The sequence below is a fragment of the Scyliorhinus canicula genome, chromosome 12 (assembly GCF_902713615.1).
Source record: "Scyliorhinus canicula chromosome 12, sScyCan1.1, whole genome shotgun sequence".
Lineage (NCBI taxonomy): Eukaryota > Metazoa > Chordata > Chondrichthyes > Carcharhiniformes > Scyliorhinidae > Scyliorhinus > Scyliorhinus canicula.
In genome coordinates, this window is record NC_052157.1 from 148,224,443 (window position 1) to 148,368,621 (window position 144,179).

The window sequence follows — 144,179 nt, forward strand, 5'->3', positions numbered from 1 at the left end:
GGTAATCTAAAATTATTTAAAAAAAATATTCAGCCAATTTTCCGAAGTCTTGAAACAAGTTCAGCAACGGACCCCCAGTGGATCTCTCCATTGTATTGAACCTGCATTGCTGAACGATAGATGGGATTGGGTTGAAACGCTGCCCCACCAATACGACAAGCTGTTCGAAAGTCATTGTGTCGGGCGTCATGGAAACGTGGGGCCCCAGATCATTCCAAACGTATGTCATCCACAGGCCGTCAGCAATATTATGGTCTGGCGCTTGTGATATTATTGGCTCTGAACAAGTATCGCATTCATACTGCTTACTGATTCCAGGGACGGGATTCTCCGTAAACCGGAGAGATGGCCGGGACCCGGAGCCAAAAACCGTGTGGATCACTCTGGTGTCGGCCCCCCCCCCCAAATGTTGCAAAGTCCCCGGGCCCGAATGGGCTAGCAGCGGCATGACGCCATTCGCGACGGCGCCACCCGCCATGAACGTGCCGCGTCACTGACGCCGTGCCGCGTAATCAATGCCGCGTGGCATCACAGCACAAAAGACGCGACCACCCCCCCCCCCGGAAGACCTGCTAAGATGGCCGCCCGCCACACAGCACCGAGGTTTTCTAGGAGCGCGACATCGAGGAGAGGAGGGAGGCCCTGTACCCTGGACATGGCCGCAGTGTCGCCCCATGCCTCAGCCGGCACCTGTGGAGGGAGGTGGCAGAGGCCGTCAGCGCTGTGGCTGTGACACCGAGGACAGGCACCCAGTGCCACAAGACGGTCAACGACCTCATCAGGGCAGCCAGGGTGAGTCCCCCGATGTTCGGCACACCCCCAGGTGCAAACAACCCTAACGCTAACCCAACCCTAACCCTAATGTGCTGCGACCTCTGCCAATATACACGCAACCACTGTCGTGCAGGCATATACCTGCCTCACACTGTTGCCCTTTACCCCTGCCCCCCACCCGCCCGCCCCCCACACGAGAAGCGCGCACACAACAACAGGGAGCGTGAGAGGACTGGAGGGGGCCCAGGTTATGAGAGATCACTCACCGTCCATGAGGAAAGGGCCCTGGAACTGGTAGGTGGACCTGAGGACCGGGAGGTTGCCGATGCAGAGGTCGGGGGCCCGCCAGCAAGTGAACCACCCACGGCCCGTCCCCATTACCCCATATCCCCCCTCCCCATATCCCCCTGCCCATATCCCCCTCCCCATATCCCCCTCCCCTATATCCCCCTCTCCATTTCCCCCCTCCCCATATCCCCCCTCCCCATATCCCCCTCCCCCATATTCCCCCTCCCCCATATCCCCTCCCCCATTTCCCCATATCCCCCTCCCCCATATCCCCCCCATATCCCCCCTCCCCATATCCCCACAGGCCCCCGTCGCAGCCGAGCCAGGACACCACTACCCAGGACAGCTCTACCCAGGACACCCCGACCCAGGACAGCCCTACCCACGACAGCCCTACCTAGGACAGCCCTACCCAGGACACCCCGACCCAGGACAGCCCTACCCACGACAGCCCAACCCAGGACAGCCCTACCCAGGACACCCCTACCCTGGACACCCCTACCCAGGACAGCTCTACCCAGGACAGCCCTACCCAGGACACCATTACCCAGGACGCCCCTACCCAGGACAGCTCTACCCAGGACAGCTCTACCCAGGACAGCCTTACCCAGGACACCCCTACCCAGGACAGCCCTACCCAGGACAGCCCAACCCAGGACACCACTACCCAGGACAGCCCAATCCAGGACAGCCCTACCCAGGACACCACTACCCAGGACACCCCTACCCTGGACACCCCTACCCAAGACAGCTCTACCCAGGACACCCCTACCCAGGACACCCCTACCCAGGACACCCCTACCCTGGACACCGACACACATGACACCGAAATACAGGACACTGACACACTGTGGACGGGTGGAGACAAGGCGCCACCCCAGAGTACCATGGACTCTGAGTTGGACGATGCTCACGACACAACACCACTGCTGTCTCCAACACCCTCCACCATCGCAGGGACACTCACCTCATTCGGGCACTTTAGTCATGAGGATTCTGGTACACTCACTGGTGCGCACAACACAGCCGTACCGGTACAGCAGGTGGAGGTAGGAGCAGCAGAGGGGCCGGGAGGTCGGAGGGCATCCTGGCGCAAGCGAACATCTGCCGCCTAGACGGGTCCCGGGTTCCTGGAGTTGCCACACCCACCTATAGACCCGATGCAGCCACCAAACCTGGGACGAAGGAAGAGGATGATGGCTGGCTTGCAGCAGCTGCATACGCAGGTGGAGGAGTGCGCCCGCGTCCAGGAGCTGGGAGTGGTGCCGGTCATGCGTGCCACCCAGGCCAAAACCGTACGGGTGGCCTCCGCGGTGGAGGCAATGGGTGCGACGGTGTCAGACATGGAGAGCAGGATGCGAGGCCTGGGGCATTCCGTGAAGGCGTCGTGTGTGGTCCAGGACATGGCTTCCCTCTCACAGGAAGCCAGAGCCAGCGGCAGATGGCAGAAGCGCTCAACACCGTGGCCCAGTCTCAGCAGGCCATGGCGCAGTCCCAGCAGGCAATGGCTCAGTCCCAGCAGGCCATGGCGCAGTCCCAGCAGGCCATGGCGCAGTCCCAGCAGGCAATGGCTCAGTCTCAGCAGGCCATGGCGCAGTCCCAGCAGGCCATGGCGCAGTCCCAGCAGGCCATGGCGCAGTCCCAGCAGGCCATGCGCAGTCCCAGCAGGCCATGGCCCAGTCTCAGCAGGCCATCGCTGAGGGCATCGGCACCATTGCCCAGGTGCTAGCCGGCGTCGCACAGTCACAGACAGGGATGCGCAACTCCCTGACCTCCATGGCTGCAAACCCGTATGGGCCTCCAGGACTGGCAGCGCCAGGTGTCGGGGGGGCGTCGGATGGCTAGTCCGTTGGCACCCCCGACCCATATAGAGGCCCGGGGGCCATCAGGCACCCCGAGGGAGGAGGAGGTGCTGGGGCCCGTCCCGGGTCCCCCTGTCGGGGAGATCCTGGAACACTGCAGCACCTCGGACTCCCCCCCTTCCGTCCCAGGTGCATCTGGTGGGCAACGGGCAGGACAGGCTGGCAGCTTGCCATCCCAGTCGCCCGAGCCGTAGCCTGGTCCATCGAGGCCGGGACAGCCCAGGAAACGGCCACCAAAGGGATCCCGAGTCACAAGGCAGGAAACGCAGGAGTCCAGCTCCAGTTCTGCTGTACTATCTGGGGAACCACCTAGGCATAGTCAAAGGGCCTGTAAGGCCAAACAATTAGACAGTGAGTGAGTTGGCACGGGTGCAGGGCACAGATGGGTTTTAGGGGCTACGGCAGGTGTATGGACTGTTTGTTATTAAAATCACTTTCACACCTACAGAAGCTGCCTTTGTGCTCTGTCTGAAGCGTGCGGGGGTGTCACGTACGTTGAGCGCCAGTGTGTGTGTGAAGGGTGGTCTTACGTCGGCCCCAGGTGAGTGTGCCCCCTCTCCCCCTGGGCCGCCCTCTACATCCTCCCGGGCAGAGGACGGGACCGTGCGCTGCCATGTCGCGGCCGCATGCAGGGATGGTCCGGGTGGATGGTGGTACTGTGGCCATAGGCCAGACATTGTCCAACAATGTGGAGCCAGGAGCTCATCACAGAGCGGGTCGTCATCATCCTCCATGGCCTGTAATAGACACGCTTCCACCGGCGACCGTGTGAGCCCGGCCTGTCGTGCCGCAGGTGGATCTGCAATGGAGGGGTGGTGTGCATGCGGGTGGGGTGGGTGTGGTTGGTGGGTGGGGGGGGGGGGGGGTGAGGGTGTTGGTGCTGGGTGGGTGATGGGGGGTGAGGGTGTTGGTGCTGGGTGGGTGAGGGGGGGTGAGGGTGTTGGTGCTGGGTGGGTGAGGGGGAGGGTTAGGATGTTGGTGCTGGGTGGGTGATGGAGGTGTTAGGGTGTTGGTGCTGGGTAGGTGAGGGGGGGTTTAGGGTGTTGGTGCTGGGTGGGTGAGGGGGGTAAGGGTTTTGGTGTTGGGTGGGTGAGGGTGGTCGGATGTTGCCATGGTGTGCGGTATGTGGCCATATTCGCCGATTCCCACACTCCCTAGTCAGTGAACCGGGCGGCTATCAGCCTGTCCCGTGCCCGCTGGCCCAGCCGGTAATGATGGGCAGCCACCCGCCCATGTCCAGCCCATCTGCCCTGACCATTGCCCCCAACTCCCTCATCTGGGGAGGTTTGCGCCTCTTCCTGCTGCTCCTCCACTCCCCCCTCCTCTGCCTGCGGCACATCGCCCGTCTGCTGGGCGATGTTGTGCAGGACACAGCACACCACAATGATGTGGCCGACCCTATCTGGCGGGTACTGGAGGGCCCCCCACAGAGAGGTCCAGGCACCTGAAACGCATTTTGAGTACGCCAAAGCACCTCTCTATCATGCCCTGGTCGCTGCATGGGCATCATTATAGCTGTTCTCCGCGTCACTCTGTGGCCTCTGTATAGGCGTCATCAGCCACGACCGCAACGGGTAACCCCTGTCGCCCAGCAACCAGCCCCTCAGCCGAGGGTGGCGTCCCTCGAACATGCCGGGGATGTAAGACCGCGACAACACGTATGAGTCATGAACACTTCCCGGGTACCGGGTGCAGACGTGCAGGGAAGCCCACGGCCCGGGCATCCTGGCTCGCCCGGTCCACAGGGAACCCGATGTAGCGGTCCGCAATGGCACTGCCCAGATGCACCGATGCCTGAGAGATGCCGGACAGGTCCCCACTCGGCAGCGTTGGGCAGCACGGTAGCATTGTGGATAGCACAATCGCTTCACAGCTCCAGGGTCCCAGGTTCGATTCTGGCTTGGGTCACTGTCTGTGCGGAGTCTGCACATCCTCCCCGTGTGTGCGTGGGTTTCCTCCAGGTGCTCCGGTTTCCTCCCACAGTCCAAAGATGTGCAGGTTAGGTGGATTGGCCATGATAAATTGCCCTTAGTGTCCAAAATTGCCCTTAGTGTTGGGTGGGGTTACTGGGTTATGGGGATAGGGTGGAGGTGTTAACTTTGAGTAGGGTGCTCATTCCAGGAGCCGGTGCAGACTCGATGGGCCGAATGGCCTCTTTCTGCACTGTAAGTTCTATGTTCCATGTAAAAAGTCTCTGATTGTCAAGATTCTATGGCATTGTTTTTTTTTTATAAATTTAGAGTACCCAATTATTTTTTCAATTAAGGGGCAATTTAGCGTAGCCAATCCACCTACCCTGCACATCTTTGGGTTGTGGGGGCGAAACCCACGCAGACACGGGGAGAATGTGCAAACTCCTCACAGACAGTGACCCAGGGCCGGGATTCGAACCCGGGTCCTCATCGCCGTAGGCAGCAATGCTAACCACTGTGCCACCGTGCCGCCCCTCTATGGCATTGTTAACAAAATATATTTCTCACTCTCTCTATTTGCAGTTAATTAATAATCTACCCTATCATTACAATAGGAGATAGAAGGTTGTAACCAGTGATTGTGAAAAAATAAATCAAGTGCAACCAATCTCATAACTCTAAGGTGCCATAAGCAAAAGCTAATTATGTCAATCAAAAGATAAGTTGTTTCTTCTTAGTAATTCACCAGTCTACAATGTCTATTTGATTTTTAGAACTGGATTTAAGGTTTAAAATGCTGTCAATTTAAATTAATGTACTTATTTAGTTTGCAACTATTTCGGGCAGATTCAGCAGTGCAGATGTAGAAGGATAATGCAGTGACACATACAATCACATCAGATGAAATAGGCCAAAAATGGCAACAAATCTGGGAGAGAACAATGTACACTTGTCACAAATGAGACTTTTAAGTAAAAAAATTCTTCAAATAAATCAAACGCGCAGTAAGCATGTTGGTTTATATAAGATACTAGTAATCCACTGTCAATGATTTTAAGGAAAATAGATGGTAATTTTCTGCAGAAACGAATCACCAGTCTACAGCTCTCATGTTGTATCTAATTATAAAGAAGCCATTACTTAAAATTATGTAACAGAGGCTTTATTGTTATAAATATGTATAATTACATCACGTTATCAGAAACCTGTGTCTTGTTTATACAAGTTATAATCCGGACTTATTATTCAAATGAGTCTCTTTTTTATAGAACTTTCCCATTCATCATTGCTGAACAATTCAAAGTTCCAAGAAGCATCAAAAGATGCTTATTCTTGTGTTTACTGCTCTAGCTCAGCTCCCCAACAGAGTAATTTGCGCCCCAAAATATTGTTGCTATTACTGCTAACAAGCAACTAAATTATACATTTAATAAGACATTCTTAAAAATTAAATCTGGAAGTGTAATCATCTAGATTTGTTGAGAAGCTGCAGTGACCATGGGCGGGATTCACCATTTTCCGACGTCGAAACCAAGGGCGCCACCTGTTTGATGCAGGCTATGTATGCTCCGCCCCCTCTGAGAGGGCATTATGGCATCGCACGCTGTTGGGACAGCCTTAGCACGTCACCTGAAGGCCCTCCCCCGATGCTCTGCCCCCGATGGGCTGAGTTCCCAGCCACGCGGTTGATGTGTGGTCTCAGCGGTCGGGAACCCGGCGTGGTGGCTTGCGGACTGTGTCCAGCGCCACCACAATCGGGTGGGTGCCATGCTGCAGGCCATGGGGACTTCCGCGAGGGCTGCGGAGACTGGTGGGGGTGGTCGGAGGGACAGTATCTGGCAGGTCGGGTACGCGCATGGCTGGCACCATGTTTTACGGCGTGACCGCTGTAGGTCATCGCCATGCGCGTGCGTGGCCACCGCCCCGGCCATTCTCCAGCCATTATTATCATGGGAACCGGGAGTTTTACGTGGTGCGGCTGCTAGCCCCTCACTGGTCACAGGATCAGTGAGGGGGTGGCGCCAAATGTTTTGACATAAAACCCGCCACAGACCCTTACGCTCAAAAATGGCGAATCCAGCCCCATATGCCTCTAAATCAGCTCTCGGCTGAGATCAAGTCTTAGGGTCTTAAGGAATTTAGTTGACTCAGGTGTTCATCTATCAAAAAACATATGGCATTAGGAAAGCGAGACCAGGATTTGTTATGTCACTGCAAACAAAAAAATCTACGGAAAACTTGTTCTTATCTGGAGGACAGGTCATCAAACATCCAGCCTCTAACTGGTTCACTTTGTTTAGATTTAACCTCTCCAATTTGGCTCCATGGCTACTATTAATTGTGGCTGCCTGGAACCCCAGTGTTCCATCTTCTCCCCATTTTCCAATCTACCGTTGTGAATAGTACATGGCCTCTAGCATATTCCCCTCACAGTTACCACATAAGAAGCAATAACCCTAATCATGTGTCATTTATCTTTTGATAAAGCACACTGAGATCGGCAAACTACCAGGCTAACCTCCTTTGCCAACTTTAATCATGTTGCACCTAGGATTACAGAAAAGACATGTTTAATATTACTTTTCTTACCTACATCCAAAAATTTTGAAACCAATGCGTCACAGTTCTTTATCCCTGTGCGTGCTACCATACCATTACTAAGGCCACTTGCAAACACCCAGTAGATTTAGAAAGCTGGTGTAATTTAGCTTCACTCATTTTTTTTGGGGGGGGGAAGTCTTTTTTATTGGTTTTTCTCATATTTATAAACAGTTGTTGTCTATATACATTACATATTTAGCTTCACTCTTGACTTCCATTTCCCCCTTGGTGTTTGTCATAGCCCCCATGAGGCCCATGGGGAAACCATTTTAGATCTCCACATGGGGTTCATGGAATACGAGCTTCCCAGGTAGGGGGCAGAGGCCCAACCAGCTGTGGCTTGTTAGAAACGAGCATAAAAGCCGGCCTGAGCAGGGACTGACATGTTGGTTGATTGTAGATAATTACTGCCGTGGGCAAATTATTGTGTAAAGTAAAATAAACCTTTTCCTTTCTACCACTGGCTTCCTTGGTCATTAATGTGTTTCCCTCAGATATCCCAGATGAATTTGTGAACTCCTATATTGAAGAGTCATACGGTAGTAGTTGCATTTTAGCCCTGGACAATACAGCCGAGCTTAAAATTTCAACCAATCTTGATGCAAAGTTAACAAAATACCTTTCCATTAATGTAAATCCTGGATTTGAAATTTTAAACTATTACATGGGTATTTGCTCAGAATTCTAGAATTTTGTTACAACCGAGTAACAACTCAACAAATGAACAACAAAGTGGGTTTTAATAAAAACAATTAAAGTTTATTTGATTGTGGCACAACAGGCAAAATTTGTTATTGATTTTTGTAGGATAATACATATTCAACATAACATTTCTTGTAATCAAATGCTGATTACTTGTCAATAACCCTGTAATAATGATGTCACAATTATTAATCCTCTTTTGTGATCATCATGACACATCAGATACGGTGCTTACTGACAAACTAATGTCGGCAATAAGACAAGAAAGGAGCAAATTGTAAAAATCTCTGCGTAATATTGAAACAAATCTCAAAGTTTAGATGATTGTTCTTTACTTACCTAAACTTCTTCCTTGAGTGCCAACTTTCAATCAATGAGAGAAAAATGCACCCTTTAAATTGTATTCTAAGTATAGCGTATCAGTAAATGATACAAGGGAGAACTTTAAAGAACTGTTGGTAAACAAAAAAATGTACTTGGATAAGAAACAGGTTTGTGTATGTTCACAGAGGCATCACAAGTTAGCAGTCTGAATCCCATTTTTTCAAAAGAACACAGCAATGGATTTTTTGCACCTCAACAGGCACTTCAAATATGTTGAAAGCAAATCAGTACTGCAAACAGAAATCTGATATTAAAACAAAGGATTTAAAGGTTCAATCAAAATTTGTTGATTCACAACACATTAATCCAATCAATAGTTGTAATTTTTTTGTTAAGTTTTGAAACAGTATGAAATTCATGTTGCAAACTGCATTTTTCCAGAGCCCTTTCTTTCAGCCTCCTACATAACAAAAATAAATGACATTGGCTATGAAGAAGCGTTCAGACTTCATTTAATGTCTGAACAAATTGTGTCATTTCAGCATCTACTACACTGACAAATTCAGCAAAGGTTTTCTGTTCTACAGGCGAGGCAGACCGAACAGATACACATTTAAAAAGGTTTCTTCTCTGGTCATAGGTCCCCATGCATCTGTGTACCTGTCCTCTGATCAGCCTTGGAAGGTCACGGTCCTGTTGGAAATAGAAAATACAGGTTTGATATATCAACCAGAGTATTAGTATTCAGTGGAAAAAATTCAAAATGTTTGGTACAAATTTCACCAGCACTGGATGCTAATATAATAGCTACAGTGGGCCAAATACAAAATAGAAACTGCTGCCAAGCACTGTAATTTATTCATTAGAACCCAAGCCAAGGTTAAATAAAATTCAGAAAGACTGAGTTGGCAGAACACAGCTATAAAATGAAACAATCAAGAGCATACAGATTTTAACAATGATATTAAATCTATTTCTGAATTGAGCAGCAATTAGTCTATCATTTCTGTCTGAAATTGTTTTTATATAAATATATAAGTGAAGATGCAATGCAAGAACGTGCCAACACACTGGATGGATTTGTGCTACCGAGGCCAGTATCTATAGTCCAACTCACTGCGGGGGAGGGGGGGGGGGAATAGGGAGCCAGGCCCACCAACCTTGTAAGCAGAGCATAGGCAACCACACAGACAGACAAGTGCTGAGGAAGGGTGGTTAAAAGTCCAGATCAATTTTCCGGAACCAGTTGTTATAGAAGCTGTTAGGTCTTCAAGCCCTCACCCCTCCACCCGCACACAATGCCCCCTCATAGCCCCATGCCAACACAACGTAAACTCATAGCGCCACCCACCTCCCATGCCCCTCATTGCCATGTTAAGCACACTGAGATAACACGGGCTGCAACTGGATGCAGCTTTAACTGAGATACTCCAAAACTTGAAATTAGTTCAATCCGATTTATTGAACCTGTTAAACAGTTAGCACAGTTCTCTGTGAGTTTGACTCTCTGCTAACCCCAGTGTCATTTCTCTGTCTGACTGAGCCAGACTACCTCTTAGCCACATGGTGGGGGTGCTGTGTGATATATACACCCTGACTGTCACTGTAGATCTCATCAGTGGAAGGAGGCCAAGTGTGAGTCTCTTGTGCCTTTTATAGTAGGAAACCATCTCCTAGTGTTCTGCTTGCTGATTGGTTATGTCCTGTTCTCTGTGTTGATTGGCTGCCTGTCACTCCCTGTCTGTATCTCATTATGTGCATGACTGCATATCATGACACTCATATTCCCCTGTATCCGCCATGTGATATGAAAAATAAATATCTAAATCTAACAGATGTTTAAATCTAAATCAAGCTCCCACAGATAGACACCCATAAAAACTCCCATTCATGAAATCCATTCAAAGCTTTTAAATTTTGTCAAGTGGTTAATTGCTTATAAAAACAAACTTCTATTTAGATTTTCAGAATCTTCTGATAAGGTCCCACACGAGAGGTGAGCAAACAAATTTAGAGACATGGGGTTGGAGCAATATACTGGCATGGATTAAGAACTGTTAATGGACAAAAAGCAGAGAGCAGGAACAAATGGGTCATTTTCAGGTTGGGAGGCTGTGGTTAGTGGGGTACTGCTTGGGCCCCAGCTATTCACAATCTACATCAATGGTTTGAACTCGGGGAGCAAATGTAATATTTCCAATTTTGCAAATGCCACAAAACTAGGTGGAAGTGTGAGTTGTGGGGATGTAAAGATGCTTCAAAGAGATTTAGAGGGGCTAAGCGAGAGGACATAAATTTGGTAATTGGAACGCAATGGAGAACGGTGAGGTTATCCACTTTTGTAGGAAAGTCAGAATGCAGTGTATTTCTTAAATGATGAGAGGCTAGGAAGTTTTGAACATCAAAGGGACTTGGGTGTCCTTGTTCATGATTAACAGAAAGCCAACATATAGGTACAGCAATAATTAAGAATCCAAATGATAAGTTGGTCGTCATCACAAGAGGTTTTGAGTATAGGAGTAAAAATATCTCACTGCAATTATATGGAACCTCAGTGAGATCACATCAGAAGTATTGTGTGCAGTTTTCGTTTCCTTACTTAAGGAAATATAGAGCAGTGCAACAAAGGTTCACCAAACTAATTTCTGGGATCGAGGGATTGTCCTATAAGGAAAGATTAAATAGACTGGGCCTTTATTCTCTGGAATTTAGACGGTGATGTTATCTCATTAAAACCTATAAAATTCTTAAATAGCTCAACAGGATACATACAGGGTATAAGGATGTTTCTGCTGGCTGCGAGGTCTAGAACCAGGGCTGGGATTCTCCCCTACCCGGAGGGGCGGGTCCCAGCGTACCGGAGTGGCGAGAACCACTCCGGCGTCGGGCCTCCCCAAATGTACAAAATTCTCCACACCTCTAGTGGCTAGGCCTGCGCCGGAATGCCTCCCGCCCCGAGCGACCTTTGGCGCCCTGCTGACCGACACGAACGGCTGGCCGAAAGGCCTTCATCGGTCGCCGTGAGTCCGCGCATGCGCTGGAGCGTCAGCGGCCGCTGACGTCACCCCGGTGCATGCACGGTGGAGGGGGTCTCTTCCGCCTCCGCCATGGTGGAGGCCGTGGCGGCGGTGGAAGAAAAAGAGTGCCCCCACAGCACAGGCCCGCCCGCCAATCGGTGGGCCCCGATCGCGGGGCCAGGCCACCGTGGGGCACACCCCGGGGTCAGATCGCCCCGCGCCCCCCCCAGGACACCGGGGCCCGCTCTCGCCGCCTGCCGACGTGGTTCAAACCACCTCTGGTGCCGGCGGGAGAGAACTGATAGCGGCGGGACTTCGGCCCATTGCGGGCCGGAGAATCGCCGCGGGGGGCCTGCCAACCGGCGCGGCGCGATTCCCGCCCCCGCCGATTCCCGTGTGGCGGAGAATTCCGGCCACGGTGGGGGCGGGATTAACACCGGCCCCGGGAGATTCCCCGACCCTGCCCCGGGGACACAGTCTCAGAAAAAAGGGCTCACCATTTAGTACAGAGGTGAGGAGGAATTTCTGCATTCAGAGGATGGTGAACCTTTGGAATTCTCTGTCCTAGAGAGCTGTAGGACACTAGGACATTGAATATGTTCAAGACTGGTATTTATTTTATTTTTTTAAATTTAGAGTGCCCAATTTTTTCTGATTAAGGGGCAATTTAGCGTGACCAATCCACCTATCCTGCACATCTTTTGGGTTGTGGGGGTGAAACCCACGCAAACACGGGGAGAATGTGCAAACTCCACACAGACAGTGACCCAGGGCCGGGATTCAAACCCGGGTCCTCAGCGCCGTAGGCAGCAATGATAACCACTGTGCCACCGTGCTGCCCTTTCAAGGCTGATATTAATAGATTTCTACATATTAAAAACATCAAGGAATATGGGGATAATTCAAGAAAGTTGTGTTGAAGTAAAAGGTCAGCCATGATCTAATTGAATGGTGGAACAGGCCTGAAGGGTTGAATGGCCTGCTCCTGGTCTTATTTCTTATGTTCAATTCAGACTCACATCAAAAGCAGTTAATTTGTTTTATTCGTTCATGGGATGTGGGCGTCACAGGCTGTGTCAGCATTTATTCCCCATTCCTTATTGCTCTTGAAGGGCAGTTAAGAGTCAACCATATTTCTGTGGGTCTGGAGTCACAGGTAGGCCAGACCAGGTAAGGATGGCAGATTTGCTTCCCTGAAGGACATTAGTGAACCAAATGGGGTTTTACAACAATCAACAATGGTTTCATGGCTATCATTAGACTTTTAATTCAGATTTTCTTTTAAATTCAACACCATCTGCAGTGGCGGGATTTGAACCTGGGTCCCCAGAGCATCACTCTAGGGGCGAAATTCTCCGCCCCCCACGACGGGTGGGAGAATAGCGGGAGGGCCTTCCCGACTTTTTTGACGCCCTCCCGCTATTCTCCCACCCCCCCGCCGAAATCCCGACACGAATCGCTGCCGCCGTTTTTTTACGGCCGGCAGCGATTCACAGCTGTTAGAAGGGCCGAAGTCCCAGCCCTTTACGACCTTTTTACGAACGGCAAACACACCTGGTCCTGCCGTTCGTAAAAACGTCGTGACTACCTGGAAAAAAATAACCATGGCACCGATTGGCACGGCAGTACCACGGCCGTGCCAAGGGTGCCATGGGCCCGCGATCGGTGCCCACCGATCACGGGCAGCGGGCCCGATGCCCGCGCACTATTTGTCCTTCCGCCGCCCCGCAGTATCAATACGCGGGACGGCTGAGGGGCAACCCGGACCGCGCATGCGCGGGTTTCGCGCAAAAACGCGATGACGTCACCCGCGCATGCGCGGGTGGAGTCTTCCCACCTGCGCATGCGCGGCTGACGTCATATGACGCGTCAGCCGGCGCTAAATCCGACAAGCGGGCTTAACGATTTTCGTTAAGCCCGACTTGTCGGAGCCTCCGACGTCGGGCTGCTAGCCCCGACGGGGGACCAGAATCGGTCCCCCGTCGGGAAGGGGCGCGATGCCGTAAAACCCGCCCGGGTTTTACGGCAGTTTGACGATTTCTCCCGTTTTGGGAGAATTTCGCCCTAGGTCTTTGGTTTACTAGTCCAGTGACAATGCCACTATGCCACCACCTCCCCATTGTGTAATTATTCTTTAAACTGTCAATCAAACTGTGAACTCAGAACAGCCACTGAGATAATTGTAAGTTTTGAAACTCAGCCTAATTTTCATAATGGCATAATAATAGCCCTTAGGAAAGTTCAACAAAAGAATTCTATTGAAATTTCACCACCAGATGCTCATGTTGTTTTCCAACCTACATTAGGTGACTTTTCAATCAAGCAGTCCAGCATAGGGTCCATTTTTAAACTCATGGGGCGGGGTTCTCTGACCCCCCACTGGGTCAGAGAATTGGCGGGGGCCGCCGTCAATCCTGCCCCCGCCGTGTCCCGAATTCTCTGCCACCAGAGATTCGGGGGGGGCAGGAATCACGCCGCACCGATCGGCGGGCCCCCCTGGCAATTCTCCGGCCCACGATAAGCCAAAGTCCTGCTGCTGTCAACCCTCTCCAGCGGGCGTGGATCAAACCTACCTTACCGGCGGGAGCAGGCGGGCTCCGGGGTCCTGGGGGGGGGGGGGGGCGTGGAGCGATCTGGCCCCGGGGGGGGGGGGGTGTCCCCACGGTGGCCTGGCCCGCGATCAGGACCCACCGATCGGCGTGCGGGCCTGTGCCGTGGGGGCACTCTTTTCCTTCACCATGGCAGAGGCGGAAGTGACCCCCTCCCCTGCGCATGCGTGGGGATGACGTCAGCAGCCGCTGACACTCCGGCGCATGCGCGGACTTACACCGGCCGGCAAAGTCCCTTCGGCCTCGACTGGCATGGTGCCAAAGGCCGTCCACGCCAGCTGGCAGAGCACCAACCACTCCGGCGCAGACCTAGCCCCTCAAGGTGAAGGCCTGGCCCCTAAAAGTGCAGAGAGTTCCGCGCCTTTGGGGCGGCCCGACGCCGGAGTGGTTCACGCCACTCCATCACTCCGGGACCCCCCACCCCGCCGGGTAGGGGAGAATCCCGGCCTAGGTTTCAGCTTCAGCCTGTTTTTTTTAATGCTCAAAGAACGAGGCATTTAAAAAACTTCAGTTTATGACAATTAAACAGACCTTATCGTTCCTTCAAGTAGTTATGGTCTATTTCATCAATTTGTGACTCCCACACTGTGGGTTAAGATGCTTGTAACAACCAAATGGGGTCTGTCTGAACTCAGCATTGAGTTCAAATGTCCCTGTTGATTTCAGGTTTCCTGTCGGTGTTAATCACACCTGCCCCTTTTCCCTAATGGCAAAAATTGGATCTGTTGTAAATGCTGGTGGCACTTCTGTTTTTACCTTCTGCCAATTTGAAAGGCTTGCAGTGTCTTTATGAGCCCATGATTCCATGGCAGAATGGTGAAACATCGATTTTTATCTGCAGTAACACACATAATTAATTCCTCACCTCAGTTTATGCTCTTAAAAAGTGGCATAAGATAAGACTTAGGTTGGGGTTCTTAAAAGAGCTTGAGGTCCGGACGGGCAAGCAGTTTGGCACTGGAGGTCTCCATGTGGTTCCCCACCATGAACCCAATCTCAAGCCATTTTAAATGAGGGGAGATTGGGGTGAATTCGCTGACCACTAAGAAGCAACAGCCAACCAATTTTGGTCAATTAAATTTAATTACAGGGCCGTCCCTGTACAATTGTCAATGTGGGCCCAAGTTGGCCTGGACCAACATCATGGGCTCAGGGCGGAGCCCGTACAGATCATGTGAAAGGTCTTCACCCACTCACAGTGGACCCACCTTCTCCATAGCAGTAGTTGCTAGCATCCCCAAGAAGAATTGCCTCTCCAGGATCATGATTGGGGAGTTGTGTCTTTTTAAAAGTAAAATAAACTTAGCTTCACTTGTCTCTCACAGTCTGCATCCTCATATCAGCTGGTGATGCTGCTGATCACAATGTGCTGAAACGATTCCCCTTGGTGAGCCTCACCCCACCCCACCAATGTTGCTCATTGGACATTGAACCTTTTTCCTGGGGCGGGATTCTCTGACACCCCCCCCCCCCCCCCCCCCCCCCCCCCGGGGTCAGCACTAGGAAGCCAAGGGCCCGCAGGACAGGCTCAAGAGCTAGATGCAGCACAAGCTGAACAGGCAGTTCAAAGGCGAAGGAGAGCGAAGATTTACAGGACATGGGTGTCCTTCTTGGAGCTGTCGGGCAACATGTGCCGCGGAACCCCGTCTCAACAGGGAGGTAGTGCAGCACCTGTGCGATATTCCTGCCAACTTGGCACCATGTGGAGGAGGGCACCCATTCCCTGTGGCCGTGAAGGTTGCATCAGCCCTCAACGTCTGCGCCATTGGATCATTCCAGGGCTCAATGGGTGATCTGTGAGGCATTTCTCAGTCAACAGTACACAAATGCATTTGTGAGGTCATTGATACACTCTATGCCATAGTATCGGACTACATCACTTTTGAATTGAACCAGGCCCATCAGGACAAGAAGGTTACAGGATTCATCACCATAGCTGGTCTGCCACAGGTGCAAGGCGCAGGTACCCTTTGGCATCAGGGAGTCGTTTATTAACAGGAATCGATTATACTCCCTTAATGTACAGATGACAAGTGACCACCAGATGAGGGTCATGCATGTGCGTGCACGTTTTCCAGGGAGTATGCTTGATAGCTTCATCCTTGGGCAATCTCAAATCACTGGGATTTATGAGGGTCACCTAGGCTGCAGGGATGGCTCATTGGGGACAAGTGATAACCGCTGAGGTCTTGGCTGTTGTCGCCAGTGCGGAGGTCCGAGACCGATGCAGAGGCCCGTTACAACAAGACTCACGGTGTCATCCAGTCTGTGATTGGGCTGTGTTTCGGGCTGCTTAAGGTGCAACCCGCTGCCGTGACTGGTCTGGTGGAGTTCTGCAGTCCATAGAGGGTCTCCTGCATCATCGTGGTCTGCTATGCTCTACATAACTTGGCACAGCAGCGAGGCAACTTCCTTGATGATGACGACCAGGAAGAGCGGATGGTCTCCTCTGATGGGGATAAAGTCCAGTAGGGAGTGGAGGAAGGGACCAAAGAGGAGCCAGAGGATAGAGGCCAAGTGAAGATGAGGGTTCATATGGGCAGGTGGACCAGGGGTGCCCCCAGCACTTACCGCTTCACACAAAAGGGCCATCAGGTATCTGACAGCTCTACAACCAAGTGCCCACCACAAGAGCCTCATGACACCTTAGCAATCAAGGGAAGAGGTCCGCATGAAAACCAAGTCTTTAGGGTGCTGGGCGAGAGGAGTCTGTACTTGCTTAGCCTGTCAATGCAGGAGGGCGATGATGACTCACAGTGAGGAAAGCTGTGATGTTACTCAGCATTTGTTCATGTCTGATTCCTATCTGTCTCCTGCAAGTACGTTGGCTCCCCGGCTCATGTGCAAGTGAGGTTCAGGCCTACATCACTTTGTCTGGAGCACAGAAGGGGATTAGGGGCGAGTGTCTAGGGTTCACTGATTAATACCAGAATCATTCCTGGATATATGTTACTCTTGGTTTGAGTGGGGCCTAACCGTTTCCATAACATTGAGCGCCTGTATGAAGATGCTTACCTGTAAATATTCATGTTAAATTTTTGTGTTTTCCTTTTTTTTTTCTCTCTCTCTAATAACTTGTAATTTGTCATATATAAAATATGAAAACTCAATAAAAAAACATTTATAATAACATTGAGCGCCTGTGAGAAAAGCTGTGTCCAGATGAGGTGAAGGCCTTTCCCAGTGGGAGGAGGATCAAAGAGAGTGAGGCCTTAAGGTTGTGAACAACCATAGAATTTATTAAGGTGACATGTGCAATTGTGACATTTCATTAGAACCACCAACCATCTGTGACCTAACTTCACCTGTGCCCGTTCTGTGCCCATGTAACTCCTTACACTTGCGAATATTCCCATTATGTGTATTCCCAGGATACACATCAAAAGTGGAGGTAGCCTGCTGCCTTCCATGCCCTGTTGACGAAGATGCGCTTGGCAGGCGTCCTCTGTAGTGCCGGGACCTGGAGGACCCAGGCCTACTTTCACCGATGTTGCCGCATCATCCTGTTCTGCACGCTGCTCCTGAGGTGCGCTGGTATCATGAAGGGGGATTCAGAAGGGCTGGTCACTCCCAGGGTTTCCTGGTGGAAGGCCCCAGAATTTGTCCCAGTGCTTCCTCCTCCCTCCAGGTATTCATGAGCTCCTGGTTTACTCCATCAGATGGAGGAGCAGCTGGAGTGAGCTCCAGAAGCCTCAAAATCTTCCGGCGCTGCCAGTTCTGGAGGCCCAGTGTCTGCACCATGGTGTCAAACCCCTCAGCCATGGTCTTCAGGAACTGAACCATGCTTCGGAGTTCTCCAATGATGGCTCTGACGTCTTGCCCCAGGCTTTCGACTGCAGACACCACCCTTGCATGTTTGCCTGGGTGCCACACAATGCTGACATCTCCTGTGACTGAAGGCTTTGGGACTCCTTCATTCGGCCTTGCAGTCACATCAATGTCACTGACAACTGGTTCAAAGGCTCTGCCTTTGCAAGCAGCTGAGGGATGAATGTGTCCAGAAGCACAGCATCTTGCTGGGACACAGATGAGTCCTGAGATCCAGCAGACCCCAATTGTCCAATCCCTGGGATGCTCCTGCCTCTACCTGATGTACATCAGAAGCTGTGCGGTGCTCACCGGATAGTGACCCAGATGTCTGTTTGCTATTTACGCCTACCAAGGTGCTTGTCTCTGTGATGGTGGTTGGTGCAGGTGATAGCTATGATGTGTCATTTGTGCCCTCCTTGGAGATCTCCACCTCAGTGCTGTCGAGGTGGCAAGTTGGGTGGAGGCACTGCTGATTGACGGCCAAGGCAAGGCAAGGGACATGGTCTTGGTGCATGGCCTGGTCATGGGTATGGACAAAACTCACTTGAGACAGGACATCTGGGTGAAGGTGTAGTGGCTGCTCATTTTTCAGTCGCCGGCGAAACTAGTTGTCAGTGAAGGCCTGCTCTCTGTTGACGGAATGGTAGAATGCCAAGGGGAGACATGGGGTATTTACCTTGCAGATCATAGTAGATTATTCATTTTAATTCTACATTGAACCTCCGTCGTCTTGGTCATGCTGCTGGAACTGACCAGTGCTGCCACGGTCTCCCAGGCAGGATTGGTGACCTTGCTGGAGGGTCTCCTGTCAACCGGTGGATAAATTGTGGCCCGCCTCTCCGCCACAACATCCAGAAATCGAGTGAGGGACCCCTCCAAAAATCTGGGAGCTGGTCTTCTAGCTGCTGTCCTGGCTTGAATGAGTTCATGTTTTGTGGAACCGTTTAAATGCAGCTAGAAGTGCTGAGATGACCCCTAGGGCAGTTGAATCAGACACTTTGCACCTCAGGTGAAGCATTTTCATTTGGGGAAAAAAAATAAGTGCCTGGATTGAGATCCAGATTGTTTTCTTTGTTTATAATTTAAATTTAGGAGTTTACCATCTTAGATATAAGACCATCTACATATAAGGTTGCAAGAGAGTGGGGAGAGAGCTTTGAGAAACTCAATGCAAAAAATTACCTATTCGCCAGAGCCTTCAATTGCATTATGATGGTGCCATAGCAATATTTAATGGGAAATGTTGACATGATAACTTACAATGGTAAATGCTGACAGAAGAGTACATCCAAAAGTAGAAATAAATGAAAATAAGGTTTGTGGACAGGAAATGTGCATCGTATTCACGATTTTTAACATATGGATGAGGATATATATTACTGTCAGTGATATTACCTGACAAACTCTTTATGTTATTCACAATTAGGCAATATTTACACGTTGCCTATTCAGTTTTAATGTAGGCAGTAGGCAAATTCCTCCATTGAAATGCCACACAGAAAATGACATTGAGCACATTAATGTTTTATCAACTAACATCACCAACGGTATATTAATCTTTATTTTTATTGGGTTTTTTCTTTTTCTTAAGCTCAGTAAATATATCAGTTGAAAATTAAATTTAGATAAGTTTTATTTAGCAACTTTAAACTAGCTATCTCCCAGATAACAACTGAACTATGCAGCATGTGTTGTCAGCACAAGAGATTTGAACCCTATGGGAAAATAATAAAGCTGTTTCAAAACTATACTGTATTTTACTTTACTGGCCAGAGACATGTGATGCTAATTGAAAACAACAACAGATTGCTTTTTGAGAAAATATCTGTCACAGCTGTGGTAAAGTTGGAGTGAAATTAGTGAGGGATTTTCTTTATGAATTATTCTGAATAATGTATTACAGTGTTTTTCAAACTTTTTCTCCCGAGACCCACTTTATCAACCAGCCAACCTTTGGCACCTACACCGGCCAACCTGGGCAACCCACGCCGACCGACCTTCGCGACACACCATTTTTGCTTACCTTTAATGCGATAGGTGGGCCTGCTTGGTCCTCACGATCTCACATGTTTTGCCATTCAATGTTACATTTCTGCGAAGGACTTCAGCTGATGATTTAAGTTCTCACTGCAAAAAATCAAGAGGTTTGTCCTCGAACTCGCCATGCTTAGTCTTCAAATGCCTTTTGTTGCTCGTTCTGGGTGAGTGTGCTTAACACTCAATTTGGCTCTATTTCGTTCCTTAGTTGTGGAGTCGCCAGGTATTGTTAAGATACCGCCACAAGTTTCAAGTTCAAGTTCAAAGCAATAACTCCACACACCAGTTAGTAAGTTCAAACAAGACACGTTTATTATAATACAGTATTCTACTACTCATGCATATAAAACTATAAGACTAGGCTAATCCTACCACTAATAGGCCAAATACTTATCTGGGTAAGGGGACTGCCGGATCAGGGAACAATGGCCTCTTGCTTTGTCCTGGGTCCGCAGGCTTCCAGTAGTTATGGACTAAAGGGGGTCAGGAGTGTCTACTCTCATAGCGTGCGTTGTATGACACTTACGTGATGGCAGCTGCTGTTCAGGCCTCTCCTTCTCAAGGTTCTTCTGCTGCAACGGTGTTCTGCTGGGAGGGCTGGCTGGTCAAGGAGAGGCTGGCAAAGAGAGAGCTGGGGTCGGGGTCTCTGTCTTATACCTCTCTCAGGGTCTCGCGCCCACCTGTGCGGACCCTCTGTACACTCGCAATCGATTGGGTCTCTTCCCAATCGATTGAATTGAATTCCCCAATAACGGGGCAGTACCTCGATCACTGGGCGGTTCTTGGGACTTATTGTTTTTGACTTCTTTTGGCACCGAGAAGTCTGGCCTTCTATTAAATGTATCAATTAGCGTTAACGTGTTTCCATTGTGCCTGGGAATCGCCCGGTATCGCCTCATTAGTATGCTAACTTGTTATTTTCACAGTGCTGTCTGGTTTCTGCGGCAGTCAGAATACACAAGCGCTTTTGCAAGCTGCTTGCTTTTGCAGCATGTCCATTTTCCCTGCATTCCTTGTAATCTTCCATTTTGTGTTGGGCAGTGGCCACCGCAGGTGGCTACACTTTGATGTTTTGAGGGTTTAATTTGCCAGTACTGCTCTGCATATAACACACATGGGCTTTGCATCCTGATTTGCATTGGCACAACTAATAAAGCCATAGCTCAAGAAATTATTTTGTACTGCTTTGTTCCTGATTCAGCTTCTTCTTAATGGGTTGTTCACCAGAGGCCCTGGAGATCACACCAGCACTGCTTTGTCCTGCCGTGGACTCTTCTAAGTAGCTCTCTCCAGCAGATTTAGTTGTGAGATTCTGCCCTCTCTTCCTTATTATGAAATGATCCATTTTCAATTCTTCAGTCCTGTTGCTTGCCTGCTGGCAGCTCAAAATTAAGGAATTTGTCTTGCGCTCTGAGCATGTGGCGTCAGTGTACAGGGCACATGACCAGCTCTCTGCCACCACTTGCGGCGACGGTCTGCCCCACTAGGCTCTGGGCCTGCGCACTGCTGCGACAGCACGCATGCACGGGATGGTCAGCATTCTGAAAACCGGTTGCAGCCGCCATTTTTAAAAGCAGGTTGCCGCCGTTGGGCACTTCTTCCCACGATCGGGAATGAGGCGAGCGATGGCCCCATGACCCTCCCGACACCCTCCCATGGGTCGTGACCCCGAGTTTGAAAATTACTGATGAATGATACACCTCATAGCCGCAGAACCAAACTCCAAAAACGTTACATTAATTAGGCAGGTGGATGACTGATGTGTAAAAGTTAATGGAATGAATGTAAGAACAGGCAGTAAATTTTTGAATCAAAGTTTTGGCAAGTTTGTTCAGCTAATTATTTTGGAGGATAATTTTATTCTCATTTAGCATGCATAATTAGTTGGCACATTTTTATCATTGGTAAATTAGTTCTCCATGTAGCAGTATAGGTTTTTACTCAGTGATGTTGGTTATTTTGGCACTTGCCCAAATCATCATGTAGCTTCAAGTGAATTTATTGTTCTGTTTTTTCTTTTAAAGACAGATAAAGACTTTAAAATGGGGTTAATTTTATGGGTTAATTTTCCAATTTGTCCCTGGATAAATTTTACCCTCAGCAGTTCTTTTTGGCTGAGAAAAAGGTACAGATAAACTTGAGCACATTAGGTTAATGGATGCAAACAAAGCAAACGACAGCAACCCCTTAATATTTCCAAGCATCTGCCTAATGATTCCTTCTGTAACTCGAAAGAATGACAAAAGTAATAGTAGCTAGTGCCTGTGAAAGGCCCAAAAATTTGTCATGACTGTGCAAAGCCCATTTGTAATTCCGTGTTGTTGCAAGAAGCTAGAAATCCTGTCCACTGGAACCTTGTTGCGAGGTTGCTGGACTAAATCTGGGACATATTATACATTACACAGCAATATTTGATGTTGTGATAGACTAAAGAAGATAGATGATTTATAACCATAATTTTTATTCCTTGCTTTAATGAACATAAGATTTGCCACTAAAAAGAGTTAGTGATGTTAATCATTCTGCAGTACTAACATTCATTTATGTGGAGCAGACTGTAGAGGCGCTTATATAAAGCCAGTATCCTCTGTATGGCCAACGGGTGAAGTTTTTTTCTACAGTATAATGCACCACCCTGTGGTCCAGCTGAAAACGTACAACATCTATACGTACTGCATGCAACCACTCTCTTGCAACGTATTTGACAAGATAATTATGGATGTGCAGGGTTGGTGGATTGGCCATGCTAAATTGCTCCTTTATTGGAAAAGAAAATAATTGGGTATTCTAAATTTATAAAAATTTACAAAAGATAAATATGGATGAAGGCCAATTAGGCTTACCTAATCTAGAGAGATTCTAAAGATCTACACCCCATTTTAGGATTCAATTGTTTCATAAGTAATTCCAGGTATTTTTTCTCCACTACTCTGTCTAGAAGTTCATTCCACATTGAAATGAATGGGTGTGGGGGGAACAATTTCTTGATGTATGTCCTAACATTATCCTTGTCTAATTTGGCTCTGCGTCATCAAGTTCTACACCCAGAGTTCAATTTAAAGTAATATATCAGGTTAACTTTTCCCACATTCATAACAATCTTATATACTCCAGAAGATCACCTCTCAGATGCTTAATTTCCACATGAAAAGCCAAGATTCCCCAGTCCTCTCTCAATTCATCCCCTTCACACTGGGGATTAGACCGCGGTCTCTGTACTGTCTCCGAAGCTCGAATGCCTCTCCTTTGTTTGTTCTTTTACAAGACTTAGGCATCACTGGCTAGGCGAGTATTTTATTGCCCGTCCCCAATTGCCCTCGAAGGAGGTGTTGAGCCGCCCTCTTGAATGGCCCATATGCTGTAGATATACCCACAGTACTGTTACATGTAAGTCAGACCAAGTAAAGAGGGCAGATTACCTTCCCTCAGGGACATTAGTAAAGCAGGTGTGTTTTAATGACAATTGACAATGGTTCCATAATCACAATTACTAGCTTTTTAATTCCATATTTAGTAATTGATTTTAAATTCCACCAGCTGCTTCGGAATTGAACTAGGTCATTCCCCCATGCCTGGGCTTCTGGATAACTAGTCCAATGACATTACCACTATGTCACGATCCACCTCCCCATTAGGGAAATAGGAAATGGCAGAAATTTCTAACCAATATTTTGTGTCTATCTTCACCCCTAAATACTTGTAAATCAATAAGTGAAAAGGAGGGAGGAAAACAAAAAAAAATTGCAATCACTGGGAAAAAAGAGTATTGAGATATTTTAAATAGAGGTGAGTCCCCAGGACCTGATGGACTTTATCCTTGGGTCTTAAAAAATGTGGCTGCTGAGATAGCAGATGCATTACTTATAATTTTCCCAAATCCCTAGTTTCTGGAAAGGTCTCATCAGATTGGAAAACAGTGAATGTAACTTTTCTATTCAAGAAAGGAGGAAGGCAGAAAGGAGGAAACTACGGGCTAGTTCATATAACATCTGCCATAGGGAAATTCGATTAGAAAGGAAATTATAGTAGGACACTCGAAAAGCTGAATGCAATCAGGCACAGTCAACATGGTTTTGTGAAAAGGAAATCATCCTTAATTTGTTGGAGGTCTTTGGAGGAAGTAACAAACAACGTGGATAAAAGGGAACTTGCAGGTTGGCCAGTAAGGCATCGACCAGAGGAGAACCCAGTAGGGATCTACTGGATGCCGCATATATCGATCTTGTAAATAAACTTTGTTTCTTCTTTAACTTGCTGTGGTCTCCCCGTGTCCTTATTAAACCAGAGACAAGGAGTAAACTGGTTTGCTGTCAACATTGCAACCTACTCAGCTGAGCCACCTCCCCAATTTTCTGGACCAGGTTTGGATTACTTTGATTCGCCATGTCTCTGTGTTTGGATGTTTGGATGCATTTGGATTAGATTGGATTTGTTTATTGTCACATGTACCGCAGTACAGTGAAAAGTATTTTTCTGCGAGCAGCTCAAATAGATCTTTTAGTACATGAAAATAAAATAAAATTAAAGTAAAATACATAATAGGGCAACACAAGGTAAATACATCCTCAGAGGATCTTCAAACCTGCAAGGGAAGAAAGAAGAGAAAGATTGATGACAATGTTAGTGTTGGAATTAAATTTTAAAAGATTGGTATGATTATAAGAGATGTAAAAAGAGGATCAGTTTGGGAGAGCTCGCAGAGAGTTGTCACGCTCCGGGAGTGCCATCTTGAAGGGTCCGGTGTTGAAGACTGGAACCAATGCGCTGAGCGAATGTGTTATTTCTATCATACTATTGACAGCCAGTGGACCGTATACGTTCAGACTGATCCAGATTCTCACATACCCAGCAAAGCCGGATACGCAAACATTTGACCAGCTCGTTCAAAGATGTCAGTTTAATACGGCGGAAAGGTCCACCAGTGAGTCCATCACCAAGTTACTATCTCAGCTAAGGAAGATAGGCCAGTTTTGTGAGTATGAAACTGTTTTGTCCAATATACTCTGCGACTGTTTAGTCTGCAGTATTAATAACATGAAGACTCAGAAAAGCTTTTGGGCGAAGTCTCCCTGACTTTTCAGCAGGTGCTACAAATCACTCTGTCCCAGGAAAGCACAGAGCGTGGTGCCCAAGAGATACAACTTGGCTGGGATTCTCCGACCCTGTACCGGGTCGGAGAATTGCCGGGGGGGGGGGCGAGAATCGCGCGACGCCGCTCCGCCACTGGCTCGTCGATTCTCCACTGCCGATTCTCAGGCGCGCATATCGGGAGCCATTGAAAGTGCCCCCACCCCCTGGCGATTCCCCGGGCCTCGACGGGCCGAGTGCCTGCCGAGTTCGGCCGAGTCCCGCCGGCGTAGGTTACATACGGTCCTACCTGGCGGGACCTCAGTGTTCTGCCTGCGGGGGCCGTCCTGGTGGGGATGGCGGGGGGATCCGGCCTCGGGGGGGGGGGGGGGGGCCTCCACGGTGGCCTGGCCCACAATCGGGGCCTACTGATTGGCAGACGGTCTAGTTCCATGGGTTTCGGGCGCCGGAGCTGCGGACACCACTCTGGCGCCCTACTCGCCCCCTAGGAAGGGGTGGATAGCTGCCAGTTGAGGCCCATTGATGCCGGAGTGGCTCGCACCTCTTTTCACGCCAGCGTCAGAACTTGGCAGCAGGATTGGAGAATCCCGGCCAAGATATGTAGGTGAATATTTAGACCGTTGCCCTCACATGGTGTCACTGAATGCCGCTGCAACTCTGGCCTCTGGCGAAAAACGAGCCGCTGTGTCTTGTGTCATCCCCAGATTCAGCTGAAGGGAACTCTGGTCCGTGTGCAACGTGTTGACACCGGCTAGGCATCCCCACAGACAGCAGGAAGCCCAGCGCTCCAGGCGCCCTGATTGAGGTAGATGTCAGTCCCAGGGCTGCGCCTTGCATCTGGATGACCCAAAAGAGGCAGAGGATATGTCTGAAATGCAGTGGAACTGTTTGGCAGTGTCCTGCGTGCCTCATTCATGTTGCGATATAAGTAAATGGTCATATGCTCCAGATGGAGCTGGAAACGAAAGAGGGCATTTCTGTGGTGGCACAAAGCACTTTTAATCTTATCAAACTAGGTGCACATACTTTGTCTTTGGCTGACACGTTTGGCCATTTACACAGGGGAATGGCTAAATATCATGGAGTCCACCCTCACTCCAGTGGTTTATGGGCGCCAGTCGGTTCATCTTTTCCTCATTGCTGAGCAAGGAACCGGCCCCAGCTTGTTGGACTGTGATTGGCTGCACCAGCTGCAGTTGGATTGGCAGCATATAATATCCAAGTGGGGCCCAATGGTCTATGTACAGTGCTGAGCAAATTCCCAGAGGTTTTCCAGTCGGGTTGGGTACCATTAAAGGAGCCAAAATCCAGGTGGACCTGGGAGCCCAGCCCCTAAATTTTTTGTGTCTGCTCGGTTCTCTACGTTATTGTGGAGAAGGTCGAGACTGAACTTCGGCGTTTGGAAAGTTTGGGCATCATTTGGCCAGTGTGCTTCGTTGATTGGGTGGCACCGGTGGTCCCAGTAATGAAGCCGGATCAGACTGTTCACCTTTGTGGAGACTATAAGTTAACGGTGAACACAGCTTCATGATTAGACCGTTACCTTTTCGCGCACATCGAGGACTTGTATGTAACGTTAGTTGGTAGCTATACGTTCCCGAAATTGGACATGAGTAATACGTATTTGCAGCTGGACCTCGATTAACCCTCCCAGAACTATGAAACAATTAATACACACAAGGGACTCTTACACACAGCACCCATTCAGAGTATTGTTGCTCGTTCTGGGTGAGTGTGCTTAACACTCAATTTGGCTCTATTTCATTCCTTAGCTGTGGAGTCGCCAGGTATAGTTAAGATACCGCCACAAGTTTCAAGTTCAAGTTCAAATCAATAACTCCACACCAGTTAGTAAGTTCAAACAAGACACATTTATTATAATACAGTATTCTACTAATCATGCATATAAAACTATAAGACTAGGCTAATCCTACCACTAACAGGCCAATACTTATCTGGATAAGGGGACTGCTGGATCAGGGAACAACGGACTCTAGCTTTGTCCTGGGTCCACAGGCTTCCAGTAGTTATGGACTAAAGGGGGTCAGGAGTGTCTGCTCTCGTAGCGTGCGTTGTATGACACTTACGTGATGGCGGCTACTGTTCAGGCCTCTCCTCCTCAAGGTTCTTCTGCTGCAACGGTGTTCTGCTGGGAGGGCTGGCTGGTCAAGGAGAGGCTGGCAGAGAGAGAGAGCTGGGGTCGGGGTCTCTGTCTTATACGTCTCTCAGGGTCTCGCGCCCATCTGGGCGGACCCTCTATACACTCGCAATCGATTGGGTCTCTTCCCAATCGACTGATTTGAATTCCCCAATAACGGGGCAGTTCCTCGATCACTGGGCGGTTCTTGGGACTTATTGGGCGCGATTCCACCAGACAGGGAGAAATCGTAAGGCTGGCGTCAAATCCGGGCGGGTTTGTCGCCAGCCTCCCCCTCCCCGACCGGGAACCGATTCTGGTCCCCGGTCGGGGCTAGTATGCCGCGGCCGTAAACTCCGGCATCGCGGGCTTAACGAATTTTGTTAAGCCCGCTTGCCAGAGTTTGCGCCGGCTGACGCATCACATGACGTCAGCCGCGCATGCACGCATTTGCGCGAAACCCGCGCATGCGCGGGCCGGGACACGAATCGCTGCCGCCTTCAGCCGCCCCGCGAAGTGATACAGCGGGGCGGCGGAAGGACAAAGAGTGCGCGGGAATCGGACCCGCTGCCCGCGATCGGTGCCCACCGTGGTACTGCCGTGCCAATCGGTGCCATGGTTTTACGAACGGCCAGACCAGGTGTGTTTGCCATTCGTAAAAACAGCAGTAAAGGTCTTGGACTTCGGCCCATCGGCCAGCTGAGAATCCCTGCTGGCCGAAAAAAAAACGGCGGCAGCGATTCATGTCGGGAGTCGGGCGTGGGGGGGGGGGAGAATAGCGGGAGGGCGGCAGACTAGCGTGGCCGTAAAATTTTACGAACCCCGCTATTCTCCGCACCGTCGTGAGTGCGGAGAATTGCGCCCATTGTTTTGGACTTCTTTTGGCGCCGGGAAGTCTGGCCTTCCATTCAATGTATCGATTTGAGTTAACTTGTTTCCATTGTACCTGGGAATCGCCCGGTATCGCCTCATTAGTATGCTAACTTGTTTTCTTTCACAGTGCTGTCTGGTTTCTGCAGCAGTCAGAACTGGTTTCTGCAGCAGTCAGAATACACAAGCGCTTTTGCAAGCTGCTTGCTTTTGCAACATGTCCATTTTCCCTGCATTCCTTTTAATCTTCCATTTTGTGTTGGGCAGTGGCCACCCCAGGTGGATACAGTATTCTCAATGTGTGCAGTTTCCAGCGCATGGAGAACATCCTGCATGGTTTACCATGCGTTCCCGTTTACTTGGATGACATGTTCGTAGAATCCTAGAATTTACAGTGCAGAAGGAAGCCATTCGGCCCATCGAGTCTGGACTGGCACTTGGAACGAGCACCCCACTCAAGCCCACAGCTCCGCCCTATCCCCGTAACCCAGTAACACCACCTAACCTAACCACTAAGGGCAATTTAGCATGGCCAATCCACCTAATCTGCACATCTTTGGACTGTGGGAGGAAATCGGCACACCCGGAGGAAACCCACAATGATACGGAGAGAACGTGCAGACTCCGCACAGTGACCCAATTCAGAAATCAATCCTGGGACCCTGGAACTGTGAAGCAATAGGGCTAACCACTGTGCTACCATGTCGTGTTGGTCACAGGGGCCAAAGAGCAAGAACATTTTCAAAACCTCGAAGCAGTATTACAGTAGTTTTCTGAAAACGAAGTGCGTGTTTCACACAAAGGAGGTGGTCTATTTGGGACATCAGATGGACCAAGACATCTTACACCCGGTTGCCAAGAAGGTACGGGCAATCAAAATATGCACAGAACTTTGCTCTTTCCTTGGGCTGGTTAATTACAGAATTTTGCTACCATACTAGCCCCCCTACACTAACTCTTGAAGGAGCACCAGCTTTGGGGCAAGGCCCAAGTTGCGGCATTTAAAAAGATGAAGCGGCGGTTGTCCTCTTCGGGGGTGTTGATGCATTTCGACTCTTCTAAGCCTTTATATGTCACGTGTGATGGATCACCATATGTCACCGGGACAGTGCTATCTCATCGGATGGGCAATGGCCGTGACTGTCCGATCGCTTTTGCCTTCTGGACGCGGGCTGTGGTCTAAAGAAAATACACCCAGATCGAAAAAGGTCTGGCGGTTGTGTTCAGCGTCAAGCAGTTTCATCATTATGTTTGTGGCCACCATTTTTTATTGTCACTGATCACAAGCCTTTGCTTGGCCTCTTCCGTGAAGACAAGGTGATTCTGCTGATAGCATCTACGAGGATTCAGCGCTGGGCTTTGTTATTGGCTGCGTACGAATACTCTTGAGTACCGTCCAAGGACCCAGATTGTGCATGCGGATGTGTTGAGCCACCTTCCCTTGCAGGTCGAATCAGCAAACTGCCCTATGGCAGAGAAGTGATTGCTGCCCTGAACTTTATGGACTCCTCACCTGTCACTGCCTCCTGTGTTTGCGACTGAATGCAGACCAACCCTGTGCTTGCAAAAGTGCGATAGCACGACCAATTCTGCCAGTCCCTTCTTGGGTTTCATGTTTCTCATCCTGGTGGATGCCCACTTAAAGTGGCTGGAGGTCCACAAGATGATGGTGATCACCTCCTGGGTGACTGTCGAGTGATTCTGCATTTCTTTTTTCACACATGGAATCCCTACGGTACTCATAACCGATAATGGTGCCTTTTTTAACGAGCAAAACATTTGCTGTTTTTGTAAAAAGCAAAGGGATTTACCATGCTTGTACCAACCCATACCATCTGCATTGAATGGCCTGGCAGAGAGGGTGCTGCAAATAGTTAAATGGGGGCTCAGGAAACAGACATCCGGCTCGAAGGGCACCAGACTGGCAGGATTTTTATTTTCATACCGTATCACGCCACACGGAGTAACTAGGGTAGCCCCCTCTGAAATGTTAATGGGTCATCGGCTTCGTACATGGTTGAGTTTGATTGTGCTAGACATCGGGGCAAAGATGCACCATAACCAAGAGATGCAAGAGCGTTACCCAGTTCAATGTTGACCTCTTCGACACTTTGCACCTGACGACGCAATGTTCATTTGCAACTTCAACGACAGCGCTCGCTGACTCTCTGGAATTGTCATCCATCGAATGGGGCCAATCGCGTATTAGGTTCGGGTCTGAGAGCAACTAATGAGGAGGCAGCTGGATCACCTTTATGCGCGGAGATTGTTCCCTCGGGAAGTGCCTCGAAAGAAGCCTGTCCTAGATATTCCAGCTCCGTTGCTGACGGAGAACTGCACGTTCTTCTTACGTCTGTGTGGGTTTCTCCGGGTGCTCCGTTTCCTTTCACAAATCCCGAAAGACGTGCTGTTAGATGAATTGGACATTCTGAATTCTCCCTCAGTGTATCCAAACAGGCGCCGGAGTGTGGAGACTAGGGGCTTTGCACAGTAACTTCATTGCAGTGTTAATGTAAGCCTACTTGTGACACTAATAAAGATTATTTATTTAAGATTATTATTTATTTTGTAGTGAGCTGATACTGATAATCGCGGCCACAGCCTCTCATGTGGAGTTGATCACTTTGTTGGACGAATGTCAGCTTGATCATGGGTAGAGGGTTTCCCGCCTCTGCGTGACCCCATCAAGAAGTTTGCTGAGCGGTCCCTCTGTAAAATGTGGTGCAGTTTTTCTGGCAACAGTCCCCGCGACTGGACTTGGAAGGCATTTGAAAGGATCGCCCCACTGATTACAGAGATTACGTTTTCCCTGGGCGAAGAATCAGATCCAAGCTGCAAGGAGCAGCGCAAAACACATGCAAAAACAATTGTTAAAGAGGCTGAATAAACAGTGAGCTTTCCTACCATTGGAATTTTCCCCGATTTTCTCACCGGAACCAAAGCTTTGAAATAAAATGATACGTTTCCGTCCACATTTCCCAATAATAAATTATATTATTTTACAAGAAATGGAAGACTAATATGGTGTAGCTGCACGTCTATTTTTTCACCTTTTGTATGGACACCACATTAACCTATTTCCAATCTCTTGATAGCTCTCCAGTGGCCAATTACTCCCTCAAAATGATTCTCAATGCTTTACAAATCACTTCTCTAGTTTCTTTCAGAACTCTTACCATCTACCCCATGGGATTTCTTTGTTTAAAACCCGATTAGCCTGTCGAGGACTTCCATCTCATTTATAACTAAGCCATTGATTTTAGTTGGGATGTCTTTTTTGGAGAGGGTTTGTTGCTCATGTTTTATGCAAATGTTTTGCTCAGAATATTTATTATTTTGTCCTCATCCTCAGTTTAGTCCAAGCTGCTTTCATTTTTTTCTCTAGGTCTCTTTGCCTTTTTGGCAATTTCCTCGGCCACTATTCCTTTCTTTCTGCTTATAAGAATAAGCAGCTTATTCCCAGCTGCTCTCGCGTGATTTTGTGTAATGTATCCTTTATTTTTGGCCTCATGGGTGCAATTCACCTTTTATTCTTCTGGAGCATTTTTTATTTACTTTGTTCATAGGATGTTGGCATCGCTGGCAAAGCCATCATTTATTGCCCATCCCTAATTGCCTTTGATAAGGTGGCAGTGAACCAACTTCTTGAAATACTGAAAGTCCTACTGATGCTCTATAAGCATCCTTAGTTCTGGGAATGTAGAAGTTTACGGATGCTTTGTCAACTCGCTGGCTTTTTAAAAAAAACATGTTTTAAATTTAGAGTAGCAAATTATTTTTTTATCCAAATAAGGGGCAATTTAGCGTGGCCAATCCACCTAACCTGCATATCTTTGGGTTGTGAGGTTGAAACCCACGCAGACACGGGGAGAATGTGCAAACTCCACATGGACAGTGACCCAGGGCTGCGATTCGAACCCGGGTCCTCAGCGCCACAGTCCCAGGGCTATCCACTGCATCACGTGCCACCCTTCATAATCCCAGTGCTAACCACTGCGCCACCCCTCTCTGGCTTTTTAACTCGGTTGTCAAAGGCACTCCTGAAAACCTATCTCTTTGTGCCTCAGTGTCACAATATGTCTGATAATCCCACTTTAAAGCACCATGAGATATCATACTACCTCAAAAGGTGCTACATAAACGCAAGTCCTTACTTGTTTACACTTAGTTTATTTTTTTTATTCCCAGCTGCTCTCACTTGATTTTGTGTGATGTATCTTTTATTTTTGGCCTCCTCATGTGTGCAATTCACCTTTTACTTTTCTTGAGTATTTTTTATTTACTTTGTTCATGGGATGTTGGCATCGCTGGCAAGGCCATCATTTATTGCCCATCCCTAATTGCCTTTGATAAAGTGGCAGTGAACCAACTTCTTGAAATACTGCAGTTCTATTGATGCTCTGTCAGTGAGAGAGTGCCAGGATTTTAGCGTAGCTCGCACCTGTGAGAACACAATCTATTTCTACGTCAGGATGGTGTGTGACTTGGAGGGAAACTTGGTGTTCCCACGCACCCGCTGCCCTTGTTCTTCTAGCTGTTAGAGATGGCAAGTTTGGAGGGTGCAGTTGAAGGAGCCTTAGTGAGCTGCTGCCATGCATCTGGTCGATTGTATTATTTAATTTGGCTTATTTCTGGTCCCCCTCCTCAACCACATCCCCCCTCAACCTAAGCTCCTTCACAGATGTTCTCTTTCATCTTAGTTCATATCGGTTGCACTTTTAATTTCTCGGGTGCTCTCTGCCTGGGTTCCATACAAGAAAATATCTAAAGTTATTGATCCATCTGTTTATCCAGGTCTCTTTACTTTTAAATGATTCATTGAAACTTCACATGCAGTCTGTGATCTTTTCACTTTACCTCATGTGGATTTTGAGTTTTTTGGCACATCTATGCCCCAAGGTTTATCGATTTAAAAATAAACTTTGCAGGAACCCTTGGAGCAGCTGCCATATCAGTGGATCAGAAGTGATTTATGATCATGAAGAAATTCCGTGTTGGCAGTGTTTCAATGTTATTTAACATTACAGAATACCATACTTACTGTTTCATAGAACACAGATGGAACTGAATCCTTTCTGTCTCTCAGAAGAAAATGTTTTGCACTTTGTTCTCCAGCTCTGACAGCAGAATCTAGGGTAGCTGTAAAATTTAAAACATTGTGCAGACTGAAATAGGGAAAAGGTTTATTTTGCATTCATTCATTTAATACTTTTTGATTCTTAAATGGAAACTACTTAATAGTACAAGTTGTTTTTGATTTATAAAAAAAGATTTATGGGTTCACTTGTTTGCAATAACCCCCCAATTGTAAATTACATTAGGTTCCGAGAGACTTAACCATATGGCAAAGAGAGAACACTTTAAATGATTCATTCAAAAGTTTATTAAACATTGTGATGTCAACTTCCGGTGACGGCAGGCAGGAGGCAGCCGAGCATTGGAGGGCTCCTGTTCGGGAACGGCATTATCGGGGGGTAACGCCCGGTCCTAAGGGCAGCGGAGGTAGCAAAAATCGGGAGACAGCACAGGGAGGGGAAATGTCAAAGATCAGCAAAAAAATGGCCGTGAAGAAAGTGGCTGAAAGTCCGTCGGAGAGTGTAAAGATCATCACGGGGTCAGTAAAGAAAATGGAGGCTGGAGCACCAGGGGAGGCCGCATTGCTTACGGCTGAAGAAATAATTATGGTGATGGCCGTGGAAGTCGAAACGCAGTTTACAAAACACTTGGAGGCAATGAGGAAGGAGATGGGGGCGGTTTTGAAAGCGCTGATGGAGGAGGCGATTACCCCGGTGACGACAGCGATGGCGAGCGCAGTGGCGGAGGTGCGGGAGCAAGGCGAGGCGCTGAAGGAAGTGGAAAAGACATTACTGCAGCACAGTGATCAACTTACCTCGATGGGGAAGGAGATGCGGAAGGTGATAGAGATCAATAAGGATCTGCAAGGCAAAATGGAAGACCTGGAAAACAGATCCAGGGGACAGAATTTGAGGATTATGGGGCTGCCCGAAGGAATGGAAGGACCGAGGCCGACTGAGTATTTTGCCACAATGTTGGCGAAAATATTGGGGGAGGGGGAGGATCCCTCCCGATATGAGCTGGATCGGGCTCATCGGCAATGGAGGCCTGTACCAAAGGCGAGTGAGCCGCCAAGAGTAGTGACTCTGTGCTTCCGTAGGTACAGTGTGAAGGAGAAGGTCCTGTGCTGGGCTAAGCAGAAGCGGGTGGTGCAGTGGGCTGGAGCTGGTATACACATGTACCAGGACTTTACGGTGGAGCTGGCAAGAAGGCGGGCTGCCTTCAACCGGGTGAAGAGGGCACTGTACATTAGCAAGGTGCAGTGCGGCATTGTATATCCAGCGAAGCTGAGGGTGACCTACAAGTTCAAGGACTTTTGTTTTGGGACGGCGAAGGCAGAAGGACTGTGGTAGAATTGAGAAATGGTCATGTACCGATGTAGCCTATGACTGTATTTTTTCTTTTTTTTTTGTTTCACTGTGTGCTGGTGTATGGGCTATGGGAGCCAACGTTGTATATATTTGGACAATGAAGAAATGGGACTTTCAGGCGTAATGAGGGTTCTTTGGGGTGTGGGTGTGTATGCGGTATTTGTGCGCTAAAGGGGACTTCTGGGTTTTTCCTGTGGCCGGGCAAGTGGGAAAGAGGTCCGGGCGGGGGCCTCCATGCTGGCCGGTGTAAGCCGGCCAACGAACGGGGGTGAGGTGGGGGGAGGGGCTGCGGCCATTGGAGCCTGGCAGAGCAGGGTCCGAGGGGTCTAGCCGGGGTGGAAAGTTGGGGGGAAGGAACCGAGGTTGGGGGGGGAGGAGTTTTATAAGAGGAAGTGGAGGGGAGGAGTTGAGGAGGGGGGGTTTACAACTCTTGGGTGTCATTTACAGTACTCTTTTGGAGGTTCGATGGCATTGAGTGTCGTCGGGGGGGGGGGTTAGGGTTATAGGTTAATGGTAACCATGGGCAATTCCGGACTCCTTTCTCTTTGTTTTTTTTCCCACCGTGGGAGGGTTTGTTTTATTTGATGCATATATTGACAGGTGGGCCGTTGGTTGGGGTGGTGGGTGGATGGGATCGTTGTTGATGTTAAGGGTATTGACTTTGTATCTGTTACCGTTTAGTGCTTGTTGGTGGGGTGTAACATTTGAAGGAAAATGTGAAAATGGAGAATAAAAACATTTTTAAAAAACCATTGTGATGTCGCCAGGAGTTGGAGATTGTAATAGGTGGGGTGGAGTTCTTTCAGTTCAATAACACACAGTTGTCCAGATGCAATATAAAAGGTTAAATGTTTATTTACAATTCTTCAGACACCTACCAAAACTGAAAAAGGAAATAAATAGCCAGCACTTCCTTGAGCTGAACTTTACACGCAGTTCTGCAGACAGAAAGACGCTCCAAGGCAGTCTCCGGTCATTCACCCAGTGCGCTTCTTCCTCCAGCAGGACTCACTACTCTACTTATATAGCCTAATCAGGCTGCACAACTGATTCTCGTTGCACTGATTCCTCATCAGTCTGTCATGGGGCTTTCTGTGGCCATCTTGGTAGGGAAAACTCTGGTCAAAAATTTGAGGATAGTATGAGGGTGTGTCCTCAGTACACAGCCCCTGGTGGAACCACATACTTCCACCCTGGTTTAAGTGTCTCCCAGGAAGCAAGCTTGGCCTGTTGACTGAACAAAAGGGACAGGGTATCTGTATTATCTTGACTGGAAGCAGCGTTGAAACTAAAAGGCTGTAGACCCCAACACCACTGTTGAAAGGCCATCTTAACACTTGGCTTCAGGAGAGTTCTCATCCACTTCCCGCAGACAGGCAACATCATCTGGTGCAGTACTCTTTGGCTGCACCCATTGTGCCAGGAACCAAGGGCAATCTCGACCAATCGATACTTGATATGGCAAGTGCTTTACAATGCCAACTTTGGTCTGGTAATCCCCTTGGATTTTTAAAAGTGGAGTTGCGCTGTGGGACATGTCGGAGTATCCCCATGTACACCAGTAATTGCCAATGTATCGCTCCTTCCTTCAAAGACCTGTCTTTGTGTTATGTTTCTTGAAAGAATGCTCAAAGTCGTTCAGAAGTTGAAGGATGGTTTATTGTGCTCCACAATAGATTACTTCTTTGGCTTTTACTTACAGAATGGCACATGTGAAAATACTGCTTTTCTATGCTCTGCAACTAGGCCCAAATACATGCAGCCCTGAGCTCAACTTCTGTCCTACCCTGCTCCCCTGTCTCTCCAGCCAAAGTGAGCGAGGGCGGGCCTTCGGCATCACTCTTATATGTCCCCGCGCTGCCCCCTGGTGGTACTTCAATTTCCCATCAGCCCCTTCTGTACACACTCAGGCGAGGATCACTACATGGACACCATACTTGGGTCGACCAGAGTTACCACGCTCCCCGAGTCCAAGATGGCTTCTGTGTCTCTCTCTTCCACATGCAGTTGACAGATTATTGGGGCGATAGGGTTGGTGATGCTATAGGCTCCAGTGAGGTTACAGTTCAGATCCTTGGGGACTTCCTCTCTCTGGGATCCCTCTGATAAGAACATTAGCCAACCGGGTGTCCCGCTTCCTTACAAGCGTAGCATCGTCTTCTCTCTGTCATTGAGGAATGCGTTCAGTTCGGATCCTGCTCCTCACGGTAGGTTTCTCTATTCATCCTGCGTTCATTAGTAACGCTGTTGTTTGACGACTTCCACTACCTGATTCACCAACTGGAGATTCTCTTGGCTCACTGATCTCCTTGGTAAAATCCTGAGGAAGTGATCCCAGAAGACTCTTTCCACAAGGGCTGATCTCCTCCGGTTGTAGCCATTTCTGGGTCAAGTGTACGAGATCAAACATCCGGGAACAGGTTTTTTTGTCTTCTTAGTACACCCGGGTATGGAAGTTCCAAACCTGTGTAGCAATCGCCCCCCCACCATCTGGCCAAGACTTGCAAAATCCTACCAACTATCCTGCCTTGAGACAATTCACACCTCTTTAACCTGGGATTACCCCCTATCTCTAGATCTGTAACGATTTGATTACCCGCAAATGCTCGCATTCCAAGCATTGTCTGGCATCTCTGACTTTGTCTATATAAATGTTTCTGGAACATACCTCTCCATTCACCTGAGGAAGGAACAGTGCTCCGAAAGCTCGTGTTTGAAACAAACCTGTTGGACTTTAACCTGGTGTTGTAATACTTCTTACTATATCTATTAATGAATTACTTATTCCTTAATTATCTCACAATTATGACTGTCTACTTAACTAATTTAGCTGGTGTCCAATAATACTGGTTTAGTTTTTCTTAAAATGTCTTCCATTTCCGTCAATTGGAAGGGAGATCTAAACTGACTTCTTCTCCTTCCTATTCCAGGCCCCCGGAATTCCCACCAGTCTTATGGACCATGGATTTGATATTTGGATAGAGGCATTTGTAGGCTTGTAGTTGTGTTCAGTGGTGCTGCCTTATATACTTTGAACAGTGATGCCAACAATTTGACATTCCAAGACATTCCATTTTTAAGTATCTGCAACTTACGAGACTTTACCCTTAATAAGACAACTATGCATCTTGACACTTCTATTTCCCCAATGGAAAAAATCTTGACTTTTGGGGTGGTTAAACAGTTAATTAGCCAGTTTTATGATACCTGGTGTTCTAGATCCTGTATGAGTATATTTGGTACCTTTCAGTCTTGGGAAAGAGACTTCGCAACCAACATTGATGGCGAGACATGGGGTAGTATATGGGATTATGCCAATAAAATTTTGGTATGTAACAGAGTGAAGGAGACTTGGTTCACATTACTGCACCGTTTGCACATTATACTGAGTTTGAAACACAGGTTTGATCCTGCTGTTTCCCCAATGTGCGTAGAAAGCCTGGTAGTCAAGGGTGATTACACACACAGCATATTATCCTGTGTCAAGTTTCAGTCCTATTGGTCAGGTGAAGTTCAGGAGTTTTGAGAGGATATTTGGCACGGCCAAATATTTGACCCTTTTTTCATAATTCCAGATTGGAGAATTATTGACACTAATGAAGAAGGCTGTATAACATCCTAACTTTTGTAGCTCGGAAATATATCCTCTATTCCTGGATTAGTGACAAGTCTCCTTAGATTCAAAATTGGCATAAAATAGTTATGGATTGTATTCCTATGGAATTCTTGACTTCAGTACTCCATTCTAAGTCAAATACATTCCGTAAAGTGTGGGATCCCTATCTCAAATGTATAGGCTCCCCTCTGACCTGTTCTGTAAGGTTTTCCATGATCCATGTTGCAAGTCTTGATTTCACGATACATAGAGGTGTGCATCTTGTTATGCCATTCTACCACGTTTGAATGGCTTTATCCTCTTCTCCCCCCTCCCCCACACTCTCTCATTGATTTGTGTAACTAGAAGCACTAGTTAGTTCTTAAGGATCATATTTATGAAATCATTTTTTCGCTGTTCTTATGTTTGTAGAAATACTGTACCAGTTTGTGTTTTGAAAGTTCGTTGCGTTATCTGTAAAAATTCTAAAACTCTAATAAAAATATATATATTTAAAATGGCGTCCATCAATTTTAGCAGAAAATGCTTAAGAATGTATTAATTCAAACTATAAAATGATAGTCACACTAAAACTAGTGATTTTGAAACTACCAACAATACCACATTCACATATAGATATTTACCATCTTCATTTGGAACAAAGGGCAAGTAAAAATGGCTTGCATTTACAAGTTGAAAAACAGGAAAGATTATTAATATTAATATTAACTCAATTTATAGCAGCTGAAACAAACCAAGTATATAAATGAACTCGCTATAGAAAAATGTAAAAATACTTTAAAAGTATCAGTCAGTGTTGGACACAAGATAGATTAACATTTTAGGTATATAATACAGCATTTCTGGGGTCAACGTTTGTGATAAGAATAACATTGACACCAACAGCATTCACCATTATAACAGAGGAAATCTGACAACTACTTCTGGAGTACTAATACGAACAATAAGGAAATCCAGAAGCTGCTATCAGTGATACACCACACCTCCAAGTACTGTTGCAGTCCTCATTGTTGGATTCCGCACTGAAATGAATGAAATAGTGCACACTTAGGGATTTTCCCACTAGGATACTCCTTGGTATGCAAAAATGATCCATAGGTTCTTTACTCTCTCCTTAAAAGTTGTTTTCCCTGCCTCCTTCACACTCATCTCCAGCAAATTCAAAGAACTCCTGGACTTCACTGTCATGACGATTGAGGCCATTTCTTCACCTACCTCTGCTAATTTAGTCCATTTCCTGAGTACACTGGACCAAACGGTCTCTAAGGCAGCAGTTCCCCAACTGTGGGTTGCACCTCCCCACCCACTCCCAACTCTAATGAGGTCACAGAAACAAGATTTGGGGTGGCTAGCTCAGAGGCAATAATGGTGACTGTTGAGAGCAGACTCTGGCCGGATGCCCTGAATCCACTGAAACAATAGCACCAAACTGCACAGGGTGGAACATGAGTCCAAAGCGCTCTTTAACCTTAGGAAGAACTTCTAGCAGCAAGTGCCATGCGGGACCAGGCTGTTTGTGCACCAACTACAGGCGAAGGCAGGCAAGTGTAACTCAGTCACTGACTGACTATGGGAAACATCTGAAGGTAGAAAGGTTACCCAGTTGCACTGAGAAGGTAACAGTTTTGAACTTTACTATATTTTTCATCCTGTTGTATAGGCTCCTCACCCCAGGCTGGCAACTCTGCTTCACAGGCACTATAATATCTGGCTTTAAAAGGGTGAAAAATGGCAGCTCAACACCCCTGGATAATAGGTTTTCAGGTAGGATAGAGAAGCGGATAATAAAGGTGGGGTGTGGTTAAAGAATAAATTATAGCTGTGAGTGTTGAAATGCTGGGTTCCAAAGGCTGGCGACCAAGGACTTATAACAAACAATAGTTTATTCACTAGTCTGAGCAGCTCTTACATTCTTGTACTCTGCCTCCGCTATGGGGAGAACACCCACACTCCCATTACGTGACTTCTTAAGTAGCCGTGTCATCATGTGACCACTTGGTCTACATTGTTCCCATTTCAGTTGGGACAACTGGTGATATTGAGATCTAACAGTGTGCGTGAAAAGTAACTATGTGCAACCAATTTTATAATATAGATTAAAGAATCTAATAATTCATAATTATTTACGTAGGCTGAAACATGGATTGAGCTGTTGCAGCTGGTGCCTACCCATCACATCCCCATGCACCTCCCCACCCCCCACTTTGTTGTGTAAAGAAGACGACGGCCAGTTGTAAACCTGTTTGTTACATAGTCCTGAAACACTGTGTTCGATTTGGTCAAATACTACCCTGGGCGGGTAATTGTGCCAGTTGGCTGTGCTGTAGATGTGGTCGGGCAAATGTCCTCAGCGTGGACGACCTGGGCGTTCCTTTGGTGTACCCAAGAGATTGTTGAATATGCCTCCGGAAGTGCGTGCAGATCCACTGATGTAGGGGCCTGTGTTGTAGGCACAATGGCTGGGCTACTGTGGGATCTGCTGGTTCTGGTTCCGATGTCTGTAGTAGGTGGCAGTGCTTTTTTACATTGATGGGCACTGTCTGAGACTACCTCTTAACTGTTCAGCTGCGGAGAATGGCTGTGTACCATTACCAATTTATCATGGCCACGTGTGCATCCTGGCCGTCTGACCAGGTATTATAGGGTTCATTCTGTGAGCATTCTGATGATAGTGCATTTTCCCTATTAATCAGTGTTCCAAGAGAAAATTCTACGGTGGGCCAGGGAGAAGCGTAACTGCGACTGGGAAGGAAATAACGTCCGGATTTATCAGGACATCGGAGCTGAGTTGGCAAAATGGCGGGCAGGTTTAAATAAGGCCAAGGCGGTGCCGCACCGGCGGCAGATCAGGTTTGGGGTGCTCTACCCGGCGAAATTATGGGTGAAGTTCGGAGGCCGGGGGTATTATTTCGAGACCCCAGAAGCGGCCAAAGACTTCATTAAGGTGCATAAACTGGGGGAGAATTGAATGTACAATGCTTGGGAACCGGGGTGCTTGCACTATATAATGGTTGGGAGCATGTTTGAAGTGGGTGTAGGGAGTGGGGGATTTTCGCCTTTTTTTTGTTCAATGTTGAGATTGTAAGGAGTTGTAAGGATGAAACGTTTATGTGGGGATGGATGCTCCCATCCCCCCTCCTGTTTTATGGGACTGTTTGTGGTTAACATCTGGGCCGGGATTCTCCCTTACCCAGCGGGGCGGGGGGTCCCGGCGTGATGGAGTGGCGTGAACCACTCCGGCGTCGGGCCGCCCCAAAGCTGCAGAAGGCTCCGTATCTTTAGGGGCAAAGCCCTAACATTGAGGGGCTAGGCCCGCGCCAGAGCGGTTGGCGCTCCGCCAGCCGGCGGGAATGGCCTTTGGTGCCACGCCAGCCGGGGCCGAAGGGACTTCGCCGGCCGGCGGAAGTCCGCGCATGCGCCGGAGTGTCAGCGGCTGCTGACGTCATCCCTGTGCATGCGCAGGGGAGAGGGTCACTTCCGCCTCCGGCATGGTGAAGACTATGGCGAAGGCGGAAGGAAAAGAGTGCCCCCACGGCACAGGCCCACCCGCCAATCGGTGGGCCCTGATCATGGGCCAGGCCACCGTGGGAGCACGCCCCCCCCCCCGGGGCCAGATCACCCCACGCTGCCCCCAGGACCCCGGAGCCCGTCCACGTCGCCTGCTCCCACCGGTAAGGTAGGTGGTTTGATCCACGCTGGCGGAAGAGGCTTGACAGCGGCGGGACTTCAGCCCATCGCGGGCCGGAGAATTTCCGGGGGGGGGGGGGGGGGGGGCCGCCAAACGGTGATATGTGATTCCCGCCCCGACCAAATCTCTGGTGGCGGAGACTTCGGGACATGGCGGGGGCGGAATGGACGCTGGCCCCCGGCGATTCTCCGACCCGGCGGGGAGTCAGAGAATCCCGCCCCTGTTTGTTTGCTTTTGGAGACAGCTACCTGGAGTTTCGGAGAAGTCCTTGTTTGGGTGGGGGAGGGTAAGGCCAGCAGGAGGCCTTCTTCTTGGAGCTGAGGCGTGGTGGGGGGGGGTCATTAGGATGTGCCTTTGGGCAGGGGCAGCCGCGCTAGCAGGTTATGCTGGTGAACGGAAGTGAGGTGGTGTGGGAGAAGGCCAAGAGGGGTGGCCGAGGGAAAGGGGAAGTGGGGGGAAGAAGGGGAGGGGGGGAAGAAGGGGAGGGGGGAAAAGCGGGGGGGGCGGGGCTGCGACGTGGCAGGGGGTGGGAGATGACATGGTCAAGGGCGAAGAAAGTGGCCATCTGGGATGGGCTAGGTATAGAGTGGAATTAAAGGCAGGAACTAAGTGGGGAAGATGACGGACGGTAGAGGGGATTGGAGGCGCAAGCCTCCGGTAAGGTTGGTAACGTGGAACGTCCAGGGACTGAATGGGCTGGTTAAAAGGGTGTTCGCGCAGGAGCTTGAAAGCCGGGGTGGTCTTTTTGCAGGAGACACACTTCCGTGTGAAGGACCAGGTTAGGTTAAGGAAGGGGTGGGTTGGGCAGGTTTTTCACTCGGGGTTGGATTTGAAATCGAGGGGTGTGGCGATTTTAATGAACAAAGAAATGGGATTTGTGAGTGCGAAGGAGGTGAGGGATCCAGGTGGGAGATATGTGATTGTGAGTGGGGTATTGGAAGGGGCACCGGTAGTGTTGGAAAATGTGTATGCCCCAAATTGGGATGATGTGGGTTTTATGAGGGGGTTGCTGGCAGCAATCCTGGATTTGGCCACTCATCAGTTGATCATGGGAGGAGATTTTAACTGTGTCCTGGAACCAAGGGTGGGTAGAGCCCCAGGTCGATGGGTAGGGTACGAATGGCAAGGGAGCTAGCGGGGTTTATGGAGAGGATGGGTATGGTGGATCCATGGCGCTTTCAGAACCCAGGGGGAAGACAGTATTCCTTCTTTTCATTCGTCTATAAGGTGTATATGAGGATTGAATACTTTGTAGTGAGTCGGGAGATTTTGGTTGGGATGGAGAGGGCAGAGTATGCGGGGATAGTTATCTCGGACCATGCGCCCCACTGGTTGAACATTCGGTTCAATACGGGACGAGAGCAGAGGCCTGGGTGGAGATTTGACTCGGGGTTGTTGGTGGATGGAGGTTTTTGTGATAAAGTGCGGTTGCCGATTAGGGATTATGTGGAGTTCAATCAGAATGGGGAGGTGTTGCCGGGCATTTTTTGGGAAGCACTGAAGGTAGTGGTCCGGGGAGAAATTATTTCATTTACGGTTTGTGCGAATAAGGAAAGGAGGGCGAAACATGACCGTCTAGTGAGCGAGATAGTGGAGATGGACAGGGAATATTCGAGGGTGCCCACCGTGGAAGCATTGGCGAAGAGGAAAATGTTGCAGGGGCAATTTGACAGGCTGACAACAGGGACGGCGGTAGGGCAACTGCGAAGGGCAAGAGGGGTGCAATGCGAGTATGGGGAGAAGGCGAGCAGTATGCTGGCGCACCAGCTGCGGAGGCAGGCTGCATGCGGGGAAATATGAAGATCCAGACTGGGGCTGGGGATGTGGTGTCAGAGCCAGGGAAGATAAATGAGGCATTTAGAGAGTATTACCAGGGACTTTACGAGGCAGACCCAGAAGAGGAGGGGGACATGGGCGGTTTCTGGACGAGCTGGAATTTCCCCAGGTGGAAGAAGCAAAGAGGCAGGCATTGGAGGAGCCCCTGGGGCTGAGGGTTGTGCTGGATAGTATCAAGGGTATGAAGTTGGGGAAGGCCCCTGGGCCGGAGGGTACCCGGCAGAATTTTATAAGGAATTTGCAGCGGACCTGGCACATCTGTTGGGGGCGTTTAATGGAGCACTGGAGAAGGGGGAATTGCTGGAGACGATGAAGCAGGCAGTAATCACACTAATCCCCCAAAAAGGGAAGGATCTGGTGAAATGTGGGTCGTATAGACCCATATCACTATTGAACATGGATGTGAAACTATTGGCTAAGTTGTTGGCAGGAGGATGGAGGATTGTGTCCCTGGGGTGGTTGCAGAAGATCAAACAGGCTTCGTGAAGGGTAGACCCTTTCCAAAGCTTTGGTGACCCCGAGTCCCTCTACTCCTGCAAAACCTGTCACTTCTGGACTCGGGGCAATCTTCACCTTCAGTATCTCGGATATGTCAGCGAACCCCTGCCAGAATCCCTTCAGCTTCGGACAAGCCCAAAACATGTGGACATGGTTCACCTGCCTCCCTGCCACCGCCCACACCTATCCTCCACCCCCCTCGAAGAACCAACTCATTCTGACAACCCTCATATGCCCCCTATGAACTACTTTGAATTGAAAAAGGCTAAGCCTAGCACACGAAGAGGGTGCATTCACTCTCCTCAGAGCCTCCTCCCATAACCCATCCTCCCTCCCCAGCTCTTCCTCCCACTTCCGTTTAACTTCTCCTATCGAGGCTCCCTCCCAATCCATTAATTCCTTGTAAATCTCTGACACCTTACCCTCGCCAATCCCTGATTTCTACACCACCTTGTCCTGAAACCCTGGGGTTGGCAGGTTGGGAAAGGACGGCACCTGCTTCCTGACATAATCCCATACCTGTAAGTACCAAAACCTTTTTTTGCTGAGTATCTTATACTCCTCTTCCAATTCCTCTAAGCTCGAAAAACTACTCCCCACAAATCGGTCCCCAAACTCAACGGCCACCATCCCCGGAACCCTGCATCCAACCCCCCCCGGTGTAAATCGGTGCCCAGACTGAGGCACCCAACAAACAATGGTGCCGCCACCACTGTCCCCACACACTAAGGGCCACCACCACCATTAGGCTCGTGGAGTACCTCGCCAGCGAGAATGGCAGAGGTGCTGTCATCAGTGCCCCTAAACTAGTGGCTATAAACTGGCTATATAAGCTGCCCAGTTCATCAAATTTGGCAAGTCTCCACCCCACCCCCCGTTCCAGCAAGTTTCTTTACCCATGGGGATTTCCCCACCCACACAAACCCCAAAATCAAGACGTTAATTTTTCTAAAAAAGGCCTTTGGAATAAAGATTGAAAGGTTCTGAAAAACAAGTAAGATTATTTTCTTAGTTGTGTAGACCTTTGGAGGGAACATAGAACATAGAACATACAGTGCAGAAGAAGGCCATTCGGCCTATCGAGTCTGTACCGACCCACTTAAGCCCTCGCTTCCACCCTCTCCCCGTAACCCAATAATCCCTCCTAAACGTTTTGGTCACTAAGGGCAATTTATCATGGTCGATCCACCTAACCTGCACGTCTTTGGACTGTGGGAGGAAACTGGAGCACCCGGAGGAAACCCACGCAGAGAGGGGGAGAACGTGCAGATTCCGCACAGACAGTTCCTTTCAAGAGTAGATTTAGTACTCTTCTGGTCAATCGAGCAGCATTTGGCAAAACTTCTGTTCAACTTAAAATCCTTCTGTCTTGTCAGATTCAAATCCTGTGACAAACTGCCAAACTACAAACAGACCTGGCTCTTCTCATTAATTACATCTTCTGTATCCCACTAAGTTCCATGACCGGCTTAGCTAGGATTAAACACCCCCTCTTAAATTATCTACTCTCTGAGGAATCTCCAGCAATCAAAACAATGTACCAGTAGCCCTTTATCTGTAACCAAGTAAGTGGTTGTAAATCAATAATGACCTCACCTTTACAACTCCTTAATTGCAGTTTTAGTAGACACACAATCTGGATACCTTAACCTAGGTTCTTTAATAATATCACTGCAACAAATATATATTTTAACCAGGCTTTTAATAATACTACTGCCGCAAATATAAATATATCTACATTCGACAGATTGGTAGCTAACCAATGACATTGCATTTGAATAGGTCTTTGTGCTCTATCATTTGTGTGATACTACTACCACTGTGCTAAATGAGATAGACTTTGAACAGATCTAGTAACACTAGACTGGGCATCCATGAATTGCTGTGGGCCATCAGCAGAAGCAGAATTGTACTCAACCACAATCTGTAACCTCACAGTCCGACATACCCCCCAATTTATTATTACCGCCAGCCAGAGGATCAACCTTGACTCAATGAAGAGTGCAGGAGGACATGCCAGGGGTAACACCGGGCATCCTAAAATTGAATTGTCAACCTGGTGAAAATACAACAGAGGTCTACTTGCATGCCAAAAAGCATAAACAGCAAGTAATAGACAGATCTAAGCGATTCCACATCCAATGGATCAAATCTAAGACCTGGGGACCTGTCACATCCAGTCTTGAATGGTGGTGGACAATTAAACAACTCACTGGAGGAGAAGGCTCCACAAATATCATAGAATCATAGAAATTACAGAGCAGGAGGCCATTCAGCCCATCGAGAGCACCCTACCTAAACCCCACGACTCCACCCCATCCCCTTTTTATCCCTGTAACCCAATCTAACCTTTTCGGACACTAAGGGCAATTTAGAATGGCCAATCCACCGAACCTGCACATCTTTAGACTGTGGGAGGAAACCGGAGCACCTGGAGGAATCCCTGTACACACGAGAACGTACAGACTCCGCACAAACAGTAAACCCAAGCTGGGAATCGAACCTGGGAGCCTGGAGCGGTGAAGCAACTGTGCTAACCACTATGCCACCGTGCTGCCCTTTTTTACCCCCCGGCTCGGATCTGTGCCCGGTTCCTGGCCTTACTCACGTGTCCCTGGTACCGGCTCCTGGCCTTGCTGCTGTGTCCCCGGTTCCCTGTACCACCTTCTAGCCTTGCTCCCGTGACCCCGGTTTCCTGCACTGCCTCCTGGCCTTGCTCCCAGCTCCCACACCGCCTCCTATCCTTTTTTTTTTTTTTTTTTTAATTTTTTTATTGGAATTTTTTGCAGAAAATATAACAAAAAGTATAGCAAAAAGCAGTAATATGCAACTAACAGCCCCATAACACCCACAATTCCCCCCATACCGTAACATCACATGTATCACATTCCCCCACCCCCCCCCAAACAAGAGAACTTAACCATAAATTAAAATTAGATAAATCAAATTTAAATAAAATAAGCTAACATAATCAACGCCCCCCCCCCCCCCCCCACCCACCCCCCCCCCCCCACCCCCCCCCCCGGGTTGCTGCTGCTACTGTCCCAGCACCCTATCGTTGAGCCAGAAAGTCGAGGAAAGGTTGCCACCGTTTAAAGAACCCTTGCACCGATCCTCTCAGGGCGAATTTAACCTTCTCAAGCGTTCAGCCCCCTCACGTTCCAGGTAATCAGCCGGATCAGAGGGCAACCCGCCCCCCTCCCCTGCCGACTAGCCATAGCTTGGCAGATGTTCGCCCCAGGCCAGCATACCCCGCTCGACCCGTTCCCCATGGCGATAGCGCCTCTCCTCTTCCCCCCCGGCCCTCATCGGCTCCTTCCTAGTCGTTCCAGCAGCAACCCGGTATCCCCCCCCACCCCCCTCCCCACCCCAGGCTAGGACCCCTCCTAGCCGCGACGCACCCTCCATGGTACTTCCGTGAGTCAGCTAACTTCTGCTGACCCCGGCAGCTCCCGCCAAAACCTATCCCCTCCCGGCTTGGGGTCATCCCCCTCTTGCCACACCTCCTTGGCATTATTGCAGCGCGGGAAAAAAGACCCGTAGAGGCCCTTCCCCCATCGCAAGCTCCACCCCCCTGCCCCGCAGCGCGGGAAACCAGAGGAAAGCCCGCGCTTTCACAATGCCACACCCCATCCTTCTGACGCAGTTCCCCAAAATCCAGTTTCCCCTCAATCCCCAGCCCCGTACAGAAGAGAACATATAGAACACAAACCCCCAACACTCCCCACCTACCCCACAACCATACCCAACAGACAAACCCACCCGTAAACAGAGCAAAAAGAAAACCAGCATACATAACACACATTTCGAAGTTGAAAAAGTTGAAACAGTTGGAACAAAACAGCCACAGCGGAAACAACGCCGGCCAAAGTATGTTCCCAGGCCCTAGTTCAAGTCCAGCTTCTCCGCCTGTACAAAGGCCCACGCCTCCTCCGGGAACTCGAAGTAATGGTGCCGGTCCTTGTATGTCACCCACAGGCGCGCAGGCTGCAGCATTCCAAACCTGACCTGCTTAGCATGAAGCACCGCCTTCGTCCGGTTGAACCTGGCCCGCCGCTTAGCCACTTCCGCACTCCAGTCCTGGTAGATCCTCACTACCGAATTCTCCCATTTACTGCTCCTCTCTTTCTTGGCCCAGCGCAGCACACACTCCCAGTCACTGAATCGGTGGAACCGCACCAGCACCGCCCTCGGGGGCTCATCTGCCTTGGGCCTCCTGGCCGGCCATCACTCTGTGCGCTCCCTCGAGCTCCAGGGGCAAATGGAAGGACTCTGCTCCCATCAACGAGCTCAACAACGTGGTCACATACGCCGGGAGATCCGACCCCTCCAGCCCCTCCGCCAGGCCCAGGATCCTCAGATTCTTTCGCCTCGTGCGAACGTCCAGCTCCTCCAAGCGGTCCTGCCACTTTTTATGAAGTGCCTCGTGCAACTCCACTTTCCCAACGAGGACCACGGCCTCCTCCTCTCTTTCAACGGCCTGCCGCTGCAACTCCCGAATAGACTCCTCCTGTGCCGCCTGGATCCCAAGCAGCTTGGTCGCAGTTGCATTCATGGAGTCCAGCAGCTCAGCCTTCAGCTCAGCAAAACAACGTAGGAGCGAGGCCTGTTGCTCCTGCGCCCACTTCCACCAGTCCTCGGGTGTTGCGCCGGCCGCCATTTTGTTTTTCTTCCCACGTTTTTTTTGGGGCGTTTCTGCAGCCTTTTTCACCATATAGTGTGGGGCAAGTTCTTCCAGGCACCTTCCCCCACCGGGATATGTAGCAACAGCACTGTTTGGGGCCCTCAAAACGGCCCAAAAGCCCTTAAATAGCGGGAGCGCCGGCCGCCATTTTGTTTTTTTTCACCCGTTTTTTTGGGGGCGTTACTGCAGCCTTTTTCACCAGATAATGTGGGGCAAGTTCTTCCAGGCACCTTCCCCCACTAGGATGTGTAGAAACAGCGCCGTTTGGGGCCCTCAAAACGGCCCAAAAGTCCCTACCGCCTCCTATCCTAACCGCGCTCTCCCAGCTCAGTCCATTCGCTCTCGGCTCTTTCCACAACAATGGAGAATACATCGTGCAACAGATATGGCTGAAGTATTCACAGCCAGAAGTGGCAAGTGGATGATCCATCTTGGCCACCTCCATTGGTCACAGTGCCAGTCTTCAGCCTATTTGATTCACTCCATGTGATATCAAAAAATGGCTGACGCCATTGATTACTGCCAAGGCTATGGTCCTTGTAAATATCCTGGCAATAGTACCAAAGACTTGTGTTCCAGAACTTGCCGCTCCCCTAGCCAAGTTGTTCCAGAACAGCTTCAACACTGGCATCTTCCTGGCAATGTGCAAAATTGCACGGATATGTCCTGTTCTAAAAAACTAGGACAAATCCAACCCAGCCAATTACCAACCCATCAGTCTATTCTTGACCATCAGTAAAGTGATGGAAGGGGTCATCAACAGTGCTGTCAAGCAGCACTTGCTTAGCAATAAACTGCTCACTGATGCCAGGTTTGGGTTCCACCAGGGTCACTCAGCTCATGACCTAATTACAGCCTTGGGGAAACATGGGCAAAAGAGCTGAACTCCAGAGGTGGTAAGAGTTCCTGCCTTTGACACCAAGGCAGCATGTGACCAAGTGTGATATCGAGGAGCCAGAGCAAAGTTGGAGTCAATGGGAATTGAAGGAAGACCCTCTGCTGGTTGGAGTCATACCTGGCTCAAAGGAAGATGATTGTGTTGGTTCCAGATCAATCATCTGAGTTCCAGGACATTACTACAGCAGTTCCTCAGGGAAGTGTCTTAAGCCTAACTTCTTCAGCCATTTTCATCAATAACCTTTCTTCCAACATAAGGTCAGAAGTGGAGATGTTCGCTGATGATCCAAACTCTCCAATACTGAAGCAGTCCATGTCTAAATGTAGCATGACCTGGACAATATCCAGGCTTGGGTTGACAAGTGGCAAGTAACATTGTGCCACACAAGTGTCAGCCGATGCCGCCAAAATCCAACCATCTCCCCTTGACAGTCAATGATATTACCATCGCTCAATCCCCCACTATCAGCATCCTGGGGAGGTTACATTGACCAAAAATAAACTGCACTAGCAATATAAATACTGTGGTTATATAGGCAGCTCAGAGGCTAGGAATGCTGTGAAAAGCTCATTTCCTGACTCCCCAAAGCCTGTCCACTATCCACAAGGTGTGATGGAATACGCTCCAATCACCTGGATGAGTGCAGCTCTAACAACATTCAAGACATTCAACAGCATGGAGGATAAAGCAACCCGCTAATCGGCAACCCTTCTACAAACATTCACTCCCTCCACTCCTGATGAACAGTAGATTCAGTATGTAGCATCAACAAGTTGCACTACAGGAACTCATCAAGGCACCTTCCAAACTCATGATGACTACCATCTGGAAGCACAAGGGCAGCAGGCACATGGGAACACCTCCACCTGGAAGTTCCCCTGCAAGTCACTCATCATCCTAACTTGGAAATATATCGCCATACCTTCACAGCCATTGGGTCAAAATCACAGAACTCCCCCGCTAACAGCACTGTGGTTGTACTTACACCATAGAGATTACACCACTTCACGAAGGTAGTTCACCACCACCTTAAGGGCAATTCGGGATAGAACATAGAACAGTACAGCACAGAACAAGCCCTTCGGCCCTCGATGTTGTGCCGAGCAATGATCACCCTACCCAAACCCACATATCCACCCTATACCCGTAACCCAACAACCCCCCCCCCCCCCCCCACCCTAACCTTACTTTTTAGGACACTACGGGCAATTTAGCATGGCCAATCCACCTAACCCACACATCTTTGGACTGTGGGAGGAAACTGGAGCACCCGGAGGAAACCCACGCACACACGGGGAGGATGTGCAGACTCCGCACAGACAGTGACCCAGCCGGGAACCGAACCTGGGACCCTGGAGCTGTGAAGCATTTATGCTAACCACCATGCTACCGTGCTGCCCACGGTATTGCCCATGGGCAATAAATTCTGGCCTAACCAGCAACTAACTCCCATATCCCGCAAATTAATCTTAAAAGTATACGGAATGTTACTATGCAGCGTTATTGATGTTTTGTTTTTGCTTGCATCTGGGGTTAATGGAATTTTAAAGCATTAAAATTGGATCATGTTGGGAAATAGTTTGAGAAACACCAGTTTAGACACTGCAGGCAGAGTTCAATCAGTTGAGGAGGTGACTTAGAGAGGTGGGGGTGGCAGTGTGGGGATTGCAGGGAATTTCATAAACTCTCGCATTAGGGTGACTCACCAACACAATTGGTGCCTCTAATTGATCTTGTTGGAGATGGATCTAAACAGTGCCAGCTACCCATCAGCTATTAAGTGATCACTTACGTACAAATTGGTGATGATGCTGGATCTGACAGTGGACAATCCCCCGGCTGAGGACGAAGTCAGCTGATGTTTGGAGGTGGCTTCCTGGTGGCAGACCAGGAACAGGAGACACTCCCCCTCCCCCCTCAAAATGATGGTCTGACAGCTGTCACCAGGCTTACTTCTCCTGATTTTGAAGTCTTCAGAGGGCCTCCATCTTGAGGTGCACAGCCGGTTTCTTCCTGCACTGGCTATGTCCACCTCTCCCAGTGGAACTGTTGATTGACCTCTTTAGATGCTCCGATTCATCTGTCTACCAGCACAACCCTCCCACCATCCTTAATTGGACAATACTCTCAAAGGCAGCCTGCTAATTGTCCACCTCTGGGAAGATTGATCAGGTGAACATATCTCAGAGACCATTGGATTCTGGTACCAGAAATGGTCCATGTTCAGGTTTAAAAGCTACAGCAGTACAATTCTGATCTGCAAGTCTCAGTGGCAATTATTAAATCTGAGTGAAGAGCTTTGTGGTTTCTTGCCCTGTTCACAGATGCCACAGGTGGGTAGAGGGCAACATACTGAAATAGATGTCAGAGCAAGCCTGCTCTCTAATGCCTACAAAAACATTGTGGGCAGCTGTCAGCAATGATAACTGTGAGTGCCATTCCTTCACTCCTGACCGTGAAATACACAGTCCTTTATGTTTACTATTTAATGTCAATTCCTTCCATCTACCTTGAGACAGATTTTTCCGTTGTGATTCAGTTTGGCAAATAAAATTGTGCCAGTGGCCTCCTTGCCAGTTTGCTGCCACCATTCTCTACTCTACTCCCAAGAATAGGAGAAGAGTTGGAGCAGGTGGGAAAATAAAATAAAATTCCCTGCCTCGTTAATTAACCGTGTTGAAGTCTATCTCGTCTGACTTCCCAAGATTTTCATGGGAACAGGTGGAGATTAGGATCCCTGTGAAACTGACCAATCTGGCAGGAACACAGGCAGCAGCACTGAAACAGTTTTATTTGATGGAAAAAAATTAACATCTGGACAAAAGAACTGAACAGCAATGAAACTTTAATAACCGACCTTTCCTACCCTATCCCAGGACCCAGCTCTTCATATTCCTTGGCCATTTTGAAGTTGAAGACTCTCTCATGTTTTTAAGACCACGCACAGACAGCAGCCACAGCAATGGCCGCTGATTCCCTCCAGAATTTGGCCTGATTCCCTCGTGTCCTGTCTCCATTTTCCCCTCACCTGGGTCACTAATTGGTAAGCAAACCCATCTCTAGAATCATTAGGGCCGCAGCCACGTAAAACCTCCCAGCAAACTGGCAACAGAGGCAGGAATGCAAGCCAGGATCAGTCCCAGCTCCCAATCCCCGTCTAGAACAGAAAGATTTGGCTTCTCATCTCAAGAGATTTACTTCTCTTTGCTGTAGTTTGTCTCTTTTATTCAATTCATTTTGAATCCTTAATCTCCATATATTTCTCTGTTTCCCTTGACTCTTTAGTTTGTCTCACAAATGGCTTTTCCATGCCAATTCTGATGAGGGCTGATACCCAAAATACAAATGTAGCTTTCTCTCTCAGATGTCTGCCTAAAATCCTGTGAATTTCCAAATTTTCTATTTTTAATTCAGCTTACGGAGTGCATCAATCATCTGCTCACTCGCTGAAGGGAACTAGCTATTTCTGATAGGTAAAAGGGTCATTGCTTTAGCCATTTTGATGTAAATACTAAAGCCCAGTTTGAAATCCATTTTAAAACACACAGCTTGCAATAATGAAAGCATGGATTTGAAACATCTACAGTTTAACTAGAAGCAAATGAAACAATTCAATGAAGGTCACAATAAGTTAACATGGATAAAATGAATCTGCCATTGTTCAAAATGCGAATAAGTATATCTGTCAGCCGAAAACAGTTCTGATTAAAAGTGTAAGTCACATTCCAACACATAGAAAGCACCCAAAGATGCAATATATTCACATATATGTTGCACATTGATGATTGACAACTACCAATCTAACCAAATGCATTTGAGAATCAGCCAAGCCAATGAGCACATTCCAGGGTAGGGACAGATGGAGTCAGACTGATAACATTTTCCTTAAAGACAGAGGTCCGGGCAGCCATTTCCACCCAGGATCACTCTATACCTTTTACCTAACTACTCGCTAACCTTATTTCGTATTTTCATATTTCTACTCTAATTCTTAAAGTCTGCGCAAGCTGTTTTTGCTTTGAGCAAGAAACCATTACTGTATTTTGAAAGTTAAATCTGTAAACCACTAAGTCGATTATATCTCTTAAAGTCTTCTGCTGGCAAGGGCTTTATTGAGAACATTTGATTTGTAACCACCAGAAGATCTCAAACTCTCAATTATAATCAATAGACACAATAAAAGATTTCATTTCGCACCCGAGACGTGTAACTTAAATTTCTACTGAGTTCAAAATGTATACGAGACTACACTTAAACCGCATGGTAGATTTCAACACTCACTCACATAGTGGGTAGGACTGTCCAGTCGCCGATGTCGAAATCGCGTTCAACGATTGGCCGGAGAATCCCCGTTTGCGCTGAAATCGGGGCAGCACCGCTTTTGCGATGCTCCGCCCCCTCGGAAATGGTGTACTCGAGCCTCAGGACGGCGTGGGTCACTCATGCTATTTTTTTTCTGTAACCCGGCGTAGCGGCTGCGGACTGAGTCCAGCGCCACCACAGTTTGGGGGGGGGGGGGGGGGGGGAAGAGCTGTTCCGCAGGCAGGGAGGATTTTGGCGGGAGCTGGGGGTAGTGGTAGGGGGTGGTCCAGGGGCGGCGAGCAGGATTACTGGGGGACTGTATGTGGCAGGTCGGATCCGCCCCAGGCTGGCACCATATTGCACAGCACAACCACTGCAGGCCACCGCCGTGCGCATGCATGGTCACGGACTGGAAATTCTCCAGCTGTATCCGCAAGTAAAGCTTTACGCTGCATGCCTGCTAGCCCCCACCAGCCGGAGGATCGGTGCAGCTTTTGTGCCATTCTTTCTGGCGTAACGTGCCACTGTTCCCACGCCAGTGTCAGCAATTAAGTCTTCAAATCGGAGAATCCAGTCCATTATACTTGATGTAAACTGATATGTTCATGTGTTGCAATTGTAATATTTCACCTCTCATTACTTTGTTCATATATTTATTATTGTTGATGAAATACAAAGCCAGAAAACTGTAATATTATCGTGTATTGTCCTGGGACATTTCTGGTCACTGATCACTGAAGAATATAAAAATAGCATTTATCACTGCCATACTAGACTACACTGACATTATTGACAAACGTCTGGAGGCACAAACATAAGCAAAGTATTTCAGTTTAACTTTCCAGGTAACAATTTCGATGGGTGCGAATCTCCGACCACGTTGGGCTCTTGCTTCAGCACAACGCGGCTGGGGAATGCTGGGAGAGACTTTCAGCGAGCCTCCCGACAGATACGGTGCCTCCCGGGATTCTCCGAAGTCCCCTTGGAATGCGGGCACCTTGACACTACCCAGCTGGCATCTTGGCACTGTCACCCTGGCACTGCCAAGATGCCTGGATGGCACTGCCAAGCCAACAGGAGCACTGCCTGGGTGCCAAGGTGGCAGTGCAAGGATGCTCAAGTGCCAAGATGACACTGCCGAGGGTCAGCCAGTGAATTACTTTTGTCACTTTGTTAAATAGGCATATGCTGCAGTCAATTTCTGCATAGCAAGATCTCTCAAGCAGCAATGAGATGAGTTAGTTTATTTTTCAGTTGCCATTTAAGGGATAAATGCTGTGCAGAATACTGGGAGAGCCCTAATCTCTTCTTTGAATAGTGCCACAGAATTGTTTGCCTCCAGCTGTGCGTGGACCAACTCTGTTTAGCATCTAATCTGAAAGATAACTTGCTGGCTGGAACGTTCTGGTCATTCACACCAGATCTTCTGGTCCCCCTGTTGGTTTCCCGGCGAGAGGGGTGCATTCAACAAGAAACCCTATTGACAACGGCGGGACCAGAAGATCCCACCACCGACCAATGGGAGGCCGCCTCCCACCACAGAGAAACACGCAGCGGGTTGCGTGGAAAATCCCTAGCATCTTTGATAACATGGGACTCCTTAAGGATTGCTCTGAAGTGCCAGCCTAGTTTATGTGCTCCTTCTGGAGCTTCATGCCATGATCCTATGACATATAGCACATAGAACATAGAACATAGAACAGTACAGCACAGAACAGGCCCTTCGGCCCTCGATGTTGTGCCGAGCCATGATCACCCTACTCAAACCCACGTATCCACCCTATACCCGTAACCCAACAACCCCCCACCCCTTAACCTTACGTTTTAGGACACTACGGGCAATTTAGCATGGCCAATCCACCTAAGCCGCACATCTTTGGACTGTGGGAGGAAACCGGAGCACCCGGAGGAAACCCACGCACACACGGGGAGGATGTGCAGACTCCGCACAGACAGTGACCCAGCCGGGAACCGAACCTGGGACCCTGGAGCTGTGAAGCATTTATGCTAACCACCATGCTACCGTACTGCCCAATGCTGCCCACATGATTTCTCTACTAAAGGAGCAGCCACATGCAGAAGTTAAGGCTTTATTCAATGTACTTCAGTCAGAAATTAGTGTTCTGTGGAACTAACTCACTCTATTTCTTACAATGAGAAATGTATCCCTCGCCAATCCCAATGGTATACAATAAAAGCTGAACACACAGTTAGAGTCATTATAGATACTCTCAGGGGGGGCAAAGAAAATCAAGAAACTGAAGGTTGATGGCAACCTTAAAATCACAAACTACAAAAAAAAGCTCAGAGTAACCCGAGGCAATGCCTTACATATATTCTATTTTGAACTGTTCATGATTCGAAATTGCTACCATTGCACTATATTTGGCCACATGTAACTAGCTTGATGAAGAATCATGGAACAAATCTTTGCTATTCTGTTTCACTGATTTGTTTTCCCTCATTAAAAATATAACCATCTGTAAATTTGTCAAATAATAGCAGTTCCACTTAGTAGACATTCACTGATTACATTTTTATTCAACAATTCTCTGGTGAGTTTAATTCTCCCCTTCCAAACAAATTTAAAGCTGTACGGTTAATAGTTCAATTACCATTTTACTTAATTCCTTTCATCTATCTTCATTATGTAAAACTGAAGTTACTGATGAGAACAAAGCTAATTAAATACTAATGAAGTATGGGTAACAGTCATGAAGTACAAACGGCACAAATTCAAATTTGTTTTCTAGTTCATTTTATTTCTTCTTCTCATCCTGTCACTGGCCTCTTCAAATTTCATCCTCTCACAACGTAAAGGAGAATGCTCATGAAATAGATTTGTTTCCTTTATTCTTTCATGGAATAAGGGTATCATTGGCGAGCACATGTGTTACCCATCCCGAGTTGCCTTTGAACTGAGTGACTTGCTCGGCCATTTCGAAGGACTGCTGAGAGTCAACCACATTGCTGTGGGCCTGGAGTCTCATGTAGGTCAGGCCGGGTAAGGATGGCAGATTTTCTTCTTTAAAGGACATCAGTGAACCAAATGAATTTTCACAATAATCAATGATAGTTTCATGGTCACCCTACACTGAGACTAGCTTTATATTCCAGATTTTATTAATTGAATTTAATTTCCACCAGCTGCCATGGTGGATTTTGAATCCATATCCTTAATAGATTAGCCTGGGTCACTGGATTACTAGTCCAGTGACATTACCACTGTGCCACCAGCTGCTCTTTTTGAACTAGTTTACATGACCCTTCTCCACCTTCACTGCTGTCCACTTCTTTGTGTTTAAAAGTTACTTTTTATCCTGGCTCAATGTTACTATGCTATGGTTTCAACACCATGGGCGGGATTCTCCGACCCCCGCCGGGTGGGAGAATCGCCGGGGGTCGGCATGAATCCCGCTCCTGCTGTCCTCCCAATTCTCCTGCCCCCCAAAAACCGGCCCGGCGTGAGTCACGCCGCCTGCCTCGGAGAATGGCGGGGTCCGGCGCGACTCAAAGGGCGGCGGGGCCGCCCGAATTCTCCGGCCCGCGATGGGCCGAAGTCCCGCCCGTCTGTAGCCGGTCCCGCCGGCGTAAATCAGAGTAGGTCCCTTACCGGCGGGACCTGTCGCCGCGGGCGGGTTCCGGGGTTCCTGGGGGGTCGCAGGAGAATCTTGCCCCGGGAGGTGCCCACAAAGTGGCCTGGCCCTGGCCCACGGTCGGGGCCCACCGATCCCCGGGCGGGCCTGTGCCGTGAGGGCACTCTATTGTTCCGCATCGGCACTGTGGTCCTCCGCGATGGCTGATGCGGAGACGAACCCTGCCGCGCATGCGCGGGGATGACGCGAGCACGCGCTGGCGCTCCTGCACATGCGCCGACTCACGCCGGCCGGTGGAGGCCCTTCAGCGCTGGTTGGCATGGCTCCAAGTCCCTATCCCGCCAGCCGGCAGGGCGGCAACCACTCCAGGGTGGGCCTAGCCCCTGAAGGTGCGGAGGATTCCGCACCTTTGGGGCAACCCGACGCCAGAGTGATTCACGCCACTCCGTCCTGCCAGGACCCCCCGCCCCAACGGGTACGGGATATCCTTTCCTCCAACAATATCACCTACTTCCGCCTCAGTAACATCATCCATCTTGGCCTCCGCCTCATCAGCTCCTGAAACCCTTATCCATGCCTTTGTTACCTCGAGATTCAACCCTCAAAATAAATGACAGAATGTCCACCTTCACTGGTGAGACCGTAATCAACCAGGGTTCCTTCTTACTCCTGCTTGAAACTATGTTTGATGAAAAGAGCAGACTGCAATTGTTATAGACCGCAGATACTTTTCGCTGAGTTCACCCATGAACAACTGTGAGGTTCTCATATTATAGTAAATTGATTTATAAATATTATTTGATGGGATGTGGGTGCCACTGGCAAGGCCAGCATTTGCTGCCCATCTTTAATTGCTCTTGAACTGATTGGCTCGCTCGGCCATTTCAGAGGGGACTGAAGGTCTACCACATTGCAGTGGGTCTGAAGTCACATGTAGGGCAGACCAGGTAAGAATGGCAGGTCCCCTTACCTAAAGCGCATCAGTGAGTCAGCTCTCAAACAGATTCCAGCACTTGGTCTTTTTTTTTGGAGCTTGGGGAGATTCTCACTGAAAAATCTCACAGAGAGCGTTTTGCTTGGCGGGGCTCCCTCACCAGTGGCGGGATTCTCCATTCCTGCCACCTGCCAATGGGATTTCCATTGTGGCCACCTCACTCTGCCGGAAACCCGCAGGTGTGGGTATGCTGCTGGCGAAATGGAGAATTCTGTCCAGAATTATTTTCTGCAGTGGGAACTAAAGATGCTGGCAAGTCGTGTATCAAAGATCGGCGTATCATTTTTAAAGGGTGCCAAGATCTCAAAGTGAGGTTGAGTGTCCCCCACGCCCATGGACATCACAACCTCCCACGGACATGGGCAAAACCCCCACCCTCGAACCTAGAGGGACAACCTCCACCCCCTCACTAAAAGTCCTCGTGAACACCCCCCCCACCCAACCATCCAAGCATGTGGGTGATCTGGCCCACACCCATCCATTCTCGTAGGCATCGGGGTTTCGCACCCTCCCCCCACATGGGTTTGGCCCTCGTTCGGCCCCTAGCAGGGCCAACCTGGCACCCATAAAGGGTCAGGTTGGCAATGCCAGGATTCCGAGGCAGTGCCAGGACCCTGCCCTCAACCACCCAGGGACTCCAATGGCCACCGAGCCCCATGACATGCCCAACACATCTGGATTCCATTTCTGGAGACCAGCACTAATTCGTGCCAGCATGAGGTCTCGCCTGTGGGGCCGGTGATTACTGGGAGCCAGGTGACTGCAGTATTGAACGAGCTGTTCATATTTAAATTAGCCTAATGACTCATTTAAATATGCTGATCTGGATCACGCCTAGCAAGGGCGTGATTCAAATCGTGTCGGGGGTAGCAGGTTGGGTGCATCATGTGCAGGCTCGGTGCCTGGTGCAAAACATTTTTATAGCCTCTCCTGCTATGCACCTGAAGTAATGGGATTGGCGCGGGGCGCAATGCGGTGGGACAATTACACCCCATATGTGTTCTTCCATGTCAGCTCCACTATGAAAAAGTTACGGGTACACACTCCCAAATTCGAAACTCAAATAAAAGTGTCTCATAAGACCATAAGACGGAGGAGCACAATTAGGCCACTCGGCCTATCGGGTCTGCTCCGCCATTCAATCATGGCTCACATTTTCTCATCCCCATTCTCCTGCCTTCTCCCCATAACCCCTGATCCCCTTATTAATCAAGAACCTATCTATCTCTGTCTTCAACAGCCTTCTGGGCAAAAGTTCGACAGATTCACCACCCTCTGGCTGAAGAAATTCCTCCTCATCTCTGTTTTAAAGGATCGTCCCTTTTGTCTGAGATGGTGTCCACTGGTTCTAGTTTTTCCAACAAGTGGAAACATCTTCTCCACGTCCACTCTAACCAGGCCTCACAGTATCCTGTAAGTTTCTATAAGATCCCCTCTCATCCTTCTAAACTCCAACGAGTACAGACCCAGAGTCCTCAAACGTTCCTCATACGACAAGTTCTTCCTTCCAGGGATCATTCTTGTGAACCTCCTCTGGACCCTTTCAAAAGCCAGCACATCCTTCCTTAGATACAGGGCCCATACCAACTTTTACAGATGCACCATAGAAAACATCCTATCAGGCGGCATCACAGCCTGGTATGGCAACTGCTCGGCCCAGGACCGCAAGGAACTTCAGAGAGTCGTGAACCAGTCCATCACACGAACCTGCCTCCCATCCATGGACTCCATCTACACCTCCCGCTGCCTGGGGAAAGCGGGCAGCATAATCAAGGATCCCTCCCACCCGGCTTACTCACTTTTCCAACTTCTTCCATCGGGCAGGAGATACAGAAGTCTGAGAACACGCACGAACAGACTCAAAAACAGCTTCTTCCCCACTGTCACCAGACTCCTAAATGACCCTCTTATTGACTGACCTCATTAACACTACACCCTGTATGCTTCATCCGATGCCAATGCTTATGTAGTTACATTGTATATCTTGTATTTTCTTGAATTTTGTTTAATTCCCTTTTCTTCCCATGTACTGAATGATTTGTTGAGCTGCTTGCAGAAAAATACTTTTCACTGTACCTCGGTACACGTGACAATAAACAAATCCAATCCAATCCAATCCAATCCAAAATTAAACTGTCTCAAAATTAAACTGTCCATAAAATTAGCATGCAAATTTGGCATTTAGTTAGGTTTCCTTTAACTGTTTTGTTGTTCGTTAAAGTGCCCAGCAGGGGTGGTCACCTCTCTAATTTGTGTTTAATTTATAGAGTTTTGCTTTATTTTCAAAAGAGCATAAAGAGAAACTCACGCGTTCATTGGTATGCTTTGGGCCTTCCGTGACCGGTGGGCGCCATGGGAGCTGGGTGCATCTTCACTCCGAGAGTTAGTTAGTTAAGTTTCCATTCACGTTTTAGTTTAGTTATAGTGCCCCACCAGGGCTTTCACCCCAACTCATTTTGTTTTTATTGATTGATTTTTGGTTTATATATTAAAAAGGGTATAAATAGGCTTTATGCCCCACCAGGGGATATCACGCTCTCTCATTTTTGTTTTATTTGTTGATTTTTGGTTTATATATTAAAAGAATATAAATAGGGCATATGTCACCCCTCTCATTTGTTTAATTTATTGATATTTGTTTTCTCAAAAGAGTATAAAGAGGAACTCTGTGCATTGTTTCTGTAGTGTAGTGCTTATCTCATTTGTTTTACAAGCAAAAGAACCTTGTTTTGAAACCAGGTGGAAACATGATATAAAGAGAAACTCTGGGGCACTGAATGTTGATTAGAGAAGAGACAGATATTTATAATGTAGCATTCTATAAATAAATCTAGTGTCAATTGGAATCTCATTTCCTACTTCAACTAATTTTGGAATGAATTAACATTGCCATCTGAGAATGGGTTACCATTCAGTGAATATATTTTACGGTCAACATGAGCAATACAACTGAATTTCTGCGATGTTAAATTTTCAAATTGCAGTGCCCAACAAAACATAAAATAAATTGAAAAGGTTTTTCATATTGATCGACACCGGAAATGCCTTTGATCTTTTTTTGTGGTTTTTCATGATACTAGCCACCAAATATGGGGCTGAATTCTCCGCTTTGTGACACCGGCTGTGAGAATTGCGATTAGGCGGAAAATAGTACGCAATTGAAAAATCGTGATTTCCACGCGCCACTGATTCCGACGCTACGCTCCGTACCTCGCTGGAATCGTTATCAAGGTTTGTGCCCCGCATCCGCAGGCCCATGCAGAAATGTAATTTGCTTGGATTTAAATATCTTTAGTCGATTGGTACTTCAAGCTCCACCCCTCTGCGATGCTCCACCCGTCCTAGGCGGAAGCCACACCGCCGCAAATTGGTGCAAATATTTACAATCGCGGCCTGTGCTCCATGACTGTTGACGGGGAACTAGAAGGTAAGAGAACTCTCAAAGATTGTTACGCTTGCTGGGATGGCTGCCTGGGCCAGGGGGGTGTGGCGAGAAACAACTTGGTGCCAAGCACGTGGACTTGGGGTGCCTCCCCTCGGGATCGGGATGGCCTGGCTCAGACCGTCATTATTGCAGTATCTGGATTTAAACACACCCTTTAGTGCTACTTAAAGGCCCCTGGCTGTTCGCACTGCTGACTGTTCACTGTGTTGTGCAAATGAGACACACCCAGGCCATCATTCACGAAACCTCTGACCCCAACAGTATCATTGGCGGGATAGGCGTGGCCATGTTTAATCAACTGCACACCAGGTGCTGACAATTCTCAGGGCACTCATCAGAAGCGTAGCCCCACTGCAGGAGAAGCAGGGGAATAGCAGAGCTCACCCCAAACAAAAAACTCTCAGGGCAGCGTCCTCAAGAGTGACCCTATCAGTTAGCCCACCCTTGAGGATCGCGTGCTGTCTCCCAGCGCTGCCTGTGCCCCTACTTCCATCAACCCTGCCACCAACCAGTAAACCTGACCAGCTCTCTGTCACACTGTTCTGAAAATCAAACACATGGCCGACCTAGTGAGGAGATCCACAGTAGATTCCACTGGGGGAAAGAGGACAGGGATCACGGATCCTATTGCTTTCATGAGGTGCAGCAGCCACCAGCACCCCTGTTGACAAGGACAGGTTGTGAGGATAGAGGATCCCCATATCACGGCCAGGTGCCACTCACTGTAGGGGACAAGGGTGCAGTGGGGACAGCAACATATCGAGGTGGCCGGGTGAGGGGTGTGGGTGGCGATGGCTTGTTGAGGGTGACTGATGGAACCATCAATTCTACGGACACGTGCTTGTAGGATTAGAATAGCGGTTTTAATATACTTACAACAGAGCCAGCCTGTTCGCCGTTGAACTTTCGATGAACTGCCCGGCTGGCTCTGCGGCACGGATCTTTATACAGCAGCTCCAGGGGGAGGAGTTCTGGGCGGAGCCAAGCGGGGAGCCCAGTACAAACTCTTGAGTACTCCCAGAGCTACTCCCCCTGGTGGTCAGGTAGTGCAACTGCACTTACAGTATCGGTACATATATACAATGGGAACAGAGTGACATTGGTAACTTATAATACCGTGTGAATCTCATTCACCACAGTGATGCTGTAGTACAACTCAGGGTTACCATGCAACGTGGTGGCTTTGGATGGTCAAGGGAATATTCATCTTGCTAACATTTCTGTCTCTTTTCCTCCCAATGCAGAGAATGAAATTCGGAGTCCAACCAGCTATGCTTGCTATCAACCTGACCATGTAGCATGTGGGCTCATTGCCTAGCATCCCAATCACACCTTGATGCATGGACACTGCGCTTGAACAGTGGGGGAGACAGCACCACAGACGCAGCGGCCAATCTTTGATCACCCAGGGGATAGGCCCCAGCTCCAGGCACATGTCCACGGCCGCGTGTGCATGGGCAGGGTGTGTTCGGTGGGGGAGCGGGTCGAGGGGGATGAGTCTGGGGGGATTGGTGGTCGGCCCGCATCACAGGACAAAGAGCCATACTGGTTGTGTTGAGGGTATCTTAATGTTCCTTGCTCAAGTGTACACCAGTGCCCCACTATCCTGATGGTGCCCCCTACTATCCCCACCCCCTCCCCCTCTCCAGCAACACATTATCCACTCCTTACTCCCTCACCTACCCTCAACCCCCAGTGCCCTCAGTAATGTTCTATGTGCTTTGCCTTCCTTGCTCTACCTCTACATCTAAGTGTGGCCGCAGGATGCACATCAGAGGTGGAGGCAGCCAACTGTTTACCTCATCCCGTGGCCTTTGATGCACCTGGCGGGCATACTCTGGGGGTTCTGAGTTTGGAGGGCCCTGGCACCTTTGTCCGGGTGCTGATTGCGAGACGTGACCTCATCAAAGGGGTTCAACTCGGGGGAGCTGGTGGCCACTGTCGCCAGTCCATAGAATAGATACGGGTTGGCACCCAGCTTCCCTTCCTCCCGGTCGGTGCCCATAGGGCCCTGGAGTTCACCTCAGAAAGGAGGGGCAACTGGTTTGAGCCCCGGCTGCCCCTGCGTTATCTGGTTCTGCTAGCCCTGGCGGCTCCCCATTGTCTGCACCATGGTGTCGACGCCCTCGGCAATGCTTCTCAATGATTGGGCCATGCCCTGCAGTGACTCGGCAATGACTGAGACAATCTCCACAGCGGGACATGTCATGCAGCACTGGGTCACGTCCCCCATCAAGTCGGACAGTCTGCCGAGGCCCTTAGCCATAGCCGTCACCGGTTGTGCCACCCCTTGGACACCTTCATTAATGCTCCCGCCGTTGTGCGCCAGGATATTCACTGCGGTCACCACCCTAGCCGTGTCGGCCTTGGTGCCACGCAATGACGGTGACATCTCCTGCGCCCATAGCCTCTGAGATTCCTCCAATCGGTTATAAACTTGCTGGCGTGGCGCTGACATCTCTCTCTGAATGTCTCGGCCGTTCCCTAACATCTCCATCAGCACTGGGTAAACCTGTTCTAGAGGCTCAGTATCGAAAATGGCTTCCAGGGGCCCCGGTTCCAAGTTCACGAGCACTAGTCCCGAGTTGACCCTGAAAAACCTCCCTCCAACAAACCCCTCACAATCCACGTAACTATCCTAACTGGGGGTTTCTCATCCCAGCCGCCCCCTCCCAACCATCCTCATAACTCCAGGCCCTGGCCACTGGGCTTGGCCCGCCCTGTCCCATTGTTACCATCCCAGAATCCTCTCATCCACTTCCTCTCAAAAACACCTCCCCAGTATCGGTCCCCTCTCCCAACTTTTCACACCTCCTAGGCTCATCGGAACCTGTTCTACCAGGCTCTGATGGCCGCAGCCCCTCCCCCCCACCACACTCCCACTCACTGGCCAGCTTGAGCCAGCCATTGTAGAGGCCCGTGCCCAGGCCTCACTCCCCTCCAATCCCCTTCCGCCTGCCCATTCCCAGGAAAACAAAGAAATCCCCTTCAACACACAACCCCAGTGTAAATGAACAAACCCCAAAGAACCATCATTGCAAAAGAAAATCCCAATTCTTACCTTGTCCAAATAGGCAACGTCAACTCATTTAGCACATATAACAGCATGCAGTGAAAAATAGAGCTACATAAACTCCTGAACACCCCTTAACCTCAGTCCAAAACCAAGAGCCCGATCCAGTTCGTACCGAGAGGGATATTCCCCCTCCCCCAACAGCTCCGCCAACACCTTGGCAAAATAATCTGTCGGCTTCGGGCCCCCCACCCCTTCGGGCAGACCCATGATCCTCAGATTCTGGCGCCTAGGTCTATTTACCAGGTCCTCCACTTTGGCTCGCAGACCCTTGTTGGCCTCTACCACCCTCTGCAGCTCCTCATCCATTGAGGTGAGTTGATCACTGTGTTGCCAAAAGGCCTCTTCCACTCCCCTCAGTTTCTCACCCTGCTCCCGCACCTCGGCCGATGCCTTCGACACTGCCGCCTTCAACGGGGCAATCGCCTCCTCCACCAGCACCTTCAATACTGCCACCATCTCCTTCCTCATCACCTCCATTTGTTTTTCAAGTTCCACAACCATCACCTCAGTCATCTTTTCTGCCGTGAAGTGTGGCCCCACTCAGCGACCCAGCCTCCGCCATCCTTCCAGTTGCTGAACCGACCCTTCCACTCGACGGCGAACCTTCACTCGCCCCCTTCTTCATGGCAGCTTTCCTTTGGGTTTTGGACATCTTTCTTCCTTATGTCTTCCTGCACTTATTTAACCAAAAATTGCCCCTGGGACTGGGCATTAAATTCCAAAAAATCAAGCCTCGAATAGGAGCCATCCAATGTGCGACTTCCTCCTACATGCCGCCACCGGAAGTGCGGAGGTTGTTGACCTTCTAATAATCTTTATAAGTGTCACAAGTAGGCTTACATTAACACTGCAATGAAGTTACTGTGAAGTTCCCTTAGTTGCCACACTCTGGCGCCTGTTCGGGTACACAGTGGGAGAATTCAGAATGTCCAATTCATCTAGCAAGCACTTTTTTCGGGACTTGGAGGAAACCGGAGCACCCAGAGGAAACCCACGCAGACATGGGGGAGAGCATGCAGACTCCACACAGACAGTGATCCAAGCCGGGAATCGAACCTGGGACCCTGGGGCTGTGAAGCAACAGTGCTAACCACCGTGCTATGGTGCCATGCGGCACTGGAGGCCTGGTCTCACTGCCTCAGCTTACGGCCGCTGCCCTGTGGTTCACCCTCCAAGACCCTCGAGGGATCTGTACATCCCTCCTGGCCTCGACCGCATCTAGGAGCCTCCCCAGGTCTGCGTCTCCAAACCTTGGAGCTGGTCGTCTCGGCGCCGTGGCTGTGAGCTGAGTGGGGTTGGTTGTGCAACTGCTGTTTCAAGTGCTGCTCGACTTTGCTTGCGGGGGGCAGTGGGGACTGGTAAGTGCAGTCCCAGCGAATCGCCTGGCAAGCCTTCATTTGCAGTGTGAAGCCCATGAGGCCTTGTTAAGTGAACCAATTAACATTGAATAGTGTTGTCAGCCTCATCGGACCATGCACCGGGAAGCTTGCAGTGGTTCCCGCTCGCGACCAAACTTAGAAACCTTTCTGGAGAATCGCGGCCTTAGTTTACCAAACGGACAATCCCAGCCATGATATTCACATTGATCCCAACTGATTAATCCACCACACCTGACCCTTTAGTTCTGGTATCTGCAATCTTCAATCGGGAAATTCAAGTGCACATAGTTTCTGACTGCTAATAAACTTTAAACAGTGTAGGGTTTGCTTTATATTCAGTAACAGCCTACAAAGAACCTCTGCCAGGTACCTTGTAGCAGTTCAAAATTGTTTGCATTTGGATATCTAATAAAACCATGTACTGCTACAGGCTGCGATCTTTCCATTCAAATCATTTTACAGGCAATATCCAGTTAGCTGAGTCTCCATGACATGTTATGCTGTCATCCTCAAACCAACAAACAATAATACTGGAATGTTAGCAGACAGAATTAGGTTAACTAATCTGCCAGGAACAAAGTACGAGGAGCCACATTTGATCATTTAAGTATTGACTACCTCAACAATGCCTCCACTTAACCTTTTCCTATTTAATTGTGTCAGTACGGTGTTCTATCTTTCATTGTCGGTGGCTCTCTGCTGTTGCTCTCTATGCATGCACAATAGCCAGGATTAGCCCGCCATCTACTGTTGGATAATATTTTTTTGTGTGTTCTTGTGTCCTTTTTGAACCTGGTTGGAGTATTGTCTGCTTGGCATTAAAGTAGCTAGCTAGTTTATGGGCACTAATTAGCTCAGTTGGTTAGAGTGTATGCTTAATAATGCGAACAGCACAAGTTCAGTCCATGTACCTACTGAAGTAGGCCTGCCTCTTTTCCTTGCCCCATTGTAATATCATGGCATTATGGAGCCATGATTAATAACCCTCATCAATGAAGGTGCTAAATGAAGAGAGAGAGAGAAGTTTTTGGCATGAATTTATTTTATTATAATTTTACATCGACTTACCCTTATCTTTATACGGATGCTTCTACAATCAGACTGGATAATAATAATCTTTATTAGTGTCACAAGTAGGCTTACATTACACTACAATGAAGTTACTGTGAAAATCCCCTCGGCACATCCCCTCGACCAAATCGGCACATTCCGGCGCCTGTTCGGGTACACCTAGGGAGAATTCAGAATGTCCAATTCATCTAACAAGCATGTCTTTTGGGATTTGTGGGAAAATGTGCAGACTCCGCACAGTGACCCAAGCCAGGAATCGAACCCTGGCACTGTGAAGCAACAGTGCTAACCACTGTGCTACCGTGCCGCCCATATTAGAAGTTATTTGGCCCACAATGTCCTGACTAACTGACAGGAGCATTCAATTGGGGAATAGCTTTATAATGGATTCTCAAGTTTGGTCCTATCCAAGGAACCCAAAGCCAATGCAAGTAGCAATAGCTTACATATTATTTTTACTGGTCATAGAACTTACAGTGCTCGGCCCATCGAGGTCTGCACCGACCCACTTAAGCCCTCATTCCACCCTATCCCCGTAACCCAAAAATCCCTCCTAACCTTTTTTTTGGCCACTAAGGGCAATTTATCATGGCCAATCCACCTAACCTGCACGTCTTTGGACTGTGGGAGCACCTGAAGGAAACCCGCACAGACACAGGGAGAACATGCAGACTCCGCACAGACAGTGACCCTGCAGGGAATCGAACCTGGGATCCTGGCGCTGTGAAGCCACAGTGCTAATCATTTGTGCTACCGTGCTGCCCTCATATGGCTATTTGAAAATATATATTTCTTTCCCCACCGTCAAAATGTTCCTTAATCCCCTCACTTTTTGTCATCTGTCCTAATTAGTTATTCTGTGCTTGTGTCAAAAATGTTTTTACTGATATATCTCTCGTTAAGCACCAAAGAACATTTTGCTATTTTTAAGTTACTTTATATATGTATGTTGTTGATTTGCTGGTGGTTGTACTGGGAAAGAGCCTGAAGAGAGCAGCAGGCAGTATTTCTATGTGTAGTTTAAAGATCAAAAGATTTCAAAAAATACTGAAGATCACATTTAGTCAATGGTGGGAATATTACTAAGATTGAAAATCATACAGGTTTGTTGCAATCATGGGGCTGGATTCTCCCAAAATGGGACTATATCCCCACGCCGGCGTAAAAATGCTGGAGCTTTACTCCAGAGATTACTGTAAAAAAGTGGAGCTAATTCAATGCCCTGCAGGGGGCTCACAGGGACCCGCAGTAAATCTCACAGCTTTAGCTGTGGATACGTACTTCCGGTTATGAGTCCGCGCATGCACACGGTGGCGGTCTCCAGTGGCCGCGCCTAGCTCCATGGCGAATTCGGATCGTGGAGCCAGCAAAAATGAGATCCCCCCACCGCCAATCGGGCGCGCGCCCAAGCATCTAACCGTGCGGATCTAACCCCCGGCCGCCTATAAGCCCCCCCCCCCATCCCCCCCTCCCCCTCCGTGTCCAATCCCCCCACCCCCCACCAGGGCGACCATGGACTGAGTCCGCAGCCGCCACGCAAGCATCACGACCGGCAATAGCAGGTTAGTTCCATGCCGTCGGGAACTCGGCCGGTCGGGAGCAGAGGATCGCTGGCCGGGCCTCTGGCAATGGGCCCTCAGCCGTGCAGCGTACTCCACGATCACGCCGATTTTTGGGTCCCGGAGAATCACCAGACCGGCGCCAGGCGCGATGTCGGCGTAAAAGTGGTTCCTCTGCCCCCGCGCCGAACGCGATTTCGGTGCAGGGCTGCGGAGAATCCAGCACATGGTCTATGTTCCTCATTTATTGGGATGATAAAATGTAGTTGTTGTTACAGCTATTTCCTGATTTTCTTTTGTTACTTTACGAAAAGTTTGAGACCCTGTCTAAACACACATCTTTCATGCTGTTGGGGGGGGGGGGGGGGGGGGGGAATAGTGAATAGAATAGAATAGAACATTACAGCGCAGTAGGGTTCCCAGCTCTTGAACTGGCAGCCACTTTGAGTGGGCATCTACCAGTGCCAAAAACATCTTGCCCATAAATGGGTCTGCAATCAACGTGGATGCTGGTCCAGGGCGACCTGGCCATTCCCAAGACTGGTGGAAGGCAGAAAAGATTGCTGCATTTGGCAAGGGTAGCACTGTTGTACTGGTTCTTCAATGGCTTTATCTATGCCTGCGCCCTAGCATCTTTATCATTGTCTGCCCTGGGTGGACGCTGTGTAATTCTTGAAGGAGGAGCCCCCTCGCCTGAGATCCCTACAGAATCATACCTCAAGTTGACGAGCAACGTAGGGCCTCAGCTGCTCAGACTTCTCGTAACACCAGCCAGACTGTATCATTTGTTTAACCATTGAAAGAATAGGGTCTCTGGGTCCAGCTGCGGATGTGCCCGGCACATTGGCAGAGTGTTTCTGAACCTTCGAGCTAGAATGATTTCCTGAGGTATCAGTGGTGGCGAAAGCTCTTGGGTAGGGGAAGCGAATGATGCATCTGCATTAGCAATTTGCGTCCCAGGCTGTACTGAAAAGAATAGTTATAAGCTGCCAACAGCAGTGCCCAAGCTGCACCCTCACCAAGGCTTATCTTCACTTAACAAGCCCAGTAATGGCTTATGGTCAGTCACTATGTTGAACCGTCGACCGTACAAATACCGGTGGAATTGGTGTCTTGTATGACCTTGATTATTTTCTTCCAAGGGGTGCAACCCTGTCATATCAATGCAAAATCCTAGGGATGGCACATCTGAGGCCCAGAAAAGTACATTTTTCACGTTTTACGTGGACCCGCACATCACAAAACCTTTTTAATATTTCCTCTAAGCTGGTCATATGTTCTTCTGCTGTAGTGCCAGTGACTAGCAGGTCATTAAAGGAAACCATCACCATGGGAATTTCTTGCAGGAAATTTTCTGTCATGCACTGGAAGATAGCACAGGTTAAAGTGATGCCGAACGGCAATCTGGTATACTGGAAGATGCCTTCGTGGGTATTGGTTGTAGCAAATCTCTGAGACTGCTCATCCAACGCTAGTTGCAGGTAGGCGTGACTGAGGTCCAATTTTGAATAGGTGTGGTCCCCTGCTAGCTTGGCATAGGGATCTTCAAATTGGGAAATTAGATACCGATCGACAGGGACTATCGGTGCCGCCCACTCTGGAAACTGAATTGGCTTGATTATACCCAGCTCTTCCAATCTCTCCCAGCTCTGCTTCAGCCTTCTGATGCAATGCGTATGGCACTGCTCTGGCTGTGAGGAACTTGGGAGTCGAATCCAGATTGACTTATATCTTGACTTTTACATCCTTCCTCCAGCCCAATTCCTTGTGGAAAACGTCTTGCGAGTTGAGCCTAATCTTCTGTAACCATTCTCTTCCCAACTGAATGGTCTATGTCCTTCCAAGACAACCGGAGGCAGATTAGCTTCCTGCTCTCTGTAAATTACTGGGACATTGGCTGTTCAAAATCTCCCTGGTGTACGTTGAAAGCTTGGCTGTAGTACTCTTGAAGCTTAAAGGCTGCGTTCTTGCACCAAGATATTGGAAGGTCTGCCCACCCACTACGGCGACATACTTCCATTTTAAAGGGTTTACCATTTACCCTTAAGACAATTTGAATTGGAGCTGTCTTATTCAATTGGACTGCATTCAACTGATACATTGCATGCTCTTCTTCGGAGCTCTTCCCCAGTATGTTCAGTGGCACTGTGGACTGCTGCTGCTGTTTTTTGCATTGCCGCACTTTGCCTCATGCAGCAACATGCTTCAATATGCCTCCTTTGCTTGCAACAGAAGCCCATGAACTCCAGAACATGGCAGTTCTCCTGGCGATGGTCCCACCTCACAGCGATAGTTGCAAAGAAATGCAAATGCTGGGATCTGAAACAAAAACAGAAAGTGCTGGACAATCTCAGCAGGGCTGACAGCACATGTGGCGAGAGAACAGAGCTAACATTTTAAGTCTGGATGACTCTTTGTCAAAATTTACCTTGAGTTACTTAGTCAAAGTTCACCTTGGACTTGCTTTGATGCCTCCATTCCTTCCGCTGCTTGGGTTCCGGTCCTGTCCCGAGGACGATGTCTGTTTCTGCGCTGTGCCTGTTGATCCCACTGGTGACCTCGCAGCTATACCAACTCATACTTGGTTAACCTCCCCTTCAGTCATGCTTTAAAGTTCAGTGGCACCTTTTACGGTGCACTCGGTCACCTGAGCTCTCTCGATCACTTTTTCCAACACAATTGTAGTTTCTGTCAGAAGCTTCATCCGGATATTAAGGTTCTGAATCCCACAAAGCAGCCGGTCGCGGAACATGTCAGCAAGCGTGGCCCCAAACTCACAGTGCTCAGCAAGTTGACAAAGCCTGGCTATGAGTGCTGAGACAGATTCTTCATGGTTCTTCTCTACAGAATTAAACATATAACGTTGGAGAATAATCGAGGGTCTTGAGTTGCAATGTTCTTTCACTAATTTCACTATCTGATCAAAGGTCTTAGAGTCTGGTACCACCAGAGATATGAGGCTCCTAATGAAGCTATATGTTTGGGGCAGTTAGATAACAGGCACAACACTCTACAACCGATCTTTACACTTCCTGGTCCACATTGCCCGGGGCCCTCTTCCCAGGGCTCTGTGCAAACTCCCTATTGACTGGGGTTCACACGCTCCGGTGTGATTAACCCCGAGCCGGTCACATGGTGTGTGGAGCCTGCCCCCTTTAACCGGCTGCACTACCACAACTAGACAATGCATTATGCATTTAATTCACTTGAATTGCAGTAAATTCCTTGTCTCAGCATGGAGATACTAAACCTTGATTCAAATGCAAAATGTTCCACAGTTCAACAACTCTGTACACTCTGTACACTAAATTGCTAAAGCACCGTATTTTTAGAAGTCTGATTACATTTTTTAATATACATTTTTGTTGTCCTTTCTGGTGAGTTCAGATTAAATTTCTGAATGGTTGATTAACTGGATTGTGGTAGAATTGAAAACGTTTCCGGTTTTGCTTGGCATTTATAGAAATCCAGACATAAGCATATTTATACTGAAACTAGTCATGCATTTACCAAGAGTGAAATCTAAACCAGTACATACCAAAGACCTCAAATAGCAATGCACATCTGTGGTTATATTGAGTCCAATGTTTCATGCCTTCTATAGTTGTAGTCACAATACGTAATGAATTATCTGGTTGCATGACTTTCATCTGAAGTAGTTTTGTCTTCTATTTATGCAAAAGAAATAAAAGTTCAGCATATCCATCAGCACAAAACATTCACTAATGCAAAATGCAACAAACTTATTGCAATTAGATTTTCTACTATATTACCTATAACCCTGAATGGATGACACACAAATATTGTGTGGATGATGAACAGTAACTTGCATTTATGTAGTTCCATTAACATAATCAAACATCCTAAGGCACTTCACTTAAAATGTATTAATGAAAATCGGATACTGATCGACATAAAGAGATATGAGGAGAGATGGCTGATAGCTTGGTGCATTGACCATCATGCAAGTTTGGTGGTGCAGTGATTAATGAGATGTCCTTTGAAGAGTCATAGATTGTCCTTGATTTTGTGGTGAAGTCTTTGAAATTCTTGCAGGACCGTTGACAGGTCTTTGAAGTCAGATGTTTGTGGTTGGTTTATTATGTTGTTGCAGATACTCAGGGAATGGGACATATTTTGGTAAGGACTGAGAACACAGATATAAAGATCATCAGCTCAAACACCAGGGTAGAAATTAGGAGGCATAAATCTGCATTGCTGCATCCTGTGAATAATCCTACTAACAAGGAAAGGATCTGTGTCCTTTTTTGTACTTCACCATCTAGCTTGGATCCAATGGTGGAGAGAATGGTTGCCTCAAGGTGAATATTGGAAACTAAGGGGGCGGGATTCTCCGTTTTCCGACGCCGAAATCGCTAAACGTGATCGGGTGAAAAATAGGTTCCGAGGCCAAAATCGCGGCGTGTGCCGATTTGACGCCAAATCGCGATTCTCCGTCATCTCGGCAGCGGATTCAATGAGTACCGGCATACACGTACAGTAAACACCGTTTGCATATTATTAGCGGTTCAGCATGGTGAGGGGCCGTAAGTCCGGCGGTCCCCTCCTGCTCCCAGCGGTTGTGTGCGGGGGGGGGGGGGGGGCCGGACCACAGAAAACGCCAGTGTTAGACAGTACGACTCATGCAGCCCAGGGGGTGAGCAGCTGGTGGCCTCAGTGGCCAGGGCACACATCCATGGCAGCCGGTATGGATACCGGCATGTGGGGATTCGGCCGGCCTCCGGGTTGGGACGGTAGGGTTATGTGTGGGACGGGGCTGGTGCCAGAGACAGTGCTTCCTACTCACCTTGGCCGCCCTGAGGAGGTTGTGCAGTTTTTTACGGCACTGCCGGTCAGTCCGGACTACGTTGTCCACGGTGCTGACTGCCTCTGCCACCTGTGCCCAGACATGGTGGATGGCGACGCTTGGCAGCTTCCTTCACGGGCCAGGTTACAGAATCATCCTCCTCTCCTCCACAGCGTCCAGGCATCTGCGAAGGGTGGGGATGCGCGTCTTATTGCCATCTTGTTGGCTGGGATGGTGTGTGTTGGGAATGAAGTGTGTATATGCGGCTGCAGCTTGTCAGCCTCCTGAATGTCAATCGCAGAACCGGCGAATCCGGCACCGTTTCTCATTAGAATCGATTGTGTTCCACGTGGCACCGGTGCCAACCCCTTAACAGTGGTGGAATCAGTCCAGGTGTGATGCCAGTTTTGCTGTCATGAAAATCCACAAATTCTGCATTGGCATCAACACAGAACTGAGAATCCCGTGGAGGATATTTTATTTCAGACAGAAGATTGTGATTGAAGTTACTCTTTGAAAGCAAATGTAAAATCTCAGGGTATGATTTCCCACTCATTCGCTGAGTCTGAGCCTTATGAAAAATGAAGGTATGGCCTGGGCACTGTCACTTCCTAACATATGCAGGATCCGGTGCAAAGTATTTTCCGCTCTAGAGGCTCATCAGGTGGCCACTGAGGAATGTTTGGATAACCTACTCAGCTTTTTGGATAAAATTTATAAGATGGATGGTCTACTAGATGCATCTGAGGCATGGTCAGCCTTTGATAAATTTAGAAAGACGGATGGTTATTGTTGTGTTATGCTTCTCCATGTAGCATATGCTGCTTCCTTGATGTGAAAAAATGAAAAATGAAATGATGTATGCTCTGACAAAGGAAGGTTCAGACTTGGAGATAGGTTTAACACATTTATTGAACAGTTAACAATTCTCCTACTTGAGTTCGACTCTCCTGCTAATCTTGTTATAGTAACTCAGTCTAACTAACCAATCTGCTCTAAGCCACACGGTGGGTGTGATGCTTCTGATCTGTCCCGTCCTTCTCTCTAAGTGTCGCCTGTGGAAAGAGTAATGTGTGTGTGCCCTGTCCTTTTATATGGGTTGCCCCCTTGTGGTAGTGTCACCTCTGGGTGTCTTGACTGCACATTGGTCGTGTCCTATTCTATGTGTTCATTAGCTGTATGTCTGCATGTCATGATGTCTCAGGTGCTCCCTCTAGTGTTTACTTAGTTGTAGTATATTTACATTAACCCCTTTTGTATTTACAGTGTTGCATATCACCACAGTTATTTCATAGAAGAATGCATCATGGAATTTAACAGGCTATAATCAGGATTGCAGGAATGGAAATTCCTGGTTCAGTGTTTGCTTCAAGCTGTTGGAGTATGTTTAAGCGTTGCACATGAATAGGCTCCTGGTCTTAACTGGAGCAAAATTCTCATAAAGAGACACACTTTGGAATTAGATGTCTGAGGCTTGAAATAAAATTCTGGGAAAGCAGTAATTTCCATTGGCCATTATGGCAAAGCAGTGGAACATTGGGCAGTGTCATAAAACATGGTGGATTCAATACTTGCAGTTTTTCAAGACTGTTCAGATATGGGATGCAAGCATTAATACAACAGTGGTGTTACAGTTAAAAGAAACAAGGAAGGAGACTTTTTTTTTTTTTGCAGGTCTGGCAGATGACAGAAATGGAAAAATAATAACAGAAGAATGAACCCAAGAATACCAAAGAATTATAAACAAGTGATACAGATGGGATTCAAAATATCATTATGTGATAAATTGCCAGAAATGGAACCACAGGGTTTTTGAGCTGACACAAAATACGCAAACTTTGGACGGCGAAGATGGTGATTTTAATCAATCTAAGGGAATTATACTGGTCACAAGAAGCTTCAGTCCAGTAATGAGCGTACTCATTATGGATTCTCTTTTTTTGTTATTTTTTTAAATTGGATTTTTAAAATTTTACATATATCGCAACAAAAGGTAAAAATAGGTATCATGCAAAACAGGTACAGCACAGAACAAGAATCATTGCAAACATCTGAACAGACGAGTTAAAAACAGTAACCCCAACATTTTTTCTCCATGGTATAAGACCTGTCTGCACCAATGCAGGATACAGTCAACAACATAGAAATGCAACATGCCCATCACTACCAAAGAAAACAGGAGAAAATTTATGAACATCCCAATACTAAGGGGGAATTACGTTTGTACCCTACAACTCAATCCAACCGCCATCCAGACCCAGGACAGAAGAGGCATCAATCATACGATTACAAAATTATGGGCAAAATCTATCGGCCACTTTGCGCTCGAAAAGCAGCGCAGCCAATAAATGCCGAGAGATTCCACTTCTGGGATCTATCTGGCTTGCCACACCTCGTGAGATCTAACACGATCTTGCAAAACGTCGGTCGCAATGTGAATCCCGCCCATTGTGGGCAGGATCACTTTCTGGTAAATCTGCATATTAGAGTGAGACAGGTAGCCTCATTCTAATATGCATTCCCGCGATCTGATCTAACCAAGGCATGAGATCTAGCCCACCTTGAAGAACTCAACCGAGTGCTGTTCAGTACTGGTCTCCACAAACGGGCACCAGGCAGAATGGTACTCGTGGGGTCTCCCAGGGATCACAGGCCCCCAGAAACATCCGACTAATCGTGCTATGGGACTCTGTTCCCATTCGGGTAGAACATGCCCTATGAAGAAAGGACCAGCGGCAACAGGTCCAAGTTATTCTCAGACCTCAGATCTCCCACAGAAAAAGGAGAAAAGAGTAAAAACCAGAGCTATCAGAGGCAACCCAGCGGATCCCAGGTGCCAAGTTCATCACAGCAGACGTGATGTGACCAACAAAAGGGTAATAGGCTATCTGACCACCAAGCAAATAACACACCAACAAGGAGAACAACAGGAAAACCATGAGGCCCGAAATTTAAATAAGGATAACCTTCAGTCCCAGTCAAAAGGGGGACCCCCACTCCAGGGAGAAGAGTGCTGTCCAGACGCCCACCAAAAGGGGTGACCTGGGAGGGAGGGAGGGAGAATGGGACGGTCTGGAGGGCCGTCCAGCTGGCCCTACGGTCCAGAAATCTCCTGGCCTCCCGCTGGCAGGAGATCCTCCCCGATGCACTTCATTCCATTCGGTCGCTCCTGTGCACCGCGACTAACGAAACCCCCCATGAATGTCTCTTTGCCTTCCCCAGGAAGTCCACCTCCAATGTGGCTGGCAGCTCCAGGACCCGTTCTCCTCCATAGACACGTTCGACTCCACAAGGCGGACCCGTTGGTTGAGAGGGTACAGCTACTCCACGCCAACATGCAGAACGCTTATGTAGCGTGCCCCGACGGCCGCCAAGACACAGTCTCCCTCAGGGGCCTGGCACCAGCTGGTTCCCTACACATCCCCCCCTTCCGACCCGGCGCCACCCTCCCTTCCCCCGGCGCACCCCACCACAGCCCCCGCTCCAGGACAATGGGTCCTCCCCTTGCTCCCACCCGGGGATGAAGAGGATTTTGACACGCTCCCGGAGTCACCAAAGACCAAGCCGACGCCTGAGTCGCCACCAGCACTGCGGCGCTCTCACGACAGATCAAGGCACCGGACCGCCTAAATTTGTAATATTCTCTGTGATTTTTAAAAGCAACTTGTCTGTATATAGTTCTCCACCACCCCCGCTGGACTCATTTTTAACGGGGTGAATGTGGTAGTCATCACTGATGTACTGTACTGTATAGAACATAGAACAGTACAGCACAGAACAGGCCCTTCGGCCCTCGATGTTGTGCCGAGCCATGATCACCCTACTCAAACCCACGTATCCACCCTATACCCGTAACCCAACAACCCCCCCTTAACCTTACTTTTTAGGACACTACGGGCAATTTAACATGGCCAATCCACCTAACCCGCACATCTTTGGACTGTGGGAGGAAACCGGAGCACCCGGAGGAAACCCACGCACACACGGGGAGGACGTGCAGACTCCGCACAGACAGTGACCCAGCCGGGAATCGAACCTGGGACCCTGGAGCTGTGAAGCATTTATGCTAACCACCATGCTACCGTGCTGCCCAATGGGTTTTATATATGGGTTTTACGGTAAGGCCCCTGTCCTACAGGTACGGGGGTAGATCCCTGCCTGCTGGCTCTGTCCAGTAGGCGGAGTATAAATATGTGTGCTCTCCGTACAGCAGCCATTTCTTCAGCTGCTGTAGGAGGCCACACATCTCTGTGTAATAAAGCCTTGATTACATTCTACTCTCATCTCGTCGTAATTGATAGTGCATCAACACCGTTACTTCTACCATGCTGTCTCATCAGTACACAGGCAGCCAAAGCCTAGGCCTCGGGCCAGTGGCTGACTCAACCGGTTTAGACACCTCCAACCCCTCACATCTAGCATCAGGAACAAGACAAAACAAGATCAGTGATCAGCAGGCCAAAACCAACCCTAGGCCTCGAAGATAGGATACCAATGTACTTCGGTGCATGTGACATGTGAAAATAAATCATATCAAATCAAATGTTGTGCTCCATTAAATTTGATTTGCCCGGCCTCCAAATCAAGATTCTCAAAACATGGCAGCTCATTATTGAGCTCACTCGGGAACTCTTCCACCAGGCTCCTCTCTCTCTCTCTCCCAAATCCATCAGAATGGACAACATTTATACAGCAGGATCTCGACGGTGCAGAGGCGGGTCCCCCTCCAGGGACAGTGCTTTCTCTATTGCAAGAACCTCCTCGTGCGCCTCCATAATAGTACCCCACAAATCTTGGAATTATGCCCTGACATGTTCGCAGCCATCATCCGTCAATGCACAGAGCAGAGTCAAGACGGGAGCCCACTCAATAGCAACTGTGCCACTGAAAGCAGGGTGCCATCCAGGCCATCATGAATAAATGAGGATTTCAGCATTTTGTCTCAGCTCTTTCATGTAGGGACACCAGCCAAACACTTCTCGGGACATAGCATAAGCCATGTACACCACGAAAAGACAAATACGAAATGTGCACAAGAACGAAAAGACGGATTAAAAGATGATCAGAGCCTGAGGTCCCGAAAACGCAGCTGCCCTGAGCTCACATCACATGACCCCCCCCCCCCCCCCCCCCCCCCCCCCCCATCATGGATTAATTTAATTGTGCTGTGCCGGACTGTGGTTTCACTCAGTAGTCGGGATTGAAACAAGGTCAAGGAGTATCAAACTTCTGCTTTCTTCAGGCTTGAGGATGACAACACATTAAAATGGCAATGACATAGGCGTGGGATCCAGTCTTCAGTCTGCTGGTTTGTAGGGCCAGGAAGAGAAATCACCTGTTTCCTGGCCTCTTATTCCTTCCCCGCTTTAACCCATCTCCTTACATCTTTCAAGTGCCCAGAATTGTGAACCATAGTGTAATAACCCCCATGAATAGGATCTTATCTCTGGCTGAGGTGGGTGAGGAAAAGAGTTCAGACATTTACGGCTAGATCCTGTTAGCGGAGCAGACCAGCTTCTGCAGGCTTGTCAAGAATTCCGTGACCGGCTCCTACGGAGTTTGCCCAGCCATGTTGAACCTGTACTTCTGTACCATATCCGACAGTTTGAGGTCACAAGTGCTGTCAGCTCATCAAAGGTCTTTCAATCTGGGGTCACAAGGTAGGTAAGGCTTTGATAACACTAAAGGTAGGGGCTCCACAGACTTTTGTCAGTCATCTCCTCTAATAGCATTCGTCTGATAAAAGTAGCGCATCCGTTCAGCATACTGGGCCCAACTGTGCCTGCATCGAAAGCTTCAAACCTCCCAAAAAGCGGCATTGTTAAATTTGCTCTGACCTTACTCCCTTGCAGCTAAATTCCGGATGTCCAGAATTGCAACCTGTAGTTCTGTTTTCCCTCACGCCTGTTTAATATTCACAGGAGTCCCAAGAAGGCTTAAACACACAAGTTTATTCCGTCAAAAGGAAAACAAGGCCTCAATGCAGCATGCAGTACACCAGTCCCAGGGACCATCCTAAGTGCCAGTTCCAATCCCGGGCGGCTTTTAACTTCTCGGTTCAACGAGACCCAGCCGCTAGGCCTCCGCCCCTCAGCGGGGAGCTCATGTTCCCAGGAGGCCCACAGGGAGATCAATCTGGTCATCCTATGAGTCTCATGGGGGTTATTACACTACAGTTCACAATTCTGGGCACTTGAAGGATGTATGGGGAAGGGTTAAAGCGGGGGAGAAATAAGGGGCCAGAAAACAGGTGATTTCTCTCCCTGGCCTACAAATCAACAGACTGAAAACTGAATCCCAGGCCTCCGCCACTGCTAATTTCTAATCAGCCATTAGGAGGTGCACAAGAGCTAAAATGAGAACACATGCATTGTCTAACCTAACGGCTTGCAAACAATTTGGTTGAATTACCCTTTTCAAACGAATTACGAATCATCCAGCTCACTCCAGATAAATTATTATACTATATAAAACTCATAATTTAGAAGTACTGTATGTAAAGAATTTTTGAGTGATGCTTTTAAGAAAACAGGTATATGCTTTCAGTTATCAGTGAGATTGGTGTGCCTACTTGTATTTTTTTTAAACTCCCCTCTTTTGAATAAAGCTGAACTCACCTGATACCCACCAGCTGCCTTGGTAACTGCGGATCTACTTGGGGGATCTTCATACTGTGCTCAGCATTTCTCCAGGTATGCTCCCCCCCTCCTACAGACAACCAAGTCCTGCATGTGTTAGCAGTCACAGTCCCCTCCCACACTGATTTACTTACTCGAAGATCCCATGAATATTCTTTACAGACCCCAGTTTCACTATTCACAGAATCATTATTCTAGGGCTCGAATCTCTCGATTGGCGACTAAATTCTCGCCAGTGAGAAAACCAGAGTGATTTTCGCTGGTGCTGGGAGTGATCCCAACATGTCATGAATTGACACTTAGAAAATATTTACCCTCAAATCGGATTTTCAGTGCCATTCCATGGGAAGAGTACCCAAACAATCCACATGCCAGGAAAGACCCCTGACCTGAGCCCGTCCAGCTAGCAAGTGGACCCAGAGAATCCTGGCCCTAGTCTACTTCAGGAGTTTCTGCAGCAAAATAAATGCTAGATCATTATTGAATTTTACATTTCTCCTATTAAGTAATTGATCCTGTATGTCCTAAATTTACATCTTAATTTGTCTTCTTACCGAAAAAAGTAAAATAAAATATCGAAAGTCAAAATTCAATAAAGATTAATTTGTTTTAAACAGCGTTTATAAATGTACCTGGTCCACACCATCACTTGGATGACTTTCAGATTGGTTTTCAAAAAATTGATTTGGTTGACCAATTTGTTTGTTGCTTGTTGAATTCTGAGATGAACTCTTGGGCCACTGATTTGTTTGCTGAAATTTTGCCTGTGCTTTGTAAGGTTCAGATGGCACACATGACCTGAAAGTGCCTGTGATTTTCGTTTGAGTATGATTATTCCCATTACTAGAAGAAAATTCCTTCCTTTCATTCATGATAGGCCTAGTATTTTCTTTCCAAGAGTTTCCAGACTGTTGCCTAACACCTGTGCTAAAATTCAAACAATTCAAGTTAGTAGAGTATAACAGAAGGATTACAAGTAAATTTACAGTAAAATGCAATCAAATTTAAATTTGCGAGAGAAAATGTATCTTGAGACTTCAGTTGACATCTCAATGCATTCTTTGTGTGTTCTTGCAGACAAAATCAATGGAATTCACTTCACACAGAATACTAAATAAACAAACAGAGGAACCATTGACTAACTAGAAGATTACACAATGTAACAGACCTGCCAAGAATAAAGCCGAAGCAAAATAGGCAAAGTTCAAGTCTCAAGTCCAAAGCATGCGTAACTGATAAATGCAACAGCTCTCTTATGAGGGAAGAATTTAACAAGGAACTGTGTGAAGTACCATACTCCTACTCTCTCTCTCTCCCAGGGCCAGAGTTATAAAAACAGCAGGAGCTGGATTTTCTGTTTGGGAGACTATGTTCTCCTGCTGAATCGCTTCTGGTGTGCACTTTGGCTGAGAGCGGCGCCCAGAAGCAGTTGACTGTCTCTTGCCATGTAAATTTATGCACGGTGGAGATCGCAAGGGAGTCCATCATGAATCCCGCTATCGGGCTGCCATTTTGTGCAGAAGGTTCAACAGCTGAATAAGTGGGGGCATCTTCACTCTCTCCCCCCCCACCCCACTCCACTACAGGAATTGCCGGGTCACTCCCTGCCCCCACAGTACACACGCACGAGAGTGACCCAACCCTCGCCCCACAACCTCAATCAGAGCCCCACCTGATGTCCCCCCCCCTTCAGAACCCTCCACCAGAGACTCCCCCAAAACAGAGACAAAATTATTGCTTTTTCACTCACCTGCCCTTTACACCTGCTACATCAGGCAGATGTCTAGAAGGTTGGGGGGGGAGAGGAGGGGGGGGATTCTAATTGGGGGGTTGCAGTGGGCAGGATTTGCACTGTAGGGGAGGGGGAGGGAGCCCTCCGATGGACTTTGGGAACACCTAGCTTAAATAGTTACCACCATGGTCCACTATGAGGTCCACTGCATCAGGACCAGGCTGACAAATACTTGCACCAATCCACACTCAATCTCACGCCAGAGGGCCGGACGATCACGGAGGTGTGAAGAATCCAGTGTCCAGCCCATTAATAGGATACCAATTATTTCCATCCTCCACTGGCGCTGGACTAAACCTCAATGCCGCCGCCAGCGGGAGACCAAAGCATCGCCAATTCCGCTTTTTCCCTGATGCTCAATCTTCCACCGCATCGGGGACTCCGTTACAAGCAGCAGACGACAGAGAATCCAGTCCCAGTTTTCCAAAGAATATTTCCTGTTCACATATTTCTCCTTCTCCCTTGTTCCCCCATGCCACAAATAGTTCTTAAATATATTTCTCAAATTCCGTTCTGTAGCCAGCCACACAAAAGTGCATAACAGCAACCATTTTATTTTTTGTCTTTCATAAGATGACTGTCTTGTCTCCCTTTTAAAAGATAAAAGGGGTCACATGCATCAGCTGTATCCTGCAATCCATCATCATACTGAACTTCAAATCATTTCACTTTCAGTGAAAGGAAAACTGAGGCAAAATCCTTTATGCTAACACTTGCCTTGTTATACCTCAGGGAAATTTTGATTGCCCTTTTTCAAAAATTAGTGCCTATTTCTGACCAGCATGGATCGCCTCAAATGGAGTGACCCAATCTGAAAAGCTGGGACAGTCACATTTCCAAAGCAGAATTGGCACAGCAACCTGAGAGCCACGATGGAACTGCCTACTGATGGAAAGCAGACTGGGAAGTTAAGCATTCTATTTTTCTCAGGGGAAATCATTCAAGGGTAGTTCTCACATCACTCCAAAATGACAGCTCTTGTTATTTGTCATAGACCATTTCAGGACAGGTAGAAATGTTCGCATCCAGAACAGCCTAGTACAATGAAAGACAATCACCAGAGGTTCATAGTACTCTGAACAAAATGCACCCACTTCTTAGATTTTCCTTTTCAATTAACTGAATTCTTAAAGAAATGGTCATTGCTAATGACATTTGGATTTCTGTTTTGCTTGCCTTTGGACACATAGGCACAAATGGAGTTCAGAAACTTGAAGGTGCAAGTACATAAATCTTTTTAAATTTTCAAAAGCAAAATATCACAGATGTTGGAAATTTGAAATAAAAACAAAGATGGTGGAAATACTCAACAGGTGTGGCAGCATTTGTAGAGAGAAGGAACAGAGTTATAGGATATTACTGGCCCCAGGAGGCAGGGTAAAAGGTGTGGTCCGCCATCAGACATTTTACGACAGCAGGACAGTGTTGTGTTCTGTTGTCTTGTCCTTGCAATGATTCATACAGAACTGCTGATGACTTACTTAGAATGATGTTTTATTATTAGTTAACACATGGAAGGATAACATACAGAATGTTATACAGACTAGTTGGTGTGCGATAAGAGGAGTGGGAAGCAAGATGTACATGGTCATAGCACCTCCAGCTGGCTCATCTTGCAAGATCTCAGACTGAGAGTGAGGTGGGAGTTAAGAACGTTCTTAAGGCAGAACCAAACTGATATTCTCAGTGTTCTCAGCAATGCCAGATGGTGGACTCTGTTACAAACAGCCCCATGATGTTGAGAGTCATCGCCTCCCTTGGGCTTAGGAGATACAGATATTTGGATTTGTTGTTAATTCTGCTCCCTTTTAATATGTGCCACCTTATCCTGCAAGAGAGGATAGACTGCCAGTGATTGTGCTTCTCTGTATTTGGGTAATGTGCCAGCCATAGTTGAAGATATGTGGAGGCAGTCAGAGGTAGGTGTTAGACATAGACAGCACAGGTAGGTGTGCAAGGGTGAGGTAGATCATCTGGATGAGTCCAGAATGCCAGGCAGTGCTGGTGGGTGAGTATGGGGGTGTAGTGCATTGAACAGCATGAAACGCTGGCATGGTAGGCAGGAGATATCACTTGAGGATGCATTTACTGAACCTGAGCTCATTCGGCTTCTGATGGCACTACTTACAAAGCCACGGAACCAAAGTCTGGGAACTAACTTCTTTGACAAACTGCTCCCATTCCTTCTCAGGGTAGCCCTTGAGAGCAAATCACAATCCCCTTACCCAAAATACAGAGTAATTTTTAGCCCATTGAATTTAATCACTTCTCAGAAGAGATGCAGAGTAAAATCTTACAAAAAATACATTTTTGGCTATCATTAGGGACACCTTCTGTTGGTAGACCCTCAGAATATTACTTTCATCAGGTGAAGAAGATCTGTGGTGGGATTCTCCGTCGGCAGGATCCTCCGCTTCGCCAGCAGTACATTCACACCCGCAGATTTCCTGACGGCGTGGGGGTGGCCACAATGGAAAACCCCATTGGCCGGCTGCCAGGACGGAGGATGCCACTGCCGGTGGGGGCGCATCGCGCTAGAAAGCGGCTCTGGCGGGACGGAGAATCCCGGCCTTGCAATCTGTAAACCCTCACTGCAACTGAAAGATAACTAAATGTGAATAGAATCATAGAGAAAAAAGACTAAAATAGCTAAATATTATAAAATCCACTTACTTCCAACCTGCTTTTTCACTTTGCCCTGCGGTGCCGGAAACACCAGAAAATTGTCTATGTCCCTGACTTTGTTGCTGTGTAGGTGCGTGTTGCTGAAGCTGGCTGGAAAATAAGAATTTTGTACAATTATCTCTGAGGTTATGATAAGCTTCTATATCAATTGAAATAGTCGTGCTGTCATCATTTTATAAATCTCATGATTAGCGAGATAGATTGGAGAAATTGGGGCTATTTTCCTTTCAGAAAAAAAGGTTGAGAGGAGATTTGATAGAGATATTCAAAATCATGAGGGGTCTGGACTGAGTAGAGAATGAGAGGGCACAGATTTAAAGTAATTAGTAAAAGGAGCAATAGTGGTATGAGGACTATTCTTCATGCAGTGAGTGGTTAGGATCTGGAATGTTCTGCTGGAGAGTGTACTGGGGCCCGGTTAAATTGAAGCAAATCAAAAGGGAATTAAACTGCGATGCTGTGATTCAGTCTGTTGTCTGTCATTATCTACCACTGTGCCCTCACCAGCAAAGAACTGAAAACTTGCAGAAGTACTTATGGGTGTATATGTTCTCATGAATATCAGACTCATATTTTTCCCAAGGCATCACTGCATCTCACATGTCAGAAATTATTGCAAAGCTTCTTTTGCACTGTATAACTCCATTTTAACCCATCAAGTCTGTTACTATTTTGTAACGCATTTCAGGCTGTGTTTTCTCAGATGTATTGCAATGTAATCTAAATATTAGAGCAAATAGTAGAACAGAGAATAACATTTTTCAGGAAAACTCTAAGAACAGAATTTCATAGACCTCCCCCCTCCCCGCCGGAGGGATGTTCTAGTTCTGCTAAAGTCAATGAACATTTGAACAGATCGCCACATTTTCTGGTCCCGCGCACCTAAAATGAGGTGGCTTTGCTGAGGCAGGACAGGGGACCTTGGGAACTCAAGATTCAATCCCTGATGACGAGGCTGCAAGCAGAAGGACCAGAAAATTAATTGGGGGTAACCCCTCTGCTCAATGAGGTCTAACAACTCTGGCCCACATAAAGTTTTGTCCAAGGGTGCCTCCATGTTGAGGCGCTCTCACAGTTCCCAACCTGCCTTCGGCAGGCCTAACTGCTGCTCTGCTGAGTCTCCAGACCTGTCAGCCCTCTGAATGGGCCGGCAACATCAAGGGCCTGCCCGCTGCCCTGAATAGGCCAGAAAATTCACAGGGGGCTAATTATGAGGTCACCTCTGATAAGACTGCGCAGTCAGCAAGTGCAGGCTTGGGACCTCCATTTGATCTCAAAGCCCATAGGAAAATACAGCCCCTTGATGTTGGCCCATTATGTAACACATTCCAAAAGGATCAAGAGCTAGGTTTGGGTCTATTACCAAATCAATTGAAACAACATCATCCAAGAAGTAACCTTTGAGTGGCATTCAATCAACAAGTTAAATGATCCAGGAGTAAAATTCAATAGCAGCGATCACAAAGCAAGATTAATCTACTCCTGTTGTTTCCCATGCAGGCTGCATGTCAACTTTGTGCTGCCTGCTAATTAATATGATTGGAGCATGCAGCGCTACTGAATGACCTCATGTCTTATCAGCCAGCCTGAAATCATAAGAGACTAGTACCAGTTACTGGAAGTATTTATACTCCTGATTTTGGCCTGAAAAGTGGAACATGGGAGTGAACAGCTGCAAGACTTTCCACCACTGTATTGGGGGCCCTTTACGGAGAAGGTACAGAGAAAGACAGATGTAGCACACAGCTAAATCGCTGGCTTTTAAAGCAGACCAAGGCAGGCCAGCAACACGGTTCAATTCCCGTACCAGCCTCCCCGAACAGGCGCCGGAATGTGGTGACTAGGGGCTTTTCACAGTAACTTCATTTGAAGCCTACTTGTGACAATAAGCAATTTTCATTTCATTTCATGTGGTGGTCTATCCACAGATAACCAGGAAGCTCTCCAGACAAACCCATAGAAGGCAGTGGCATCAACTGGCCAGTACAATCAATGCAAAGTCAAGCCCCGAGGATCTGAATCTAGTGTCACAAAAAGTCCAATGAACTCATACGAATGGTCATGGTCAGTGAATGCCCACATGACGTTGCTTGCATAGCTATCATAGCCACATCAGCCAAATTATTCTTCTTGCCAATGATATTTTGCAGTTATACAAAGCTAAGTCCAAGATGGAGAGCCAGGTAGGTCACAGCACTGTGTGTCAGGTGAATTGCCTTGATTCATGCACCAAATCTTTGTAAACCATTTTCATTCACAATATGCTGAACAGTCTGACCAGGTGATCTCACTCATATGCTAGGCTTGAAATTCCATTTTTGGAGGTGTGATGTACTTGCATGGAAAGTGCAGATTATGCTGAACGAAGTCCATTGTTCTCGATGGAGATCAAACCCTGGACGCTCTGCTGTCAATCACTCATCAGACCTTTGTTGATACTATTGGTGTCAGCGCAGAGATTGCGTCATTTGTTAAAACCTGCAACACTCAAAGCATTCAGAGCTTCTGAAAGGTTTATGTGATTTAAGTTGCATATTCAGCAGGTTCTGAAGATCTTCATTGATTGCCAATACTGGATTTGTTGCACTATTCTCACTGGCACAGTTCCCTCCCTCTTGCAAGACAAAGTGCGTACAGCTGGAAGCAGCAGCTAAGTGGCTAGAGATAGAGATATGCAGCTGCACTCTCTCCACATCGGGGAGATTATGCTCTCTATTATAATAGCATAATTGCTGAGGCTGTGTCCAGAGGCAGGTTTGAAATCATAGAAGATGGTGGCATTACCTAATCTTTCTTCTCACATCTCACTTATCAATTGCTTCTGATTCAAAAGCTGCAAATAGAGCATGCATTCACTTATTACTTTCCCACCACCCTCCTTCCGACTTCACCACACTCTTAGTCTAGTGCCTTTTTCTTTTCATATACCCATGTAACCTGGCCAGATACTGGTGGGAGAAATAATGGTTTAAAAGTAGAAAAATAAGAAGACAGTCAGGAAGAAGAATCATCATCACTTGATCTCACACTTGCAGCTGCCAGCTCAGACACTTGACATTGTACTTGATTTAGTAGATAGCTTACGGACAATATGCACATGTGGTAAGACCTGAATGGCATGCAGATGGGCATGGTGTAAGAGTAGCACATCTTCCAGCTCCCCAGAGCACAAAGTCGCACACATGTTCTGCTGTGCAGTCTTCAGATAAGAACTCCAATAGGGCAGAAGAAGGCTGGTGGGTATGCACAATGAAATATTTGGTGTATTGGCACATCTGCCAGAAAGTTGGTGTACAATGTCAGGAATTCAGCACCAACTTCATACAAAGTCTGTGCAAAGTTCAGAGCCTGTCTTTTTCAGCATAAAATCAGTGTCCAACTCCATTAGCACACATAAATGAAGCATCTGATGGCCAACGTCTCAGTTTTCATTGCAGCGCCACTGGACATCACTCAATGACTATTTGCTGCAGTGGGTGTTCTGACCTCTGCCCAGCCAAAGTTAGCTTGCTATTCCCATGCAAGCTCACATTGCTGCCATCATGTCCGCAGATATTAATATACAAAAGAAGCTTGCTGGGTGTAATAGATTAGTACGATTGCTGAGGCACCATTCCAAGGGACTGGCAGTGGTTCTGTGGAGCACAAGATTGTTGCTTTCTCTCAGGATACAAACATAAAAACTAGGAGCAGCAATAGGCTACTTTGTTCTGACATGGCTGATAAGATCATAAGATCATGGCTGATCTGACTGTAACTTTCCATCAACCCCCAGTAACCTTTCACACCCTTGTTCATCAAGAATCTATCTACCTCTACTATCAAAACATTCAAAAAATCTCCTTCCACTGACTTTTGAAGAAGGGAGTTCCAAAGACTCACTACCCTCTGAGTAAACCATTTCTGCTCAATTCTGTCTTAAATGTGTGATCCTTATTTTTGAACAGTGACCCCTAGATTCTCCCATATGAGGAAACAGCATCTCCACATAGACTCTGTCAAGACCCTCGAGATCTTATGGGCGTGATTTAACGGGGAAAACTTTAATTTTGGGCACGATTGGCAGGGTGTTTCTCAGCTGCCACGTTGGCAAGATCACGGCCCGTATTTAACAGCAGTTATCGTCGGAAATGAGCCCCATGAACTACTCGCCATTACTGGCTGTCTTGTCACCTGATTCACCAGATTTGCACCTCAGCACCTTGCCGCTAACAAGGGGGAGTTGCTTTTAAACACTCCCTCACCACTCACTCCAGTCAAGCACAAGCGTGGCAGTGCACAGACCTGCTTCTCACTTTAGCACTGCCAATCTGGTCAGGTTTCTGGATGCAGTGGATGCGAGAACGGACATCCTATTACCCCGAAGGGGTCAGAGGATCAGAAGCAGGGTTACCAATACCGCCTCGGAGGCAGTGGCAGTCAGTGCAGGCAGCATGTCCAGGAGGACCAGCGTCCAATGTAGGAAGAAGACCAACGACCTCTACCGAGTTGCAAAGGTAAGCTACCCCCTCTCTCCTGGCATCAGTTCCGCCAGCCACCCCTCAATTTCCCAAACCCCCTCCCCACACAAATCACTGGCCGACACCTCGCACCTTCCCCACATCCGATCTTTAAGTTTGTTCCTCAGTACCCTCTGGCACCCACCTGCTGATGCACAATCAATGGACACGAAATGTAGGTGAAGTCCGAATCGAAAGGCTTTAATCAGCAAGAAATGAGCCCGGCAGCAGGAGTACAGTAATAGCCTGGCTGCTGGGGAACACGGGTTCTTATACCCCACCTCATAGGCGGAGCTACCTTGCTCTTGACCAATGAACATACAGAAAACACAAGCCCTCTGCACCAATGGCAGCTCACACTCCCACGTACCGTAATACCCCTAGTCATACTACCACATTCACCCCTTGTTGAGAAAGGAACCGGGGGGGGGGGGGGGTCGTGAGGTGTTTGATTAGTGGATGTGCAAAGTAGTGACCGGATTGAGTGAAGGGCGTCTGGGAGGAATTGACGCAGTTCGTCACTCATAAAGGAGGACCCCCTATCGATGAGAATGTAAGCGGGGAATCCGAACAGGGAGAAAATGGTGTGAAGGGCTTTAATGGTGGTGGGTGTGGTCATGTCGGGGCAGGGGATGGCGAACGGATTGAGTGAAGGGCGTCTGGGAGGAATTGACGCAGTTCGTCACTCATAAAGGAGGACCCTCTATCGATGTGAATTTAAGCGGGGAATCCGAACAGGGAGAAAATGGTGTGAAGGGCTTTAATGGTGGTGGGTGTGGTCGGGGCAGGGGATGGCGAACGGGAAGCGGGAGTACTCGTCAATCACGTTGAGGAAGTTCGTGTTGCGGTTGATAGAGGGGAGGGGACCTTTGAAGTCCATGCTGAGGCGTTCAAAGGGCGGGGAGCCTTTATCAGATGTGCTTTTTCGGGGTGGTAGAAGTGCGGCTTGCACTCCGCGCAGATGTGGCAGTCCCTAGTGACTGTCCTGACCTCCTCAATGGAGTAGGGCAGGTTGCGGGTCTTTATAAAGTGAAAGAAGCGGGTGACCCCCGGGTGGCAGAGGTCCGCGTGGAGGGTTCGAAGGCGGTCCACTTGTGCGTTGGCACAGATGCCGCAGGACAGGGCATCGGGAGGCTCGTTCAGCTTCCCAGGACGATACAAGATGTCATAATTGTAGGTGGACAATTCGATCCTCCACTGCAAGATCTTGTCGTTCTTTATCTTGCACCTCTGTGCGTTGTCGAACATGAAGGCCACTGACCGTTGGTCTGTGAGGAGGATGAACCTCCTGCCGGCCAGATAGTGCCTCCAGTGTCGCACAGCTTCCACAATGGCCTGTGCTTCCTTCCCGACCGAGGAGTGGCGGATTTCAGAAGCATGGAGGGTACGAGAGAAGAAGGCCACGGGTCTGCCCGCTTGGTTGAGGGTGGCTGCCAGAGCTACATCGGATGCATCGCTCTTGACCTGGAAGGGGAGGGACTCGTCAATAGCTCGCTTTGTGGCCTTTGCAATATTTGCTTTGATGCGGCTGAAGGCCTGGCGGGCTTCCATCGACAGGGGGAACGTGGCTGATTGGATGAGGGGACAGGCTTTGTCGGCGTAATTGGGGACCCACTGGGCGTAATAGGAGAAAAAACCAAGACAGCGCTTGAGGGCTTTGGGGCAGTGGGGGAGGGGGAGCTCCATCAGGGGCGCATGCGTTCCGGGTCGGGGCCTATCACTCCATTACGCACTACGTAGCCGAGGATGGCTAGACGGTCGGTGCTAAACACGCATTTGTCCTTGTTGTAGGTCAGGTTCAGGAGCTTTGCAGTTTGGAGGAATTTACGGAGATTGGTGTCGTGGTCCTGCTGATCGTGGCTGTAGATGGTGACATTATCGAGATAAGGGAAGGTTGCCCGTAAACCGTATTGGTCGACCATTCGGTCCATCTCCCTTTGGAAGACCGAGACCCCGTTTGTAACACCGAAGGGAACCCTTAAAAAGTGGCAGAGCCGCCCGTCCGCTTCGAACGCAGTGTACTTGCGATCACTCGCGCGGATGGGGAGCTGGTGGTAGCCGGACTGGAGAAGACCTTGTACTGCGCAATCCTGTTGACCAGGTCGGATATACGGGGGAGAGGGTATGCATCCAGCTGCGTAAACCTGTTGATGGTCTGACTGTAGTCTATGACCATCCTATTGGATACAGAGGGACATAGATAAGCTGCAGAGCTGGGCTGAGAGGTGGCAGATGGAGTTTAATGCGGAAAAGTGTGAGGTGGTTCACTTTGGAAGGAGTAACAGGAATGCAGAGTACTGGGCTAATGGCAAGATTCTTGGTAGTGTAGATGAACAGAGAGATCTCGGCATCCAGGTACATAAATCCCTGAAAGTTGCCACCCAGGTTAATAGGGCTGTTAAGAAGGCATATGGTGTGCTAGCCTTTATAAGCAGGGGGATTGAGTTTCGGAACCACAAGGTCATGCTGCAGCTGTACATAACTCTGGTGCGGCCGCACCTGGAGTACTGCGTGCAGTTCTGGTCACCACATTATAGGAAGGATGTGGTAGCTTTGGAAAGGGTTCAGAGGAGATTTACTAGGATGTTGCCTGGTATGGAGGGAAGGTCTTACGAGGAAAGGCTCAGGGAATTGAGGTTGTTTTCGTTAGAGAGGAGAAGGCTGAGAGGTGACTTAATAGAGACATATAAGATAGTCAGAGGGTTAGATAGGGTGGACAGTGAGAGTCTTTTTCCTCGGATGGTGATGACCAACACGAGGGGACATAGCTTTAAATTGAGGGGTGATAGATATAGGACAGATGTCAGAGGCAGTTTCTTTACTCAGAGAGTAGTAGGGGTGTGGAACGCCCTGCCTGCAACAGTAGTAGACTCGCCAACTTAAAGGGCATTTAAGTGGTCACTGGATAGACATATGGATGAAAATGGAATAGTGTAGGTCAGATAGGCTTCAGATGGTTTCACAGGTCGGCGCAACATCGAGGGCCGAAGGGCCTGTACTGCGCTGTAGTGTTCTATGTTCTATATTTTTCTCCCCGGTCTGTACCACCAGAACTTGTGCTCACCAGGGGCTGTTGCTAGCCTCCATGACCCCTTCCTTCAGAAGCCGTTGGACCTCGGACCTGATGAAAGGCCGGTCCTGGGCACTGTACCGTCGGCTCCTGGTGGTGACAGGTTTGCAATCCGGGTTGAGGTTTGCAAACAAGGACGAGGGATCGACCTCGAGAGTCGCGAGGCTGCAGACAGTGGGGGGGGCACATGGGGCCACCGAATTTAAATTTTAGACTCTGGAGGTTACATTGGAAGTCTAACCCCAGGAGTGCTGCCGCACAGAGGTGAGGGAGGACGTATAGCCTGTAGTTTTTAAACTCCCTCCCCTGGACCGTGAGGTCCACTATCCAGCACCCCGTGATCTGTACTGAGTGAGAGCCGGACGCCAGGGCGATTTTCTGCTTAACCGGGTAGACAGGGGGAGCACAGCGTCTTACCGTGGTGGGGTGGACGAAACTCTCCGTGCTCCCAGAGTCCAGCAGGCAGTTCGTCTCATGGCCATTGAGTAAAATCTTTGTTGTTGCTGTAGAGAGGGTGCGGGATCGAGACTGGTCCAGCGTGACTGAAGCGAGTCGTGGCAGATAGTCGGAGTCTTCATCAGGCAGGGAGCAGTCACCCGCGGGGTCCTCGGAGCCGACTCAAGATGGCGGCGCCTGTTGGTCACACATGGTGGGGGGTGGACAAAATGGCGCCGCCGGTTGCCCGCACGTGGAGACAGAGGTCCAAAATGGTAGCGAGGTCCGCGGACCGCATGGGGCCCCTGAAGAGAGAGAAGGGGGAATCCGGCGGTCGCTGCCTGGGACCGCAGCGACCGCCTTTGGCAGACGGCCACAAAGTGGCCTTTCTTCCTGCAGCCTTGCAGGTTGCGGAACGGGCTGGGCAACGTTGTCGGGGGTGCTTTGCCTGGCCGCAAAAATAGCAACGGGGCCCCGCGGGTTTTTCGGGGTGCCCTGCGGCGCAGGCCTGGGGCGAGTCCGAGTCCGTGGGAGAGAGACGCTGAGTTCCACGCTGCCCAGGGGGCCGCCACGCGGTCAGGGGCATACGAGCATGCATTTCGGTTCGCGACATCTAGGGAGATGGTAAGGGCCCGTGACTCTGTGAGGCTTAAGGTTTCTCTTTCCAACAGTCTCTGGCGGATCTGCGAGGACTGCATGCCTGCAATGAAGGTGTCTCGGATTAGGAGTTCAGTATGCTCAGCAGCAGACACCTGTGGTCAGCCGCAGTTCCTCCCCAGCACAAGGAGGGCACGGTAAAAATCGTCCAGTGACTCACCAGGTATCTGCTGCCTCGTGGCTAGTAAGTGCCGAGCCTAGACTTGGTTTACTGGCCGTATGAAGTGTCCTTTGAGCAGGTCCATAGCCGCGTCGTAGTCTGTCGTGTCCTCTATGAGCGTGTATATTTTGGTGCCGACGCACGAGTGGAGGTGTGCAGCTTTTGCTCCTTTGTCGGGACGTTTTCCGCCATGCTAAGGTAGCTGTTGAAGCAAGCCAGCTAGTGCTTAAAGGTGGCTGTTACATTTGCTGCGTGTGGGCTGAGTCGAAGACACTCCGGCTTGATGCGGAGCTCCATCCTTTAAAAATCTTGCTGATTAAATTGATGCACAATCAATAGACACGAAACGTAGGTGAAGTCTGAATCGAAAGGCTTTAATCAGCAAGAAGTGAGCCCGGCAGCAGGAGTACAGAAATGGCCTGGCTGCTGGGGGACACGGGTTCTTATACCCCGCCTCGTAGGCGGAGCTACCTTGCTCTTGACAAATGAACATACAGAGAACACGATACTTGGGCCAATGGGCAGCGAGCCCTCTGCACCAAAGGCAGCTCAGACTCCCAGGTACCGTAATACCCCTAGTCATATTGTGACACCTGCCCAACCCCTTCATGTCCAGCTGTGGTGCCCACATATGCCACCTGCCATAGACCTACCTGATCCATCAGGCGGATGGCTCACAAAGCCCTCTCTTTGTCCCCGCAGGAGAGGATAGGCAAGACAGGGGCCAGAGTACAAGAGATCCGAGGCCTCACCCCCTTTGAGGAATGAACCCTGGAGACCCTGGGGTTAACCCAGGAGAGAGCAGTCACCGACAGTGAGTTGGCCTGTGCCGCAGAGGTGAGGATCCACTGCCCTTTCACCCAGATGGTCTGTCTCAAGTGAGTTGCTCTGTCAGACAAAGTGATCCGTCCTTCTCACTGACCACATGTCCGTTCTCTCAAAGGATTTCCATCTGATGGGGTTTCGCAGTCATTCCCCACCACTCCCCCGCACCACCCAAGAGACCACCTCGGAGGAGAGCTCCAAGGAGACCACCATCGAGGCATCACAGCTATCACACTCATGTTCCACCAGTGCAGAGACACACAACTCGGTGGGCAACATTAGTGGACAGGCCTCTGGGGCAAAATCTGGTGAGCACCACATAGTTGCTGATGTACATCAGGTGGAGGCAGGAACATCCAAGGGAGTCAGCAGTCAGAGGTCTGTTGAATCCCCAAACTGCTGAGTCAGATGCGGAACCTTTAAATAAGGTTATCCTGGAGCTGTTGCAGTTGGTAGGACACAGCCGTGAGATTCAGGTTTCAGCGACATTCCAGTGACTGCATAGCCAATTGGAAGAGTACCAAAGGCTACGGGGTGCAGGCGATGATGCCGACAATGCATGGCACCAAGGCCCACACTGTTAGGGTGGCAACCGCAGTGGAAAGCCTGCAACACAAGTGCAGCATCTTGAGTGGTAGCGTCGAAGGCATGTCTCAGTCTGTGACGACCATGGCTGAGGGCCTTGACAACATGTCCCAGTCAATGAGGGACATGTCCCATACGGAGGTGGGCATTGCCGAGGCACTGCAGAGCATGCCCCAGTCACTGAGGAGCATCGCCGATGGCGTCAACACCATGGTGCAAACAACAGGGAGGCACCAGGAGTGGCAGAGCCAGATTACGCAGAGGTTTCTGGTGCTCACTCCAGCTATCCCCTGAATGAGCAGTAGACCACATAAGATCAAGAAGATTGAGGATCACTGAGTGGGCGAGGGGGGCTGGTCACAATCTGAAGCTAGGGAGAATGGAAATGTCCAATGTTCACTATTAAAACATGTTACACCTGACACATTTGAAGCTTCTGTCTCAGTAATCTTCAAAGCGGGCCTACCTGCACCCCAACCCACTGTTCCTCTCTGCTCCCGCCCCCCCCCTCACACCCCAGCACAGTGGTCCAAGATCAAACGCCCAAGATGCAGACCCCGTTCAGAGGATGGGTGTGAGCGTGCTGTCAGCAGAAAGACAGACTTTGGCATAAACTGAGGAGCACCAGGGCTACCAACAACGAGTGATCATCATTCTCCTGCCTTGTATATTGACCCGTTGACAATGCCAACACAGGCCCATTACCCTGGGGTGATGTTACACTGACCTTGCAGGGTGGAACAGTATAGTTTTGAGGAGGAGGGGGGGAAGAGAGGACTGGGGGGGGGAAAGGGGTGAGTTGACAGACAAAGCCTCACCCTATGAGAAGCCTGCGATGATGAGGGCCTCCCTGGTCCTCCACCTCGGTCTCTGGCCTCCGCACTGGTGTCATCAGTCAGGACCTCAGCGCATACCCCATATCCCCCAAGAGCCAACCCGTCATCCTGGGGTGATCCTCAAAGACACAGAGGATCTCTGAGTGTCCCAGGATGAGCTGTCATACACACTCCCTGGGAAACATGCACACGTGCATGGTCCGGAGCTGGTGACTCACATGAGTTCAACATTCATCCTGTTAATGAAGAGCATTGGCTGATGCTCTGGTGTGCATAAGGCTACATGCATTCCATCAATTACCCTTTGGACCTGGTGTGATAGTGGAGAATCCCGAGGCCCAGGCAACTTGGTGGGCTTGGTCCAGCTCAAATTTGATATAGTCAGCTGCACAGGCATCCACGACCTCACGGATGCACTTCTGGGCTGTAGCTTGTGAAATGTTGCACAAGTCCACACTCAAGCCCTAGAACGAATGGGAGGCACAGACGTTCAGGGCTGCGGTGACCTCCACGGCCACCGGGAATGGGTGTCCTCCTCCTCCACAGGGTGTCAAGTCCACGAGGACGTGGCACAGCTGCTTGCACTGTCTCTTTATTGAGATGCAGTCTCCTGCGGCACATGCTGTTTGTCATCTCCTCAAAAGACCAATCACGCCTGTACACCTTGGGTCGTTGCGGGTGTCCTCCTTGAAGTTTATCCTCGGCCTGATGTGCGGGCAGGTCTTCAGTGTTTGCAGCGGTCCCCTGTGAATGAGGCGCCGCCTCCAGCCTACATCAAGCTGCTGCCTTCTCTGGCGCCTGACCGCCTGGGCTGCCATCAGCATTACAAGAGCATCCTCTGCAGAACCTTCGCTACACCACCATTCATCTTCATGTCTGTAAGGAATTGGAGACGGAGAGGCACCGACAATCAGGGAGTTAAAGTGACCGTCAGCATAGAACCAAGAGCAGGGCTCTGTCCTGGAAGTTTTTGGTGGGACAAACAGGCAGCAGCTGTAGTTGCCCTGTTATGGGTATCCACAATATTTAAAGACGGTTTGACGGCATCTCAGAAGAAAAGATCCTCAACACCTCCTCCACCCTGCCCCTAGCTGCATGTCGGAAAAATGGAAATAGCTACTCAACTCCTCAGTTCCCTTCAGCAATCATTGCGTCAGTTTCACATTTATAAAAAGGATTGCTAAACGATGCCCGCGTGATACTTCGTTGGGGAGCCGGTGCTTGTGCACACCAAAGCATTTGACTTCAACTCGCTAATGAGGTGGAAAATTATGCAAACTAGTGTCAATGATATGTTCACCATATTTGGGTGAGATCCGGAACTTGCCATCAGGAGAGGGCCAGTTAAATGTCAAACTGATTTGCGCAATGTGCGAATCTCAATATTGGCCTTTACTGCTATTTAACCAGCGTGCCCAGATCTGTGCACCGGTGCAACACGGAAATCACACCCTACATGTTTCAATCGAGTCATCTCTTACTGACAGCATGCATCCTCTAATTGCTGAGCCATTCCAATAAGGCCATTGCTGTTGCCTGTCAGCCTGCCAGCCCCGACTGCTGCCACCCATACCTAAATGATGCAGTCAAAAGCCTGGTCTTCTACGACCACATCTGCTTGAAGTCAGCCTTCAAGGCCATTGGCTGTATCCCCCACTGCCCTTGTTCTGTTGCCTTCCAGCAGTTATGCTGCAGCCAAAACAGTAGCACTGCTTAGGAGTCACGTTCACAAACAGTGGTGATGTTGTCTTCCCTCTGTTTTGACCTTGCAGCAGGCAACAGAGCTCAAAGAGGACATGCTTACTGAAGCACTGACATATGAAACATGTATCTCACTAAAGTGCAGGTAAGATCATTATTCCCTGAACATGCCGGACTCCTGTTGAGAGCCCTTCTCCCCATCTTGCACATGTTTCTCAGTTGCAAAACAAATTCCATAGTTTAACAGAAAGCAATCAAGTCCATTTCCATTTTTTGGACCCATCCTTTAACCAAATAATAGAATGGTGTATTATGAATCTGTAAGGAAGATGTACATATTCAATATTACATTTGCTGATTACATCGGAAAATATAAATTCCTATTAGTGTTTTTAAAATATTTTTTATTCTTCTTTTTCACATTTTCTCCCAAATTTACACCCACCAACAACAAACAATAATCAGTAACAAACTTGTCAATCCCCAACCTATTAGTGTTTAACACTCAAATGTTATCATAAACTTTTAACTCACTTACTTCCAGCTGTTTTTATTGCTTTGTCCCCTGATGTTAGAGCCATGAGAAAACCTCCTACTTTCTTGAACTTGTTGATACTGATGTACGTGTTGCTGAAGTTGGCTACAAGTAGCATGAGTAATTAATATTCAAGTATGGGAAAATGTAGAAGAGAGAAAAGGCTCACAAAGTCATTCATCTTATTTCCTAGAGTCAGTCAATTATTAATATTTCAAATATTAGGCATACAGCAATTTAAACTATTGCACTCATTTCTATCAATAACTGCCAGCTCTAATATTTTCCACGTCCATGTTTCTTCTTCAAACTATATGTTAATACCTAGAGAATATAAAGACAGTAAAGTTGACATTCAATACGTCATTACGTGCACATATTTTTATGGATTCTGATTAGAATAACCTTAATTTTCTGCCTGCGTTTCCAATTTGTTGACCCGTCTTTAGCTGCTTTTCAAATTATTAGGTCTATGGTTGCCAGCAAATAATATTGAGAGCATTGAACAATTATGATTTGTACAACTTTGCATCCTGCTTGACAACATTCAAATTATGCTGGCATTTGTAAGAAAGCCTGTATTGAGCAACAAATTTAATGCAGATTACACTGACACATCGCATCCTCCACAGTTGCTGGAATGATATCAGCAAGTCAAATTTGATCTGCATTTGCTGCACATCACTATCAGGCACGTACTGTTGAGAAATTTTCTTCTGTTTGCACCAGGAGGAAAAACGGCAAAATGGGTAATGTACCTGACCACCAAAGCCAAATTGGAAGACAAAGTTGTCACACCCATTAGAAAAATGTGACTAAAGAGAATGGCAACGAGAAAGCAAACAAAAATTGGTAAAATCGGCAAAGAAACTGCCGGAAAGAGCAAGAGAAAAGCAGCACAGAATGCCAGAAAAATAAACAGTTTAAAAGGCTTACTGTAATTACTACAGAAATAAGCAAAACCCTTCATCATTAGTTCTCATGAACATGAATGATGTGAATACATGTCCGTCCTATCCAGAACTTTCTATTTCTTGTTTAAATTTCCAGTGCAATATTTCTTTCTATTCCTGCAATGCATCCCACTTGGCTAACTTTAGTATCTTCTACAGACATATAAATATTAAAAGTGGAGGGTTAGGCTAATTGGGCACCAAAAAGGAGATCATTGCCTGAAGACAGAAGGTATAGCTGAGGTGGTAATTGAGTACTTTGCAACTTTCTTTATCAAGAATCATAGAAAATTAGATGCTGGATTTGCTAATAACTGATAAAGCAGAAGTAATAGTAAGGCTGGCTGTGCTTAAAATTGATAAGTCACTACGACTCAATGGGATACATTCCAGGATGTTGAAGAAAGCAAGGATAGAAATTGTGGAGGTATGAGCCATAACCTTCCAATGGTACTTGGCTACAGCGGTACTCCCAGAGGACTGAAGAATTGCAAATGTTATTCCTTTGTTTTAAAAAGGATGCAAAGATAAACCCAGCCAGGCCATTCAGTTTAACCTTGATGGTGGGAAAGGTTTTAGAAATTATAATTTGGCACAAAATTAACAGTCACTTGGACAAATATAGGTGAATAAATCAGTATGGAATCGTTCAAGGCAAATCCTGTTTAACCAACTTGATAGAGTTTTTTGATGATATAACAGAGTTGAAAAGCATAATGCAGTTGATGTTGTTCATATGGACTTCCAAAAGGCATAGAAAAGACTTGCCAGTAAAGTTAGCGATCTACAGCACAGAAAAGGCCCTTTGGCCAATCGTGCCTGTGCCAGTCAAAAACAACCATTCTAATCCCATTTTCCAGCATGTGGCCCATAGCTTTGTATGCCTTGGTATCGCAAGTGCACATCTAAATAATGTTTAACTGTTATGAGGGTCTCTGCCTCCACCACCAGAGGCAGCAAGGTCCGGAATCCCACCATCATCTGGGTGAAAACGGTTTTCCTCACATCCCCTCTAAACTTCCTGCCCCTTTCATTAAATCTATGCCCCCTGGTCATTGATCCCTCCACCAAGAGGAAAGGTTTCATCCAGTCTACTCTATCTATGCCCCTCACAATTTTATACATCTCAATCATGTTCCCCCCCCCCCCCCCCCCCCCCCACCCTCCTCTGCCCGATGGGAAACAAGCCCACTATATCCAATCTTTCTTCATAACTAAAACTCTTCAACCCAGGCAACATCCTGGTCAATCTCCTCTGCACCCTTTCCAGTGCTATCATATCCCTTCTATGTGGATTCCAGAACTGCACACAATACTCTAGCTGTGGCCTAACCAACGTTTTGCCAGCATAACCTCCCTGCTCTTAAAACTCTATGCCTCAGCTAATAAAGGCCATATGCCTTCTTCGCCACTTTATCCACCTGCCCTGCTACCTGAAGGAACCGGCATACAAGCATACCAAGGTCCCTCTGATCCTTTGTGCTTCCCAGGTTCCTGTCATTCATCATGTTTTCCATTGCCTCATTTGTCCTTCCCAAGTGCATCACCTCACACTTATCCAGATTGAATTCCATTTGCCCATCTGCCCAGCCCATTGATATCCTCCTGCAATCTAAGGCTATCCTACGCACTACTCACCCCCACCAATTTTTGTATGATCTGCGAACATCCTGATAAACTCTCCTCCATAAATGTCTAAATCATTTATATAAACCACAAACAGCAAAGGCCCCAACACTCAACCCTGTGGAGCCCCAATGGACACAGGTTTCCAGTCAGAATAACACCCATCGATCTTCACCCTCTGCTTCCTGCCACTCAGCCAATGCTGGTCCAATTTGCCAAATTTCCTTAGCTCCCATGGGCTATTACCTTCGCTATCAGTCTCCCATGTGAGTCTTTATTAAAAGCTTTACTGAAGCCCAAGAAGACTACATCAAATACATTACCCTCATCTACACATTTGGTCACCTTATCGAAAAATACAATCAAGTTGATCAGACATGGCCGTCCTTTAATAAAACCATGTTGACAGTTCTTGATTAATCCCTGCCTCTACAAATGCAGATAAATTCTGTCTCTCAGAATTGCTTCCAGTATTTTTCCCACCACTGAGGTTAGACTGACTGGCTTGTAGTTTCCTGGTGTATCTCTTCCTCACTTCTTGAATAAAGGTACCACATTGGTTATCCTCCAGCACCTCTCCAGTGGCCAGAGAGGAATTGAAAATGATTACCAGAGTCCTTGCTATTTCCTCCCTAACAGCCTGAGAGATATTTCATCCGGCCCTGAAGACATACCTCTACTTTTAAGTCTGCCAGACCTCTCAACCTCCTGTCTATGAATATGAGGCTGGCTGAATGACAGGAAACAGAAAATAGATGAACAGTTGTTTTTCTGTCCGGAGAAAGGGAAACAGTGAGGTTCCCTAGGGGATACTACTAGGACCACTGCTTTTCCTGATATTTATTAATGACTTAAACATAATTTCAGAATATCAAAACTTACAGTGACATAGCTTGGAAGGTCAAAAATCATGAGGAGGACAGTAATAGACTTCAAGCAGACTGGTGGAATAGGTGGGCAAGTAGCAGATGAAATTTAATATAGAAAAGTATGAATTGATACATTTTGGTAGAAAACAATGAAGAGAGGCAATAAATAAAAGATATTTCTAAAAGGGCTGCAAGAACAGAGTGATCTGAGGTTTCTCTGCAAACACTGCTGAATTAAAAGGCATTTGGGATCCTGGCTTTATAAACAAAGGCATAGAGTTCAAAAGCATGGAAGTTATGATTAACATTTATAAAAACCAGCCCTGCCTTAATTGGAATATTGTGTCCAATTATAGCCACTCACTCTAGGAATGAAATGAAGACTTGGGAGAGGGTTTAGAAAAGATTTACGAGAACCGTACCAGCCTCCCCGAACAGGCGCCAGAATGTGGCGACTAGGGGCTTTTCACAGTAACTTCATTTGAAGTCTACTTGTGACAATAAGCAATTTTCATTTCATTTCCTTGCAAGGATGAGGAACTTCTGCTATATGGATAGAGTGGAGAAGCTGAGTTGTTCTTTTTAGAGAAATTTTGAGAGGTGACTTAATGAGGTATTCAAAATCATGAAAGCTGATCAAAGCAGATAGTGAAATTGTTCCCACTGATGCAAGGGTCGAGAACCAGAGGACACAGATTTAAGTTAATTGACATAAGAATCGAGGTGACATAGGGGAATAAAACAGAAAATGCTGGATACACTCAGCAGGTTTGGCAGTTTGTGTGGAGAGAAACAGAGGTAATGTTTTGAGTCCAAATGACCCTTCTACAGAACTGAAGAAAGGTAGAACTGTAATAAATTATACAGTCGGAGAGGTTAGTGGAGGAGGCAGGGCATAATAAAAGAATAAAGACAGGTCAGGGCAAAGGAGAGATTGACAAAAATGCCATAGACATAAACCAAAGGGGTGTGTGTTAATGGTGCCATTCAGGGATGAAGAGTGCTAATAGTGGCAAACGGTAAGATAACAGATGTGTTAATGGGAGCAAAACTGAACAACAGGAGGCAGGTGGTCATGTGGGGGAAGTGTGAGGTTCTGGTGGAGCAGGTCAAGGCAATTGAAAAACAACAACGTACCAAAGGGGGGGGGGGGGGGGGGGGGGGGGGGGGTGTCAAGATGGAAGGGAAACGTCACAGCCTAAAGTTGTTTAACTCAGTGTTGAGTCCAGAAGGCTGTAATGCGCCTATTCAGAAGATGAGGAGTGGAATTCTCCAGGTCCACAGCTGCGTGTTCTCTGCACGCGCAATTCGCTGGCAGTGGGATTCTTTCTTCCCACTACTTGTCAACGGGATTTCGCACTGAAGCCACTCCACGCCATTGGAAACCCACGGTGGGGGTTACGCTGCCAATGGGAAATGAGAATTCCAATGCTTGAGAATTCCGGCTAATGCTGGTGGGTGAAAAGTAAGCACAAGAGGGACCTGGTTCTGGCAAGGAGGGGAAGGGATGTGAGCAGAGGTGTGGGTGATGGGTCAGACAGGGTTGAGTGCAATGTCAACCATAGTGAGGAGGGTGAATCCTCAGTTGAGGAAAAAGGCAGACACGTCTAAAATACTATTTTTGAAGGTGGCATCATTGCAACAGATGCGGCAGAGGTGGTGAAACTCGGAGAATGGGATGGAGGGCAGAGAAACTGAGAGAATGAGATGGAGACATAGGGAAGCTCTGATTGAGGTACATAAACAACGAAAGATTGGTCTCTGTACCTATTAATAGATTACCATAGAACTATAGAGTACCGACAGTGCAGGTGGGCTTTCGGCCCATCATGTTTGCACAGACCGACCTACCCAGGCCCATACTCCTGCCCTATCCCCGAAGCCCACCCAGTGGCGTGCAGAGGTCTGGTGATGCCCAGGGCAAATCTTGATTGTATGCCCCAAAGACCCAAGTATAAGGCCTAATATACTGAGAAATATTATGAGAAAGGAAAACATTTTGAATATATAAACACAGAAGAAACATGAAATAAACGCTTTATTCGATTTTAATATAAATCAAAGGGCATGACGGCCAGAGCCACGGACAGGTCAGCCAGGGCGAGAGACACAATCAGGTAGTTGGAGGGCTGCCGCAGCTTCTTGACGAAACACACCGAGATCATGACCAGGCAGTTGCCGGAGACGGTGAGCAGGGTGATCATGGAGTGGATGGCCCCGATGATCACTTTCTCGGTATCGCCATAGGGCAGGATCTGCTCCCCGCAGTCGGTGCTGTTGTGTTGCAGCGAGCTGGCCGCGGTGGGGTAGTGGACAATGTGAAGGAGTTGGCTGTCCACAGAGCCAGGTCTCATCATAGGGGTGTGCAGTTCCTGCAGCGTCCCTCTCTGGTGTGCCAACCGATATTGCTTATGTAGCTGCCGTTAATGTCCATAATCAGGTCGGAGACTGCCCAGAGCATTTGGCCAGCGAGCAGACTGCATCCAGAGTCCCCCTATCTCTATCCCAGTCCACCAGCTCAGATTCATCCTGCTCACGCACTCGGCCAGATAGGCTTCCTCTGAAGTTGTCCCTTGTGCTGGGGGTGTGGGTGGGTGCTGCTGAGCCGAGTTGACAAGTGTGAACAAGCCACTGGGATCTGGAAGGTCTACCTGGGACTGTCCAAGAGGAACATTCTACCGGTGCCGCTCAGAGCCTGGGACTCCGCAAATTCTGGCCAGATGTGAGCGGGTACTTGCTGCTGCTCCCGGAGGGAAGACTCCAGCCTCAGAGGCAATGTGCCGCACAGTCCCAGAGCCAGCAGCATATTCCCAAGTCTGGAGGATCGGAAGGATGGATAAAACAGCAACAGCTGGGGGATAGGGGGCTGATGCAGACAGTCCCCCACTGAAATATCTTTGAAGGATGTCGTCTGTTCCCCCCTCCCCCTCTTCCTCCTCCTCCCCCCGGGGTAAAAGTTTCTTTTTTTCCAGCTGATTGTCTTGGTGACATCCAGATCTCTTTGCAGCAGCAGAGCCCTCTCTTCTCGCTCACACACTGAGGGCTTTGAAGATGCGCAAGGGTGAAATATATAGCAGCAGTCTGACGTGGCAGGCAAGAAGGGTGAGCAATTATATAAATGTCGTTGGGCTCTGTCTCTGGGTAATCTGCATATTGATTCAGTCGGGGCAATGAAACTGCACATCAAGGCTGCTTCTTGCCATATTTGGGCTCGGGATTGTTTCCCCAGCGACAAACTGGCAACACCGCTCCAAAATGGTCATTTTGGAAATGATTTAGTGCATTCTTTTTGAAGGGTGATCCCATTTGCAATGATTTATTGGATTCGGTCATTTCATTTGTCTTTTAATCTTGTGATCGCGCGCAGCAAACTTGGGCGTTTTGTTTTAGATACGGTCAGTGGCGTGCAGAGGTCTGGTGATGCCCGGGGCATAATTGAATGCCCCCATCCAATGGATGCCCGGGGCCAACGCACCGTCGGCCCCCCCCCCTCTGCACGCCACTGACCCCACCTAACCTGTATATTCTTGGACACTAAGGGGATATGTATCATGGCCAATCCACCTAACCTGCACATCTTTGGACATATTTCAGTTTAACAGATTGGGGAGGACTGGGGTCATGGATTCACCCGAGTGCCCTTCCCATAAGAGGTGGGGTGAGGGGTGGTTGGGGGGGGGGGGGGGGGGGGGGGGGGGGGGGGGCATAGCGGTGTATGGATCTCTGATCATTTATAAATGGCACCCTATCCACAAGTCATCTTCCTGCAAATGAGATAAGTGCAGCCTCTGCTGAGGACAAAAAAACAGTCCCGTTCGATAGCGGGACCAGTCTCGGTTCCAAACACTCGGCTATGTGCGCCCAAATTGGGACTCTTTTTTATGCATGAAATCGCGCCATATTTTCCTGTATAAAGCTGTGATGGTCCTAATATAATATTAACAGACTGAGTAAATCCAAGCTAGTCTGCCTGTCATCCCGAATGTTATCAGCAATCAAATTATTCCAATATTTCTTGTTTTAACTAAAAGCAAAAGTAAACCAAAAGATTCTGAAGATGATTATCATTCTTTACAAAGGCTTCTCCAGATACTTTTCTTCAGGAGTTTTGGTTGAATAGATTTTATATCCAAAACAGTCAAAACACAAAGATAACCTCAAAATTAACATATCGTTCGGTATTGTATAACCTACCTAGTCCTGGTGGATTTTGTCAAATTTGGTGCTGGTGCCGTCGCACTATGTGCATTATCCATATTACTCCTCACATTTGGATATTGAAACTGGGTCCTGTAATTGTTTTGCACTGCTATCTGATTGCCTGGTGCTCTGCTTTGTGTTAATCCTTTGTTGCCTTAAAATTTAAATAAACACATTAAACTTTTCTTTCAAATGTAAATATGACAATGAATAATATGCCTACAGTATTGTTCAACTAAAATAGTGTTGCAGTGATATATTGTATGATGGTCAACACTGAAAAGTTTGTCAACACAACAGTGATTTACAAACCATGAACAACTAAGTCATGGCATTGTGGAAATGTGTTCTTGATTCTTAATAAGGTGAGTTCTCACACTTAACCACCAAAGGAACCTTTATATTTTCCCACTGATTAGGAAAGAAATAGGAAAGGCACTGCAGCGACATTCACAGCAGTTGTGGTAGAGGCCTGTAAGCCAGCATGATATTGTTCAGTTACTGCACTATCTGTAGACGTTTCCATTGAAGCAAGAAAGTAAAAAAGGGAACAGCATAATGAAAATAGAGCATAATGAAAAAAGAGGTAAAATATAGTACCAAAATGATGAAATAATGGAAGTGAATTATCTTGATTACCTGCTGGTGGTGAATCAAAACTCTCTGGTGTTGGAAAAAGGTGATTTGAGCCAAGTTCATGTTCCATCGGGTTTGAAGTCAATGGCATTCGGGTTCTTTTCTTTTGATTAAACAGTAATACAGGAAGGCATCCTGAAAAATACCATTTGAAGCACATAATGGTATCTCCATACCAGAAAAAAAATCAACCTGCTGAATTAAAGGCTAATATTGTGCAGACACCTTTGAAACATGGCTAAAATAGATTTGAAAGATGTTCTTACTAAACAAAATGAATAGAACAAAGATCACTCAAAAGAAACTTATCAACAAGCAATTGTTTTAATAGCTAACTGAAAGTACTTTGAGCAAATTTACTACTATTTTATTTCATTTCCTTTGACGGTGACAATTGTTTAGGAATTAATTTCTACAGAGATTGTAAAAAGTAGTTAAAAATTCCATACTTATGTCTAAGCCCACTTCACCTTTTACTCCAGATTAGAGTTACACCAACATTTCCAGACACTGGAAATTCGTATTAAAAAGATTTTTATCTGTTAGCGTTTCCAAGTATTTGAAGTAATTAAAGGGGAACTCCATGTTTTGAATAGGTGAATATATTGAACATTTCACAGGGCGGCACAGTGGCACAGTGGTTAGCACTGCTGCCTCACAGTGCCAAGGACCTGGGTTCAATCCCAGCTCTGATTCATTGTCCGCATGGAGTTTGCACGTTCTCCCCATGTCTGCGTGGGTCTTACCTCCACAAACCAAAGATGTGAAGGTCGGTGGATTGGCCTCAACTTTTTACAATTTATATGAATGACTTGGATGAAGTAACCACATCCTATAAATGATTTTTTTAAATTTCAAAAGTAGGGTAGTTATTCTTCAGTTGTTTAAGGCATTGATGAGACCACATCTGGAGTACATCTTGGTCTCCAGATGTAAATGTGTCAGAAGAAGTTCAGAGAAGGTTTATAGTCTGATACCAGGAATGAGCGGGCTGTCTTATGAGGAAAGGTTGGACAGGTCTAAATCACTGGAGTTTAGAAGAATAAGATCCTGAGGGGTCTTGGTGGGGTGGATGTGGAGAGTATGTTTCTTCTTGTGGGAGAATTTAGAACTAAGGGTCACTATTTAAAAATAAAAGTCACTCATGTAAGACAAAAGCGAGGAGCAACCTTTTTTTTCCCCATACCATAGCTAAAAACCACTGAAATCAGAGGGCGCGATCCAACAGCCACAATGCGCCAGAAAAGCAGCTCACCATGGCGCAGCGTGGCCAATGAAAGCCAGGACACCCTGCTCCTGGGATCTCTCCAGCTCGCTACACCTCATGAGATCCAACGTGACCTTGCGAGACATTGCGATGTGAATCCCACCCATTGTGAGCGGGATCACTTTTTGGCAAATCTGCATATTAGAGCAAGGCAGTAAGTCTCACTCTATTGTGCAGATTCTCGAGGTACCTGAGGCTTTGGGATTCATCCCGTTCACCTCAGAGACCTCAGGCCAGCGCAGTTCAGCACTGGTCCCCACAAACATTTGCTGGTAAGACCTTACACAGTGGTCTTTCTCCATTGCACCTTGGCGGCAGCTGCCCCAAGTTTGAGGTCCTACCAGCAAATGTACATCAAGGGGTAGGTAAGTGTAAAACCCCTCGGTATGGGTCATTAACACTCCAATGTATAAAAGAAACATGACAATGTAAATATTTAAGAAAGAATTGAAACGTAAAGAGGGATATGTGTGTAATGTCATCCCAATTGAATGGAAGAAAGACAAGTGAATGTGTAACTGATGGAAATATACAGGCACATCAATTCGAAATGTTCTGTAATGTTAATTGTAGATTTTATGAATAAAGTATATTTTTTGGAAAATAAAAACTGGTCCCCACAAACAGGGACCAGATGCAACAGTACTTGTGGGGGTCTCCCAGGGGATCAGAGGCCACCAGGTGCATTGCCCTTGGGCAAGGTGATGTCTTTGGCATTGCTGGTGCCACCTGGGCACACTGGCAGTGTCAGCTTGGCACCCTGGGGTGCCAGCTTGTCACCTTTGCTGGAGCTGGTTTAGCTCACTGGGCTAAATCGCAGGCTTTTAAAGCAGACCAAGCAGGCCAGCAGCACGGTTCGATTCCCGTACCAGCCTCCCCGGACAGGCGCCGGAATGTGGCGACTAGGGGCTTTTCACAGTAACTTAATTGAAGCCTGCTCGTGACAATAAGCGATTTTCATTTCATTTTTATTTTCAGTGTCAGGTTGGCACTGCCAAAGTGCCAAGCTGGAATTTTTCCACCCGTGCTACCGTGCCTGGCATGAGTGTTGGGGGGCTGCATTGGGGGCCGGGCACCCTCTCATAGTGCATTTGGGCTGGTGGGGAGGTTGGGGATCGTTTCCGGAGGCCTCAGAGATCTCTCACTACACTGGGGAGTTGCAGCGAGCAGTGCTCCCCACTGACGGGGCTATGTGTGGCCTCAGCCGCACGTTCCCCATTCAGGCCCCTTATACAACGCGAGCCGTGTTGAATAGCCATGTGTTTCTCGGCGCCGGGAAATACGCGGCTAAGCGCACTCACTAAGTGACTCTGTTCTCTTTTTGGAGAATCGGGCCCAGAGTGTGGTCATTCATTTAATTGCTCTCTGTAGGAGCTTGCAGTGCGTTAATTGGGGGGGTTACGTTTATTACAGTTTAATGACTGCACATCAAAAACACTTAATCAGCTGTAAAGTGCTTTGAACCCCATGGTCAGGAAAGGAGCTATGTAAAGTCTTTTAAAATTCAATTTCATCATTTTATTAACACAGCAAAAAACACCTCAGACTGAATGTTTTCTACTGGTTGCGGTGGATACTCAGAAATCCAATTGTACCCTTTAGTTTTCAGCTGCTGGTTTCTGGTACATATTGGCATATTTGAATACTGCATTTGCATGGACAGACCATTCAGCTGTGACACAAGCATATTGATCAGGGCACAACATAGTCAATTCCAGTTCAGTCGATCCCGGAAAGTTCACCTCATTAACACTTGGACTGTCGCAATTGCTGACCCACATACTAATAAAGCAACACCCAACATATCATACTCACAGAATCATAGATATCAGTCAACATATCAACTGAAACAAAAGAGAAAATGCTGGAAAATCTCAGCAAGTCTGGCAGCATCTGTCGGGAGAAAAAAGAGCTAACGCTTCAAGTCCGATGACTCTTTGTCAAAGCTAACAGACAAAGTGGGAAATATTTATACTGTGGAGTGAGAATGAAAGATGAGTCATAGCCACAGAAACCCAGGGTAACCGGGTGCTAATGGCCACAGAAACCAAGAGGAAAGAGTGCTAATGGCAGTCCCCAGAGAGGACAAAAGATGTGAAAGGTCAAACAGCAGGGAAACTCACACAATTCATACCTCTTTAACCTGGGGTTACCCCTATCTTTGGATCTGTAAAGATTTAATTACCTGCAAATGCTTGCATTCTAAGCATTGTCTGGCATCTTTGGATTTGTCTATATATATGTTTCTGGAACATACCTCTTCATTCACCTGAGGAAGGAGCAGTGCTCCGAAAGCTAGTGTTTGAAACAAACATGTTGGACTTTAACCTGTGTTGTAACTTTAACTGGCGTTGTAAGACTTCTTACTGTGCTCACCCCAGTCCAATGCCGGCATCTCCACATCATAGCAGGGAAACTAACATCAGAGGATGAACAAAGAGGAGAAAGGTGCAGGAAAGGTGGATAAGATTGGGGGGGGGGGGGGGGTAATTAAATGTATATTAAGAAAGAAAGAAATGGTAAAAGACAGTTAAAATGAAATGAAAACAAATGGGTCTAACTGTCTTTTACCATTCCTTTCTTTCTTAATATACATTTAATTTCCCCCCCCAATCTTATCCACTTTTCCTGCACCTTTCTCCTCTTTGCTTCCACCTTCCCCTATACAGTTCATCCTCTGATGTTAGTTTCCCTGCTGTTTGACCTTTCACATCTTTTGTCCTCTCTGGGGACTGCCATTAGCACTCTTTCCCCTTGGTTTCTGTGGTCATTAGCACCCGGTTGATTGTTGTGATGTTTGTAATTTTAATTAAGGAGAATGTAAACCTGGCCTAATGTTAAGATTAGAATTGTCTTAAACCTTGCAATGAGAATAATATATGCATATAAAAATATCATGTAGGTGGAAATACACAGTTAATAATAACAGTGAAGCCTCCAACATACTCCAGTATCAAAGAGTACTGGTATGTTGCTTTCACACTGGGGCTGCTACATGTCCGGTTCCCAATTTTGACCATACAAGTAAGGATCACAGGAGTCATTAACGAGCACTCTCCACAAGAGTGCAGGAAAAATCAACAGGGCATCACTGAGAAAATCTCACAAACTTTCCCATCGCTGCACAAAGAGCATCGCTGGCAAATTCCTTACAGCAGATAACTTCCCTACCTACTCTTAAGGGAAAACCCAAAAATGGAGACAGGAAATTAGAACATAATATGGAGGAAATTAGTAAATAAATAAAAGTTTTCATCATACAAATTAACAGAATGCAATCAGGTCTGATAACCCTCCCAAAAAAACCACTCCCCTCCCTCTAGGAAAAAGTACCTGCTGTAGCACGTGTTGAATTTTCTGTAATATTCCTCTTCATGGTTAAATTCCTGTAACACTTCAGTAATATATTTGCAATCTATATGAAGTAAAATCGACAAATGGGAAAATAGTAACATTAAGATTGTGTATATTTATTTTTGAATTGATTAAGTTATAAATAAAAAGGTTTATTATGTACATTCATTTTAACACATGGTTAACTCTGATTATTACTAACTTGTAGAAAGTTGGTCAAAGTTTGACCTCCTTTAATAATGGCGAAGCAAAATTAATACTTTGAGTAAAATAGAACTTTGCAGGAATTGCTTGTATCTGGAAACAAAAAGATTCAAACCTACCAAAATTACCTTTATATGTGATACCTACAAGTATATTAATCATTAATGATGATGCATTTTCATAACTTAAATCAAATAGTTTTAATCTACATGGTGCCGTTTGGAAAATCTTACCCATTAAGAATAGCACAGTAAGAAGTCTTACAACACCAGGTTAAAGTCCAACAGGTTTGATTCAAACACGAGCTTTCGGAGCGCAGCTCCTTCCTCAGGTGAATAGCAGTGGAGAGGTATACAGTAACTCCTGCCACATAAGCATTTTGTAACCAGTTAAAGTTTATGGGCTATTTGTTACAACATTCTGCCCATTATTGCTGGGATCAAATTGACTTAAGACGGTGAATCACACTGTCAGCACATACCTTCAGCTCACTGCTCATGGAGCAGTACTAAAATATGCTTGGTGAAATCCAAGGTCCAAATCACACAGTCATCTTTGAAACCAGCTGAGATAACTAATATCCTTTCAATGTCAGAGGCTACATAATTAAGTGTTTGTCATGTTTCCCATTTATAGTCCACATTTTACTTGAAGTGGTTGTACTTCAGGCAAGAACTAACACAAAAATCCATGAGGGAATTAAATTATATCTGATGTTGCAATTGTTTCTGGAATGTCATCTATTTCAGTTACACTCAAAGTGCAGAAGGCTACCAGCTCTATCACTATAATTTTGGATAGCTCACCCTCAACTTAAACTGAAAGGTTGATTTTTCATTATCATACCATTAATATGTTCCATCATATATTTCTAAAACATCGAATTATGCCCCTAAAGCAGCACTTATTCATCCTTGCTGTGCTCCGATGAGCCAGCTTTCATGGCAGAGGCTTGGGGGCAGGCTGTCAACCTGGCAAGGGGCAAACAGATGGTGTGGAAAACTCTTAATAGTTGGAAGACAACCTGCTAACACAAACAGAATATAGACGCTTTTTTGTGTAGTCCCATTAACGGGTGCTTAATGCCCCTCAATGCATAGTTGTGGGCCCTTTAACTTCTTAAGGTTTTTGGTGGGCTTTAGAGGGGCAACTGGGGCGGCACGGTGGCACAGTAGTTAGCACCGCTGCCTCACGATGCCAGGGACCCCTATTCGATTCTAACCTTGGGTGGGTGGCTGTCTGTGTGGAGTTTTCACGTTCTCCCCGTGTCCGCGTGGGTTTCCTCCGGTTTCCCCCCCCCCCCCCCCCAGTCCAACGGTTAGGTGGATCGGCCATGATCTCACTTAGTTAGGCGGGGTTACAGGGGATAGGGCAGGGGGTGGGGCCTGAGTAGGGTGCTCTTTCTTAGGGTCGGTACAGACCAGAGGCCAAATTTAGCCAGCTCCATTTTGCTGCCAGCCTGGAAGCGGGCTAAGTAAGAAATGAGGTTAAAAGCAGACAATGCACAGCAGGCTGAGGCAGCACCTGTGGAAAGAGTTAGCAGTTCAGGCCGATGGCCTTTAGCCAGATGTGTGTGTGTGTGAGGTGGTTAATCAGTCTCCAGTGCCCTCTGAGCCACGGCACCAAGGCAAATCAATAAGCTGCTTTTCGAACAAACATAGGACGTCGGATGCCGGCTGTTGTCGAGGGGGTGGCGGTTTAGTCCTTCGCGCACCATAGGCGAGGCGGGCGCTTCGATTCTCCCTCAGAGGGCCCGGGGAAACATGGCGGCCGGCTCGGGCAGAGTGCGAGGCGAACGCGCGGGAAGCCGACGTCGTTCCCGACGGCGAGGTGACGTTTCAGACGTCACCGCGTACGGATGACGTCCGGAAGCCCGACTTCAATCAGCTCCTGTTGCCTGGCGACGTGCGGTGGTCCTCCCTCCCCTCCCCCTCATGGTCATTTCTCCTGGCGAGAAGAAGCTTGGCAATTCCTGAGATAATTCGTTTTTAAAGCTGGATCCTTTTTAAAGGATAGGGCAACCCAAGCAAGAGCCTGATGTGCCAAGTCAGGCATTGCATGGGGCTCGTGTTTAAAACTTGTGATTCCCCACTTTATGAATCCCCAGCTCTGCTGATGGGGTGGAGGAGGATGATCAGGAACAGGTACTTCCATCTACCAAATTAGGTGGAAAAAGTGAGGGTGGTAGTAACCATCTGATGGGAATGCCACAATCTGGCGGGGGGGCTGGAAACTTGGGCCAAAACCAGTTGGCTGAAGTCTGATAGAGTTTGCATGTAAAATATAATAGAATCCATACAGTGCATAGAACAGTACAGCACAGAACAGGCCCTTCGGCCCTCGTTGTACCGAGCATTGTCCGAAACCAAGATCAAGCTATCCCACTCCCTGTCATTCTGGTGTGCTCCATGTGCCTATCCAATAACCGCTTGAAAGTTCCTAAAGGGTCCGACTCCACTATCACAGCAGTCCATTCCACACCCTAACTACTCTCTGAGTAAAGAACCTACATCAGACATCCCTCCTATATCTCCCACCCTGAACCTTATAGTTATGCCCCTTTGTAACAGCTACATCCACCCGAGGAAATAGACTCTGAACGTCCACTCTATCTATCCCGCTCATCATCTTGTAAACCACTATTAAGTCGCCTCTCATCCTCCTCTACTCCAAAGAGAAAAGCCCTAGCTCCCTCAACCTTTCCTCAGAAGAAGGACATTTGACCCATTGAGTCCGCACCGACTCTCGGAAAGAGTACGCCACCCAAGCTCACTCCCCTGCTCTATCCCAAAAACCCCTTAACCTAACTTACACATCTTTTTTGGACACTGAGGGCAATAGGGGCTGGTTTAGATCACAGGGCTAATCGCTGGCTTTTAAAGCAGACCAAGCAGGCCAGCAGCACGGTTCGATTCCCGTACCAGCCTCCCCGGACAGGCGCCGGAATGTGGCGACTAGGGGCTTTTCACAGTAACTTCATTGAAGCCTACTCGTGACAATAAGCGATTTTCATTTCATTTCATTTCATTTCAATAGTCCCACAAAGACGTGCTTGTTAGGTGAATTGGACATTCTGAATTCTCCCTCTGTGTACCGGAATGTGGCGACTAGGGGATTTTCACAATAACTTCATTGCAGTGTTCATGTAAGCCTGCTTGTGACACTAATAAAGATCATTATGTAGCAAGGTTAATCCACCTAACCTGCATATCTTTGGACATCCAGTTAATATCCATCCACAATATTGAGCCAATGTTATATAGGCCTAACCACAATTTAAAACTTGTCCAGCTCAAACAAACACAAAACAAATCTACAAATATACGCACAAGTAAATGTCTTGGGATAGCAATTATATTAATTTTTTTTTTAAATGTTTTTTCACATTTTCTTCAAAATTTACCCCACCAATAAACAGTAAACAGTAACGAATACAATGTCAAATCATTTATTAACAACAACGATCCCATCCTCCCACCAATCCCCACACAACAGCCCGCATGACAATATAAGCATCAAATAAAGAAAACCTAGAAAAGGAATCAGGAATCATCCATGTCACCATTAACATATATAGTCCACCCCCCACTAATATTCAAGGCCATCCAATCCCCGAAAGTGTACAATAAATGCGACCCATGACTCGTAAATCCCCCTTTTGTGAGGGCCACAAAGAATCCAGCACAAGTTTGTAGAATAGAAAGCAATAACTTTATTTACAATTACATATACAGCAGTACTCCCTTGCTGCTCACTCCTCTCTAGCTGGTTCCACACTGGCCAGCTCTATTTATGCAGGGACTCTGCAAATGATTTCTCCGCCCCCCCTCACTGGGGAAGCTCATACTCCCTAAGGATTGTGGGATTGCCATTAGTCCCCAGCTAGTGGTAAGCAGTCAGGTTATAACATCCCCCCACCCACCCTCCCAGACTCCTCCCTTCCACTTCCTCTCAAAAAAACCTCACCCAGTATACGCCCCTTCCCCAACTTTTCACACCAGCTAGGCTCATCGAAACCTGTTCTACCAGGCTCTGATAGCCGCAGCCCCTCCCCCCACCTCACTCCCATTCACTGGCCGGCTCAAACCAGCCAGTGTGGAGGCCCCAGCCCGGTTCTCCTTCCCACTTGCCCAGTCTCAGGAAAACAAATAAATCCCCTTTAACACACAACCCCAGCATAAATACACAAGCCCCGAAGAACCATCATTGCAAAGGACAGTCCCAACTCTTACCTGTCCCAATAGACAGTGTCGACTCATTTAGTACATACAACAACATGCAGTGAAAAGGTAAAGCTACATACAGCTACATACTCTCCTATCAACCCCCTACCCTCAGTCCAAGACCAGTCCTCAGTCCCATTTCTCAATTCTGCCACAGCCCTTCTGCCTTAGCAAACACCTCCGCCGCTTCCACCGTCTCAAAATAAAAGTCTTTGGATTTGTAGGTCACCCTCAACTTAGCTGGATACAATATGCTGCACCTCACCTTGCTGTTGTACAGTGTCGTCTTCACTCGGCCGAAGGCCGCCCGCATCCTCACCAACTCCACCGTAAAGTCCTGATATATGCGTATACCAGATCCAGCTCACTGCACTTCCCGCTTCTGCTTTGCCCAGCACAGGACCTTCTCCTTCATGCGGTACCTACGGAAACAAACAGTCACCACTCTTGGTGGCTCACTCGCCTTTGGTATAGGCCTCCACGACCATCGAGAGGTATCTTCCCCCTCCCCCAATAGCTCCGGCAACATCGTGGCAAAATACTCCGTCGGCCTCGGGCCTCCCACCCCTTCGGGCAGACCCACAATACTCAGATTCTGTCGCCTGGATCTGTTTTCCAGGTCTTTCATTTGGCTCGCAGACCCTTGTCGGTCTCTATCACCCTCCTCAGCTCCTTCCCCATCGAGGTGAGTTGATCACTGTGTTGCGCTAGTGCCTCTTCCACTTCCTTCAGTGTCTCACGTTGCTCCCGCACCTCCACCACTGCGCTCAATACTGCCACCCTCACCGTGGCAATCGCCTCCTCCACCAGCACTTTCAATACCGCCCCCATCTCCTTCCTCATCGCTTCCATGTGTTTTGTGAACTGTTTTTCAAGTTCCACGGCCATCGCCTCGGTCATCCTTTCTGCCGTGAGCAGTGCGGCCTCACCCGGCGCCTCCACCTTCCTTCCAGTTCCTGAGCCGACCTTTCCACCCACCAGCGGACCTTCATTAGCCCCCTTTTTCACGGCCGTTTTTCTTTGAGCTTTGGACACGTCTCTTCTCTATGCCTTCCTACCTACCCTTGTTTTCTCAAAAGTTGCTCCTGGGACGGGGCATCAATACTCCGAAAAATCAATTCTCGGGCGGGGGTCCTCCTACGTGCGTCTTCCTCCTACCCGCCGCCATTGGAAGTCGCAATTATATTAATTAAACTTTTCATCCAGAAACAACTGGAAGTCCCATTGAACTGAGAAAAATTGGAGCCCATAAATGTTGAGCAAAAAATGAAGAGACCTACAGATCATGTTGATGTCAAACTGCTCAACATGCACCCTGAGTATATTATGCCTAGATTATATTTAATACTATTAATTCTAAAGTGAGACTTATTATAATTAAACTTGCTATTCTAATGTTTAATGAATGTCTACAAAAATAAAATCTCTCAAAGAAAGATAAAATGTTACCTCCCTGAGCTGTTAAGTACAGGCAGGCCAAGATCAAGTGCAAATTCTTCCTGTTCCTAACATAACGTCGCATTTTACGACGGCATGAACGGGCCGCTGCCAGGACTAATTCTGGCCCCTACAAGGGGCCAGCACGACGCCAGAGCGGTTCGTGCCGCTCGAGCTGCCAATCCCAGCGCGGACTGTGCACCGCGGGATCCGCACATGCGCAGTGGCCTCCTTCTCCGCGCCGACCCCGATGGAACATGGCGCAGGGCTATTGGGGTCGGCGCGTAGGAAAGGAGGACCCCAGCCAGAAAGGCCGGCCCGCCGATCAGTGGCCCTGATCGCGGGCCAGGCTACATTAGAGGCCCCCCCCCCCCCCCCCCCCCCACAGGCCGCCACCGACCCTTCAACGCCGAGGTCCCGCCGGCTCAGAGCAGGTGTGGATGGCGCCGGCGGGACTCGGAGAATCAGCGTGGGGGGGGGGGGGGCGCATAGAGCGGCCCGCGACCAGCGCCGCACCAACCATGCCAGCGCCAATGGCATCGATTCTCCGCTCTGCGGAGAATTGCGTGCCGGCGTCGGGGCGGCGTGGCCCTGTCGTGGGGATTCTCCAGCCCCAGACCGGCCCAGGGCTGGGAGAATCCCACCCAACATATTCTCCTCAGACAGTTGAAATGCCAGTTTCCAATATATTTTGCCTCCAGCAGAAAAGTGGCCAAGACTTTGACGCAAAGGGTGGATATTATTCAGATAGTTGTGTGAAATAGAAATAAAAATGATGCACTGTTTCCTTTCTTGATTTTGCAACTAAGAGATATTGATGGGACAGAGTAGAACGGGCTTCATTTTGCAAGGACCTGTTCTTCATCTGGGATTGCTTGGGAGTGGTGATTGTTATTTGAGGATTAATGTTCTCACATGCCCCAGCACTAACCTTGATGAGCACAAAGATTCACCAATTTTCTAAAGACACAATTATTCAATGATATACAGATGCAGAACATCCAGACCAGTAAAAATGTTTTAATTCAATTGCCTGTCAGCTTTGATATAAATCAGGACAAATGTCAAGGTTCCAGATAGTTGGACTGGAAATGAACATTCTGTTAACCCTTTAACTAGTGATATCTATTCTACTAAATCACTTGTGCATCAGGGAAATTCAAACAGCAATGAAATACACATAGAACAAATATTTCCAACCTTTTGTCAGTAACATTCTTTTTAGAATATATCGCTGAATACGGCCATAAACAATTGAGAAAATGTGTTGCAATGTATAAAGGTGTTATCAAAATGACCACAAGATGGAAGCAAAAAAACATACCGCTGTGTTTGAACATTGTTTTGCATCCAATTTAATATTTGAAAATACAAACATTGCGGATAGAATCTGTTACAGTAGGAACCCATTCAATACAACACCCTCACACATATTGCTGCCAAGTCAGACATCATCTTAAAATGGCTAAACCAGTGCCAAACTAAGCTTCTTAGGTTTTTTAGCTTTAATGTAAGAGAAAGAAACAGGCTGTGCAGTGAAGTGGTAGCCAGATTAAAATAAATCATGTTAAGACCCCGATTAATACCAAAGAGTACAGAATGGCTACCTCAGGAGTGTCGTTTTCTGTATTTTAAAAATTCGTTCACAGGATATTGGCATCGCTGGCTAGGCCAGAATTTACTGCCCAACTGCCCTTTAGAAGGTGCTTGTGAACCGCCACATTGAATTGCTGCAGTACAAGTAGTGTAGGTACACCCACTGTGCTGTTAGAAAGGGAAAATCTCCTAACTGGACAGTTTTGATTCCGATTAGCTCATTATTCTGTACACCTGGCAAAATGATTTACAACACATAAGTGGGCGACTGTTGGTGGGGGAGGGAGGGGGGGTGGTGGTGGAGACTGGGGAGGTGAATATACATTTGGGTGCCGGAGAAGCAATTACAGTGGGCAATACTCGAATGGGTTTGGTGTTGGTGTTATCGCTTGCTTCTCCTGGACGGATCTCGCTGCCGTCTCGCGCTCACCTCCGCTTCTGCCGTTCCTCCCGTCTTTCGTCTTTATTCTCCTCGTTCCCTGCTCTTGGAGATGCCATGTTCGTTATTGTATCCCGTGCCTTCCTTCCGGCTCGCGTTTCCCTGTCTCCCCCCCACCTCCCTGCCTCTTCCCTCTCTCCCCCCCCCCCCCCCATCCCCCCTCTTGTGATTCGCCTTTCTTTCCTCCTAGGTTTAGCTGTTCCCCCCCCCCCCCCCCAATCCCGGTCTATCTCTCCCTCTCATGCTTTGGCAACTTTCCCCTGATTCTTGGCTACCTGGCAATTTTTCCGCTTGTTCGTTGGCCACAGACAGGTCCCTGAACAATTGCGTGAATGGCTCCCACGTTCTGTGGAAGCCGTCGTCTGACCCTCGGATGGCGAATTTCCTACCAGTTATTCTATTTTATTTCTTATTGTTTTTTTTAAATTATTTACTATTTTCTTTTCTTTGGTATGTTTGGGTGTGCTCTTCTCTTCTATATATGTGTATATATATATATGTCTCTTAACCTGTGTACATAATGGTAAATATACTTTGTTCAAAAACCCAATAAAAACATTTATTTAAAAAAAGGTTAGCTCATTATTGCTAAATGGCAACGCACGAGGTCATGTAATTATTTCGTAGTAATGCAGAGTACAGTATTCTGATTTATATTTAAGTTCCTGCCACAAAGTCAGTATTCTTACAGGAAAGCAGTGGAGGCATAAAGGGTTATGGAATAGTGGAGCTCCATTGTGATGTTCTTTTTCTTCATTCACGTACAGGATGAGCATCGCTGGCTGGGCCAACATTTCTTGCCCATCCCTAATTGCCCTTGAGAAGGTGGTGGCAAGCTGCCTTCTTGAACCGCTGTAGTTTATGCGGCACACCCATTGTGCTGTACGGGAGGCAGTACCAGGATTTTGACTCAGCGATAGTGAAGGAACAGCGATATATTTCCAAGTCAGGATAGTGTTTGGCTTGGGAGGGGAACTTCCAGGTGCTACTGTTCCTATTGTGCTGCCCTTGCCCTTCTATATCATAGAACATAAAACAGTACAGCACAGCACAGGGCCTTCAGCCCACAATGTTGTGCCAACCACTTATCCTAATCTCAGATCAACCTAACCTACACCCCTTGAATTTCCTGCTGTCCATGAGTCCAATAATCGCTTAAATGTCCCTAATGACTCTGTCTCCACCACCTCCACTGGCAGTGCATTCCACGCACCCACCACTCTCTGTGTAAAGAACTGACCTCTGACATCTCCCCTATACCTTCCTCCAATCACTTTAAAATTATGTCCCCTCGTGACAGCCATTTCCGCCCTGGGGAAAAGTCTCTGGCTATCCACCCTATCCATGCCTCTCCTCACCTTGTACACCTCTATCAAGTTACCTCTCTGTCTTCTCCGCTCCAGTGAGAAAAGCCCTAGCTCACTCAACCTTTCTTCATAAGACATTCCCTCCAGTCCAGGCAGCATCCTGGTAAATCTCCTCTGCATCCTCTCCAAAGCATCCACATCCTTCCTATAATGAGGCGACCAGAACTGGACACAATATTCCAAGCGTGGACTAACCAGGGTTTTATAAAGCGGCAGCAAAACCTCGAGGCTCTTAAACTCAATCCCCCTGTTAATGAAACCAACACACCATACGTCGCCTTAACAACCCTATCAACCTGGGTGGCAACTTTGAGGGATCTATGTACGTGGACCCCAAGATCCCTCTGTTCCTCCACACCTCTAAGAATCCTGCCTCCTACCCTGTTTTCAGCATTCATATTTGACCTTCCAAAGTGATTCACTTCACATTTATCTAGGTTGAACTCCACCTGCCACTTCTCAGCCCAGCTCTACATCCTGTCAATGTCCTGTTGTAACCTGCAACAACTCTCAACACTATCTACAACTCCACCAACCTTTGTGTCATCGGCAAACTTACTAACCCACCCTCCACTTCTTCATCCAAGTCATTTCTAAACACCACAAAGAGCAGGGATCCCAGAACAAATCCCTGCGGGACATCACTGATCACCGACCTCCAGGTGGAATACTTTCCATCCAATACCACTCGCTGTCTTCTTTCAGCAAGCCAATTTTCTATCCAGACAGCCAAATTTCCCTGTATCCCATGCCTCCTGGCTTTCTGAATAAGCCTACCATGGGGAACCTTATCAAATGTCTTACTGAAATCTATATACACCACTTCCACTGCCAGACCTTCATCAATGTGACTCGTCACATCCTCAAAGAATTCAACAATGCTTGTGAGGCATGGCCTGTCCCTCACAAATTCATGCTGACTATCCTTTCTGGTATTTTGCTCACCACAGACATAAGACGTAAGACTGACTGGTCTGTAATTCCCAGGGATTTCCCTATTCCCTTTCTTGAATAGGGGAACAACATTTGCCCCCCCCTCCAATCATCCCGTACTACCCCAGAGGAGAGTGAAGACACAAAGATCATTGCCAATGGCGCAGCGATCTCCTCCCTTGCCTTGGGTATATCACGTCTGGCCCAGGGGACTTATCAATCCTGATGCTTTCCAAAATTTCCAGCACATCCTCCTTCTTAATATCAACCTGTTCGAGCCTATTAACCTGGTTCACGTTGTTCTCACAAGCAACAAGCTCTTTCTCTCTTGTGAATACTGAAGCAAAATATTCATTTAGGGCTTCCCCTACATCTTCAGACTCTCGGCACAAGTTCCCTCCACTATCCCTGATCGGCCCTACTCTCGCTCTGATCATCCTCTTATTTCTCACATAAGTGTAGATCGCCTTGGGGTTTTCCCTAATCCTTCCCGCCAGGGCTTTTTCATGCCCCCTTCTAGCTCTCCTAAGTCCATTTTTCAGTTCCTTCCTGGCTACCTTGTAACCCTCTAGAGCCGTGCCAGATCCTTGCTTCCTCAACCTTACGGACGCTTCCTTCTTCCTCTTGACCAGACGCTCCACTTCTCTTGTCATCCAAGGCTCCTTCACCTTACCATTCCTTCCTCATCTCAGTGGGACAAAACTATCCAGCACTCGCAGCAAGTGCTCCTGAAACAACCCCCACATTGCTGTTGTGCATTTCCCGGAGAACAAGGAGTTGTGGTCACTGTCACCAAAATGCTGTCCCACCGAGACATCTGACAGCTGGCCTGGTTTGTTGCCAAGCACAAAATCCAATATGACCTCCCCAATAGTCGGCCTATCTACATATTGAGTCAGGAATCCTTTCTGAGGGCAGCACGGTGGCGCAATAGTAGCACTGCAGTCTCACGGCACCGAGGTCCGAGGTTCGATCCCGGCTCTGGGTCACTGTCCGTGTGGAGTTTGCACATTCTCCCCATGTTTGCGCGGATTTCACCCCCACAACCCAAAGTTGTGCACGGTAGGTGGATTGGCCATGCTAAATTGTCCCTTAATTGGAAAAAATGAATTGGGTACTCTAAATTTATTTGAAAAAAAGGAATCCTTCCTGGACGTACCTGACAAAATCTTCTCCATCTAAACCATTTGCACTAAGGAGGTTCCAGTTAATATTAGAGAAGTTGAAGTCACCCATGATAACAACTCTGTTACTTCTGCACTTTTCCAAGATCTGCCGTCCAATATGTTCCTCCATTTGTTTGCTGCTATTGGGGCTCTATAGAAATCTCCAATGAAGTGACTGCTCCTTTCCTGTTTCTGACTTCCACCCATACTGACTCAGTAGACAAACCCTCCTTGACTACCTCCTTTTCTGCAGCTGTGGTGCACTCTCTAATTAACAGTGCCACTCCCCCTCCCCTTTTACTTCCCTCCCTATTTTTCTTGAAACATCTAAACTCCGGAACATCTTTTTTTTTAAACACGAAAGGGAAAATGCTGGAAAATCTCAGCAAGTCTGGCAGCATCTATAGGGAGAGAAAAGAGCTAACGTTTCGAGTCCGATGACTCTTTGTCATTTTTATTCTCCTCCTTTTTCACATTTTCTCCCGAATTTACTCCCACCAACAATAAACAATAATCAGCAGCAGATATGTCAATCCCCATAACAATAACAACGATCCCCCTCCCACCAACCCCCAAACATCAGCCCGCATGTTTACATAAACAAATGAGAAAAAGGAATCAGGGATTACCCATAGTAATCCTTAATATAAACAGCCCCTCTCCCCCCAACTCTCCCACCCACCCCTCCCAACTAATGTTCGATGTTAACCAGTTCTTGAAAGTGCATAATAAATAATGCCCATGACTTGTAGAACCCCTCCGAGCTTCCCCTCAGTTCAAATTCAACCTTCTCAAGGGTCAAGTATTCCAACAGGTCCCCTGCCACGCCAGGGCACAGGGTGGAGAGGCTGCTCTCCATCCCAGCAGGATCCGCCTTTGGGCGATCAACGAGGCGAAAGCTATGATATCTGCCTCCGCACCCGTTTCCAACCCTGGCTGGTCTGACAGCCTGAATATGGCCTCCAGGGAACCCAGGTCCAGTTCCATGTGCACCACCCTGGAAATTACCCTAAAACCTCCTTCCAGTAATCCTCTAGATTTGGACAGGATCAAAACATCTGAACGTGATTAGCGAGCGACCCCCCCCCCCCCCCCCCCCCCCCCCCCCCCCGGCAATGCTCACACACATCTTTTACTCCTTCTTTATTTTTTTAAATAATTTTTATTAAAATTTTTACAAAATACAAAATATAAACTTCTTAACTCTATTAACATACAACCGCGGTAACACCCCATGAACAGTACCCCCCCCCAGCTTCGAGAGCAACTTCAAACAAAAAGAAAGAACAAAAACAAAGAAAAGGAAAGAAGAGAAAAACACAAGAGAAAAAAAAAGAGAGAGATAGCACCCTCCGCCAACCCCTGTGCACAGTTCTCCCTCCCCCCCAATCCTTACCCCCCCCCGGGTTGTTGCTGCTATCGGCCTATTTCCCTACCGTTCCGCCAGGAAGTCCAGAAAAGGCTGCCACTGCCTGAAAAACCCTTGTACTGATCCCCTCAGGGCAAATTTCACCCTCTCCAATTTAATGAACCCCGCCATACCAGAGATCCAGGCCTCCACGCTTGGGGGCCTCGCATCCTTCCATTGGAGCAAGATCCTCCGCCGGGCTACTCGGGACGCAAAGGCCAGAACACCGGCCTCTATCGCCTCCTGCACTCCCGGCTCCACTGCAACCCCAAAAATTGCGAGTCTCCAGCCTGGCTCAACCCTGGATCCCACCACTCTCGACACCGTCTTTGCTACCCCTTCTAAAACTCCCCCAACGCTGGGCACGCCCAAAACATATGGGCGTGGTTCGCTGGGCTCCCCGAGCACCTAGCACACCTGTCCTCTCCCCCGAAAAACCTGCTCATCCTCGACCCAGTCATGTGGGCCCTATGCAGCACCTTGAACTGTATGAGGCTAAGCCTCGCACAGGAAGAGGAGGAATTCACTCTCTCCAGGGCATCCGCCCACGTCCCCTCCTCGATCTCCTCCCCCCGCTCCTCTTCCCATTTCCCCTTCAGTTCCTCCACCATCTTTTACTCCTTCAAAGAATCGGCTCATCCTCACCCTCGTGAGGTGTTCTCTGTATACCACCATCAGCTGTATAAGCCCCAACCTCGCACATGAGGTGGAGGCATTTACTCTCTGGAGTACCTCACACAAGACCCCCTCCTCTATAACCCTCACGGTAGCATGGTGGTTAGCATCAATGCTTCACAGCTCCAGGGTCCCAGGTTCGATTCCCTGCTGGGTCACTGTCTGTGTGGAGTCTGCACGTCCTCCCCGTGTGTGCGTGGGTTTCCTCCGGGTGCTCCGGTTTCCTCCCACAGTCCAAAGATGTGCGGGTTAGGTGGATTGGCCATGCTAAATTGCCTGTAGTGTAAGGTTAATGGGGGGATTGTTGGGTTACGGGTATACGGGTTACGTGGGTTTAAGTAGGGTGATCATTGCTCGGCACAACATCGAGGGCCGAAGGGCCTGTTCTGTGCTGTACTGTTCTATGTTCTGTGTTCTATGTTCTCTCCCAACTCTTCCTCCCACTTTGCTTTGATCCTTTCCAGTGGTGCCTTATCCTCGTCCAAAATAGCTCCGTACACCGCTGACACTACCCCCTTTTCCAGTCCCTTGTCGTCAGCACCTCCTCCAGCAATGTGGACGCCGGTTCCTCCGGGAAGCTCAGTATCTCTTTCCTCGCAAAATCTCGAACCTGCATGTATCTAAACATTTCTCCCTGCTCCAGCCCATACTTCACTTCCAGCTCCCTCAACTCTGCAAACTGACTCCTAAGAAACAAATCTTTTAACGTCTTAATCCCCTTCCCTTCCCATTTCCGAAAACTTCCATCCCACTTCCCTGGCTCAAATCTGTGGTTCCCCCGAATCGGCATTTCCCTTGACCCTGCCCCCAACCCGAAGTGTTGGCGAAACTGCCTCCAGATTTTCAATGAAGCTACTATTACCGGACTCCCCGAGTATTTCCCCGGAGCTATCGGGAGCGGCGCTGTTGCTAGTGCTTAAACCCCGGAACATCTAACAGCCATTCCTGCCCCAGTGAAATCCATATCTCTGTAATGGCCACAACATCATAGTTCCAAGTACTGACCATGCTCTAAGTTCATCTCCCTTATTCCTGATACTGCTCGCATTGAAACATTCAAACTTTAACCCATCCCACTGAGTGCAACTTTGCCCTATCAACTGTCTATCCTTCCTTACAGACTCGCTGCATAACATTTTTGCCCGTTCAACAGCTACCCTATCCTCTGATCCGTAGCTCTGGTCCCCATCTCCCTGCCAAATAGTTTAAATCCTCCCGAAGAGCTCTAGCAAACCTTCCGCCCAGGATATTGGTGCCCTTCATGTTTAGGTGCAACCCGTCCCTCATGTACAGGTCCCACCTACCCAGAAGGCATCCCAATGATCTACATCATAGTGGTCATGGGTTTAGAAGATGCTATCTAGGGAGCCTTAATGAGTTCCTGCCACTCATCCAGCAACTACTGCCACTGTTTGTTGGTGGTGGAGGGAGTGAATATTTCTGGATATTGATAATGCTACTTTGGGCGGCACGGTGGCACAGTGGTTAGCATTGCTGCCTACGGCGCTGAGGACCCGGGTTCGAATCCCGGCCCTGGGTCACTGTCTGTGAGGAGTTTGCACATTCTCCCCGTGTCTGCGTGGGTTTCACCCCCACAACCCAAAGATGTGCATGTTAGGTGGATTGGCCACGTAAAATTGCCCCTTAATTGGAAAAAATGAATTGGATATTCTAAATTTATAAAAAAAAAAGATAATGCTACTTTGTCTGGGATGGTGTTAAGCACCTTGAGTGTTGTTGGCGCTGCACTCATCTAATTGGACAGTGTTCCATCAGCCTCCTGACTTGTACTTTGTAGACGGTGAGTAGGCTTTGGGGAGTCGAGTTGTGCAGGATTCTTTGCCTCTGACCTGCTTTTGTAGCCACAGTATTAACGTGGCTGGTCATGTTCAGTTTCTGGTCAATAGTAATCCCCCAGGATGTTCCACACAGCAGTTTTGTGACTACATTGTAAATTACTTCACACAACAGCATCTGACTTAGATATAAAGGCAAATTGTAGAATTATTGGTGACGGGCCCCATCTTTCCTTTGTTTCAAGAAATATCTCCAGAAACAAAAATAGGAAAGAAATAAGGGCAGGGATGAATAATAGCAACGGAAGTTTTCTCTTTTCTTTGTCCCCCAGGACTAGTAGTAATAGTAGCAATGAGAAAGGGAGGCCAATCACACTTTGTACTAAATAAGGTAAGTTTTGCTTGTACACTTTAGTCCTATTGTGTGCTATTGGTGGGGTCAGAAACACAGAATAATAATAATCTTTATTTATTTAATAATAATAATCTTTATTTCAGTCTTTATTTGTTCTTTATTTGTATGGTATGCCCCGCATTCAAATTTGTGTTGGTCTTTGACCAAATTAAATTGCCAGCTTAACTCTCTGACTTTTCCCAAAAACCTATGGAATAAAACAACAGGCCTGCCAGCCTACAGATTCATTAACTGCAGATGAATCAGTACATAAGTTTTACTACCTATTTGTTTTCTCCATTCCTCACCTTTTGCACTCTTCCCCATTTACATACATGTCTCAATCAAGCTCTGTCAATGCTCCATATTAATAATTCTCAAAGATAATCTGTTAGCAAGGTGACACATGCATTGCAGGTAACCCATACAAAGCGTCCCTATATTTTACTAGACAAGGGCACCCGGTATCAGATACATTAGGGGACCCTGAATTGGTTCAGGACAATTTCATGGGTTGCACAGACCTAACCCAGCCCCTATCTTTCCAACTCCACCAAACTCACCTTCTGAATCTTGGAGATGAACCTAGAAGCGTAGAACTTTGCAACCCCATGGCCTCTACTGCCTAGATTAGAACAAGGGCAGCAGACACATGGAAACACCACCACCTGCAAGGTCTGCTCAAGTCGCTCATCACTGTCACTGGATTGAAATCTGGAACACCTTCCCCGAACTCCTTCCCTAACAGCGCTGTGGGTATGCCAACACCGCATGGCCTGCAACAGTCCAAGGTGGTTCACCACCACCTGCTCAAACACAACTAGGGATGGGCAATAAGTGCTGGCAGCATGGTAGCACAAGTGGATAGCACTGTGGCTTCACAGTGCCAGGGTCACAGGTTCAATTTCCCGCTGGGTCACTGTCTGTGCGGAGTCTCCACATTCTGCCCGTGTCTGTGTGGGTTTCCTCCGGGTGCTCCGGTTTCCTCCCACAGTCCAAAGATGTGGAGGTTAGGTGGTTTGGCCATGATAAATTGCCCTTAGTGTCCAAAAATGTTAGGAGGGGTTATTGGATTATGGGGATAGGGTGGAAGTGAGGGCTTAAGTGGGTCGGTGCAGACTCGATGGGTCGAATGGCCTCCTTCTGCACGGTATGTTCTATGTTCTTGCCAACCCCACAGTCCTAAGAACAGATTGATATGGGACCAAAGGGGCCATTTAGCCCATTATGCCTGTGCCATCTATTTGAAAGAGTTATCCAATTATCCGACTAGTTCTCCAACTCGTTACAACCACTTTCTCAGCCCCCCTCAAACTTTACCTCTTCAGGTATTTACCCAATCGTCTTTGAAAATTATTGTTGAATTTTCTTCAACCATCCTTACAGACCACGCATTCCGGATCATAACACTGCACTGAGATATAACAAAAAAAAATCTCCTTGACTTACCTCTGGTTATTTTACCAATTACCTTAAATCTATGAACTCAGATTACTGACCCTTGGGTCACTGGAAACTGTTTCCTCTTATTTACTCTGTCAAAACCCTGCCTGATTTTGAACACCTCCATTGAATCTCCACTTAACCTTCTCTGCTCTATTCTGTTACTCCATCGCACAATCATGTGGCAGCTCCAGTGGACTCCATCATCAGAAGAAACATTAACCTGCCTCTTTCAACATTTTGGTTCAGGGCATTAAGGATATCAGGTTAGGCTGGTATGTTTGTTACATTTTTGTGTGATACTCATAGCAGAGAAGTGTGCTCCAGAGATGTAAGAAGTCAGATGAATAAGTTCATAAAGTGCAATACAATTAACGTGAATGATGCAGGAAATCGCAATACTGTAGCTACCAAGTTATCTGCCAGGTGGTCCATGCCAGCAGATTGTCAGGTTAGCACTGACAGGTTGGCTGTGCCAGGGTGCCGGAGGACTGTGCCAGGGAATGCCCTTCACTAACCAAGGGCTATACTCACCAGCGAGACCCCGGCATTCTGTTTTTGGAAATTAGTAGCAATTCCCACCCGCGTGACATCACGCCAGAGGGTGGGGGAGATAGCGGAGGGGGGCAACATCTGATGACCTCAAAAGCAACGGCGTTAAGCCATTGAAGAATATATAAATTTGGTCAATATCATGGTAATTGAATCCATGCTCTCACTGGGCATGAACCTGATTATGTCGCTGGAAGGGGCGAGGAATATCTCAAACTGAGATCTCGCTGTTGCAAATCCTGTTATGGCTCTCTCACAAGAGTTAGTGGCCATAATGGGATTTATGCCTTCGGTGAACGGGCCCAGAAAACCCCACCTCTCGCTTTTGGCCTAGATTTATTAGTCAGTAACTAACTGACAGCACTCACCACTGTCCTCCACGAAAGCTGACTTCAAAGACCTATCAATCTCTCTGTCATGGATTTCACCTTTCCCAATGTTATTTTGATTCTGACTCCAGGTTCTCTGGACATCTAACAACACTGCTGTCACCAAGCAGGCTCAGCAGCCAATCATATTGAAGCATTCTCACAGCTAGCAAACCAGGAAGTAAAATTCACTGATTATTATCCACCTTTTATAAATTTTGCAGACAGCAAAGGAAGGTTGTAACAGAAACATGGGGGCAAGGTAGAAGCTGAAATAGCATAAACCGTTCTTTAAAAATCTTGTATTTAAAACCTATGGAATTTATCCTAATGGCATTCCACATATAAAATAGTCTCGGGGCCAGAGAAGTTGTTCAACCATAGCTATGGCTGAGTTGAAAAACATGCTACACTTCATTAGGAAGGCACAACTTTGTTGTTGATTTTTTTTTTGACAGTGTTAAAGGGGAAGTTCACATCTGGTCAAGTGATTTTTAAAGATGGTCACCCGAGGGGTCTTCAACGGCACACGCTGGAGGAGAAGGGACACACTGACAGCAGCTTCTAGATTTCTGTGCTCAACTATGCAAGAGCGGACGCCAAAAGTTGTCAATTTTACATCTGTAACGATGACAGTCTCTGACTATGGTAAAATCCAGGCCATAGTAAGATATTTATGCGGCCTAGCCGAGCAACTCGGGAGTTTCTGTTGACAAAACCAAACCTGTTCAAAGAGCAGGGAAGGTTCAAAGTATTTCAAACTTTGAAACGGTTTGGAGTTAAATATTGAAAGACTGTTTCCACTGACTGGTGAATGAGTAGCAAGAGATTATAAACTGCAGATTATTACTGAAAGCACAATTGGATAGGTGAAAGAAGTGTTACGGAAAGGAGGGGGATTAATTCAAACAGCCCAGGTTTTCTTTCTCCTCTCGCTACCCACCCGTAAACAGAAAGGTGTTTTTATTTTCGATTCCCCCCCTTTACAAGTGTTGGCATATTTTCCCCAACTCTTCAGTTTGGAGTGATCTGATCCTCTATTCCGAGCCCCACAGCAAACTCGAGATCAGGTAACATAAGAGCTTTGGTTTATTTTACACACACGTACAATGCGGGAAGTTTCACAACACCAGCCCCTTTGGCACTCATACAATAAAAGAGGGAAAAGGGAAAGAAAGGAGTACAGAGCCAGACCACAATAAAAGTAAGAGTTACAGTTTCAGATTGAGTCCCGATTCCAGAATTATAAGTCTAATGGCGATTCCTTCAAAGATTCATAGACTGAAACTACTGCAGGATGATCCATCTTCCAGAAGCGAAGACTTCCACTGTGGAAGAAGGCAGACAGAGATGAATTAGTCTTAGAGGCACAGGAGTTCTGATGTTCCAGTAGTACATAGTATAATTAAGGGCCAGGCAACTTATTTGGGCAGAGCTACTTCTGCTGCTACCTGTTGGGTGGTAAAATAGTAGTTCAGTTCCACATGGCAATATTACAGGTTCGAGCAGTTTGGGGGAGGTCATGTCACTTACCTCTCACTTCCTTTCCTGGGTTTTGGACAAAGGACATATTTGTCCACATCTGGAATCTTGAGATGTTTAGTCGAGGAGTTGGGGTCCCTTTTGTCCCTGTAGACTTGCTGTCTCTGTTGGCCAGCTCTGCCTCAGAAATGTAAAAGGTGCTGGTGCATTTCTTTGGACTTTAACTTGCTGCAATTGCAGGGGGCATTAGGGCCTCTTTAAAGATAATGAGGTCCCTGCTGGTTTTCTGAAGGTTGCAAATTTCTTTGGTATGAGTCAGGCCTGTCAGGGCTTTGTCCATTTTAAAAACAAAATAATTTTATAAAGTAACCAGTTTGATGTCAATATATATATTTTCCTTCCTGTCTTCTGGATGGGATAAACGATTTTCGACACAGCCAGTATTAGAATGTAAAGTATATATTCTCAATTCAAGCACGACATCAGATATACACCACAATTCTTTTTAAGTGAGTAGGGAAATGACCAAGTCTGAATTAGATCATTCTAATGTGAAGCTAATACTGAAGAAGCCACAATGGGCTTCTATGGTCTCAGTGAGATAATGGCGCATGGAGCAGGAGAATGTTATAGAAAGCTTCCGGTTACAGCAGGCAGGAGGCAGCCGCACACTGGAGGGCTCCCGCTCGGGAATAGAAATTTTTGAGTTTTAACGCCCGGTCCTGGGGCAACGGAGGCTGAAAAAGCTGTAAGAAGGCACAGGGAGGAGAAATGTCCAAGTTTGGGAGAAAAACGGCTGTGAAAAAGGGGGTTAATGAAAGTCCGCCGGTGAGTGGAAAAGTCAGCGCAGGAACTATAAGGACAGCGGAGGCTGGAGCACCAGGGGGAGGCCGCATTGCTCACAGCAGAAGAAATGACCAAGGTGATGGCCGTGGAACTTGAAAAACAGTTCACAAAACACATGGAAGCGATGAAGAAGGAGATGGGGGCGGTATTGAAAGTGCTGGTGGAGGAGACGATTGCCCCGGTGAGGGTGGCAGTATTGAGCGCAGTGGCGGAGGTGCGGGAGCAAGGTGAGACACTGAAGGAAGTGAAAGAGACATTATTGCAGCACAGTGATTAACTCACCTCGATGGGGAAGGGGTTGCGAAGGGTGATAGAGATCAACAAGGGTCTGCCAGCCAAAATGGAAGACCTGGAAAACAGAACAAGGCGGCATAATCTGAGGATTGTAGGTCAGCCCGAAGGGGTGGAAGGCCCGAGGCCGACGGAGTATTTTGCCACGATGTTGGCAAAGCTTTTGGGGGATGGGGACAATTCCTCCCGATATGAACTGGATCGGGCTCATTGGTCGTGGAGGCCTATACCAAAGGCGAGTGAGCAGCCAAGAGTAGTAACTCTGTGTTTCCGTAGGTATAGCGTGAAGGAGAAAGTCCTGTGCTGGGCAAAGCAGAAGCGTGTGGCGCAGTGAGCTGGAGCTGGTATACGCATATATCAGGACTTTACGGTGGAGCTGGCGAGGAGGCGGGCTGCCTTCAGCCGGGTGAAGAAGGCACTGTACATCAGCAAGGTGCAGTGCGGCATAGTGTATCCAGCTTAGTTGAGGGTGACCTACAAATCCAAGGACTTTTATTTTGGGACGGCGGAAGCGGCAGAGGAGTTTGCGAAGGCAGAAGGACTGTGGCAGAATTGAGAAATGGTCGTGTACCGATGTAGCCTCATGTAACTTTATTTTGTCACTGCGTGTTGGTGTATGTACTAAATGAGTTAACGCTGTATATATATTTGGACAAGGGAAGAGATGGGACTTTCATTTGCAATGATGGTTCTTTGGGGCTTGGGTGTATATGCGGGGGTTGTGTGCTAAAGGGGATTTCTGGGCTTTCCTGGGACCGGGCAAGGGGGAAGGAGACCCGGGCGGGGGCCTCCACGCTGGTCGGTTTAAGCCGGCCAGTGAACGGGAGTGAAGTGGGGGGAGGGGCTGCAGCTTTCAGAGCCTGGTAGAACAGGTTTCGGTGAGTCTTGCTGGGGTGAAAGGTTGGGGGAAGGAACTGAGGTTGGGGGGAGGAGTTTACAAGAGGAAGTGGAGGGGAGGAGTCTGGGAGGGGTAGTGGGGAGGGGTGTCTACAATTCATTTGTGTCATTCACGGTACTCTTTCGGGGATTGGATGGCGTTGAATATTAGGGGGGACTTGGGGGGGGGGGGGTGGACTGTATATGTCAATGGTGACCATAGGCGATTCCTGATTCCCTTTTCTTTTTTCCTTTTTTTCCTCCTTGGGGGGCTTTTGTTTTATTTGATGCTTATATTGTCAGGTGGGCCGTTGTTTGGGAGTTGGTGGGAGGATGGGATCGTTGTTAATAAGGGGATTGACATTGTATTTGTTACCGTTTACTGTTTGTTGTTGGGGGGTAAATTCTGAAGAAAATGTGAAAATGGAGAATAAAAATATTTTTTTAAAAAGAAAGCAGATGTAATGAATTAAATAATAAATACCGGACATTGAGTTGGACTTTAACCTTCAGGATCCAGAATCCAGCCCACTGATAGGATGTCTCTGCTATCTGTAAGAGTCCTATATAAAATTATTTAGCATAGCCTCAACTCAGTCTCAATTTCTACTCTGATGTGGTCATAAAGAGGAAAAACTAATATTGCATGAGTTGGTGCAAAATTGGGCAAATTAATTCAAAAAGATATTAGGAAAAGGAAACATCATACCAAGGCAGGGTTTTTTTTCAGATTGCAGCACAGGTATTTTTGTACAAACAGTGTAAAGGGAACTTGTGTCGATGTCAAAGGGGGAATGGCTTGATCTCCAGTGAAGAACCTTATCCGCCAGCAAATATAATCTGACAAAAAGTGTGGGGAGTCTGTAACGAGGAACCATCAATTTAAAAGCTTGACTGAGGAAATAAGGAGGGTGGTTGAAAAAGATTTATTCCCCTCAAGACTTGTTTGAGCATGAAATCCTTTGTCAGAAAGTGGTTGCACCAGAAACTGTTGTATCCACTGGGCAGCACGGTAGCATGGTGGTTAGCATAAATGCTTCACAGCTCCAGGGTCCCAGCTTCGGTTCCCGGCTGGGTCACTGTCTGTGCGGAGTCTGCACGTCCTCCCCGTGTGTGCGTGGGTTTCCTCCGGGTGTTCCGGTTTCCTCCCACAGTCCAAAGATGTGCGGGTTAGGTGGATTGGCCATGCTAAATTGCCCGTAGTGTCCTTAATAAGTAAGGTTAAGGGGGGGGGGGTTGTTGGGTTACGGGTATAGGGTGGATACGTGGGTTTGAGTAGGGTGATCATTGCTCGGCACAACATCGAGGGCCGAAGGGCCTGTTCTGTGCTGTACTGTTCTATGTTCACTAAGGTAGAATATCTTAAGCATTTGAAACAGATGAAGATACAAAGCTTTGGGAAGAGAGCAAGGCGATAGTATTCATTTTGGATTGCTTGAGCAAAGGGTGGGCCAAATTGCCACCATTTTTCTTCCGCAAACGACCACAGTTCTGTTATACCAAAATACCACTGGTGGAGCCCAGGGGCTGGATTCTCCATCGGCGGCAGGATGCTCTGTTTTGCCGGCAGCCCAAGGGTTTCACGACGGCGTGAGGCTGCCCCACAATGGGAAACCCCATTGACCAGTCGGCGTAATGAAGCATCCCGCCGGCATGCTGAAACAGGAATGTGGCGCGGCGGGATGGAGAATCCAGCCCCTGATGCTTAATCTTTATAGTCACAAAGAATTCTAACTGAGCTGTTTACTTGAGGTTAACCACTTTACTCAGCAAATAGGTACTTTGTACTCGTGGCTTGCATATCAGATACCATTTAGTTATCCAGCCACGTCACCTTTGTGCATCATTTGCACACTGGTTCAAACAATAGAATTTCCTTTGATGTGTTACAAAGTTGGTGTATTTAACCGGACTAAGTACACTCTGACAAATATTTCTAGTATTTTTGTAATGTGATGCTTGTATGTGAGTTAGCTGCAAAACCAACAATGATGCTCTTTTTTTCTTCCCTCAACAGATCTGATCACTCCAACTACCCCAATTTAGAGTCTCTGGTTTTCAAGTGCAGACATCAAACTTACAGAGATCACTATATGTCCAATCCATTCCTCTGGATCCACATGGACACTAAAGACTCAATTCCACCTCACCATCACCTCGCTTGATCCCTTCACTTTCCTTGGTTTGTCATACTGCTTGTCCAAAACCTAGTAGAGGGTGAGCAGGAATTTCCTTCAGTTAAATATTGGAAAGTCTTCTGACCCCTATCACAAACACTCTTTGCTAGTCTTGGATTCCATATCTATCCCGAGCAACTATCTGAGGAAGCAGACCATTCACAACTTTAATGTCTTATTTGACCCTCACAAGCCTTCAGACCACACATTTGCACCATTGCCGACACTGATTATTTATATTACCTCACTCCACTCCTATCTCTGCTGCTGAAACTCTCATCCATGTTTTTGTTACATCTACACTTGTCTATTCCAAAGCTATCCTGACTTCCCCCCAAATTTTCCACCTATATAAAGCACTGATCCAAAATTCTACCGCCCATGTGGGCAGCACGGTAGCATGGTGGTTAGCATAAATGCTTCACAGCTCCAGGGTCCCAGGTTCAGTTCCCGGCTGGGTCATTGTCTGTGTGGAGTCTGCACGTCCTCCCCGTGTGTGCGTGGGTTTCCTCCGGGTGCTCCAGTTTCCTCCCACAGTCCAAAGATGTGCGGGTTAGGTGGATTGGCCATGCTAAATTGCCCGTAGTGTCCTAAAAAAGTAAGGTTAAGGGGTGGGGGGTTGTTGGGTTACGGGTATAGGGTGGATACATGGGTTTGAGTAGGGTGATCATGGCTCGGCACAACATCGAGGGCCGAAGGGCCTGTTCTGTGCTGTACTGTTCTATGTTCTATATCTTAACTTGCACAAAGTCCCATTCATCTGTCACCCTTATGCTCACTGACCTACAGTGGCTCCCAGTTTGCGTCAATTTGTTTTCCAAATCCACTTGTGACCTTTCTCCCTCCCCATGCGTGCAACCTCCTTTGTCCCTGCAACCTTTGAGATCTCTTCAATTTGTCTGAGTTCAGATATACATATCTGTTGCAGATTCCACATTAAGGTATCCAGACTCTGGCTGCAAGAGGTGCAATCAAGATGTCATAAATGTTTGATCATCCATTCCAAACATGTGCGTGTTTACCTATATAAGGCCTATTGGAATTTTGGTATGATTGCTGAAGATTCCCTGGAGAGTAGATAATTTTAGACATTATTTGTAGACTTCGGTAAGTCGGTCAGGACATCTGAGTGGGCTAAAGATGGTGTAATTAATGGGAGGAGCCAGGTCTGTGGCAGGCAGTTTAGCTTTTAGTTTTGCTAGGAGCTTTAGCCTGAGCAGCAGATTTGCCAATGGCTATCAGGTTAAGTAGCAGTCTGACATAGATAGAAGTGTCTGCAGGCTGTTTCCCGATATGATCTCTCTCTTCAAGCAGTCTTTTCAAGAAATTTCTATTCAAGTGTACAGCAAGTAAGCCTGTGTTTGCTAACTTTATTTATAAGTGGCTTTTGACCTGAGATGGGCTTTGCTTAATTAGAGATAGAGAAGGTATCAGTTAGAAGTTAATGTTCCCTTTTATTGTGAAGAACTGTTTAACTGTTAATTTTTAACTATTTTCTGTGATAATACAGTTTAATCCTACGTTAATAATAACGTTTGATTTAATATAGCAGATCCCTATTTGTCAGTGGAATCACTCTTGGAGCGAAGTATCCTTTCTTCACAGTTTTACGAATTAAGAATGTGTTTGGTGTTCAAGCCCAGTATTCTGACAAATGTTGGAGTCTGGTCTGGGTTCTGAACACAAGCTCTGGAAATCCCTCCGTAAACCTCTCTCCTACTTTACAATGCTACTTAAATATACCTCTTTGACAAACCTTTTGGTTATCCAGCCTGATATCTCCTTCTATAACTTAGCGTCAAATTTAGAAGCTACTGAAGCGCCTCTGGACATTTTGCTATATTAAAGGTACTATATAAATGTCAGTTGTTGTTGTTGGATCAGCACAAAAAACACAAAGTGATGTCCCCATTGGGAAAGTGCAAGACATCAACTGGTCTTTCTGCCACTACTGCAAAGCTGCTGAAATAGAAAAGCTCAGCCATTGTTTTGCATTGTGTTTTGAGATTGTATCTTGCCTCATGAAGAGGTCTAGAAACTTGTTTGGTTGAATGGTAACTGTTTATTAATAACACATCACTATATAGGCACTATACTAATAACACATCACTATGGGGCAGCACGGTAGTATGGTGGTTAGCATAAATGCTTCACAGCTCCAGGGTCCCAGGTTCGGTTCCCGGCTGGGTCACTGTCTGTGCGGAGTCTGCACGTCCTCCCCGTGTGTGCGTGGGTTTCCTCCGGGTGCTCCGGTTTCCTCCCACAGTCCGAAGATGTGCGGGTTAGGTGGATTGGCCATGCTAAATTGCCCGTAGGGTCCTAAAAAGTAAGTTTGGGGTGGGGAGGGGGGGTTGTTGGGTTACGGGTATAGGGTGGATACGTGGGTTTGAGTAGGGTGATCATTGCTCGGCACAACATTGAGGGCCGAAGGGCCTGTTCTGTGCTGTACTGTTCTATAGCTCTCTCTATATATATAGGATACAGTCCTGACTAGGTGCCATCTTCATGCTGACTTCTATCAGATTCACTACTACTCCCATGTGACTCCAGGGTTTTTCAAAGTGCAGGTCACGACCTGTGGTGGGTCGCTGATGGGTGCTGGGAGAGTCATGGAGCAATTGGTCCCGGGAATCCTGCAATGGTCCCAATCATGGGAGAAGCACCCAATGGCCGCTACCGGATCTTTTTTGAGAATGGTGGCCACTACCGCCTTTTAATTGAGAAGGAAATGAGTCTGTGTGCTATCTTAGGCCATTAGCATCAGCAGTGAGCAGGTCACGCACCCTGCACGTAAACCTGACGTCAAGCGCCCCATATGTACATGCTTTTGCAGTCAAATCTCCATTTTCTAGCTGCTGACAAGCAAGGTGATAGGACTGTGAAGATGAATTGTTTTGTTACAAGAGACGGCCAGAGACACAAGTAGGCAGATTACCTACTGGCCGAGATTTCCCATCTGAATCATAGAATCCCTACAGTGCAGAAGGGAGGCCTTTCGTCCCATCGAGTCTGCCTTTCAAAAGAGCACCCTACTTAAGCTCATGCCTCCAGCCTATCCCTAACCCAGTAACCCTACCTAACCTTTTGGACACTAAGGGCAATTTAGCATGGCCAATCTACCTAACCTGCACAGCTTTGAACTGCGGGAGGAAACCGGAGCACACAGAGGAAACCCACGCAGACAGTCACCCGAGGCCGGAATTGAACCCGGATCCCTGGAGCTATGAGGCAGCAGTGTTAACCACAGTGCCACTGTTCCCGCCCTGGACAATCTGGTGGAGAGAGCTGCTCAGGAGATGCCAGGGCCGGACAGAACAGTGCTAGTGTTAGCTCCATACAGAGCTCCAGAGCCTCTGGCTAACAGCCGACAAAGAAGAAACTTAACTAGGTACAAAGTATAAAGATGATTTCTTGAGGATTGGTTTTGTAAATTGTGCCAATACAAATAAAGATGCAAAGCCCATGTGTGCTATATGCAGGGAAGTACTGGTAAATTAGAGAAGAAGTTTCAGATTTTGAAAGAGAAGTGTTGAGTGAAACATTTATTTTTGAGAGTGAGACCCCAGAGTCAGTTATTAATTTACAGGTGGCTCCAAATGAAAAGACTACGCTGCTGTACCTGACCTTTGACACCACGTTAAAAACACATCAAAAGCCCATGAGTCTGCCAGTATTCTGGAGTAGCATCTCCCAGGAATACTCAGTGCTGAGTACAATTAGTATTTTGTTCTCATTGCCATTCGCAACAAACTACATGTACGAAGTTGGGGCTTCCATTCTCACAAAGATAAAGACAGCTCGTAGGAACTGGCTGAATTCCGCACCTGATATTCGCATTACCCTCTCTTCCTATGTACCTGATTAGAGTGAGATTATGAGGACCAAGCAGGCTCCCCTTTTGCATTAAAGGTAACTGAGTGCAGCGTGTGTTGTGAAGGCTGGCCAGCGTGGGTCAGTACTGCTTTCCAAGTTCCACATTAACATGTGCAGTCCTAAATACTCTAATACTACACCTCCCCCACATTTGCCCAAATTAATTTACAGTAACTTTACATGCCATCCCTTCTCCGAATCCAAATTCAGATAGTCTGGAGGCGTAATGACTCTTCCAGATCTTGCTCTTTTCAAATTTGGAGGAGTAGTAGTCTCAACTCCTTTGGGCTGACTTTGCTGGCCTGGAATTTATGCTCTAGTACTTGGTGTTGCAAGTTGAGCTAAAACTGAATCTTAAAAGCTTCTCGACCTCACAAGGCCTAAGTTGTTAGGCAACATCAACATACTTATGCCTTTTATTTATTCTTCATGCTCTGAGCACAATAGAATCACAGTTGGAACTTAACCAACCCCCACACACAAACACCTTTGTCCAGCATGAATCTAACTATAGGTTTTACCCTTCCAGATACAGAAACATTAAATTAAAACCACTTCAAACTATACCTTATTTCTAAAGTTTACCAGTCCCAATATAAATCCCTTAAACCTACCTTTATTTTCCTAACACCTCCCCCTTTGAAGATTTCTTTACACTGGTGTTACATTCACTTTATTCAAGCTCATCATTGCAAATGATTTAACCAAAACAAGGACAGTCACTGGCATTCTCTGTTCCTGAGACTAAGTTCTCTGAGACTAAGACTCTGGGCTGGATTCTCCAAAAATGGGGCTATGTCCCCACGCCAGCGTAAAAATGCTGGTGTTTCACTCTGGGCTTTCCTTAAGAAAGTCCTGAGTGATTCTCCTACCTGCAAGGGGCTGGCAGGGTGCCGCAGTGCTTCTCGCAGCTCTGGCTGCGGATACGGGGCCCTTCACATCCGGTCGGGAGTCCGCGCATGTGCACGGCAGTGGCCCGCGGCGGCCGTGCCGGATGACATGGTGGACTCGCACCACGGACCGTCATCAAAAATGTAGGCCCCTCCCCCACCCCAGATCGCGCGCACCCGTGGGTCCCTGACGCCCGATCGCTCCATGAGGTACCCCCCGGTGATTGATCCCCCCACCCCGCACCAGGGCGACCGTGGACTGAGTCCGCTGCTGCCACACGAGTTTCCCGACGGCCGATGCGTGGTTAGAACCACGCCGTCGGGAACTCAGCCAGTTTTGCGTGGAGGATCACGGGGGCCATTCTCCACCCCCACGCCGAACACGATTTTAGAGCGGAGGTTCGTAAAATCCAGCCCCATGTTCCTGAGATGCAGAGTCTGCATGTTCTCCCCATGTCTGCGTGGGTTTCCTCCAGGTGCTACAGTTTCCTCCCACAAGTCCTGAAACATGTGCTGGTAGGTGAATTTTAAATTCTGAATTCTCCCTCTGTGTACCCGAACAGGCGCCGGAATGTGGTGACTAGGGGCTTTTCACAGTAACTTCATTGCAGTTTTACTGTAAGCCTACTTGTGACGCTAATAAAAATTATTATTATTTTTATAAGTGTAGATGTCGGGACAGGATTCGTGGCGTTCTCTGACAGCAAAACTGGCGCTGCACCTGGACCAATTCACCGACCGTTAGGAGGCTGGCACTGACCCACGTGGAACACAATCGATTCCAATGAGAAATGGTGCCAGATTCGCCGGGTTCGGGATTGACACTCAGGAGGCTGGCAAACTTCAGCCGCATATACACACTGCACTTCCTTCACACACTCATTTGAACCAACAAGATGGCACTGGTTGCGCTGGAGTGCGCCCATTCCGTTGATGGATTCATTGGAATCGTTTGGGGCCAGGTGGCACCTGGGGAGTTGGCCTGGGGGACGCCCATACGACCTGTGGCACTAAGTTCACAGTGGGCAGTCAGCGGCGTGCGCAGCTCCATGTCTGCCTTGCCGGCTGCGGCAATGGCATTCCATGCCCGTCCACCCTGACCCCATAGCCCGCCTCCTGGCCACTCCTCACTACTCCCTGCCCCTATGGTGATGTTGGACACTTTCCATACCCCCTCTCTCCCCCTCAGCAGCCACAACAGCGGTTTCATGATTTTTGAAAGCACAAGTGGACTTCGCCGTCGGGAATTCCCCCGGTGGAGGTGGAGAATCACAGAGGTCCCGGAGAATACTGGGTCAGGCCCACTAATGATTAGCAAACGGTTTTTACTGTATGTGCGGAGTAGAACGTATTAACACCGCTGGCGAGGCACCTGAAAATTGCGATTTGGCGTGAACCCAGCGCCCGCCAAGATTTTGCATTTCGCGATTCCGGCATCGGCCAACGGAGAATCCAGCCCAACCAACGTCAACAGCACCATCAGAATCGACATGGTGACATTATCATGCTCGAGTGTTGTGTTTCTGTTTCTTCTTATTTCCAGTTTTCAACTCAGAAAAGAAAGTTCCATTAAAGTTTGCAGTGCAGGGCACCACGGTGGTGCAGTGGTTAGCACTTCTCTCTCATGGCGCCGAGGTCCCAGGTTCGATCCCGGCTCTGGGTCACTGTCCGTGAGGAGTTTACACATTCTCCCCGTGTTTGCGTGGGTTTCGCCCCCACAACCCAAAGATGTGCAGGGTAGGTGGATTGGCCACGCTAAAATTGCCCCTTAATGGGGAAAAGCGAATTGGGTACTTTAAATTTATTTTTTTAAATGTCTGCTGCGAAATTGTCCTATTCGTCACTTGCAGACATAGTTCCATTCTCACGCCCACGTTTCAAATTCACACGTGGTAAATTTTCATTTCAATTTAACACCATTAAAATGTCACTCTTGTGCATTAACATTTAATTTCTTCTCTTGTCAAGATCTCTTTTAGCTGTTTCAGGAATGTTGTTAAATTCTTCTTGTGTTCACTCAAAATAGTATCGTACTCTTGCTTTGTTTGTTCTAACTTTCATAGAATTTTCAGTGCAGAATCATAGAATTTACAGTGCAGAAGGAGGCCATTCGGCCCATCGAGTCTGGAACGGCTCTTGGAAAGAGCACCCTACCCAAGGTCAACACCTCCACCCTATCCCCATAACCCAGTAACCCCACCCAACACTAAGGGCAATTTTGGACACTAGGGGCAATTTATCCTGACCAATCCACCTAACCTGCACATCTTTGGACTGTGGGAGGAAACTGGAGCACCCGGAGGAAACCCATGCACACACGGGGAGGATGTGCAGACTCCGCACAGACCGTGACCCAAGCCTGAATCAAACCTGGGACCCTGGATCTGTTAAGCAATTGTGCTATCCACTGTGTTACCGTGCTGCCCATCGTGGAGGCCATCGTGATCTTTTTGTTTCTCCCAGTCTCATTTCATACGAGTTATTTTCAATTTTGTTGATGCCATGTCAATTACGTCCTCTCTTTGAAGTTTCAAGGTTTGTTCTCACCCTTCAACTTTTTTGCACCATTTCTGAATGATCTCAGTCCATTTCTCAGTAGAGTTTAACAGGTCTTGGTAAACTGTTCTCTTGCCTTTATTCCAACTACTATATCTTGTGTAGTCTCATTTTGAAATCAGCCTCTGGTCATTGACTCATAAAGATCACTTTGAAATTTCAGTACTCCTGGTTGATGATTTGCAATTTCCAGTTGTGCAAGTACTTTAGTTGTTTTCTTGTTGGCCATGTCTGTCTTCAGTAATACATCAGTAATATTCATAGAATTTAGAGTGCAGAAGGAGGCCATTCGGCCCATTGAGTCTGCACGGCCCTTACAAAGAGCACCCTACTCAAGCCCGCGTATCTACCCTATCCCCATAACCCCCACTTAACCTTTTTGGACACTAAGGGGAATTTAGCAAGGCCAATCCACCTAACCCGCACATCTTTGGACTGTGGGAGGAAACCGGAGCACCCGGAGGAAACCCACGCACACACGGGGAGAACGTGCAGACTCCGCGTAGACAGTGACCCAGCCGGGAATCGAACCTGGGAGCTGTGAAGCAACTGTGGTAACCACTATGCTACCGTGCTGCCCATATTACTTGGATCAGTTCTTTGCTTAACTCGATCACTATTCAACAATTAATTTTTATTCACAGGAACAACCTTCAAATTGCAACACTCCGTACCTTCCGGCTTGTTCATTTTTCTCCATTTTGCTTTGAGGTTCGCAAATCTCATAGTTCTTCTCATGGTGAAGTTCTGATAGATCATTAGTTTTGCTTTTTAATTCTGCATACGACCAATAATTCTGATTTACCAGAACCACCTTTTCTTGTTCAAGGCATTTTCCACAATACTTCACCAACTTCTGATGGTTGAAGATCACTAGGTTTTAGCTGAAGACCAAGTTTTGCCAAGTTTGCTTTTTCAAGTTTATCCTTCAGACAGTTCAAGTCCTCAGTCAAATGTTCCATTTTCCCAGACTAATTCTCAATTGTTCTCGTGAGTTCCCTTTTTTTCATTCACAAACTCCTCTTTCATACATGAAAGTTGATTTTCTGTGTTAACCAGGTCTTCCTTCGATTGCTCGTTATCTGCAATAAGTAATTCACAATTCTCTCCAGCTTTGACAAAGAGTCATGCAGGCTCGAAACGTGAGCTCCGTTCTCTCTCTGCAGATGCTGTCAGACCTACCGAGATCGTCCAGCATTTTCCGTTTTCGTTTAAATAACGCGGGCTGGTTCCTGACTCAATCTGCCCACGTGCAGTAATAGCGTAAACTGGTGAGATGACATTGTGAACAGCATCCAATGCCATCATGCCCCATAATACGGTGCGCAAAGTGTCAAACGCTCTCGATTGCAGAGCGTATTATTCCGCCCCAGGATGTCAACACATAATTCAAGGCAGACACTCTTTTGAACTATTGAGAAGGTGTCCACTGACAGAGTCTTTCAGATGAGACGTTAAAGCCAGGACCAGTCTGTGGTGAATGTATTAAGGCAACCATTCACCATTGCATTGCATTGTACTATGTTGATGCCCTTGTGGACTCCACCTATGGACCATTGTATTACATTCCATAGCATTGTATCATGTTGGTGCTCTTGTAGGCTCCGCCCCTGGCTCCGCCCCCTCGGGGGAGGTATATAGATCTGCTGCCCTGTAGGCGGCTCTCAGTGCAGAGCAGTCGCAGGCAGGCACAGTTATAGCTGATTAAAACCACTGTTCACTTCAACTCTTCGTCTCGTGTGAATTGATGGTCGCATCACAGTCTGCACTCCCGTCAGCGTAAATGTGCCCAGGGCACTATTTTGAAGATGAGCAGGAGAGTTATCCCTGTGTCCTGGCCAATATTCATCCCTCAATCAACATCAGAAAAACAGATTAATCTGGTCATTACCATATTGTGGGAGCTTGCTGAGGGCATCCTGGCTACCAGGTTTCCC

The 144,179-nt window shown here is 47.7% G+C and overlaps 1 protein-coding gene across 2 annotated transcripts; it reads right to left on the minus strand.

Moving 5' to 3' along the window:
- Window positions 1-8,213: 8,213 nt before the first annotated feature.
- Window positions 8,214-113,260, minus strand: LOC119975235 (spermatogenesis-associated protein 22). 2 transcript variants are annotated; one of them, XM_038814897.1, is made up of 11 exons: window positions 112,979-113,260; window positions 112,301-112,425; window positions 111,230-111,311; window positions 106,633-106,764; window positions 105,988-106,147; window positions 98,349-98,450; window positions 85,031-85,132; window positions 81,198-81,492; window positions 72,659-72,788; window positions 33,074-33,171; window positions 8,214-9,157 (listed from the first exon to the last, which is right to left on the minus strand). In XM_038814897.1, the coding sequence occupies exons 2-11, from the start codon at window positions 112,301-112,303 to the stop codon at window positions 8,966-8,968; spliced, it is 1,296 nt and encodes a 431-aa protein (XP_038670825.1). In that variant the 5' UTR covers window positions 112,304-112,425; window positions 112,979-113,260; the 3' UTR covers window positions 8,214-8,965. The 2 variants fall into 2 exon arrangements, with proteins under 2 accessions (XP_038670825.1, XP_038670826.1); XM_038814898.1 differs by lacking the exon at window positions 112,301-112,425.
- Window positions 113,261-144,179: the final 30,919 nt, after the last annotated feature.

What these genes read in the sequence shown, in the direction of transcription:
- LOC119975235 (XM_038814897.1), bottom strand. An exon ending in ACAAAATCCACCAGGACTAG is followed by an intron (nt 98,451 to 105,987) that starts GTAGGTTATACA and finishes TGCTACTTGTAG; the next exon opens with CCAACTTCAGCAACACGTAC. An exon ending in ATTGCTATTTGAGGTCTTTG is followed by an intron (nt 33,172 to 72,658) that starts GTATGTACTGGT and finishes TAAATTTTACAG; the next exon opens with CTACCCTAGATTCTGCTGTC.